Source organism: Lepisma saccharinum, unplaced genomic scaffold (assembly GCF_977018435.1).
Source record: "Lepisma saccharinum unplaced genomic scaffold, izLepSacc3.1 HAP1_SCAFFOLD_341, whole genome shotgun sequence".
NCBI classification, from domain to species: domain Eukaryota; kingdom Metazoa; phylum Arthropoda; class Insecta; order Zygentoma; family Lepismatidae; genus Lepisma; species Lepisma saccharinum.
The window spans coordinates 1-116,763 of NW_028143065.1; the positions used below are offsets into that span (position 1 = coordinate 1).

The window sequence follows — 116,763 nt, forward strand, 5'->3', positions numbered from 1 at the left end:
ATTATGATAATCGTTCCAAATGTTTTAATAATTTTTAGCAGGTTTTATAAGCATATTAGGAAGTGCTGTAGAACAGGCATGTCAAACTCATTATTTCGTAAGTAGGGCCTCATGACGATAACGTTAAAACTATCATCTTGAAGACCAACCTCTTGAAGTCTAAAATTAAAAGATCCCCCCCACCTCCTGGGGACTTGCAAAATTAACAAAAAATATTCAATGAACATGTGTGTAACAGCTAACACAAAAAAGCTTCCCCTCTTCCTCTTGTCCAGAGAGATGGCTGTTACATTATTACCTCCTCAGTGACATAGTGATGAGAAGTCACCTTGTAATCATGGGTTTCGGGTTGTATAACCAGTGGGGGCACATTATCGTTCGGATCCCACTTTAAACAGTAGGTTTAGTCCCGATTAGCCTGTATGTGCGTAAAGGAGAGTTGAAAGCAACATCAATAGTCAATAAAAAGAAATCATACTCCCAATTAACAACTAACAGTAAACAAGCAAAGATTACAGTTTGTGACAGCTTCAAATTACTAAGCATTTGAGAGATTGTCTGCTTCTGGTAATTGTATGACTTACACCAGTGCTTTTTTTTTCTGGCGAAAAGGAAAAAGGTACACCATACCAGCACCTTTTTACAGGTGAGAATAAAATGATCAGTTATGAACATACCAAATTTTTTTAGTAGTTCAAATGAACGCAATAACAATCACGAACGAAGTTGCAGGTTACCGGTACCTTTTTACGCAGATAAAAAGCACGGCTTAAAATCATTGTGGTATTTGAAGGATTACCAGTTGTGGGGATTCAAGTGATTACCCTTGCATTATCGGCTGGTTCTTGGTTAGTTACTACCAACAATTAACAACTGGAGGGGATGCAAAAACCCTAATCCCCTCTTCAAATACGACTGTTCTTAGAACAATGATTATGAAAAATATATAATGGAAAAATAATATAATTATAATAATCTTTATGTATTTTATTGAAATAAAATTAAACTGAACTATCTTTTCATGGCCAGTGATACCATTTCACACGTTTGTTTTGATTAGAAATTAGTTGCAATTGTGCAAACCTTTGTGGCAAGAAACTGTTTAGTTTTGTTTCCCGGAGATTTTTTTAGAAACCAGTTTCTCGTTGTCCACATTATGTTCTTGTGAGCAGGAGACACTTAATGCAGACAACAGATGTTTGTCACTCATTCTTGATCGTTGGGCTGTTTTGTTAATCTTCATGATGGAGAACAATTGCTCACAAATGTAAGTGCTACCAAACATCGCCAAAATTCCAGCAGCAAAATGACTCGAATCGAGGATACTGCTGTGGGAGATGAGAAAAATTTATGGATATTAGTGATATTTCTCTTTCAATACAGAGTCTGATTGATCTCATTGTAATTCAATGAGTTCCATTTGAAGGTCGGGACTGGCACGTGCAACATCGAAAGAAAAGGGACCAGTAGACCAGGAAAATTTCTCTCGCACTCTTTGAAGTCTTGAAACCTGTTTTCAAATTAATCCAGCAGTATTTTTGCTTTAGACTAATATTGGCTTAAATCAGGTTTACAAATTGACAAGTTGGAAAATGACTGAAATTATTTGTACACAGTTGATTTGCCCAAAGCTTCAATTTCAATTTAAAAGCCTTAACATTCTCATACAATGAAGTAACAATCTGATCCCTCCCCTGAAGTTTCAAATTCAGCCTGAAGATTTGATTTGGCCTGATATGGCCACCAAGTGCATTTTGCCTCCTAATTAGATTATTTGTTTTTAAGAACAAAATTAATAAAGAAATATTGGGAACATCCCAGGAACCAATTTAATTTATTATTTTCAGTTTAAAAATTTAAAAAATAGAGGGGGTGGACCTGTGAATCCCCTCCCCCCAACTCCCCGGTTAGCTAGGGTTAAAATTGTATCTTAACCAGTATGCAATATGTGTCCACTGGGATTGGCCAATATCTGTCTTTTGGCTGCTACATGATGCAAGTTTTTTTTAGCTAGTTGTAAAATATGTCACTACAAACCTGTAAACTCATAACAGTAACGACAAGTGAAATAGGTTAGCTGTAATTCGAAAAAGACAAAATTTCAGTTTTTTTCTTTCAAAAAAGCCAGAATTTTGTAATAAAATTGTATGTGAACCACTATGCAATACGTGTCCACCTGTAAACTCATAGCAGTAACTTCAATTGAGATAGGTTAGCTGTAATTGGTAAAAAGCCAAAATTTCCAGTTTTTTTTTTTAAAAAGTCTGCTTTTTTGCAACTCTATGTATTGCCCCTGATTTTTTCCACTTACTGTAGAAACAGTGTCATTGCTCATATTCTGCAGATGGGCAGTTCTACAAATGATACAAAAATGTCAAATTGTCATATTGTACGTACATGACAGGCTGCATGTTGTTTGTAGGAAACTATCTATGTATTTGCATGAACTTTCTTCCTGTTGTGATATCAGCAAAAAAGTTATCCTTCTATAAACTTCATGAAAATTATCCAGCATAAGGGATGGGGGTTCAACCAAGATAATTACAAATAACTATAAGTAAACTTGAGTCTCACACAGTGGCCACGCAGTCTAAGGCAGAAGCTTTTATCTCTCTTATGGGATGCATGCAGGTTCGAGTCTCCTGAGAGAAGCATAACTAGTTTTCTGGCCAGGTTTTGGCATGAGTAGCTTAACCTACTGCAGAGACTTCGTCACCATGTAAGCCATTCAATGATCTCCTTCCTCTAGTGGGAGTGAGGCCGGCAGGCATTGGCCCTCACAGGCTATTATTATTATAAGGAAACTGATGTCCTGCATAACAGTTGTGTTGTTCTGAATAAAATCCTGTTTGGAGATAAAAAAATTCATTCTTGATCCAACATTGTGAGGACAATCGATAAACTACTTAAACAGTAGTAGAAAGGTAATTTGGCATGATGTGATTTTCAAATGGATGTTACACCATAAAGTACCAATTACGTAAGGGATCATTCCATGAAGGCTGTAGCAGCATTAACCCTCAGTCATCCACATCCTCATTGCAGCACATATGTCCCAGATCAAAACAAATGTTATTTACGTGAATTATTGATGCAAATCGAGGTTGCATTACACTAGCACCTACTGGCAATCAGGCCAAATACACATGAAAGCAAACATGTCCAATTCGGACATTTTTATCAGCTATTAAATGAAAAGTTAAAAAAAAAAAAATAATGAAAGTTGCATAGAATTACGAGCTTAGACTCTTGAAGCAAATGCACCAAAATATTATTCTAAAAGTAATTAAAACTTCGCCAGATAATGAATGCACTAAAACATTAACTCACCATTCACAAAAGTATTTTCCAAAAATGTTTCTTTTTTTTTTTTTAAATTGTAAACTTATTTTTCAAGTAATTGAAATTGTACAACTTATATGGGCGTAGAAAGGAATTATTTGTTCCAAAACTGTCAAAATCTTACTAGCTAGCAGAAAAGGCAATCAAATACCTCCACGAAACTTACAAAATATTTTTAAAATGTTCAAATCTCAATTTCTTTCTTGTACTCTTAGGAAGGTAATACATAAGAAAAGACATACTGATTCAAATATTAGGAACCGAATGTTGTCACTTTTCAATAGGAATGGGACTGATTAATCGGTACTCTATCGGTATTGGCGGCCGATATAGGCATATTGGTTTATAAGTTTATCGGTAAGCCATTTTGTTGTAATTTTTATGGATAATCTCCATGCCCTACTTTCTAAAAAAGTAAATGTCTATATATGCAATTTCTTTTGCACTGCAGTCACCTTGAAACACACATTTATAAATGAGGTCAATGAACCTTTCAGGTTCTTCAAGGACCATTTCTAATTTTATATCGGTATCGGACAAAATTACATATCTGTCCATCCCTACTTTTCAATATCGTTATTTTGACAACTTATTATTCTTACTTCCCCAAAATTCATGGCTGGCGTGGAGTGATTTAAGATATGAAACGTTCCCACGTGCACTACTCAGTGCCACCAAAGGGGGACTGGTCACTTCAGAGGTGTGTAAGCAACTGAAAGAACGACAGAAGAAAAGTTTCCAACGTGTTTTCAGGGAAATAGTGAAGATAAGTTACCTAGTGTTTTCCCGACCGTTATTGCGCTGGTAAGGAAAGTAATTCAAAATTTTAAAAAAGGCTGCACTCAGTGAATTTTCCTACTGATTTAGGGTGGCTACTCACCAGGAATTATGCGTGAATTCTACATGAATTTTTCTCCGTAGACGTGAAAAATTACAACTTTTTTAATCCAAATCCTATTCCTATTTTATGCAAATAAAAATTATTTTCGTAAAATGTTCTTAGTCTTACCAAGTTTATAAACATAGCTAGGGGGCGGAGTCTGTCTGCCCTGGGTGCCGAACTATCTCAATGAAAAAAGTTGGAAAATTGATTGATTCATTTGTGGTTTTACGTCCACTTTATGCACAAAGGCTAATTGGGACTGGACCTACATTTTGACATTTTTTGGGGGGGGTGGCGGGGGGAAGCACCATTTTTTTTAAAGAAAAGTATTTTCTAGGGGATTATATATCATCTGAATCTGTGATTCATTCTGCGTACAACGGTATATCTTTCATATCTCTAGGGCATTTAGTTTCTGAGCTATAGTCATTTCAAAGTACCGCTGGATTTTGAAGCTGTAATCAGTGGCATGCCCGCCATTCCTTTTGGGGGTACAACTCAAGTTACATTGATCATACGACAATGATGCAAATATTTTTCTGTTTCTTACATGCCAGCAATAATTTCTATGTGCATTTTGAACTTTTCATATCCTTTTGGGGGGGGGCGCAAAACCCCATTTTTTAAACAAAAAAGTATTTTCAGGGGATTTCCCCCCTTTCCCCCTCCATATATAGGGTGAAGTGCCCATATTTCGGATAGGTTCCTAATTTCGGATACCAAGAAATTTCCTACTTAGAACAGCAGCACCGAAGTGCAGATAGTGCCAACTATCATGCTACTTCATCCCCCAGTTGCACCCTTGTGCGTGACCTTGAGCAATATTTCTTTAGTGTGTGGCTGATATTTTTGACTTTTCCGGAGTTTTGATGTAATATTTCACCATCCAAACTTAAGGCCTACAACTAGAAGGTTAGTATTTACTCACTTCTGTCTAAATTTTATATAATCTTGAGAGATTCAGCAAACATTATTACGTAGTTTCAGTCACATTATTTCAGAGGGGGAACTCACAGAATCGCCATATTGAATATGCGACTGGGTTTCCTAATTTCGGATGCTACACGGGTACCTAATTTCGACTATCCGAAATTGTGCCCCCTTTCAAAATACCCATGATGTGTTATTTATTTCACAGATGCCTGGGCAAAAAAGGAAAAACTGGTCCCAAGAAGCAATGAAAAATGCCATTGAATAAGATGTGTGCAAGTGCCTCAAATGGGTCCATGAGAGGTGTGCAAAAACAGACAAGAATAAATGGAAGACTTTCAAGTGTGAATACTGTCAGTGATAAAGACAACTCAAATTGATTTCATGATATTTTTCAATTTGTAAGAACATACACGTCCTTTCTAGACAGTCAGTTGATTTCATTTTATGAGTTTAGCAAATATTTTAACTATATTGAAAGCTGAAATTTGTCATTAGTAACCCTATCCGAAATTAGGAAATACCCTATCCGACATTAGGCAACCTTTTTGTCAGACTAAAAATTTGCATACAATTCTTTGTTTCATAAAATATACCAAGTATTTCTTATATATGTTAATATAACTTTCAGAAACATTAATAAATATATGTTCAATGTTTATCAACACATTTACGGCTTATTTTGTTTACATTTAGGTACTGAAAATCTAATTTGAAATTAAGTATCCGAAATATGGCCACTTGACCCTATGCCGAATTTGCATAAATTTCATATAGTCTGAATCTCTGGTTCATTCCGCACACAACGGTATATCACTCATCTCTCTAGGGCAATTAGTCTCTGATCTACACTCATTTTGTTGAAATGCTGCATTTTGCTCAAAATCGGCTCGGGACCATGAGGCTTACTTGTGAAAATAGCCTTGGGACTGAAAAGGTTAACACATACTTCGGAAGTTTTAGCGATTAGTTACTCATGTTTACTTGAGAATGGTTTTTCACTTCTGTTTGGTTCTAGGATTCTTCTCTTGCAACCAGCCATTTTTTATTGTTATTGGTTACGGAGCTGCCATTTAGGTTACATGTGTGGTGCAAATTGTTTTGTAGTTACGTTAGGCAAGTCAGATTAGGGCTCTTAGTATTCAAATAACGTCTAAATGCTTTCGTTGTTAGGTTGTCCAGGTTTAGGGCTCTTAGCATTGCAGTAATTTCCCTTAATGCTTTCAACATCTCATGTTGGTGCTCAAGCTTAACACCCCCTCAAGCAACGTGGCAGCAGTATTGTCGATGGGAAGCTGGGATATTTGCATAACGTACCTTTTACATATAATCTTTTCACTGATAAATATCATTTTTAGGAACTGCAAATAGTTCTAATTACTTTAGAAAGTTTCAAATTTACTTACACAAACATTTCCGCCATTCTGTGATACTTTCCCTTTCGTCTATGAACAAAAGATGCCTTGTTGATGGGAAGCACAGATGCTTGCATAAGGTACTTATTTATTTATTTATTTATAAATTGCACTTTTTGGAACTCCAAACTGTGTTAATCACTTTTACCAAGGTTCAGGTTTACTGTAACGAACAATTCTATAATACTTCGTCTTTCTCCTGTGAAACTTTTAAAAAAAAATATCATTAAACATTCAGAACCATTACCTAAAACATACCTGGAGTTGTTAATTGAGAATCAGTGTTATCATCACTTTCAATCTTGCAAGGAAAGGTCCTCATCAGCTATAGAATAGTTTAAAACTATGAATATGAGGAGTAAAAGAATCGGGAAGATACTAATGTTGTCCATTCTAATGCATCTGAAAGTGTGAAATTATTTCCTCCTACAAATTTTTGGAACATTCTCTCTACTTTTCTCATGGAAGATAGGGGATATGTTGACTATTTCCTGGATTATTGTTAAAGGTAGTCTGTATATTATGGCAACTTATGTTTTCAGGTCACCCATGCCAAGGCAAGATCATTCCCCAAATATGAAACAAGATAGAAATGATAGAGATTCTTCAGATGACAAATCGAGTAGGGATCGTGAGAAGGATAGGGACCGTCAAAGAAGAGGTGACAGAACACGTCTTAATCTTAAGAGAGAAGGTGACCGTGGTGGCAGGAGGGCACCAGCAGAAAGGCGGATTTATGTTTCTAACATTCCATATGAATACCGTTGGCAAGAACTTAAGGATCTCTTCAGAAATGAAGGTATGTAATTCAAAAGTAATGAATTCTTTTTTTTTTTAATATGCTAGATCTGGTCTCAAATCATTTTCCCATTGTTTTGTTCTGTACTTCACTATGATGAATATTCGGTTTATTAAAATGTACTGTGTATGAATCATGCCTTGCTACATTTGAAAATAGACAAAAGATTGATGAGATATGTATGCTATCTGGCTTGTTAGTTCCAGATCTTACTGACATGGTGTCATACACCAGTGCTAACAATTTGTGTTGTAAATATTCAAATGCACTTGTATATTTTCCTTGAAGTTTTTTTTGTGCAATAAAAGACAGGCTATACAAAAATATTTGATCATTTTATTGTGTTCTGTTATATAAATTTTGTAGAAAGTGTTGCTTAAGATTCACGTCCTAGCCATTAGAAATTCACACAAAAAAATTGAGAACATGGTTTTCCAAAAGATGTGTATTTGTATTAATGTATTTTAATATAGTTTTTCATGTTCAGTTAATTAGTCATTTTTTTCCCCCATTTAGTTGGAGAGGTGGCCTATGTGGAATTATTCAATGATGAAAATGATAAGCCCAGAGGATGTGGCATTGTTGAATTTGAGAGTGCAGATTCTGTTAAGAGGGCAATTGAAAAGATGCACAGGTTTGAACTCAAGGGGAGAAAACTTGTAGTAAAAGAGGTGAGTATTTTATACGAGTAGAAGTAAACTAGTAAGGGCCTTCTAGTGTTCCTATGATTTACCTACTTCAGTGCACAAAAAAAATATACCTTTTTAAAAAGGTAATTTCTTCTTTTTTACCTAATCCAAATGAGATTTTATTCAATGTTGATATTGTTTGTGGAACAGTTAGTATACAGCACAATGGCCAGGGAATATAAAGCAAGTTTCCATATCTTATAGTAATGATACAGATTTTTTACTGCAGCCAAAGCTGCTTAAGGCTCAACAGGACCTTTGGCCAATGTTATCGAAACCATTTTTGAAATTCCCAATTTGATATTCCACTTTTTTGAAAGGAAAAAATGTCTGATTTTATTTCCGTCTAGAGCATTCACGTGAATCTGTGTGGTTTGCTTTCGCTGTTGTCTAGAAATACTTTTTTTGTTCCAATCGTGAAAGGATGCGAGGTGTACGCAAAATCACATGCAATAATTAAGTGTATTTTTTAGGATTTCAAATGTAAATCATCTCATTTCACGCATTAAATGGGCTGAAATGCAGATGTAGAAATCATTTCTTGTCAATTTAAACAAACATGAAAGGACATTGGAACCGGACACGTATCCAGCTTTGGGTCGGAAAATGACAATTGAAACAAACAAAACAGTCGGCTACTCACAAAGCCCGCCGCATGGCTTACAGCTTTACCTCTCTGGCTTCACACTCATTGTGTAATTTCAATTCTCAGTAGTAATCGAATATTATCTTCCGCAAATTAACAATATTTTTGCTTTCTTTTTATTCCGTTACATCTGTACTACTGAACAATCACAATATTTCTATGTTTAGGAAGTAATATATGCTTTTGGTAAATGCCTAATTTCATAATTATTTAAATTATACATATTAGCAATGGTATTTAAAATGAAATAAAAAATGAAACATTGCTTAATGTGAGTTAACCAAAGAATCAGGATATTTTCGGATCACGGCTGATATTCAAAGAAAACTACAAAATTATAAGAAAAAATGTAGTTATTAATCATGTTGTCTTGTGATCTAGTTGTGTGTTTGATTCCTCGTGGAGTCATATCAATGGTTCGGGTTCCATTTTATAGTCTTTGATAGTCTAGTCTCGATTAGCTTATCTGAGAATAAAGTGAACTTTAAACAAACTCGTTCAATTAAATCGAAAACACGGAACAAATGTTTTTTTTTCGCACGGTCCTTCATCTAATTAATGAAAAGTAACTAAAATTTGTACAGGAACCTTTAAAATTATTTTTAAAACTTAAGAATATATTCTTATGTTATGTCTACACCGTAAAGTTGAGAGTGACATTTTAGGAAAATCATGTTAGTCTTTGATGGTATTATGAAGTTTTCCCAAAGTCTGTAGCTCATACATGCACTGTCCTCCTAATAGCAGCCTGGGTAAAACTATTGTATTTTTCAAGACAAATCGCCCCATGGCATTCTTCTTACTTGTTGCAGAAAGTTCCCTCTTTGTTTTATTTCTTAATTTTAATAATAGTCGACCTCTGACATAGCTATCCCCATTGCTTCAGATGCCATTCGAGTGGCAGTCTTCATTGTGTCGATGCCGCCAATAATTTCTTTGCCCGGAAATAGGCATACACGTTCAACACTGTTCGGCCGAGGACAAACATTTATTTGCCTTCCGCTATTTCTTGGAGCATTCTGGAGAGAAACATGCCATTACTTACGTGAAATTTAGAATCTTCTAAATTTCACGTAAGTAATTTTAAACCGCATTTACCGCAACCACCATGAAAACATGCCATTGTTCTCCTTGCTCACTACAATCACTCCCCACTCTAACACAACAATAAATAATAACGTAATAGAAACAACACTCGCCTAGAAACTGATGTGAAGTGCTTCCGGTATGTACAGACGTGGGCTGGACAGGACCTCAGGGTTTTCATTTCATTCATATCCAAAATACTAGTCAGGACTTCTACAAAGTTTCAGAATCCTTAATATTCCTGGCAGATATCATTCCTCACAATGTAATTCAAGAAAAATAAAATTTGTATTACAAAGTAGATGAATTCACCAAGATCTCGGCATTCTGAAATGAAAATTTTGTCAGATTTTTTTAAGAGGAAATAACCAGCAGCCTGCTCCCAGTCATTCTGCCATTTATAAATGGTATTCTATTTACAGGACTTCGATGTTGATCGTGATAAGCATGGAAGACCCGTTAAAGGTGGAGGCAGTGTAAGGAGAGACGAGCCTCGCAACTGGGAGCCACCAGCACCACTTCCAGGTCCAATTTCCGGCCCAGGACCCTCACTCTCAAATAAGTTTGGCAATACATTTGGACTGAGCCCGCAATTTTTGGAGAGTCTGGGAATTAATGGCCCTCTTGTTAATCGAGTGTTTGTAGCAAATGTGAGTACCCAGTCTTTTTTTCTTTTCCAGATGTATTTTTTTCAATTTAGTATATACTTTGATCATTGTTAGATTTGAGTAAATGATTGTGTTCAAAGTTCGGATCTCTTGCTGTGTTAGCCTGTATATTATAATTTTCCTATGTTATATTGATCTATACCTCACAGCATACAGTCGGATAAGGGCACCACTTTCAGCAGTCAGATATCGAGCCACACTGGCTCACTTTCATTTGACTTGCTCTTGTAATCAATTTTAGGCTAATGAATAATTTCCTTGCGTCAGGACAGCAGGAATGTTTACATTGCTTACTGATGAAAACCCAATACTTCTTTCCTTGTGCATGATTTTATAATTAGTGAGTTTTCTAATAAAGAATGTGCACATGAAGTCAAATGATGTTTTTCATTTTGTCTGTAAATTATTATGAAGACACTTTTCCACCATCCACTTGACTGATGACTTCTGTGCAATTGTTTAGCCAAAACTGGTGGCGTGGTGCTAAGCACAGGGGAACACTTTACCTTTTTTTTTTTTTACTTTTGATATGAGGTCATGGTTAAATTTTGTCAGTATTGGTAATTGTAGCAATCTGATATTTAAATTAAACAAATTGTATGTTAGTCTACAATTCTGGAGTGTATTATTCTTGTTGATGCAGAAGTATGTTCTGTTCCTTCATTTTGTGAAATTTATTTATTTATTATTTTTTTTGCACCAAAACCTTTTTGTAAAGGTCATGAATTTTATTGCTATGCATATTTAGTATATATGTTGTATTGATAGCTGCTAAACTTCCTCAGTAGTATATCTCAATTACATAAGCTACCCATAAACCAACGGCTAGCTTGAATTTTCTTAAGGTGTTAATAACTTTTTGTTCTGCTGGATTTGTCCAAAATTTCTAACCTGCATGGCGCAACAGTCCTTGCAGGATGATGGTCTATCTTGCACCTGGGTGATGTAGTGTCAGCACGTGGAGCCCAATCTTCTGTTTTCTGGCTGGCTTTCTACTCAGTCTATTCCCCCCTCCCCTATCTTTTCTATTTCATGGTCCTCACAAGTCCTCAATTTTCCATATGCAACTTCTGACCATTTGTGTTTAGTTTGTTCTGTGTTGCCAGATTCATGCCCATTCGGGTTTCATTTCCACAGTGTTGCCAGAAGCATGCATGTACGCCCTTGCAATTTTATCTGCAGATTCCACTAGACACGTTCTTCTCGCACAAATTTGTTTCACTGCTGCATGTTCACTGTGATGTATTAAAAAAAATCATTCTCACTCTTTTTTGACTAGCTCTGGTATAATGTGCACATGAAGTCAAATGTTAAATTTCATGTCTAATTTGTCTAGCTTGTCAGTGATTGTGAAGACACTTTTTTCAATCATCCACCTTACTGATGATTTCTGTGCAGTTGTATTACTTGTATTATAGGAAGCCTGCCAAAGTAGGTACCTTGCCATATAAGCTGCAGATCTATCAACCTTTGTTGTATCTTTTCCGGAGAATGCTTCCCCACCATGTGGAATACAGTTTGGTCCAAAAAAATATCCCCACCCAATGGTTGTATTGAAAGCATGAGAGAATGAAAACTAACCTAATTTAACCAATAATTTTGAAGTTTCCTAAAAGAGAACTACCTATACTTTGTCTTGGGGATCCGTGGAGTAAGACCATGTGGTAGTGAAGGGGAGAAAGTGAGTGGGCAGAGCAAAGCAGTGCACGCTGATGCAAATGGATGGTAGTTGCAGCTGCATTTTCTGCTCCATGCCCTCACTTCCACTCTCGTGCATTAATTGGTCGAGTCAGTACTTGTCCAGAGGCATGTACACATGCAAGAAAATTACTCTGGGGTGTTGAAATAAAATTGTTTAGCAGAAATAAAAAGAAGCACAACCATCTACAACATTTCCATCTAACATATACGTAATAAAATTAAATTTAATTCTTATGTACGTATGATGTAATTCACATCGATTACACTGGGGAACAAAAAAAAGATTTTATTTTGCGGCATAAAGTTTAATAACAGTTTCAGCACACAAAACAGCTGTTATTGCCAATTGTATGATTGGTTCAGTTGAATTGACTCCAGTTATAAAAATAAACACACCATGGAAAATGTAGGAGCTAAAATTACTCTACGCTTTTCTCGGTAATATCAAAATTTGATAATGGGCTGAAATTCCCATAATAAACTTATTTATTTATTTGTAAATTGTTGCTAGGCAACTTATGAAGCATTGCTAGGCAATATATCGAACACTCAACAAACCTTAAGGAAGAATACCAAAACATAAAAATGGTTTTAGAGAAAAATTGAATATGCTTAACATAAGTGGCTCATGTGTGTGGATTTGAAGATGGTGATTTTTTTACCACGACAGCAAAGTGGGTACACAAAGCATCCCTGTTTCCTATGTTTGTGGGATAGTCGTGCTAGAGAAAAGCATTGGACGATAAAAGTTTGGCCCCCAAGGGAAAATATTAGTGGGAAAAGCTAATATCATTCATGAACCGCTGATAGATAGGGACAAAATCATCCTTCCGCCACTGCATATTAAACTTGGGTTGATAAAACAGTTTGTCAAGGCCTTAGATACAAGTGGTGATTGTTTCAAATATATATGCCACACTTTTCCAGGACTAAGTATTGAAAAATTGAAGGCAGGAATCTTTGACGAACCACCACAAATTCGTACACTTATAAATTATGCCAACTTTACAACTTACATGTCTTACATCGAATCTGAGGCCTGACTGAGCTTTGTGTCCGTCGTCAAAAACTTTTTGGGGAATCACAGAGCAGAAAAGTACCCCGATATAGTTGGAAATATGTTGAAAAATTTTGAAAAGTTGGGAGCTAATAAGAGTGTGAAGATACATTATCTACATAGCCACATTGACAGATTCCCTGAGAACGTTGGTGATTTTAGTAAAGAACGGGGAGAAAGGTTCCATCAGGATATAAGGAAGGATAATGGAAGAAAGGTACCAGGGACAGTGGGATCGCCACGTGATGGCCGACTACTGTTGGAGCTTACAGAGGGATTGTCCTAAAAAGCAATACAGCAGGAAATCGTATGGAAAACGTTTCACATAGTTTGTTCATTGTGTACATATTTTCTTAATTATTTTGATCATAGGCCTATATAAACTTATTTTTATAATAATGATTGTAATCACAAAAAGAAATATTAAATTGTTGTTGGAAGTTCATTTATATGTAGGCCTATGTCTTATGTTTCCGCCATTTTGGTTTAGTTGCATTTATTTCATAAATTAGAGCCAATTCAGGAAATATATTATTATACCATTATTCAGCAGCATGAAATTGCCCTAAATTAGCTCTCAAACACTGTGCCGCAATTTCACTGTTCCCCAGTGTTATCTGTGTGAAAGGATGTCAATAATAGGCATTCTTACCTACAGTCACCAGTTAATTGATACTTGTTTCTAAAATAAATAATATTGGCGTTCCTATGACATTGAAACAGATTTAAGGTGAAAAATATGAAGAAATAAACAAATATTGCAAGTGGTGATATTTTTTGGACCAAACTGTGTATCCTAATTTAAATCAATTTATACTCTCAATATCTGTGTCATGGCAAAGTGTGACTGTCTCAACTGTGAACAGTCATAATAATAACCACTGCTTGCTCAGCAGCTTCAACTATTGCAAGCAGTTCAGAAATAATGACTTTCACAAAAGCTTACATTAGAGGTAATATTCAACCTGAAAATAGAGTAATAGACTGTGAGGGAGAATGACAAGTATAGCACTGTGTATATCTGTATACACTTTATGTACAAAGGAGCAAATGTTCTTAAATTACTCTAACATAACAATACATCCCTTAGGGAATTCCTCTTAACCTTTAGCAGATGGTAGTGTTTCTGGATGGGAACTTCCATTCAAAGTCAGCTTACACAAGAAGAAAAAGAATCCAGAAAATTGCTTTTTGTATCAGCCGTATGAACCAAATTTGCATGACAAAATGCCACTCTTGGAGGACATTTAATCCCATCCCCCAATTTTGAAAAAGTATCCATCCCACTGGACCCATAAGTGTTACACATGGGGAACAAGTTTTCTTCATTCTCATTATTACATGAAAAAGTAAAGATTGTTGGCAAAAATTGGTGGTTGAAGAGTGATACCTATTCAAAAGGTACACAACATAATTATTATATGGTTTCATTCAAGTATGCCATACCTTCATGTGTATATAAATGAACAAAGAAAGAGGGAACTGTTATCTGTAGTTTTCAACAATCTCTGGGCAGCACCAGTTGCTTTCATGGCAGGTTATAGTAAAATACTGGGGTGCAGTGCTGGCTGGCAATAATCACTATTCCATAAAGTTGAAGCAACAATTGAACACTAGACCCACAACGAACAATGATTAACATTCTCACTGAATGAAAGTTGCATGATGCCCAATCACCTCTGTTTTCGGGCTTTTTAGTCTAGTCTCTCTCTACATCTTTTCAAGCAGACCCCTAATGAGTTTTTTAATAGAGAATGTGCACATGAAGTCAAATGATGACTATCATTTTTTATTTGTCTGTAAATGATTGTGAAGACACTTTTCCACCATTCACCTTACTGATGATTTCTGTGCATATAGAAAGCCTGGCAAAATGTTAACTGTTGGTCTTGCAATCAGTTTGGGGATCCACTGGGTCTTTCACTACAATGTTTCATTAAAAATTTGGAACTTTTACAGTAAAAAGAAATAGCCAGTGCGCTTAAAACACTTTAACATTACAATATGTATTCCTTAGGGAATTCCTGTGAATACCCGAATCTGCCTATTTTATTATTTTTTGTAAAATAAAATGTTTGGATTTGGAGTAAAACAGTTCTTTATAACTGGAAATTAATAATTTTAATGAAAAATTTCTTGTACAATGTTCCTTCACAGATGTATGGAGCGTGACATAAGAGGGAAGGAGGGGGAGAGGAAGAGAGAGAGAGAGAGAGATGGTGGATATATGTCACACTAGGCAGAAGAGTCAATTTTGACCTGTTACATTGGTACATGTTAAACTAAGCAAAAGAAATCTATATTTGAAGCACAAAATATGGTCTTACAAGTATCAATACTCAAACACTAAAGGAAAGGTTCAGTTGGTGTGGAATGACTGAAAACATTCAATACATAAGCCTACTTCACACTTTGCACACATAATGTGTTGGGGGTGGGGGGCTTTTACAGTTCTTTGTAGCACTATGGCAAAGTTTCCTGTCTGGGATCATTGCTGGTAAGTGATTCCTTCCATCATATATTTTGTCAATCGTGACTTGTGGTTATCAGTGAGCTTCCTGGATGCCCAGGGCCCTCGGGAAGTGACGGACTAGTAGTAAGATAATGTTCCACGATGTATCTTCTAAATTGCAACTGTGGCATCAGTTTTCCTTGAAAGGATCCAGGCATTTTGAACAGAAGTGTCAAGAAGTCATGTGAATATGGCCCACCACCATTTTTACCCTCTTCTATGAATCCTATATTTCAAGACATTTTCGTCCATTCTTTTGGTACCACCCATGAACCGATTGTACTTCCCTATCAGAAATGTTCTAGTAAGGGCAATCTTCTTTTTCTCCTCCTTGGAATATCTAGATGCTGATGACAACGGGTTCCACTGCATGACATGTGGAAATTCACCACTGAATTGTCTAGCCACTTACAGACAACAACTCCACTCTTTGCTACTTTTAAAATAGTAATACCCTCTTTTCTTCTCCTTAGCCATTGCTTTAGAAGGCTTCAGGTCACAGTCTTTGAGAATTCTGTTGCCTTAAGGGTTCCAGTTGCTCCATAACCACTTTCTTTTAGATGAACTACAAGCGTGATGGAGGTGAACAAATTGTCGAAGGGTAGAGGCTTTACTTCATCTGGAATTCATCTTATCATTTGGACCAATGATTTACCGAAAGCTGTTTCATGTTCGACGTTCTTTTGTGGGTGTTTGCCTTGATAGACTTAAAGTTTGAGGTAACCTGCACTAGATTTCAAACACCATACCTTGTAGTCGAATCTAATGGGTTTACCGCATGGCTTCCAAAGTATTTGATCATGCATTCATCAAAATAAAGATGTCCATCCGGTTTGAAATGCGCACTAAATTTCTTTTTCAGCATGTTAATCAACAGACAAAGTTTACATATTTTGTCATGTAAATCTAAATCTGTGTTATCGCATGCATGTAAAAACCTCATAATGGTTTCAAACCGGTCCCTTCTCATAGCATTATACACCATCTCATTCCTCATGTCGCTATCTGCATCCCAATAGTGTCTCCTGCTTGGTAAAATGTTATATCGAGAGAGAGAAGCAATATCCCTAAAAAGAACTTCATTTCGTCCAATGTAACTGGGATCTCCACAGTTTTTGAAAATTGCATATTTAGAACTTTCTTTTGTTAAAAAGTCTACAAGAGCATCATCCCAGAAAAGTTAAAAAAGACCAAGTGGTGACATATTCCTGTATGCAGTATAATCACTGTCCGGGAAAATCGTAGAAAGTTCATCAATATATTTTTGAACCCAATCGTTATATACCTTCTTGGGGTTATATACTCCTTTGTTGACACATACCTGGTGGTTGTGAGGAGCTACTACCAGCTTCATTATCTTCACCGCATATTATGAAGAACAGCTTCTGCTTCAGCTTGCAACTGTCTTGGAGCCAGGTTATCTAATATGCACATGAAGTCAAATGATGATTATAATAGTCTGTAAATGATTGTGAAGACACTTTTTCCACCATTCACCTTACTGATGATTTCTGTGCGTATGAAAAGCCTGGCAAAATGTTAATTGTTGATCTTTTAATCAGTTTGAGGATCCACTGGGTCCTTCACTACAATGTTCCAGTGCACTTAAAACGAACATTACAGTATGCATTCCTTAGGGAAATCCTGTCAATACTTAAGGGCCCTATTCTGTGATTTTACTATCAACAAGTCTTCAATCCAATATTAGTAATTTTCAGTTGACAACTTTTAATGCACATGAAGAATCTGCTGAAATATTGAAAACTGTAATTTTTGTATTGATATCTCCAAGACTTCCGAAGTATATCACAATTATGTATGCCACTTCGTAATGTGGATTTTTCTTAAATTTCAAAACTGAGTGGTGCATGACCAGCTTATAATGGCCACTACATCTTTTCAAGTATTTTTGTAGATAGATTTGCGTTTTTTATATGATAGAGGTTTGATTAACTTAAGTTGGTTGTATTGTTATATTTCTGTTTTTCAGTTGGATTATAAAGTAGAGGAGAAGAAACTTCGAGACGTGTTCAAACTGGCTGGCAAAGTAACGAGTGCTGAGCTCAATAGAGATAAAGATGGCAAGAGTCGTGGCCATGGTGTTGTAGAATTTGAACACCCTGTTGAAGCTGTTCAAGCTATTTGTATCCTTTCTTTCATCATCTGTAGTTAGTGTGTACCAAAACTGAGGTAGTATTTATTCATTTACATCAATTAATGTGTACCAAATAAAACTAAGGTAGTATTTATCTATACCTTTCATGAACGCCTTTAGAGTTAAATTTGGAATTTGATATTTATTTTTAGACAAGGTTCAGCCTATAGTAGCATTACCACTAAGACTAACCTTATAATTATGCAGTCCCAGTGGAGGCACATTACACTCTTTTTGGGATCCCACTTTAAACTGTAGGCCCCTCCTACTTGAGCATAAAGTAGACCTAAAAGCCATTCAGTTGAGTTTCTACGTGAAAAAATATCAGAATAATTGTTACAAGAGGCCGTATGTGGTTTCACCGCTGTAGCCTTTTATTCAAAGGGGGATAGATTACTGTAATGATCATGGTGTGATCAGCACCATGCCCCTGGCTGCCTATTATTATAGATTACTGTACTCACGTAAATTATGAACTTAGATAACTTAATGTGGAAGAAAAAGTAAGTGAGACTAGGAATCTGGAAATACTCAGACTAGTTGAACAGATCGGTCTATTGATAGTTTTAGATAATTTTCCAGATCCAATATTTCTGCAAGTAGTTTAATGTTGAGGACACCCATTTGATTATTGTAACTGTTGTTTTGAAAGTTTCGTATTAAAATTTATAGCAGTCAGCATCTTTTTGTAGGCTTAGATCAGATGCACTATGTAGATATTTCAACAAAAATGCTGGCTTGACCAGAATTTTATTTTATCAAGTCGGCCCTGTTTGTAGGTGATTTTTCGCAGTCTTTTATTCCGGGTGTGGAATTGTCTTTATGAACAGTCCGATTAATGAGGATAAATTTTATATGAAAATAGTACTGAATCAGTATTGATAAATTTTCATATTGATCCATTCCTACATCAGTCTGGATAACATTGATAAAACATCCTTTCTGTACTTAGCAAAGACTGAGCTTTTCCCTAGATTTAAACGCTTTATTCAAGGCAGCGTCTGTGGCAGAGTGAATGTGATGTGCTATGATCAAAGTTTTCTAGGATTGACTCCTTGTTGATGCATCCATTTTGTGTGCATCTATTTCATAATTCATTCTCATAATTGCAATTAATGTAGAGGAATAGGAAAATAACATGAAAGTACCAAAATACAAAGGCAGTTGGACCCCGATTTTATGTTCCCGGATTTTGTTTTCCTGTAAAAATTTTCACCTTTATCCTCCTGAAAAACCTAAAATAGAGGTTGCACTGATAGTGGACTGCGTGTGTTTAGTTTCTTTTCATTGCTTGCTTGTAAACATCTTCATGTTCAGCAAAGTTACCTGTTCCTTAATGTTACTTAGCAATGCTTCACAACCAGTTGCTTTATGACAGAAAGATGACTGTAAGAATGGATAGAGCTGGTGAGAAAGGCGATGGGCTGCCATCAAAGTTACCAGAGGGGTTGAAAGGAATAGGAATGGGTCTTGGAGCCGGTGGTAACCCTCTGTATGATGTTTCGCGTAAGTATTTGTCTTTGATATATTTTTGGCATATTGATTTAATTGAGTTTCCTAATGTCTTCAAATTTTATTTTTTTATAACTTTCATTATTTGGAGGTAATATGGATAGAGAAGACTTCAGCACTCTGACAGTTCTACTTCTAGAATTTTTTTGTACATTGCAGCACATTGTAAAAGCCTCTCCATAACAGTAGCAGATGAGTCTCTTAGTTGTTACTGTTCACACATGAAACCAGTCGCAGATGATGTAAACCTATTAGATCCATAATGTTACGTGATGGTTTCTTAAGCTCAACAGGGCTGATGTGTCTGGTATATTTTCTGTACTAAATGCCAACTGTGTGAAATGTCACATATGTAAGCAAGCAAGTGCAATTTTTGCAACACCAATTATTTAAATTTTAGCATTGCTATGATCTATTCAGAACACATATTCTAGCAATGTTGTATTAAATGGCAAGGTTTTCATGAAAACCATGTACGTAATCAGGTGACTTCAGTGAGCTTTTTTTATTTATTTATTGGACAGGGCCCCTCCCACATGCAGGCCTCTATGGCCAGGAACTTTTTAAGCACCTGCTTTTCAAACTACCTGCTAAGTACAAAAAAATCGTTAACTCTAGAGCTAATTGTCCTAGAGAGATTAAATCAGTTTCTTAAAGACACTGCTTTAGCAGAGGTAAATTATGTCCTTTGTGCCTCCCAATAATTGGTGTTAAGGGAAAATGAGAATTTAAGTTTTTCATAAAAATGTCTTGTGAACCCCGCAATAGACAAAGTGAATAAATAAATGTCGTATATAGCAGTGGTACATTCCTACAACCATGCAAAGTTTAATTGAAAACATGCTGATACTTCTTGGGGAAAAAAATAACAATGTATAAGAGTAGCATTGGTAGTACTACTTTATGTAATCAATTTCCGGAATTTCAATAGTAACAATGTTTTGTAATTTGAGTATGTAATACCTTTAGCCATATACTAACGAACAAAAAACTAATATGTGTAGTTTTCAAGAAATTGCACACTAATTGCTGCCACATGGTGAGGGCAAATTTTGAAAAATTGGGCCTTTCCCCCTGCATGCTCCCTTAATTGTCGCATGTTCCTTTTTACTCATTATTACATGTAAAATTTAACTTCTATTAAAAAAAAAAGCATTGGTTTGTGAGTTTTAGCTAAATTTGTAAATCTATCCCATAATATGAGGGGTAACAAAGGTTTTTTAATCTGCCCTTGTTAATAATAGTAACAATGTATATATTGTTTTGTAATATTAGGGTGGATCAAATGAAAACTGAACAGTGGATGTATTTGGTAATATTTGTGTGTGTGGCGACAACCCTGTGCAGAGGTAGAGCGGGAGGTAAGGAAGGAAATTCCTACTGGCCAGAGGCAGTCAGGCAGCAGTATCGTCCGAGCAGACAGGAAGTCTGTCAGTGCTTCACTTGCGGCAGCAGAATGTTTGCTAGCAAAGAAGAGCAACGTGGTGGTGTTAGCTAGTTTAGTGGCAGGAGGAGTTAGTTTCCGAAGTGCAACGGCGAATGAAGGCAGTCTATGGAGAACATGCTCTGTCATTGACCCATCTGCAGGACTGGCACAAGTGTTTCGGCGAGGGACAGGAATCTGTGAAGGATGATGGAGCGACCTGGTCAAGCTCACCTCTTCATCATGAGACACTGGTGGAACAAGTCGACCGGATAATCTGTGCAATCAGACAAGTCAGCATCAGGGACATCACCATGGCTGTGTAAGTAGGTTTTGGTTCCATACGTACCGTCATTACAGACTGCAGTACAGGAAAGTAAGTGCACAGTGGATGCCGCACCATCTCACTGATGATCAGAAGAGCCTCTGTATCGATTGTCTATGCAGAATCATGTGATATCATGCCAAGGACAATTTCCTGGAACTGGTTGTGGCAGGTGATGAATCTTGGTGCCACCACTTCCAACCTGAAAGCAAATGACAAAGTCAACAGTATCCGTGCTCTCCACCGCCAAAGAAGTCCAAGATGGTGCAGAGTAGTGGCATTCTCCTTGAGTTCCTAAACCATGGTAAAACTATGAATGCTGCTTGTTACTACAGTACCAATGTTGGCGTGCAGCAATGAAGGTCAAACGGCCTGGCTTTTTGTCCTCTGGATGGTTTTGCTGCATGACATCGCATGGCCACATACATCAGCTGTTACAAGGAACTAGGGATGGGACCGATTAATCGGTACTCTATCGGTATCGGACGATATAGGCATATCGGTTTATTGGTAAAATTACCGATTATTTTACCGATCCGATATATCGATAAATATCTTATAATTTAGTGCAAAATTCTGCCATTTTGTTGTAATTTTTATGGATAATCTCATTATGCCCTTCTTTCTAAAAAAAGTAAATGTCTAAATATTCAACTTCTTTTGCACTGAGGTCACCTCGAATCACACATTTATTAAGGAGATCAATTAACATTTCAGGTTCTTCAAAAACTATTTCTAATTTTATATCGGATCGGTAGAATATCGGTATCGGTAAATTTTATATCTGTACTTTATCGGTATCGGCCAAAATTTCATATCAGCCATCCCTACAAAGAACATATTGGCGATGTTTGGGCGGACAGTGTTGGAACACCCACTGTATAGCCCTGATTTATCTCCATGCGACTTCCATATCTTTTGTCCATTGAAAAAGGGTCGGGCCTTCCACTCTGACAATGAAGTCATGGACAATGTTCGCAACTGGTTCCAATCTCAGCCAAAGGAGTTCTACAAGCAGGTTATTCACCGCTTGGTGAAACGTGTTTGTGTAACTTTGGAGATTTATGTTTCAAATAAACCTTGTTGATTTCATCCTATTATGTTTGAAATAAACAGTGTTGATAGCATTCTGTGGCCCCTGTTCTGTTTTCATTTGATCCATCCTAATACATTCATATGCATACTAAGAACAGGAGAGAACTGAAAGGGCAGTTTTCAAGGTATGAAATGTTAATTACTGCCACGTGGAGGTGGTTTTGATCGAGACCAGCTATCTGCTAATATTTAAGGAAGAATATTGATAGGAAAATATTAGTTGAATTTAATCCATATTGGTCGATAGAGCTCATGTCTTGCGGATCAAAATGTATAATTCCCATAATTTTTTGCAACAATTTGGAGAGAAATGGATTATCTCAAGTGAAATAATAAATATTTTAAAGCAAAAGTATACAGTTTGATATGGTATAGCTCAAATGGAAAATTATCTTGAAAATTTATAAATATCTCTACTACTTTTAAATTGTTTGAATTCCGAAGTGTGTGTATCAGTGAATATCTGTAAGAGTATCAGCATTGGTATCTGAAAAACTAAATATGCTGACCAAGGCAGTAATTTATTTTATTAAAAACATAAACTAAAACGTTTTAGTTTGTTTTTAATAAAATAAATTACTGCTTTGGTCAGCATATTTAGTTTTTCATAATCATGGAAGCAAGGCTTAATGGTGTTATAATTGTTATCTGTATCTGCTCAGCAAAAACCAAAACTATTAGTAATTTATTTATTTTGCAATTCATACTATGTAGACAGTATTTTATGAAATTCTTTGCTTTAAGGAGCAGCTCCTCCACCAAGTGTTCCTGGACCAGGAGTGGGTAAGCGCCTTTCTAAGTTACTTAGCAATTTAAGTGTTTGATATATTGTGTGGGTAAAGATTGAAAATGGACTGTCCTTTTTGTTTTCTGCTTCACTTACGAACATTGCTAAGAGCCTCCCTGATGATCTAAGCATAATGCTAGATGAATTGTTTATACCGGGATGATTTTTACCCACTGGAGAATGTTCATGCAGTGACGTATTCGCCCATGTTACCTGGTTGCCACCGGTACACAAACTTATTTTCCATGTCACTAATGTAGAAATTGCCTCAGACTTTTAAGTTGTTAGACTTCTGTTTTTGTTTTACTTGCATGCCTGCATGGTGTTTTATTTTTATTATATTAATTAATATATAATAAATATATGCAATAAATAAGATTCGTTGTGGTAAATCAGGTCAAATTTTCAGAGTGTCTCACTGTGTTGATGTCAGAAATTTTCAGATATGCAACCCTTGAAAATTTGGTCATGACATGTTTGGCTGTACATCATGGCAACAGTTATTTTGATCGTATTATTCCAGACGACATAGACATTTTGACTTTTAAAGAGACTGTATATGCCTACAGGGTGGCTGCTCGCTGGGAATTCCTTGAATTCTGGGAATTATGCGGGAATTCTACGTGAATTTTTCTCCGTAAACGTGAAAAATGGCAACTTTTATTAATTCCAATCCCATTCAATTTATACATATTTATTAATGCCCCGAGGCAAGTTTTTCACAGTTGAGAATTTTATTGAGGAAGGAAAAGAAAAGAGAGGTGTCTGGAAAATAAAACAGAATTCTCTAAATCAGTTTGCTTTGTTAGTGTCCTTTGCAGAACAATCCATCACAGGCAGAAGATTATTGCAAGATAAGATATTTCGAAGTTGGTTAGGTAAATTTGAGTTTGAAATTCATAAACAATTAACAATATTTCGTAGATTACTATATACCATAACATTTGTGACTCAGGTTTGTAGATGTATTTAGAGTCTGAGTATGTGAAACTGCAAATGTAAACTCCGCACAAATTAAATATACACATTTAAATTGGAATCTCACAGACTCTTTATATTAACATATTTGTATGGTCCTGGAGTAGCCACCCTGACGTACCTATGTCGACATATTTTATGTAAATTAGTTGTAACTAGAAGATAAATTTTTAATTTAAAAATAGAATTAAAACCGAAATGAAATGGCTATAAGGAGTGAAGAGGCAATTTCCTTAAAACCGATTTTAGTTGAAATCTGACACCTTTATTCAATAAACAAATCCCCAGTGGGTCTCTCCCCTTTTACCCTTCTTTGGAGGGGGACCATTGATACTCTTCAGACATGCATATTTTGTTTTTGATGGAAACAAGAAATGTGGAAAAGCACACTTTAATTTTCATATTTTTGAAAGGTGAGGGGCATTTTCCTACTCTTGGATTTGTCTTGAAATGATGCAAAATGAACTTCAAAATGCGAAGTAAACTTTCAAACTCAAAATATAGATTTTACTTATCAATGGAGTGCTTTCTCCTGTCTGAATTATCCTGTGAGTTATGCAATCATGGAAAACTGATTAATTCCACTTTAAATATAACACCGTAAAGTCCAAGAGAAATAATTCTACAATGCAAGCAATATGTACTACACACAAAAAATTGGAGGGAAATATTAATTTTGTGATAACTAGTTTTTAAATCAAAATTTAGGGTTATGTTCACTACTTTAATACCGAAGTACCATTTTATATAAGACTCTTGGTCCCAGAGTATGCCCAGTTGGACACACTGAAACTTTCAAATTGTGGACAGTTTTGATTTGAAAGGAAAACCTTTTTCTGACTTGTGAATAAAAGAAGTAGCAATGTGTTCATATCGGCTGTCATTTAAAAATTAAAATACAATAATCGTGGTTAGTTTGAATTTTATCTAATATTTTCTTCCAGGTTTAGGATATGGTGGCGGATCAGGAGTTGGAGGTGGACTTGGAGGGAGTGTGGGCAGCTTAGGAGGAACCGGCATGGGGATGATGGGGTCATCCTTGACTGGAAGTGACATTGGCATTGGAAGTGGTTTAGGAGGCAGTTTTGGATCTGCTCTAGGAGGTGGCAGCGGGGGTGGACTCGGAAGCGGCCTGGGTGGTGGTGTTGGAGGCAGCCTCACCGGAAGTGGTCTAGCGAGTGGTGGTTTGGGTGGAGGTGGAAATTTTGGAGGAAGTCTGACATCTGGAGGTACTAGCTCATTCTTGGGAGGACTAGGAAGCGGAGGGGGATATGGCGGCGGCAGTGGTTCAGGTTATGGGGGGAGAGATTTTGATGGAGTAGGAGGACTGTCCGGTGGATATGGTTCGTCTGAACGTGACTTCAGAAGCAGCTCCTACAACAATGGGCCGGAGAGAACCTTGGGGAACCTTGGAGGAGTCGGCAGTTCGAGAGCATCTGACACAGTCATTGTTAAGAATGTAAGTACAAGTCTCTTTGATTTACTACCTACAGTAGATTGTCCTCCTCATAGATATATTTGTATATCTTTTCCTTGACATTTATCTGCACTGCTATGTTGTTGTAATTAAAAACACTGTCCCATACCATGGTCTTGTGGACTTAAGCATCGGGCTCAGGCTATGGATGAGTGCTGGTATGAGTTTCCTTGGGAAAAACGTAAAAAATTTTCTCTGGAAATTTTGGTTCGGTTCTTGGATGGGACCAGTAGCCACCTACGATCATGTGGAAATAGTGTAGGTGATGGAAATCTACAATGATGACTGAAAGTTTTGTCATGCTGGCCACACACCACCCTATAATTGGTTGGATGATCTTACACCTTGGTTGAGGAATGTGGGAGTGTGTCCGGCAGTTGGTAGGTTGGCCTTGGCCCTCAAGGACTGTTGCTCAATTGGTTATTAATTAAAAATATTATGACCTTCGGTTCTTTTTGTAGATGTGCATTGTTCATGAAAATTATCAGATATTTAAATTTTAGGCAGTTGGGTTGTTTCCTGGCACGTATCTAGAAATATGTTTCGGGGAGTTGGGGTTGGGGGGATGTCAGAACCAACTGTTGCACGAAAAATAATAAATTAAAATAATTATATTAAATAATATTAATACTGATTACAATACATTAATATTATATTATTATTACACAAATAGGTAAAAAGACTGTATAAGAATCTAGATAGAACTGTGCATATTCATTACGTAGCTTACCTGTAGTTAAGATCGGAATAATTTAAAAACAAGTGCCCTGACAATGAAATTAATGTCAAATAGATGAATAATTGAGTATTCATCAAATAACAAAAATCATGTTACATGTAGTTGGAGAAAAGTAAGTTTCTGATTAATATTTTATGCATATTATTTTTAGTAGTGTACATCATCTTTGTAATGTCATTGAAAGCTGTATGATCCAAATATAATCCTTGCCTTCTAAAAAGTTCTGAGGAAATTAATAATCATCGATTATGCAACAAATGCTAATATTTTCATTACTTAAATGTAGTACTTGGTAAGACCCCTGGACCCCCCCCCCCCTCAAATACGTCATTTAATAAGTTTAAGGAAATTATACAACAAATGCTAAATGAGTATATTTTCATATATGGAGGAGCTCCATAAATATGTCCTTGGTTGCTTCATAGCTGAACAATGTATCTATTGTTCCTTGAAAGGTACAATAAAGTAATAGGTGGAGAACCACAAATTATAACTTGCATTTTCATTATGTGCAGGAACAGAACAAAGAAGCTTGCTTGATATTTAGAATTGCAGATAATCGTTAACCTTTGCAAGAATGGGGAAATATCGGACAGTTCTAATGTTTTTGAGCCACAGTTAAATTTCCATAGTGTGGCATATTTCATTGTCATAAAATGTTGATTAGATAACCTTGGGCATTCATCCTGGCCTGGCTGTTTTGCAATTTTATAAGATACGTTAAATGTTTTTACGCTATTTAGTTCATATTTTTTTTCACTAGCTTCCATTGAATGCAACTTGGCAGATGCTGCGAGACAAGTTCAGAGAGGCTGGTGATATTAAATTTGCAGAAATCCGGAATAAGGACACAGGCCTAGTAAGGTTTGCTGGTGAGCGAGATGCAGAGCGTGCTGTCGGTATCCTTTAGAATTTGTATATCTATCTATATTTATATGCATTGTAGTGTTGAGATTGTGCTAAAAGTTTCCAGTATAAAGTAATTTCCATGTAGTTATTTCCCATGCATCAGAATTGAGTTTCTCATTAGAAACCCTTAAACTCGCAATAGAAACTGCAAGTGAATTAAGTTAGCAGCAATTGGCATAAAAGAAAAGCCAGCTCTTTCTTTCTATTTTTTCAACTCTTTTTCTTTTTTCTTTATCAATGTGTGCATATATAAATGCTTAGGCTAAAGCAGTACTCTTATTGCATGTGCAAGAATATTTTAAGCACGACTAGCAAATTAGAATGTTCAATCCGAAGTATTTCTGAGCAGTGGCGTACGCAAGGGGGGTTACCAGGTTTAACCCCCCCCCCCTTGAGCTTTTGAAATCTTATGGAAAATGTAGAAAAAATGAAAAATGGCTAATGTATCAGTCAAAGATCTGCGACAGTAATAATAATAATAATAATTTGAATTATTATTCCAATGCAGCATGGAGAAAAACAACATTCCAAACACAATCTAAGCGGCCACAAAATTAATTTTGCAATTCCTTTGCAAAAAAGTCACACAGTCTCTCACGAGAATTGTGAAAATTCCTTGCTTCATTGCAGTGTGCCGACGTTATTGCAAACGTTCTTCCCGGTACTGATTTTGCATCCCCTTGTGAACTCGCTAGTGATGCTGAGTCTACATCCACATCATTAAATAATGTTGAAGTGCTTTGTGAATCACCTAGAAGTGATAAACGTGTTGGAATGTCTATAAACTTATTTTTGAACGAAAACATACTCAGTGGAATTTGGCAACATGTATTCTCGCACCTCATCATCATCCTGGGTGAGTTCCATAGGTAAAGGTATTGTAAATTTCCCCGTGCATATAGCACCGTGCCATGAAGGCACATGTAGTGGTGTGCTGGGGCCCACACATTCTCGATCTCGGACATTTTGCAGGGATGTGATCAGCACCATGGTCCGGCAGCTTTTATCCCCCAGGGTTGCTCTCAGGTACCCAGTGATGTGAGGCTGCGTGCGGAGACAAGGCTGGATAAATTCCAACCAATTCCTGGAATCGAACCCGGATCTCCCACGAGGTTGTCAGACTAGACCACCGCAGACCCTTGAATGAGTTTCATATTTTGATTTTTTCAATAAATTTAATATATTTGCTTGTTTTTATGGATTTTCTTCACACTTAGAATGTCTCACCTATCATATACAAATAACAGTTGACTAGACAATTATTTCGTAACGAAAAAAAGGTAATTTTGTTCTATTGCTTTCATAAATATATTTATGAAGAACTCTACTACCTAATAATAGTAGTGATACATATATAAGTAGCAACAGCAGCTGCATTAGTAGTATTATTAGTAGTAAACTAATTAATTGTAAGTATTATTAATTAAAGTATAATAAAAGAATGGTAATGTGATGAAATCCTGCGTATGCTACTGTTTCTGATCAGTTTTGAATTTCTATGATCAGATATCATTGCCATTATTGATAGGTAGGAATAAATAGTGAGTTTGGTATCTACTCAGTTCTAAATGTAATTCTATTCAACCAACAGATAGACTAATGAAGACTAATCACTGTTAGATGTGCATTAAGAAACACGTGAAAGGGCATCTTGCCGGCAGGTTGCGACGTATTCAGGTGCTTTTACATTTCTAGTTTCGTTGCATGTTACGGGCCTTGTCAATACAAGGAATAAGTTAATTTGCCACTGACCTGGAAAAGTATCTATGAATTTTGATAATGCTTTAAAAAATGTCTAAATTATTTCTTGCCCTTGCACCAGGAATTGAATGAAAAAATCTGCTTTTTTCCTTGAGCCATTATTTTGAACAATACAGTCAACTCTCGATTCTACGACCCCGGGTATAACGACCCTCTCGAAGTAACGACCCTTTTCCCGGGAACCGTGAAAAATTTAGAAAAAAATAGAAAAATTTGGAAAAAAAAAGTTGAAAAATTGAAGGAAATCGGTCGAAATATGCGTTGTTTTTTCCTCCACTCATTCCCTTTACGAGTGCTCTACCGCTCACAATTAGGTCTGAACTAAAAATAGACACCACCACATCATGCTTGAGTGATATCCAATAGCACTTGACCTCTGCCCTCCCCTCCCTCAAGTGCACCAATGTTACCCCGCACCCGACTGCCGCTACCCAACGCGCCAGGCTTGTTTTGCCACGCTTTCTCTTGGATACGCGAGAAGAGAAGATCGAATGTGCTTGGATGTCATTTTAAATCGACTTGACTTGTTTCCTTGTCCTAAGAGCTGCTGAAAACTCGCGGGTGAGGGGAGGGGGGGAATGACTGCTGGACTTGCAGTCTTTGCCAATGTGTATGGCAGGTCAAGCTCTTTCATCGATAAAGACCTCACCTTGAGAGATAAGATCGCAGGAATGTTCGAAAATACAGATGGGTGGCGCCTGGAAGTCTGGCCCATCTGTCCAGCTCTGACCTAGAGTTCAGCAGGTTCCCGTGAGTGAGCAACATTCGGCCTTGTAGCCGACAACTTCCGGTAACCGCTTTCATTCAAAACGTGTTCTTTGTTCCCTGCAACACTTCATAAAAAAGCGGAACTGTTAGAGATAATCAAAACCACATAGGTGAACTAAAGATGGTCAACCCGCTTAATGTGTTGTCATCCAGGTTTCCAAAAAAGTTTACTTCGATCTTACGTGCATCATAACTCCCGTTTCCCACTTCATACGTTTTCCTAATTGTGTCGATGTCGTAATATCTGCCAAAAAAAGTGTTCCGTTGGCTGATTGACTTCTCCCTCTTTTCCTGTCAGCAAACGTAGGGGGGGGGGGGGGGTGCAGATTGTTTCAGCCACGATTTTCTTGCTGATGCGGGCTGATTACAGGCGAGGGTGGAAAAGGAACCACCCCTCTTCCTTTCCTTTGACGTCTAAAATGGGGCAACCAGTTCTGGATATATTCTTCAAAACGAACAAAAACCATAGAACAATTAAAAAAAGTGATCCTCTACCCTTTCCCCAGCTCATTCTCCGCCACTGGTGTGCACGGCAATGTTGCAGATTTCAGTTGTGGTTTTTTAAATTTATTTATTTATTATTATTTTAATGCTGTTGTCTGCATAGGAAATATTGCCCGTATTATTGTCTGTTGCATGGTAAAACGTAAAGCAAGGGTCATTTCTTTCTTCTTTACACTGCTGTTAAAAGTTCCGTCTTCGACAGTTACATTATCTTTAAAATGCTGGGACTTTTCTCTTCCGCCACCTGTTGCTCGAACTTCCAGCCGGTCTCCTTGTTTTTACGATGCAGCTGGCGCCAGTGTTTTGTCTATGTTTTGTCTAGCGTCCGCAAAGCTCTTGCTTGCCGATAACAGCGCGAAGGAAAAAGTTATTGTTTTGAATCTCGCAAAGCTGTTTTGATTTGACGATAACGAAATTCGATCTCCAGAAAGGAAAACAAGAGTTTAAATAACTTCATGTTCTGCGCCTTCTGATCAGCAAATCTGTAAATTTAATTTGCATCCGCTTTTCTTCAGAACCATTCATGTGGAGGAAAAAAAAAGTGTTCAATGTAGGAATGGTTGCTGAGACTGATTAAAAAGACATTATTCAAGAGAAAAACGTTTGGAGGGGTGGGTGTTTGACATCGAGAATACTCTTAAATCAAACATTAAATCGTCGATTAACGTGAGAGTAAATAACGATCTACCATTTTGATATGTGAAAATGCGCAGTTTCATAAAGCTTGTTTTCAGTTCATTTTATGCTGATGCGCTAATCGGGACTAAATATACAGTTTAAAGTGAAATTCAATTCCAAACCCGAATGATTATCGACTGCCACGCTGTTTAATGACGTGTCCTAGAATATGCGTTGTGTGAAAACAGATTGCGCGTTTCCTTTTTCACGCTGGATTACAATGCAAGTCGAGGAAGGAGTTTGGGGAAGGGGGAGGGTGAATGAAGTTGGTTGAAATAAAGAAAAGTGACTTTTTTTTACGATGTATTTTACACAGCTGAACCAGAACGAAAATTACAGCCCTGCCTTTATTTTTTTTTGTCTGGTAACTAGAGAGGTTGTGTTGTTTCTCCCGAGAGATCTAATCTTACCAGTTAATCTTGTAACAGACAATGCTCCAGTAGACCAGTATAAAAAATCCAACGTTCATTCTGCCCGATTATCTCCCGACTTTTGCTGGCACCAGTCTGACTGGTGTCAAGATTCTTCGAGTTTCGCTTGCAATAAGCGAGAGATTGTTTTCCTTTCCATTGGTCTCAGTGCAAATGGGTTTCTCATGAACTAGAATTGTAAGAATTTCCTGGAAAAGCAACGACTGTGCACAATTGAAACAAAGTAACATTATTTTAAATTCTCTTTTGTGAAAACTTTTTCATGTTCTATTTTCCGTCTCACAACACGCATCCTGTGCATAACAGGTTGTATAACTACCAGGATAAATGGTGTTACCATCTCCTAGGCATCTTTGTGTCCGTTTGAGCTCCCTTTAAGCTGAAAATTGGTGCAAATTCCAATAACGACCCCTTCGAAATAACGACCCTTTTCCCGGGAACTGTGAAAGGTCGTTGAATCGAGAGTTGACTGTATTAAATAAACTTGATTCTCTGTTATAGATTGTAAAGTTTAACATTTAAAACATTTCGGAAATGTCTAGTTTAAGTTTTTCAGTGACAAACTGTGTTAGTGTTCCACCAAATTTCAAGTTACAACAGAGTAATTTTTTGTAATATTGTATTTGTATTGACCTTAACTAACATACAGCAATGATGGACCGCTCTCGCTTGGAGGGACGCATAATAGATGTTCGTATCTTCTAAAGGTAATGTGAAGATATTGACTAACATACAGCATTGATGTTTTTTTAATTGTTTCTCCACACTTGTGTATTTTGAAAAGGATGCTGATTCCTAGGAGATTTTTATTTTGAGGAATTGTCATGTGTTGGAAGGTTCAGTTTTGTTCGATGAACTTTGATCTCTATTACTGGAGGGAATTCCATTCCTTTTGCGTGTGTAAAGGACACAGAATGAATTTGAAATGGACATGGAGCATTTCAATGCTGCGAAGTCTTTTCATTGAAGAAATGAGGAATTTAGAATTAGGCATTCATAGATTTTTTAATGTCGTGACTAGACTTGCTTTCTTTTCCACGAGGTTATTATTTTCTTAAGTACGTGTGTGTGTGTTGTAAGGAAATATTATTCTTGATCTGTGTGTTCATCTCAGTAGGTTATTCTCTATTGGTCATTGTATCATTGTCATTCACTGTTTACTCAGTAGAAAATAAAGAAATTAAAATTTATTGTAGGAGTTTTCTTCTCAAAGTTTTGGTAGGATTGTGTTGAACCCTTGTTTGATAAGGTGGTCAACTAATGCTGGAATATTGGTATCATGTTTTGCACTATTTTGCAAGCATATATTGTTGCAGAGGATTCATTTTATATGGATATGTATTTCGAAATATTGTCTAATAAGGAATGAATGCAGTAAAGTTTATCCATTGGAAATTGTAGTTACCATGTGGTCTGTCATTTTTTACTAGTTTCAACAATATGAGGTTATGCTCTTGTGGTTAGCAGCAAATACCTTGTAAGCAAAGCTCCACATGGTACCATCTTTCCTGTCATTACATTCAATGGTATAGTCGCAGTTGTGACAAGACGACGTTCCTGCCAGCATAACTGCAGCTTGAGTCTCCATATTGGACTGTTTATTCTGGCATTTGTGCAAGACTGTGCACACCATCATTGCCACAGAATTGGGGATATTTTCCCCCAAGCCACCACCACCTTCCTCTCTCGTGTTGTCTTGAGAGGGAGGGTGATTTGTTACCTTGCTTACTCCGGTTCTATAAAACAGGGGTCTATTCTATTTACTCCCATAGGGATCTCGTAGGACAATGCACCGTTGTAGGTCACCTATTTGTCACAATTTGAAGGATTGAAAGCAATGTATGTGGATTTTTCTCGTGTGCTCACTGGCAATAATAAAGACCATTTACCATTCTTATGAATTCAATTATATTTCTGGGTTTTATGTGGGTGCATACCACACGGTAGACATCTGCGTGGGTGGGCATGACTCCCTGCAAGAAGGAATGTCCACTTATCCAACCTGCCACATGTCGGGACCCAGCTCTCAATGCACTGCGCATGGTGGAAGGACATGGGCTGACGTCATCCCTGCTTGGTTCTTTTCTGGGCAGGATCCATGTGCTTCCAAGTGTGGTCGCGAACTAATGAGTCACTCCCATGCTGTAGCAGGTATTCGCAGTTCATCCGGAACTTGATGTGGGCAGCCATGGTTATTCTTTGCACAATTCTAAGGCAATCATTTGATGATAGCTGAGGAAACTGTTCATAATTCCCAATGAAACCTTCATAAGTAGATTCAGCATTAAAAACCAGGATACACAAAGGACAGAGAAGAATCACAATTTTCATGGTTGGCAAAATTGCATAGTGCTTGCGGTAGTGAGGGTCTTATGTTCGATCCCCACTTGGGGCAACTTTATTTTCAAAACATTTTTAATATCTCATTGCATTTCTATAGTTAATTAGAACACATTGGTAAATTGAATAAAATAAAATGTAACTGATTTACCACTCTCATGAATTTGATTATATTTCTTTAAAACTGTCGTCTTAGCAATGGCTTAAAAAAATTCTGGTTGTAAGACCAAGAAATTGAGAACATTTATTATATGGATGTTTAATTACGAATTACCGACATGCGTAGCAGAGTAGCTAGCACAGTGTGCTACGATGCTAGAGATTCCAGGTTTTAATCCCGTCCTGGCCATAGGCAGGGTTGCTACGCAACTGGGAAACCAGGTAAAGTCAGGGAATTTTGCATATTTTCTGGAATTTACGTGCATTTTGGAGTTGGGGGAGAACCAGTTACAAAATGAATGAACGGTTCATTTCAATTTCCACTTCCGAATTCGGTTCTTGTGATTCCAGTCCCCCAAAAAGATTCAGTTCAGAAACTTGTTCTTCTCCTCATTATGACTTCTAGTCTGTTATGTACAAAATTATGGTTCCTTTGCATTTATTTATTCACTCTCGGATCAAGGTTTTTGGATTCGTTATGACCGTCCGTTCATTTTGCGACTGGTTCTTGTGAACCTGTTCAAGACTGGAATTTGAAGAGGCATGAGATTTTTCCTAAGAGAACAAGCTACTCAAGACGAAACCTACGCACCAGCCATCCTCAGAATTTCTTGCGGAGAAAATGTTGCTTTAGCTTTGTGTTTGGTGAGGAAATTTTCTTTCTCCAAGACAACACCCGTTCGGAACCAGTTTTCTTTTGATACGTGAAGCGGAGCAGGTTGGTGGTCGGACAGTTCATTGGTTTTGGATCCGCAATAACTGTATACTCCTCGAACCAAAGACAATGTAATACTTTCTGCCTTGAAGAGCAGAATTTCACGTAACTGGCTGTGGTTGACATCACACTAAATGGGTGCGAACGCAGAGTAAAAACAAAGGGACTCACTACTTCGTTCCTCCCTGTGAACCCGTTCTGTGAATTTGTCCTTTGTTTGCGACCCGTTCAGAAGCAACCTGATCAACTAGTTCATTTGCTCGTCGTAGTTTTTACATTGCAGAGATGTTACACCCGAGAAATTAGTGATTTTATGCAGTATCAGCGACGTCATTATTCGAATATGCACGTGTTTTGTGCATGTAGAACAAATTTATTTTTTAAAAACTGGTGCGAAATAGAGGAATGAAGTGTATGCTGGTCACACATCGTTGTTAGGGTAGGAATGTTGGTTTGATGCCGATAGTAATTTTACATATTTTTTGCGTGTAGAATGAAATTATGCTGAAAAGTGGTGAAAATGGGCCCAAGTTATTTTAGTTTTATTACGATTTCATCATGCTACAAATGCAACTTTTACATGGTTCGATTTAATGTCTGTTAACACAAACTGCAGAGTTTTAGCGATTACTTAAGATTTTGTCAATATATGATTTTGTGGTTAGGTTAGGAAGGTCACGTTGGGTTGTCTTAGAATTAAAATAGACCCTGAATGCACTCTACTAAGGTTCAGATTTATTTCTACATTCATTCCCACTAGTTTACGATACTTACTGTCGTTTGTCAACCGGAGAATACCTTGTCCGTGCGTAGCGTGTATAATTGTATTGCCAAAATTCTGTGATAATTAGTCTTCCTGCTAGGAAAATTTGAAAAAATCATAACATTCGGAACTGTTACCTTTTAATAGACAGATTTCGATGTTTTCCGTAATATAAAATTGGTTCCAGCATGTGGAAAACTCAAATAATGGAGATATTTGATTCCAAAGTATGGCCCCCATATATATTTTTTTTAGGTGTATGGTTGGTCACCGGCCCCATTAAAGTTCTAAATTTCCGGAATATGTACTATGTATTTTCAATAAATTAAAAAATATAATCATTAAACTTATTGCATATTTTCTAAAGGTACATGAACTAATTTTCTGTTTCTCATTGTATAGATATAATTGAGGTTGTATACAGGTTACACTGTAAAGCTTTGACATATGCCACATTTTTATTGATTTTTTACACCACTTTAATTGTAATGACTTAGTGAAAATGGGGAAGTACAATAGTTTATTTTTTCATTGCATAGCATTGTATTAATCACTTGGTAAATTTTCAGCTAATAACTGTGTATATTCATATTCATAATAATTAACATGCCTGCATATTTTATTAAGAAACATAAGTTTCAAAAGCAAAAATCATGACTACAAGGAATCAGAACGTGATCCTCGCGACTAGCTCATCCTATCCTTTGATTTGGTAACCTTCTGTTGAGTTCCCTCCTGACATCCTGGTGCCAATGTGGGGGTGCCCCGTCCTGCTGGAAAATAAAATTTTCCATGTCCTCTTCCAACTGCGGGAAGAGCCATGTCTGCAGCATGTGAAGGTAGGAAAGTCCGTTTACAGTGTCCTCCTCGAAGAACATAGGGCCATACACCTTGTTACAGGTAACCGCACAAAACACGTTCACTTGGGGGGAATGACGGACGTGTTCTTCGTAACCATGGGGATTTTCCAAAGCCCAAATCCTCACATTTTGTTTGTTTACTTTCTCCGAAAGGTGGAAGGTAGCTTCATCACTGAAGACAACAGACTCAATGAAACCATCTCTTTCCAAAAGGTTTTGTATAGCAACGCAGAACTCAAGTCTCTTATCTTTGTCAGTAGGTTTAAGTGCATGCAACATTTGCAATCGGTAAGGGTGAAATTTCAAACGTTTTCGCAGAATCCTCCACGCTGTTGGCTGCTTCAAGTTCAATTCTCTGCTTGCACGAACCGTTGATTTTTTGGGGCTTCTGACAAAAGTCGCACGCACCCGATCAACTGTTTCATCACTAACTCCTGGCCGGCCTGTTGTTTTCCTCTTGCAGATACACCCACTTTCTTTAAATTGTCTATACCACTTCCGAATTCAGTGACCGCTTGGTGGATCTAACCCGAACTTCATCCTAAAACTTCGTTGGACACAAATAACTGACTGTTGGACATGAAATTCCAAGACACAAAATGCTCTCCTGTCTTCGATCCAACCATGGCGACAGAATGCGTAACTAAACGTCAGCTTTGCCAGACACTAAAACTTTTTGAGTTTTACTTTCATTTAAAATAATTTGCATGTCATTGTGACTAAATAAACGTGAGATATTAAACTTTGAAATCGCGAAGATCATTTAGAATAGCCCTGTATTTTGTTTTGTAGGTTTGAAGGTTGTCAGTAATTCGATCAATATGAAGTAGCCTGGATGTTGGGCTGTCTTGTTTAAAATCACAAGATAAAAGAGAGACTGAATTGGTCTTGAATAAAACACAAAGTTAGTTGAAATTTCACTTGGTTTAGGATCATGCTATAACCATAGTAGACACTTGTCCTGTTGAATTTGAATCCTACCATAACAACTTTAATCTTAAATGAGAAAGGAAGTCGAGCGATACTACGATCCAACTTGTAGGAAATTCATTTTCTGATATGGAACCCCAAACTATTTATTACAGGTTAAGAGTGCTTCCTATGCCCTTCATGTAATTGTAACACCACTGATGTATCCAATTATATCTGACCTAGATTTGTGGTTAACTATTAAAACATGGTTACCAGTACTACACTATATTCCCTGTTTGAAATTAATAAACTTATCAAATGGGAAGTCACTCTACACTTGTTCACATTTAACGTTTTTGAGATTTCTCCTAAGCAGCCTTTTCATGCAGTGACTGATAATTTGCCTGTAACAGATTCGCAATGTGTATCATAAGTGTTCCTGTATTCCCTGCTTCTGACGCCCGTGCTCGCAGTGCAGTAGACAGCGACTGTCATCGGCTGCCTGCCTGCTGTTGAACCATGCTGATTACTGATGGACACCTGAATGCTTCCCCTTCAGATGGGCAAGTCGGGTTGAGTCACGACAACAACTGTGCAGGGTGGGATAGATGATATTGGATTATCATGCTGGTAGAATTCCATGTGCAGTAATTGTCCGAGAACACTGAATCTATTTTAAAACTAATAACTTGACTTGCATCTGTGGTCATATGCAAGGCATTTTAAATGCAATATCCTACCAATGAACATTTTCATTAGCGTAGATAACAGGTAACTATTGATGACAGGACTTTCACCCTATTTATACATCTCATAAAACTGGTGTGTTTAGTCTCGTAAGTGCCTCTTGTATTTGGAAATAGTGTTTGCAAGCTATCGCTTTTGTTCATTGTACAGTCAAGTTCAAAGATATATGGCTGCAAATTGTCCATCACTACTATTTTCATTCACTTTTGTTTCATATTTACACAATTGCATGGGGTGATTTTCTGCTTGTGATGTTAGGGGGAGGGAATCCTCTGCTGAGTTTTGTTTGAATTCTTGGACCTTACGTTCTCAAATGATCACTGACTATGCTGATAGACAATTTATGAACCTGTTTCTTCCGACTTGACCGTACCATTGTCTTGCTCTTTTGCCTTTGTCTGCTAGCTGTTCTACTGTAATTAAAATGCCACAGGTTGCCCAGACAAGGGACATATGTGAACATGCTTAATTACTTTGTGACCTGTGGAAGCTTACTGCCCATGGCACTATAGGGTGATATTGCAGGTTATAAATGAATCCATTTCATTCTGCTAATGTGACTTGCACCTTCTTCAAATTATCTGACTTCAAATATTATTTTATTTATGCAGCCATTAGTCGCAAAACCATTTAATGTAGTTACATTTATTGGTTCCAATATTTTATAATTGTAGTTTGCAAGTGTGAGTGTATGCAATTTGAATAATTTTGCCAGTAGTGCATCTTTAAAGGAAAGTTGTTAGAATTTATAGGCTGTGACTGTCCTTTGTTAAACTTTGCCTTATGTCAGTCGCTGCCCTACTTCCATCATGTAATGTACAGTGCAACTTGTTCATTCAAGTTAATTGCTTCTTGAATATGGTAGTCTATACCACAAAGCCCCCTAATAAGGAGTGAATGAAGTAAATTTTATCAATTGTTGGAAATTGTTGCAGATATTATTGTTTCTGAAGTGTTTCAAATACCATGGTATGCTATTATGGGCAGTGACAAACATGTTGTAACGAAGCTCTTCTACTATCCATGCCACAACGCTCCTTTGCTTGTTTATGAACTCTGAAGATTTGAAATGAAATAGTTCAAGTCCATGTGAACCCCATACACTTTTACCAGGCGGTTATGAATTTCCGTACCAGATGTCCAACGTACCCTTTCAAAGCAAACAACAGCTTGCACTTCACGATTGCAACACACCTCTGTTCTGCATGCCACACACTTCTCAACTTTTCCTGTCTTCAGCACAGCAGTATGCTGGCAACCTCTGCAAAGAAAAGGTAGTGCATCAGACAACAAAGGAAGGAAGATGCCTGTACAACCACAACATATTACCAGCCCAAAATTCCCGTGCTTTCTGGAAGTACACATAAGGGAAACTTTTTTCCGACTATCCCTCGTAATTTGTACATGAAAAGTGCTGTTGAATCATTGTGGAATGTGACTTGTTAGTGATGATATATGTGTTGTCAATCTCATCTGTGTGTTGAGAATTGAATCTGCTTCATTGAAATAATTTTTGCAATTTGTCATCTCTCCTTTCTTCTGAAGGCTTGCACCACTATCTGATGAGAACACTACAGACAGTTTTTGTTTTGTCAGCACTTAACTGTGATTTGAATGTATTGGGAATGGGCGACCATGTTCAACTCAAAACTTAAGTTCATATATGTTAGATATAATGTTACAGCTTTGATGTAATTTCATTGGGCATATGTGTCTGTAACTTAAATGACAAAGTGAATGAATAAAAATAAATGTAAAAGGTCTCACTGATAGCACAATAGTTGAAGGTTGTCGATTGTAATCAAGGGTGTCCAGGTTTTTGACTTCCAGAAGGATAGGAAATATCCTCTGAAGTCTTAATACCATAAATATTAAGTTTAGAATTCCATTCTATGCTCATTTAATATGTTTCAACTGGTTGGATTATCTGTGGGTTCCTGATGGTGTAGTCTATGCTATTACCATGTAATCAAGGAGCCCAGGGTTTGATACACATCAAGTCACATGGTGGTGGTTCAGATATCACTTTAAACTGTCCAGCCTCTGTTTAGACTTCAGCTTTGGAGATTACCTGTGTGAATAAACTTGAATTTTGATATTGGATGTGGGTTCTAGCCCAGAACTACATAGTTGGTATAGCAAGATGAAGTAGATTTTTTATTTCTAGTGGCTTCTTTGGGAGACCTATTAATTTCAGGTCTTGAGGCTTTGTCATCAACTTGCTAATAAAGCAGGCAACAGACCTTGAAAATGAATAAGCTTTTTCAAAGAACACATGCAACTAGGAAATCTCCTTCCTCTGTCTTTGTTCTAGATTCATACTGATAGTCAAGCTAAAATTAATGCAACTCGAAAGCTAAAAATAGAAACTTTGCATTAATTTGTAATCTCTGAATTCTAAATGTGCCAACACAATACCTCTGGCTCTTTGTGTCCATGAGTTTCTTGTCAATTAATTGTGTAGTGTTTTTAGACTGACTGAAGATAGAAGTTTTCTTAACTACTTCTGAAAGGTTTCCTTGGTTCTGCGGATTTCTTGGGTTTCAAAGCACTGTTTGTATGCCTTGGCACCATGCAAAACACGTAATTCATTGAAATTGTCAATACATGTTTATGTCTATATTGATGGTATTTATGAAATTGTTTCATTGTTTATTAGTGATATTTTTGGATGTAGATTTGCATATTGTCGTGCAGAAATCCATTTTTTTGATGGCAGTCAAGCTTGTGATAGTGTAGTGGGCATGCTGGAAAGCTGGAAGAACATTTCCGTCAAACAGGTTGCAACTGGATGTGGATGTGCAGGTTTGTGTTTGTAGTCCTTTGACAAGTAATTGGGCATAAGAATGTAGATCGTAAGATCAGATTTATATGTTAATTTGGGCTGCTTTTCTGCCTTGTGCTTGAGTATCATTCTTACTTCATTTCAGCATTGTTTATCAGTGTAAACGAAGAGGCGAGATTTGTTGTCCAGAGTGAAGTGATTTGTAGAGCTCTTCTTTTTTTTTTGGCCTTTCCAGTTGTGTAAGATAGTGCTTTCAGTTTGGCTCAGGGTCTAGAAAGCACATGATTGCAGACTGCAAGGCATGGTGCAGAACCATAACATCCTGCTTATTTTACGTGCATGTCTTTAGCAGCCAGACAAGGTGATGGCCAGTTGCCATTTCCGGCATCTTTTGATTGATTTGATTGATGGAATTTTGATTAATTTGTTCTATTTGTAAGTTGTTTTCTTGCCATTGTTAAACACTAGGCGCAAGCTGTCGGTGCAGTTACAGTGTTGTTATTCTTGATCATTCTGTGAAAGGAAACCCCATTGCATTCACATGGAAAAGTTGATTGTTTAGGCACCGGGAGATTGCACGAAGTGACACACTGTCTGAAGCTCATGTTGCAGGCGTAATTGTTGCTTGCTTATCAGTACAGTTCTATTTGTTTTAGCGTGCAATGTAATTTCTATGTATAATTTCAGTGTGTGTGTGGGTGCATTTGTCCAGTGTGATATGTCTATCATAGATCACACACACACCTAGTTTTTCTGTGAAATTTCGGTGTGTGTTAGTGCGAGTTTAATAGGATTGTGAGACCATTGAAATGCCAGCCGAAAAGTTCATGTTAGAACAAGAAATTTTATTTGGCACTTATGTGAAAAACTGATCATGTTGAGACGTTTGTAGGCAATTTGTTATTTGTGGGGAACCTTAAAAAATAGTCTGTAGAAACAATCCCCACACAAGATGAACTGAAAGACAATACAAGAACAGAACTTATAAGAATTACGGAAGAGGAACTTTTGTGTGTTAATAAAAATTTCATCAAAAGATGCCTGGAATGTGTGAATGCAGTTGGTCACCACTTTGAACAACTCTTCCAACCCATGTTAGTACTTGTTATGCAATATAAATATAATTGTCTGCATGCTAAGGAGATGTGTGTAAAAATAATAGGAATGTTGCCGGCATCTGCATCATGCCTCGTCGTTCTTCAGTCACGCATTATCTTTGCCCTGAGCCAAACTGAACGCACTGCATATGGTGACTGAAATGAAGACCACGTCAGTTTGCATTCGCTACCTGAACCAGTAGTGTGTACTTTTAATTACATTATCAGAGTTAAGATTTTCCTCTAACCTTGTTGTCTAATTAAAATTGTCCATATATTGGCAGTTGAAGGTGGTAGTTTCTGGTCCTAAATGATGAATAGGTGTATGATTTGAAAAAGAAGACAAGGTTATTGGTATATGACCCCAGTAGCACACTTTAGTATTTAGATTTGTCGACTCTTGTGTGCTGTTGTCTACATTTCATTTGTTGAATATTGCTATAGCTGATCCAAAGAGATGAAGGTAAATAACGGACAGCTGATTTTCCATGCTTCCATTTGTTTATTGTTAGGAAATATATTTATTTGTATTTTAATTGTAAGCAGAAACATGACAGAACTGTTTATAATTGACATACTTAGCACATACACAGTGGTTGGAACTTAAATGGCGATACAAAATCTGTAAATACAAGTGCAAGAATTCTGCTATTCGAATTTCATTTATTATTCTTTGAAGTTGTTTTCTTTCTCTGCTCCCGGTGTTAGTGTGGTATTTTGAACAAATTCCATGAAAATTTACCTTCATCTGTTACGTTCAGTTAGGATGGAAGAGTGTGAGTGGATATTGCTACATTTCTCGTGTTTGAAATTTTTGTACAAACATTATGAATATATATCAGTATGCAATTTTTTAAAATGCTGGACCACAAACGTCCATGGAATGTGAACATTCTGCTCCTGATTGTATGCATTTTAATGTCCTACTATTGAATACTTCTGTCAGTTTCTTGTGAAATTAAAAATAATAATAATCCTGTTGACTTCTTGATTACCATGTCTTTGTGCTGAGCTGCACACTTGAATTAATTTGCGTAAGTAGTTTGTATTGCAGAAAACTGTTTATTTTGTACTAACTTATTTTTCTTGTTTTGAGCCTCTCGTTGAATTATCTGAGCTGACATTTCCTCTGGAAGTTATGATGTTGAGATTCCTGTGCTGGCTTACAAAGTGATTCCAGTTTTTCATTGAGAATTTTGAGTCTCATCTGTCATCAGTGTGGAAATTTCGTAATAATGTCATGGATATGATTTTTGTTTTTTTGTTTTTTGAATCAGCACTTGATTCCAATTCGTAATTCAGAAGCATCAATACATGGCTATTGTCCACTTATATTGAATCGGTCTGAGTATTGTGAAGAGATCCTGTGATTGCACGTTTATTCTAATGGAAGAGGTTATAAGGTAAGTTGGTGTCTTGATATTCTTGTTCGTTGTCTTTTTCAAGGACAGTAAACAATGTGTGTTCCAATATGTTTGACTTTTTGAGGGAACAAATGTTATTGTGAGTCTGTTCGATTATGGTTCCTTAAAATTTACATTCTATAAAAAATATATTTAGAAATTGGTTGGAATCTTTGTATTTGAAAGTGATTTTTTATCACTAGAGAACTATATTCCTTATACTTATGTGTACTTTTATATCACAAATTTCTCATCACATTGTAATTGCAGTTTTTGTTATTGGTCTAAATTGTCAGTTTGCCTAGAATGAATGATGAATCGAGTGATGTTTATCACTCCTGTTTTTCTTCTAAATTTAGTTTTTCATTATTAATTTCCCTGGTCAATTCAAAAAGTCATCTAGTTGTACAGCAATGTCTTCATATTATATATAATAAATAATAAAATATTCCTAATTTATGTAACCATATTGATCTAACTGCAATTTTATTTTTCATTGGATATTTGTTAATGCTCTTCGCTATATTAATCTGCACAATGCAATAATTAATTTTTTTCCATTAGTTCGGTGGCATTATTGAATGGCAAATCCTTGAAATTATTTCAATTTTAGTACAAGGCACATTCAGAAAACAAGTTCTGGTACACTGTAAAGAACCTTTATTATAGTCATCCGTATTATTATTATCCTTACTACATAAACTACATTTATCAATATAGTCACCAAAATTGCGAAGGCAATTGAAACTAGGGTACTGTCCTTTGTACAACATTGTCATAGAAACCTGCCCCAGTTTTCACAAATAGGATTCATTCGCAGTTTCATTGAGCATGTGCTGTTACTTCAAACTGTTTGTGATAGATGCATCCAAGAAATGTAAGGATATATCAGAAATTGTCAAATTTTGGTCTATGCAAACTTTTTAATCCAAGTAGAGATGTTTGCCCACTTCGAGCCTTATTGTGCATGCTCTCCTCATTCATTAATCAGGCAGTGGAGTGAAGGAAAACCCATACTCGTGAGAGTCAGGTGATATACAGCATGTCCCAAAATGTTGATCAGGGTTTCATAGTCATTTAATTTCCCTTGTATGTGGGGTACAAGAACAAACCTTATACGGAAATAAATAACAAGTTTACATAGTGTACCTTATAAATCTTCAATGTGAACATCTTTCGTGACACGGCACCTATCCATCCTGTTGTCCAATTCTTCCCAAACACTGGTCAGTGATGGATTGAACAGCTGCAACATTCCTGTTTCTCAAGTGGGGCAAGTTGAGAATATGATTAATGATGGATGGATTCACTTCCAAATCGCTGTCGAAAAGCTCGCTGAAAGAATCAGCGAAACCCCACCTTGCAAATTCAATGACGCAAAAAGATTTCTGCACAGGAGTAGCCATTTTGCAATACGGTTATGCTGCTGTGGCTGATGGAAAACAAATGATAAGTGCTCAGGGTAGCAAACTTCCACAACCGTTCTTGTACATGTATACGTTAACCTTAGTCTGTTGCAATATACCAACCACTTGAAACCCAGATAATAATTTTGGGACACTGTATTTCCATGGAAGTTTTGAAAATCCTGTATCCCAGTTGAAATGGTGGTTATCTAGAAATAGTATACAGTGTAAGGCTTCTGACTAAAAATTTTGACAAATGTGTGTTGCAGCAGCCTACCATATCTTACTTTCTTCATACATCTCGGACTATACAAGAGGAGTACATTTGTTGCATCTAGCAAGCTAAATTGAAATGTCTGCCCACTCACATATTGTGGGATGGATTGTAGAAATGTCATTCAATCGGTCACTTTTGTTCCAACTGTGATTTGGCATATTATGCACTTATTTGTTTCCATTTTAATACACAGGTTTTACAATGTGGGCCTGGATAACTTAATATTGAATATTGTCCTCGATATCTTTTGATGTTAGGTTATTAATAGTACTTTTGTTCTTATGTGATTCATAGTTAAGTTGGAAGAATTTATTTAATCCGAAGTTTCTTTTAAACTTGTACCTAAGGAATGTATCACTTGAGAAGAATATATTGTCTGCAACTGCTAAAATATATTGTTTGCATTGTCAAATATAACAGTTGTGATAAACTACTTTATGGGAACTACATATATGAATAGTTCATTCCTTTTTGGCTTCATGTTCGGTGTCTTGGGAAGATGTTCATCTTGATGACTAATGTGTTTTATATTACAGTCATGTTTTTATCATGAAGTCTGTGGCAGTAAGTCAAAATTTTCCTTTATTTCTTAGTGTTAATTTGGAGTATCAGTATTAAATGTGGGTTTTTGTTAATTTTTCCATTGCTTTCGTAAGCCATAATCTTAATATCTTGCTATTTTTATAGCCTGTTTTGCAATAATCTTCACATTTTTATGTACATGGATATTGTTGGAAACAGTGACACATGAAATTTTCGTACGATTTATAAGAATATTGCACGATATAGAACTAACTTGTGCTTAAAAAGAATATTCTTCAATTATGAAGTGTCCAAAATTTTTAATGTGTAAGAAAAAGTGTTGGAATGGACCATGTTCTTAAATTGCAATTGCTAGAGTTTGAGTAGTCTGAAGTTTTCCATAGCTTCAGTATTGCTTAATCTTAAGGCATAATTTGTAGGGTTGTGGCTTCAAATACAGTCTTGTTTGCTCGTGTAAGTGTCCATGAGGTTAAATTTGAAAATCTTTTAAATTAAGGTCATCCTATTTCTTGCATGAAAAATTTGTAATGTTGCATATGTTCCAAGCCAATCTAGTACATGGACTAAGCTTTTGGTGCTCAGTTGTGAAACCACATGGAAAGGAAGCTGAAATTGGTGAATTTTTATTTAATTGGAGAAATTTGAACCTGGTGCACTAGTTACTGGTAGTAGAACTTTGGTACTTAACCATTATGGCCAGTTTGTCGTTTATAGATTAATTTTATACAAAAGCATCTCTGTAAATGGCAAGCTTCCTAAAATATAACTTGGGCAGATGAAAAGAAAATGAAGTGAAAGATAGAAATGTTTCCTTTCCAAACACACAAGTACAGTACGTGTGTGTTCATTCACAGAAATAAACACATCTCCAATAAGTATCTAGATCATAAGAAAATTGTCTGTTTTTGCATATGGTTGACATGTCAGTTTTTTTGCTTCAAAATATTGTGAAGGCTCGAAAACATTTGATATTGATATTTAAAACACATCTCAAGACAAGGATGCAAGAAAATATAATCTAACATGTACAGTGCGTCCATTTCGATCTTCAGCCGAGAGATCGGGAGAAGCGTGGCGGGGGGCGCTGACGGAGATGCAGACATTTGTAGCCTCTAATGCCCGCTTATTTTTATGGACATATGCAGACATTTATATAAATATTGCAAAACGAGCACTAACCTGTGTTATAAGAGTTGTTCAAACTGATATCCACCAAGTGCCAAGTGTGTAGACTTTCGGGGAGAATATGTTGAATAGCCTGAAACTTTCGTGCCTGTAGCTAAAGTCTTTCTGGGTCGGGCCGAGAACTTATCAGCCCCCCCTCTTAACGTGAACCTTGCAGCTGGCATTGCAATCCTCTCACTGACACCACACACATACACACTGCAATAACACAAACAAGTAACAGCAAGTAACCAAGATTAATACTCTTGCGCACAGTACGAAATTTGCACGCTCTTGGTTTACATCTGCTCGCCACTATTCATCTAGTCGCAAAGGAACAAAAGACTCGAGCTTGGAGATTTCGGATTGCAAGGAAGCTCACGAAAACCATTGACTTTTAACGGTTTCGTCTGCAGTGTAATCTTGACACAGTGTTGCACATTCGAAACCTCCAAACGATCCCCATCGACACAAAACTCTTTCAAGGATATAAACTTAAGCAGGAAGTTACTGGTCAAAACTATGATTAAAATGTTTATTATCTGTGGCTCTTAACATAGTTTCTAAAGCACATTTTTTTGTGTATATAAGCGCAGAACTTGGATGAATTACAGATGATGAATTATAACACAGGTTAGTGCTAGTTTTGCAATATTTATATAAATGTCGGCATCTCAGTCAGCGCCGCCCACCACGCTTCTCCTGATCTCTCGGTTGAAGATCGAAATGGATGCACAGTATAACCTAAGTTTAGCACCTTGCTTTATTTACAGAATTGGCAAAGTTGTAATAAGTAGCATTTTGCATGTTATAGAACAATGGCATTTTTTTTAACCCTGTGTATAAATCAGTCTTTAAAGGAATTATCCTTATGGGTCAATCCATATGAAGCGGTACAACATGGTTGCTTGACCATTTTTAAAAAAGTATATTTTTTGTGTGGTCTGAGCCTCATATGTTGACAGTTCAGAACCCACTGTTATTTTATTTTTACTATTGAAGATGTTGGGCATTTTTTTATCATGGCGCAAGTCATTTTCTCCATTTGTAAGTATCAGCGGCAACTTTTTATCTCATCTCTGGTATAGACTACAATTATATACATCAGAGATGAGATAAAAAGAAAATGACTCCCACCATGATAAAAAAAATGCCCGCCATCTTCAAATCGGTGATAGTAAAAATAAAATAACAGTGGGTTCTGAACTGTCAACATATGAGGCTCACACCACACAAAAATTATACTTTTAAAAATGGTCAAGCAACCATGTTGTACCCTTTCATATGGATTGACCCTTATCAGTTTTCCCATTTTTTAGACCCAGAAGTGAACCGTAGAAAGGTGGCGGAATGTCTTCATTGTAAGTTGTAAAACGTTTTCTAATTTGTGTCTTTGTTTTCAGGTGTGAATTGCCACAATATGTGAAGTTGATGTCCTTAGTTCAGATCCACAGAAAAAGGAAATTGTGAAGGCATGAAGGTAAGCTTCACTATGAATACTTATTTTACTTCACTTTTCTACCATTTTTGGCTAGTTCAGGATAATCGGTGATAGAATAGAATTGGACTCAAAAGAACATCCATGCCCAGGCTGGGATTTGAACCCAGACCCCCGGCTGTTATGGAATTGTTAAAACAATCCATACAATTCCAACAGTTTGTATTCCTTCGGCAGACAAGCCAGATAATGATGAAAATCAACATTTCTTGCCCCATAATTCCATAACTGACAATTTACTCCTGACTGATGCTCTTGTACGTGTCATACAGGATTCTTATGGCATTATTTCAACGGTTTGTTTTCATCAGAAAGATCTTCTATTTGTGTTACGCCTCGCATATTAAATCCCAAACATTCTTTTTAGTTGTTATCTGTAATTTCATATCAAAAGTGAAATCTCTACATGCATCACCAGGTAACCAAAATGATACTCTACTCCAGGCAAGTAATTACCATAGAGTATGAACTGCCATTCGTAAGTAGGGCTGTGCGATATCGATTGAATATCAATATCGACAATCGGACAATACTGATATCGACAATCGCGATAATACCAACATATCTATCTTTCAATTGGAAGTTTCATCCCTGCCCTCTTCTGGAGCTGTCCCTGCTCATAGTGTCGAATCTATGCATCAAACAGAAAAATGTTATTAAAATATTTTGTGCTGCGTATATGATGTATATCGAGGCGAAGTATTATCTCGTATCGATACCGTCCCTATACTTGGGCACACAAGGGTAACCAACAAGTTCTATAAAGTAGGAACATTGTTCTTTTTATTGGTGATGTTGCACGTATTTGCTTTCCATGTTAATCAGAGGCAAACTCGCATCATTCACCTCCCAAGTTCTGTCCCCACGTGGTGAGCACATTACTTATCTTCACATCCTTATACTTGACTTAACTTGTACAGGGTCAACGAAGTAAGTAATAAGTTGTTTTATACAGCGTATATTGATACTCTTGTATGTTGAATTGTATCTTCTGCAAATATGCTGTATAAAGAAAACAAACTGCAGGAGTACTAATTCAGGTGAGTGTATGCAAGAAATGCAACACCACCATACATCAATATTTTTACGATATTGACGCTTCGATATTTATAGACTCGATATCAATATATCGAAATATCACACAGCCCTGTTTGTAAGTGCATTGTTAAATATAATAAAACCCTCAAAGTAGAAAAATTTTCAAGTAGCATTCCGTTCAGACAAAAAAAAAAAGAAAAACACTGGCTTAGAGCAATTCACAAGAGTTCATTTTCATCTTTTTTCATAAATTGAAGTAAACAAATTTTCTAAATATTATGCCTGTATATTTAAAATTGGTTCTAATGAATTAGTAGAATATCAATATCTCATTCGTGATTACATAGTACAGAATTTCATGTAAGATTGGTGCAAATTAAATGGGAACTTTGAATATTGCATAAATTTCCAGGATAATTAGACCTCGCGAAAGACCAAAATACCAGAAGAGTATCATCAACTCTGCCCTAATTGAACACATCTTTAAGTATTTGTTTTTAAAAAAGACATACAGAATGTCATGGTCTCTGTTATAGGTCTCGCGTGACAACTTGAGCTCTGGGAAAGGTGGAAATCTGAGGGAGCCATATGGGTTTTGTCGAGATAGAGGCAGGCTGGGGGAGCAAAATTCCAATGTTGCCATCTACAGATGTAAACAATTAACTGGTCACTCAGTATAGATGTAGATTTGTATAATTCTGAATAAGGGGGTTCTGCATTGCAAAGCCAGGCAAGAAATGTGGAAAAAAAACTCGTTTCTCAAGATACCCGCCGATATTCGTGGCAGAGTGGTTAGCACAGCATGCTACGACGCGAGGAGCCCCGGTTTTGAATTCCGGCCTGTAGATGGCAGTGTTCTTGTGTGTCCCATCATCAATATCATCATATCGTCACTCATAGTCATCTTCGTGATTAGTCAAAAGTGGCTTGAAAGCGAAGTAAAACAAACCAAATGAATGAATCCAATTTGGATAAAGGAGTTATTAATTCATTGATTGATTTTATTTATTTAACTTTGCTTACCTACCACTTTTGGCTAATCGCGAATATCAGGATCACTGATGATAAGACAAAACTAATGAAGGAACAATGACAAAGAACACACATGTCCAGGCCGGGATTCGAACCCGGGACCTATGACGTCTAAGCACACTGTGCTAACCATTCTGCCACAAACCGTAAAAAGTGGTTATTACAAGGCTTGTAAAAGATTCTTACGTTGTGTACAATAATGTACCTACACCTATCATAGAAGTTGTGAGAGGGAATCAATTTTCGATTTGGTCACATTATGGAAATCTTTACGTGATCTTTGTTTTTCTTATTAAAGAGCTGAATCCAATAAGAGATTTTGATGGAAAAACCAGATATTATTGTAATGCATGCAGATTTCTTGAGAGATATTCATGACTGTCGAAACACTGGAAGAGCCATGTACTATTGTGCTATAAACGAACATCATACGATGTGACAAAGACGAGGTAAGGCCTTTACCACCAAGTGGAAAAAGGAGGGAGAGGCTTCTAATGGCAACCATTAATGCAGCACAGTTTCCAAGTAAAATGTTTGGGGCCCTTAGTGAATATATATATATATATATACGCATTGATGATGTCAGAGGGGTGGACAGACGTTTTAACCCAATAACTTCCATTACGAAAAGGAAGGAGAAGGAAATGGGGAAGAAGAGCGTACAAAGCAAATATGGCCGTAATAGGTTAGAAGGTCGACATACTTTTTTTTTTTTTTTCAATTAAAATAGGTAGTGTATATACAGCTTTGCTAGGAAATGCACTTGGTTCTCACAGGCATTCTGCTTTTGAAGGCTGGAGAACTCATTATGAGGGTTGTCACTGCCTCCGCGGTCAACTCTAATACTTTCTCCCCAGAGTTCAAGTGTGGCACGAGACCTATAGAAAGTATTTTCTCTTCGACAGTGTGCTAACTAAGTGATGATTTGTTACACTGAGATCTCTGATTAACCCTGACGTAAAATATTCTTCTGCAATTTACTGTAATTATATACACGTACTTTGCAGCCTCTCAGTTGGCAGAAGTAAATGGAAGATCTACCAAGAGAAGCAGAAGCCAAGTGATGAAAGTAGACCAGGAGTATTACAAGCATTCATATCTGAATGTGAGTTGATTTTGTATTAGTAAATAGATAATGAATTTCCTGTGAGAAGTCTTAATATAATTTTTGTTTGTAATCATTGATGAGAACTTAGTGACTATTAGAATTTTTTTAAAGTTGAAGAAATTAATTTTGAAATGCGCTACACAGTAACAAATGCAAATACTCAAAAACTTTGTATTAGAATGGATCTATAAGGCATGTCCAGAAAGTACTACTGTTTGGTAATAAAAAAATAGAACAAAAGGTATTTTGTGCTAAGTGATGTTTTCTTACACCAAGATCTCTGATTATCCCTGACGGAAAATTTTCTAACTGATACTTCAATTTGAATAACTTGTTTTTCTTGAGCAATAGAAGTTCTGCAATTTACTGTAATTATATATACATACTTTGCAGCCTCTCAGTTGGCAGAAGTAAATGGAAGATCTACAAAGACAAGCTGTAGCCAAGTGATGAAAGTAGACCCGGAGAATTACAAGCATTCCTATTTGAATGTGAGTTGATTTGTATTAGTAAATAGATAATGAATTTCCTGTGAGAAGTTAGTGACTATTATAATTATTTTATAGTTGAACAAATTAATTTTGAAATGTGCTACACAGTAACAAATGCAAATACTTGAAAACTTAATAATAATAATGGATCTATGAGGCATGTCCAGAAAGTACTACTGTTTGGTAATAAAAAAAAATAGAACAAAAGGTATTTTGTGCTAAGTGATGTTTTCTTACACCAAGATCTCTGATTATCCCTGACGGAAAATTTTCTAACTGATACTTCAATTTGAATAACTTGTTTTTCTTGAGCAATAGAAGTTCTGCAATTTACTGTAATTATATATACATACTTTGCAGCCTCTCAGTTGGCAGAAGTAAATGGAAGATCTACAAAGACAAGCTGTAGCCAAGTGATGAAAATAGACCCGGAGAATTACAAGCATTCCTATTTGAATGTGAGTTGATTTGTATTAGTAAATAGATAATGAATTTCCTGTGAGAAGTTAGTGACTATTATAATTATTTTATAGTTGAACAAATTAATTTTGAAATGTGCTACACAGTAACAAATGCAAATACTTGAAAACTTAATAATAATAATGGATCTATGAGGCATGTCCAGAAAGTACTACTGTTTGGTAAAAAAAAAAGTTGAACAACACCTTTTTTTTCTGTAATAGTATAGCTTCTTTTTTCCTAAATATTTTCTTGATACAATAACATAATATATACACAAACTTGGTAACAGTAACAACAACAAACACTGGGTTTTTTAATGCGGAAATAACCAAAGGTTCGCTGACTATAGTGTACTGCGCACCTTTATTTTGTTATTATTAGTAGATTATGCTATTGATTTTTCGTATTTTCTTTCCTCGTTGGCAAGCCCATCATTTTTTTTTCTCTTCGTTTTCTTAGTCGACCGTTTCTTGTTTTTTTTCTTTGTCGACCCAGGAGACAGAGAGGCCGTACGGCTACCCCAACTCCTACATTCCAGCGACACCTCAGAATCCAGTGTAACCAAACCCTCATATAATTAACTAAACTTTACATTGTCATAATTTGGTTCAAATAATTAATAATCGGATCCTCTATCCATTGCATAGGCGTGATGAGTTATTATACATGGAATAATAGAGTGCAATAGCTTCAACATAGATTTTGTACAGGAACAGTTAGGGGTAAAAAAAGGACACAAGTTGGCAGTTGTGTGTGTTGTGAAAAGAGGGGTCTCCAAGAAGTGACTTTCTTCTTCTTTTTGTGCAAAATGTTAAATGGAACCATGAAAGACGGGTGACCATTGGTCCAAGGGACGCCAGAGGAGCCAAAGGGCGATAAAACTGACGAATTGATTGGCTATCTTTTCCCCTTCTTTAAGAAAATTGTGTTGGAAGAGAAAAACGTGCGTTTTCCAAGAGAGTGTGTTTTGAGATCTGACGAGAGGAGGATTGTGAAATTGTGTTAAGTGAGGGAAGGAGAAGAACTTTCGTTGTCCTTTATGTCTTGTGGTGAAGTGGATAAACACAAGTACAGTGGATGGGAGGACTCATCTTCCATTGAGTTGTGCTACGCCGAGGGGAGATAGCTGATCCAGACAAGTAAGTGAAGCCCGACTGCAGTAGTGCCAAGTGGCACTTCTTACTATCGCCCCGCGTCTACTAGACCCTCACGGACTGAGAAAAGTGAAGTTAAGCGTGTGGACCTAAAATTTATCTAGTTGAATCTGGAACGGGCACAAACTGAACTAAACTCAAAATCTCAAATAGCTATTTCATTTTTTTTTTCCTTGGCCAATGGGGTTTTAGTTTATGTACACAAAAATGGGTGGGAGAGTTGTACCTTTTGTTTTTATTTTTTTTATTCTTTGTTTTCATTTCATTATATAGAATAGATTATAATATAAATTCACAGCTATTTATTTGCATTGTTGACTAACAATAGTAATAGTGAATGGCAGCTACCCTTTCCCAGTGCCTGGTCGGAGTGGCAGCGGAGAAGAATGAACCCTGGGAGTCTCATGCTCTGAATATTCTTAACCCTTCGCTACCGCTCTGCCCAGCACAATAGGTTTGGCACCCAACGATTGTATGTTGGCAATGCTTACGTGAGAATTTGGGTGACACTGCCATCTAGATATCTAAATTCAAATCAAATTTCACCTGTGTAAAAAGGTAGAACTACAGTAAGGCACATGCAAAGGGGGGGGGGGGGGAAGACCACCTTGAGAAATTAAGAGAGAAGATCGCAGGAATGTTCTGAAATACAGATGCGTGGTGCCTGGAAGTCTGGACAGTCTGTCCAGCTCTGACCTAGATTTCAGCAGGTTCCTGTCAGTGAGCAACTCTCGACCTTGTAGTCGACAACTTCCAGTAACCGCTTTTACGTTATTTGTTCCCTGTAACACTTCATAAAAAGGCGAAACTGTTAGAGATAATCAAAGCTACATAGGCCAACTAAAGATCGTCAACCACCTTAATGATTTGCACTGGTGTGCACGGCAATGTCAGAGAGGCAATGGGATAATTGCAGAATTCAGGTCCTATCTTTTCTTTTGATGCTATATATATAGCAATATTGACCATATTATTGTCTGTTGCATAGTAAAACGTAAAGGAAGGGTAATTTCTTTCTACTTCACACTGCTGATAAAAGTTCAGTCTTTGACATTGGCGTTATCTTAAAATGCTGAGGATTTTCTCTTCGACCACCTGTTGCTCGAACTTCTGTGGTCGAAGTCGAACTTCCAGCCGGTCTGCTTACAGCTGGCGCAAGTGTTTTGTCTAGCATCTGCAAAGCTGTCGCTTTCCGATAGCAGCAATGACTCATCCAGCAGGAAGCAAAAAGTCATTGTTTTGAATCTTGCAAAGCTGTTTTGAAGATAAATAAAATTCGATCTCCAGAAAGAAAAACAACAGTTAAAACAACTTCATGTTCTGCACCTTCTGATAAACAAAACTGTAAATTTTATTTTGCATGTGACAAGAATAAACTTCCTCAACACTTGGAGCGAGTTGGAAGGAAATGCACACAATATAATCGCCGCTTTCTCCAGAACCATTCATGTGGGAGAAAAAAAAAGTGCTCAATGTAGGAATGGATGCTGAGACAGATTTAAAGAAACATTCAAGGGGAAAACGTTTGGAGGAGTGAATGTTGGACATGGAGAATACTCCTAAATCCAACATTAAATCATCAGTTAACGTAAAAATGCGCAGGTTTCATAAAGCTTGTTTTGAGTTCATTTTATGCTGATGGGCTAATCGGTACTAGATATACAGTTTAAAGTGAAATCCAATCCCAAACCCGAGTGATTATTGACTGCGACACTGTTTAATGAAGTGTTTAGTAGAATACACATTGGGTGAAAACAGATCGCAAGTTGAGTGTTTCCTTTTTCACGCTGGCTTACAATGCTAGTCGGGGAAGGAGTTTGGACTGCTCCCTTGAAAGGGGAGGGGGTGACCATGGAGTTGGTTGAAGCAAAGAAAACAACTTTTTTAAACGATGTATTTTACAGGGCCGAACCAGAATGAAATTTACAGCCCTGCCTTTTTTTTTTTTTGTCTGGTGCCTAGAAAGGTTGTGTTGTTTCTCCCGAGAGATCTTATTGTACCAGTTAATCTTGTAACAGACAATGCTCCAGTAGACCTCGTATAAAATCCAACATTCATTCTGCCCGATTATCTCCAGACTTTTGCTGTCACCAGTGTGACTGGTGTCGAGATTCTTTGAGTTTCACTTGCAATAAGCGAGAGATTGTTTTCCTTTCCATTGGTCTCTGTGCAAACGGGTTTCTCATGAACTAGAATTGTAAGAATTTCCTGGAAGAACAACAACTGCGCACAATTGAAAGAATGAACATTATTTTAAATCCTTTTTTTGTGAAAACGTTTTCATGTTCCATTTTCCTTTTCACAACACTCATCGTGCACAACGGGTTGTATAACTACCAGGATAAATTGTGTTAGTTTCCTAGGCATCTTTGTGTCCGTTTGAGCTCTGTTTAAGCTGAAAATTGGTGCAAATTCCAATAAAGACCCCTTTGAAATAACAACCCTTTTCCCAGAAACTGTGAAAGGTCGTTGTATGGAGAGTTGACTGTATATTTGTTTTTAGTATTTCAACTCTCCATGTAATATTTTTTTAAAAAAAAAAAAAACACAAACTCCACTTACTGTACCAAAACACCTCACTGAAGTCAGGTTTTCAGCTCGCATATCACTACTTCGTGTGAACTTAAAGATACTTTTAGTGGATGTTATTTTCAGAGTCCACAAACAGTGTACACAGAGAACTTTCTATACCTGCCACATCAAGTGTCTCATCGGAAAGTATGCTGAATCTACCATAATATTTTCAAAAAGAAGAAAAGAGATACGCCCTTGACCATCACTTAACCTTTATTGTCTATAGCCTCGCATGCCTTTATTCTTGTTGATGCCGGTGCCTTATGAAACACATGCTTTTCGAACTTGCCATGAAGTGCTAAAGGAATCATAACTTGAGAACTAATTGTCAGAGAGAGATGAATTAGGTTTTGTTTTCTTTCTTAAAAGATAGGGCTTTTAGTGGAGGTAAAATTTATACATTGTGCCTCCCAATAATTAGTGTTAAAGGAAGAAGAAGGTTTATTTAAAAAAAAAAAAAAAGTGCCCCCTCCCCCCCTTTCTATAGACCAAAATGAAAGAAAAAATGTATGTAGCGGTGGACATTCTTACAGCTGTACAAAGTTGCGTTGATATCAAACCGATACTTCAGTAAGAAATTTGATCATTGTATAATGCGGCAGCTACTTAATATAACACCTCTCTTCCTTAGTGTCTAGTTAGCTTTGGGACAATGCCCGGAATTTCGCTTCCAGCATCTGCGTATGGATGCTCACTGGACCAAATTTGGAAGGAAGCACACGTAAGAGGAGGATATGTAATGCATGAACCTCAACTTTTGAGGGAAAAGAAAACTGAAATTACGGGTACGGAAAATATCAAACTTTGGGCCTTTGCCCTTGCTTCTCTCCTGGACCCTTAATTATCGGATGTTACTTATAATGTTGCTTTTTACTCAGTCTTACATTTAGAATTTAAATTATTCAAAAAGATGCAGTTGTTGAGAAGTTACAGCCTTTTATATTCAATTTGTCCCATAGAAACACAGGGCTTTTTCATAGGGTGCTTGTTAATAGTAACAATGGATGTATTGTTTTGTAATTCAAGTGTAGAATACCTTTAGACATAAACTAGTGAACATAAAAAGACAGAACTGATATATAGTGTATAGTTTTCAAGAAATGGCATGTTAACTTCTGCCTTGGTTGGGGCAAATTTCAACAATTGGGCCTTTGCCCTGGCATCCCTCCTGAATCCTTAATTATCGGTTGTTGTTTAAAATGTTGCTTTTTACTCAATCTTCCTTGTAGAATTTAATTTTTTCAAAAAATGTAATAGTTCAGACGTTATAGCCACTTTTATAAATCTATCCCATAATAATACAGTGGTAATTGTGGGGAAAATAAGGGCTTTTTCAAACTGCTAGTTACCTTCATATGTATACTAAAGATAAGAAAAAGAACTGAAATATGCTTAGTTTTCAAGAAATGCCGCTTTCATTACTGTGTGCTGGGGGGTTAAAATATTGACCATCCGTCCTCAATGGGTATACATGTGGTGGTTGACATTTCGACCCTCCGGCCACTAAAGGTTAAATTGCACTGAAAAATGTTTAGAAATTAGGAAAGTTTTAACTAATTGTGGTGTTTATTCAGTTTTCCTTGCAATAAGTATAAATTCACATAACAATTACATTTGTTCACTATCACGACTTGCACATGGCAGCTTGTTACTTAAGGAATCAAGTAATAGTGTATGTGCTATGAAATAAGATGTTAGTCACTAATTTCACCCCACCCCCTCAACCTGCAAAATGTAAATATAAATGCCTGTTTATGAGGATTTGGTTTTAAAGCACCATTTTTGCTTTGACAATGTGCAAACTAAGTGATGTTTTGTTACACCAAGATCTCTGATATTCCTGACGCAAAATTTTCTTACTGATAGTTCACATTGAATAACTTGTTTTTCTTTAACAATAGAACTTGTTCAGCAATTTACTGTAATTAGAAATTCATACTTTGCAGCCTCTCAATTGGCAGAAGTAGATGGGACATTGCCAAGGCAAGCAGAAGTGAAGTAGTAATGGAAGAAAGTGGGCCAGGAGTATTACCTACATTCCTCTTCATTTGAAAGTGAGTTGATTTTGTATTAGTAGAGAGATCATGAATTTCCAGTTTGTTTTGCAAAAGTGAATGTAACGTTCCTTTGAAGTCTTTGATCAGAACTCTGATTAACACATTCACTGCCGGTCCTTTTTGTATTGCATATGCCATACGCTGTTATCTGGATGTATTACGCACGTCAAAATCCATTATCTTGATTTTGTTTATATCACAAGTATTTCTTATATTTTGTCAATGTACAATTATTTTTTGTAATTTTGGAGATTTTGGAGGGTGTCACTGGCCTTTCACATTTTTTTTGTGAGAGGCCAGTGCTACACTTCTAACTGCAAAACTTCTGAAAAAATGGTATCGCTAATGATAAATAAGAAACTTTATTATTTCTACATCAAATACCATACAGTCAAAACTGAAAAATAATGTATCTTCTATGAAATAAACTTGCTTTTGTAATCTACAAATTCAGACGAAACTTTCTTTTTTTGCACACATAAGAGTGCAAAGAGAGAGAAGAGAACTTCCAGAGTAATGAACGTGAAAAACCACTTTAAAAATGGGAACCATATACACATACTCCCAACACTGCACAGGCAATAACACAACTTTTTCAGTTGTTGTGGAATTGTGCAAGACAGTTTTCAGAACACATGTTAGGTTGATCTGTAGAGTCCACGCAGTAATATTGTGTTGTCTTCCGAATGTTGTTTTGGTTGCAAACCCTGCATCTTTTTCTACGTGTTCTGTAAATCTTAGATGGAAGCTGATCCATAAGTCTGGCATTGCTACAGCAGGTAAAGCTTTTTTTGATACCACCATCACTAGAAACATTTCCAGTATCACCGACCCATCATTATCTTGACCATCTGAGTCATTTATCATATCCAATACATCATATGTTCTATGCCAAGAGTCTTCCAAATCAACCTGGCATGCAGGCAGGGGGAGGGTTCTGGGGGCTAAAGCCACCCCTCCCCCGAAATCTTACAAATATCAAATAAGTTGTAATATACTGTGAAATACCATGTTCAATGCTTCTATACCTCCCAATATTTCGGCTGTAGATGGCAGCTACTGATAAGGGATGAGACTCTCCCAAAAAAAATCCTGTCTACAGGCCTCGAATCGACACAATTTTCACTAGATGTAGAATGATGACTGCAATTTTATGGAACTCTGTCTCTTTCAGTACATTGTCTTTTTGGTCTAGACGGCCCTGCAATATTATAGTTGCATACAAAACACACAAAACCTGTAACCACGAAACCAGTGGTGTAAACAATTGCAGTAGTATATCCATTAGAGGCCGAAACAAATACAACCTCTTCCGCAAATAACACTGAAAACTGGCGAACGCTAAATAACAATGCCAGTGTCGCACACCGTGTGACGTCTGCTTCTCTCGGTAAAAGTTGATGGCACACGGTGTGTGTCACCGGCACTGAACGTGTTAAGTGATATGAAATTTGCTTGAAATACAGGTGTATAATAATGGATACGAGGGTCGCTATTTATATTTTGAGCCTAACAATCAAAAACAGGAGTTTGGCATTGAAAACTGCTTTATTGTTTTTCGAAGTATTCTCCTTTATGGTCAATACACTTTTGCATTCGTTCATTTGTCAAAACAGTTTTTCCAATCTTCTTGAGACACCTCCATAATATGGTTTTTGAACGCATCAACGGCGTCTTCCGCCGACGAAAATTGTTGTCCACGCAATTTATTCTTGACATTCGGGAACAAGAAGAAGTCATTGGGTGCCAAATCGGGACTGTACGGCGGATGACCCATCAATTCGATTTTTTGACTGTTCATAAAGTCGGTTGTTAGACGAGATGTGTGACAGCTGGCATTGTCATGATGAAGAATGATCCGACGGTGTTTGTTTGTTTTCCGTATTTGACCGAAGACCTCTGGCAAACAAATAGTTGTGTACCATTCAGAGTTGACCGTTCTACGTTCCTCTAAAGGCACAGTTGCCACATGATTAGTTTTCCCGAAAAAACAGGCGACCATTTGTTTCGATGTGCTTCGAGCGCGAACAACTTTTGTTGGATTGGGTTCATCTTGAAACACCCATACGTTCTGGCTCATATGCATATATCCATGATTCGTCACCTGTTACAATCTTATATACGTCTTTTGAAGCACCACGATTGTATTTATTGAGCATTTGTTTGCACCAATTGACGAGAGCGTCTTTTTGAGTTTTTGTCAAATTGTGTGGGATCCAACGAGAACATACCTTTCTCACAGCTAAATGATCATGTAATATTTTATATATGCTGATGGAACTAATGCCTATGGTTGCCTCAATCTCACAGTATGTCACATGACGATCTTGCAGTATTAAGTTTTGCACAGCATCAATGTTTTTTGAACAAGAACTGATTTTGGACGACCTTCGCGAATCTCGTCGATGAGCGAATGGCGGCCACGATTAAATTCGTTATACCAGCGTTTCACAGTGGCAAAGGATGGGGCTTCATCGCCAAATGTGGAAGTAAGTTGATCGATGCACTCTTGTCTTGATAATCCACGTCGAAAATCGTAAAAAAATCATCGCACGAAAATGTTCACGAGTTAATTCCATTTTATTGTTGTCGCGCAATCTCCAAGGCAACATAAACAACACAAATGAAGCTATTGACAAAACATTTGAAGTACGTTATGGTCAATAATGCCAGACGATTCCGTGCAAACGTCAAATCACGCCTAACTTCAATCAGTGTTGCCAAGGCTCAAAATATAAATAGTGGCCCTCGTAAGTAGGCCTATATATGTAAAAAGCAACATAAACGCAATTCTGGACCTCTTTATATTCTCTGGCCATACTGTCTTAATCCAAATAATACACCAGAACTGTGTGAACTAAGTGATGTTTCTACACCAAGATCTCTGATTATTCCTGACGCAAAACTTTTGTTTCTGATAGTTCAATGTGACAATTTATTTTTTCTTGTATGGCAGTAATTTATCTGTATTTTAACATACTTTAACATAATACTTTTCAGCCCCACAGTTGGCAGAAGAAAGCAGTATGAACGGAAGCTGATGTAAAGAAGCTAGGACAACAGTATTACTTTTAATGTAAGTGATTTTTTTTATTGCTCTTAGTAATAGTTATTTTGGACTGATAGTAATGCTTGATATTTTATATGCATTTTCTCAGTCATTCATGAGTTTGTCTTGAATGTCAGCAATTTAATTTGTTAGTTATCCACGGTGTCTTACCAGTTTCGAAAAGTAAGGGAAATTTATTCAGGAAAAGAAATGAAGGTTTTTGTAGTACTAGTGAACAATGCATACTTTGATATACTAAGTAATGTTGATAGTTACAGTAGAAACTGTTCTTTAAATACTCTAGGAAATGGACTCATGTTTTGAACTCTCTATCATTGAGAAATCTATTGGTATACATTGCCTTCTCCACTTCTGAACTCCAGCAGTGAAATACCCATACAATAGGTTCCTGATTTGCAGTTGTGGGAGAGACTCCGCACACTGGTATCTAACTTTACTTGGTAGTGCAGTCGTGGCAATGCAAAAGCTTAGTCACTGATATAATAGAGCCCAGATCAAGATTACTCTATAAAAACATTTTTTTGTGTATCTGTTACAAGGGATGCATAGTTCACACAAATGATAAATATTTACAGTCCCATATAAAAACAACTACAGCGCTGCGACGCCAAGGGTCCCGGGTTCGAATCCCGGTCGGGCTTGGTTGTTTGTGAATGTCCATTCATCAATTTCATCACTCATCTCCATCTTCGCAAGTTAGCCATGAGGCACAAAACGCGAAGTAAAATAAACTAAATCAATCAATCAAAAACAACTACAACTACTTCTATAACTTTGGTAGTAGCCCACAAGCTGGCCTCACAACTAGCTTCTACACTATTCTTCTGGGGTATATCTCTGACACTCAAAACTTTTCACACTCGCATAACCTGTGCCTCTTGGGTATATACGCAGACTGACAAGTTGCTGTTGGAGGCTCCAAGATGATACCAACATGTGTGGATTGCTGATAATCTGTGGTATTAGTGGTGGGTAGTTATTTACATGTCAGGATGACAGATTTGGTGAGACTAGATGGATTCCCATATCCACTATTTGGAAGACAAAGGAAGCGTTACAGTGGCCCACATGGTAACACACTTTTGGCGGGAATTTGCCTTCTCATTATTTGTCACTTTACATGCACACTGTGCTGTTCGATTGTTTGGATCACTTGATGTGGAGAGTTTTTTCCACTTACGCCGGGATCTGCAATCACCACTGAGACCACAAGGCCCAAGGTACTTGAACAATGATGCCTTCATGCACCAACTACTATCCCTAGAAGTGTACTGCCTGCTAGCCAACCCTAGCCTAGGATTTGTTTGTGTTCATTACCCGGATGTAACAAGTGAGCATCAAGGTAATATTAATTTGAAAAACAGTGAAAATTAAATTTTCTTAGTAAAGTTGGGCTCTGGGATATGATTTTTTAATTCTGCGAGTTGCATAGTACAAGGGGAAATGTTATTTCCAATGTTCTCCTTGAAATAATTAATTTTGTGAATTTTTAGTGAAAGCCACATGCTAGCTTTGGGTGCCATACTGGCATCTGAGAAATTTTGCATTCTTTGCAAAGGGCTGTTCTTTGATTTGTAAATTGGGGAGTTTGTGATTATGGTATGCATTTTTTTGTGATTATGGTATGCATTTGGGGAAGGTATGGCCAAACTTTGGTTGGTCATACTATCCTACAGTCACTTCACATTATTACCTTTACATGTGAAGTTAATATTGTAGAACTTGGTCAAGTGGGTGTTTAGCTAAATATAGTGAGCTGCTCCAGACATGCTAGAGTTCACTAATTACCCTAAGGAAATGGCCTGGTCAAGTCAGGAAATTTTGTTTTTCTGAAAGTGTAGATGAACCTGTTATCTGTTGCAAATAGCGTTGGGCGATATATATCGTGGCCACAATATTTTATGAATTGCATGTTTGTTGTAATTTTACTTATGGTATGTGTTCAATGGGAAAAGTACGAAGATGGTATGCCTACTTTTGTGTTGCTCCAGTCCTTATTCCATTTCTTCTTCCTTACACACTGTGACGGAAGATATTGGAGCATACATAAAACAAGCTAATGTAACTGGACTCATTTCGGTAACAGCATTTTCACCTTTTAGAATATCACAAATTGTTTTAAATTGTATCAAGTCCTCATTTGCTCTCGCTACCCATTTGCACTTTTCCACAACAGCTGATCCCTTTTCTCCTGGCACTTCATCATCTGTTGCATAGATTCCTCAAATATTTTCATGGATGCTATAAGTCTCTCACCTCTTTTTTTCTAGCTTTGTAATTGTCTCTGGCAATGCACCATAATGTGCAAAAATAAACGACAGTTCATTCTTCAGTTCTGAATAGCATATGAGTTTTTGCACTTCACGAATTGAAGCCGCTTCATTTTCTGGAAGAGCATCGATCACCTCACTGATTTTTTGAAGGTTGTTAGCATAATATATAGCTGCTGATATCCAGGTTCCCCATCTCGTCAAGACTGGTTTCGGAGGTAAACTAAGCTCAGGTGCAACTTCCAGAAATTTTCAGGTTCGAGAGGGAGATTTCAGAAATATCTTCTTTGTGTTCAAAATCAACCTGTCCACTTCTGGGTGCAACACACTAACTTCTTCGGCGATTCTGTGCAATGGGTGGGCTATACATGTGATATGAAGCATGTTCAGGAAGAGAATTTTCAATGCTATGGCAGTCTTCTTCATATAGGGAGCTGCATCACTGATAAAAAGTAACACGTCATCATGATGTACACCATCTGGTCAGAGCAGAAGTAGGGAATTTGAGACTAACTGAGCTATTGACGAACCATTGGCTCTCTCTAGTTGTTCTGAAAGCGAGAAGAAATGACTAGGATTCTCCACATGTTGGTTCCATAGTTCCTATGACGACGTTGGCTATATAGAGTCAGTAGTTTCATCTATTGAAATCCAGATCTTCTTTCCACCAACTTCAGCATGAATTCTGTGCAGAGCTTCTTCATAGCAGACGCTTAAATATGTTATCTGTAGCGTAGATTCTGACGGCACAGTTTCTTTAGTGTATTTCTCCAGGAATTTCCTCGGTGACTTGTTTTCCACTTTCCAGAAAGGTATTCCTGCTTGCATGAAAGCTTTGCACAGTTCAAGAGAAAACTGAGATTGCCTGTTGGATGAAGTGCCCACTGTTGAAATTAGGGATATCTTCTTCTGTCCGATCATTTTAGCAGCTGCAGATTTGTGTTTTGCTGTTGACACATGCTGAGAAGTAAAGTATTTTTTGTCATGGTTGATTTTTTTTTTCACATATCTTGCATAGAAGAATAGTATCGTCTGTCGAAAATTTGCTTTCACCAAATTCACGCACGTAACCATGTAACTTACCACTTAATGGCACACTAAATTCGGCATGATGACAACTACACAATTCTTTCCCTCCAAAGTGCAGAACTAAACTAAAGATAGAGAACGTGATTTTGGAATCCATGCAAAGGCCCTTGGGCATTAGTGTGGTTTCGTGTCAATAACCTCCTGATAAGGATGCTGGACGTGATGACATAATTGTGCAGGTGTTCTGCAACAGATTTTCAGTAGTCAATCATGCACAAGGAAATGTTAACCGAAAGGCAATATCCTAACTCAGCATGAAATACTTTTTCCTCACACTTTTCTCCTTCAGCAATGTTGAAACATGCGTGAGTTCAATATTACTTAAATAAGGCGAAAATTATTCACATGAATGAACGGAAGAAAAATAAATGCCAACGTTTTTTGGGAGAAAAATAATTTATATACACATTTTTTTAAAAAAAATTGTCATATTTCATTGAAAAAGGCAAAAAAAGAGCATTATAATTAATAATAGGCAGTGGGGTCCCAAATAGGCAAAATGAAAAGGCTGCTAAAACATTCGAAACAACATAAAAAACGTATATCCGGAAAAATTTTATCAATATATGCAGTAGATAAAAAGAGGCATTTTGCCAAACTTCCAGGCTCTACTGATTACATAAGCGTGGCTATTTGCACAGAAGAGCTAATCGGAACTGAGCCTATAGTTTAAAGTGGAATCAGGACCACAATGTGCCTCCACCTAGTTGCATTGCTAAAAATTTGAATTAATTGAAGCTTCTGGCCTACTGCATAATACATTAACAGTATATAAATTGACAATTCACAAAAAGCAATATCAACATGTAAATATGCGTATAGTACGATATCATTCTGTACTGCAGTATGTAAATTACTATAGTGGCCTTCATGTTTAAATGTTATCATTAAAATACGCATTTCATACTTTTTTATTTTAAAAATACCTTCTCTATTAGTGGCGCAACCACAGGGGTGCAGGAGATATTGTCCCCAACCTTTGGTAGAGACCAATTCTAGAGAGGGAAAGGGGGTGTCAAACATCGAAGTAGAACAAAAAGCAAGACTATAGCAGAATCTAAGAGTAGCAGGTCAAAATGACATTAAAGATGAAATTAGTTTAGCCCTATTTCTTTCATTTTCCTTCCAGACGGCCAAGGGCACCTGCGGGGGGACAAAGAGGGGCAATTGCCTTTCGTCGATTTCAAATTTTGTACTTAGAAAAAAGCAGATTTCATAAAATTTTCTTGCTCGCTTCGCTTGCAGTATCTGCTTTTCTTATAGTCTGAAGTTCTGAGCCGTAGCCATGGGGCGGTGACAATCAGATCTGGGAGCCGAACAATCTACATGAAAAAAAAATGTAAAAGAGAATCCCATTGCTCCCCTGTGAAATTATTTTAGCCCTATTTATTGAATATTGTTTTCAGTTTGCAAAAATGTGGATCTAAAAATTTTCTTGCTCGCAATGTATACATGTCCTGTACAAAACGAATTAAATTCGTCATGCATTTTCTGTCTTAAAAAATACAGTTGTCAATTATTAGCTAATGTGAAATTGAATGTGTTGAAAATATATTTCAAATTGTTTGTTCCGACACTATTGAATTAGCACAGACTTGTACCCCGTTTTTGCGTGAATCATGATGATGATAACGTCTTTGATTTACTACTACTACTACTATTATTATTATTATTAGCACGTTTATCCTGGTGCTGCCCCCCAGACAAAAATGTGTGGTTGCGCCTCTGTTCTCTATGGTAATATGCCTTTCTTTCAGCTTTTACTGTAATAATAGGCCATTACAATCAACGATTTTTTGTAAAATTACCATCATATTTATCATGTCGGCGAAATATATAGTGTCCAAAATTAATTAAAAATCATGTGTCGCTTCACAACTAATTGAAACTTGAACCATTGATTAAAAAAAACAAAAAAAACTGCCTTGTGTATCATTTCACTTAAATACTACAGTGATACAATGCTACCCTGTTTGTTATACCAGTAAAATGCACCGTGGCTAAAAAGAATTACGATCTCGTGAAAAGGTAATTACAGTATTGTCAGGCAGGGAAATATGTCTCCACGATATTTATTGAGGGGATAATATAAATCGTGTTGGCGATATATGTAGTACGGTATTTCATAACTACGATTTGAGTGCCAGACCAGACCGTGGTTCATGCAAGGGAATCATCATAATGTGGAATGTTTTTATTTATTTTGGTTCTCGTACATAGTCGGCCAGAACGACGAATCTTTGATTTTCCGTGTAGGTCGCTACAACGCAACTCAACTTTTTAGCGTTTGCAGATAAGCTTCAGTTTACTTCGCATGTCTATCGTTCATAGTCCAGACTTACAGCGGGCACCCTACATGCTGGCAAGGGAAGTGGGGAAGCGACCAATCCAATGGGATAAGAAACGCAGCAGCCTGTAGAACGAGGTGCACCTGGCATTCTTCCTCTCGACATCGTAGCTCTTGGTGCTACAGTTTTGTCTGGTTGGTCTAGTGTGTATTCCCTGGGCCCCACTTCCCTTGCCAGCATGAGGGCCGGTTAGTTCATTAAACTCTTCAGCCTAACTATTGTCTATTTTTGTGGAAGTAGAAAAAGGTTCTTAAAAGTCCTTGCCTTGACTCACCTCACCCAACATGTCGTTAGGTGCTGGGGTTTGCCCCAAGTTGATAGCTTCCTGGAGATGCGTGCTTGAGAAAAGGTTCTTAAAGCCGCCCACTGTCGTCGAGACTATATGTATCGTGGAGACGATATATATCGCCGATATCACGATACGGAAAAAAATATCGTATCTTATGGTGTCTTGTCGATATATTGCGATACCTAATTTCTGATATTGTCCATCCCTAGTTGCAAGTTAGCAGTGAATTAAAATTACTTTTGATGTTGGAATTTTATTTAAGTTTTGAAAAGTTACTAAAAGTTGTAGCTTGAAGTTGGGAACCTGGTTTTCTGTTCGCTTGGTGTTAAGGCTCAGCTGGACCTTTGGCCATCACCAGGCTAACTTTTTTCGAATTTTCCTTTCCTTTCTAAAAACCACTTCGATATTGTAAAATCTTCTTCGAATTCCTACTAGAATTTGCGTGGTTTGCTGTTTAGATATTATCAATAGTTTTATAGACTTACGTAGTATATAGTTAAAAGCACAAAATAATGGGTAATGTTCAATTAAGATTGCTACCCTAAGTCTAACATAACTCCAGATCCCATTAGCATGTGATTTTCAAATTTTGTAGTTTTTGAGTAATGGTGTATATATAGTGCATATTAAAAAAAAAAAAAAAATCATGCCTGTTTTTGAGAAAATGGCTACCTAAATTTTCATGACACCACCTTGCAAATTTTTTCCCCAGACAGCCGTGTAATATACGATTTGAAAGATCTCTTCAAGACCTTTCAAATGACTTCAGAATTATTTCTGTAGGTGCTGAACTGCAGAAAAATTGCAAAATAAGATTAACAAGGTGAAAAAGTTGGTCTAAATCTCACATTTTGCACCTCTGTAAATTCAGAAATACATAAGATATGATATGCATCTGCAATTTCAAATCAATGCAAAAATATGATTGAAAAGTGCCTCTTCATTGGTTGATTTTACATGGAATGACCCAAAAGTAAATTCATCCACATGTCTGCACATGTTCTTTTCTTGGGTTTCTTTTTCTTTCTCTCTGGGCATACAGGAAACATTATTTGTGTCAATTATGAAATTGTTACAATACTGTAGTTTAAAAATGCAGAATTGAGTCTCATACATTTTTCCTCCTTCAGGTGTGCAGGAAGTGGATACAAGTATTTTTCAAGATTGGCCATCATTTATGAGTGGAAATAACTTTCGGCATACACAGGTATTAAAATTGGTAACTAAATAGCGAGTATTCGTACTTGCTTCTTAACTTCTTTACTCTGTTTGTCTGTCTGGTCAACTCGTGTGCTTTCACTTTTTCAGTCGTTATTGTTGGTATTTTATATGTAGATAGAAGTGATGGAATGTATTCCTGTTGTGTAATTAAGTTGCATTTTAATGTAATTTTTTACTGTTAGCATTTATTTATAATAAATTTGATCTTTCTTTATGTGTGTGTTTTGGTTGCATTTCAAACATTTTCCCCTGTCAGCTAATATTGAAAAATATTTTAATAATATACTAACATATTCTATGTTCTGTGCATTATATATAATATGTGCTGGTGCTGTTCCACTCCTGAAGTGATATATAGGTACTAGACATATTTGTTCTGTGCCAAGTATGTCTTTGACGCCTGAAAATTTTAATAATTAAAAATCAATCAAAATATTTAATAATATTAGTGTGTAAGTAGTGCATTCCAATTACAAGCTTCAATTCGATTAGTTTTTCTTTCAAAATATTCAAGAATTACTTCAGAATATCAAAATATCTGTTACGTGATTACAAAATTCGGAATTTCACACATTGGTCCAAAACAAATGGAAACTGAATTTTGCATAATTTCCAGGATCATTAGACTCCACAAAGTGTTGTGTGGCATTTTTGCCGACCCTGCAGAAGACCATAATGCCAGAAAAATATCGTTTCAGCCCTAATTGTACACATCTTTAAGTACAGTAGAGCGTCGATTATCCGAACGACCGCTTAACCGAACTGTGTACTCGCTCACTTTCAGATATCTGTAATGAAAAAAGTACGTGACTTAGCTGCTCGTAAGCGTGTAGGCTTGCTTAGACAGACCAAAATAAAGAATTTTTTTAAACGTTAATTTTGTGTACTGTGTGTATTGTTCATGCAAAATGTGTATGTAATATGTACATATTTTTGTTTAATAAACTGTACCACATACTATATATTCCTACTAAAGTTGCCTTTGTACGTTACTTTGTAATACATACTTAAAGAGATGCCTGTTTTTATGAATAAATTTACTGTACAGTACTTCTTTTTGGCAAATAAACATGTACAGTTCGATTATCCGAACAAACCAGTTTTCCGAACACCCATGTCCCCCAATTACTTCGGATAATCGACGCTCTACTGTATTTGTTTTCACAAAAGATATTATACGGAATGTCAGTCTTTTGTTAGAAAGTATTTTCTCTTTGACAGTGTGCAAACTAAGTGCTTTTCTTACACCAAAATCTCCTGATTGTCCCTGTTGCAAGATGTTCTTAATGATAGTTCAATTTGAGTAACTTGCTTTTCTTGAACAATAGAAGTTGTTCTGCAATTTACTTTCATTATATACACATACTTTGCAGCCTCTCAGATGGCAGAAGTAAATGGAAGATCTATCAAGACAAGTAAAAGCCAAGTGAGAAAGGAAGTAGTATTTTGTGATTACAAAACAGGCATTCTCATGAAATTCTTGGAATTGATGCATATATTTGGAATGGAATACTCATACTGATATTAATCAATACTTGTACACCTTTTAATTACAATTTTCAAACATCGGTATCTGTGGGAATCAGTAATAGTGCATTTATATAATAAATACGAGGGTCACTATTTATATTTTGAGCCTTGGCAACACTGATTGAAGTTAGGCGCGATTTGACGTTTGCACGGAATCGTCTGGCATTATTGACCATAACGTACTTCAAATGTTTTGTCAATAGCTTGATTTGTGTTGTTTATGTTGCCTTGGAGATTGCGCGACAACAATAAAGTGGAATTAACTCGTGAACATTTTCGTGCTATGATTTTGTACGATTTTCGACGTGGATTGTCAAGACAAGAGTGCATCGATCAACTTACTTCCACATTTGGCGATGAAGCCCCATCCTTTGCCACTGTGAAACGCTGGTATAACGAATTTAATCGTGGCCGCCATTCGCTCACCGACGAGATTCGCGAAGGTCATCCAAAATCAGTTGTTGTTCAAGAAAACATTGATGCTGTGCAAAACCTAATACTGCAAGATCGTCATGTGACATACTGTGAGATTGAGGCAACCATAGGCATTAGTTCCACCAGCATATATAAAATATTACATGATCATTTAGCTGTGAGAAAGGTATGTTCTCGTTGGATCCCACACAATTTGACAAAAACTCAAAAAGACGCTCTCGTCAATTGGTGCAAACAAATGCTCAATAAATACAATCGTGGTGCTTCAAAAGACGTATATAAGATTGTAACAGGTGACGAATCATGGATATATGCATATGAGCCGGAACGTAAACAGCAGTCGACTGTATGGGTGTTTCAAGATGAACCCAATCCAACAAAAGTTGTTCGCGCTCGAAGCACATCGAAACAAATGGTCGCCTGTTTTTTCGGGAAAACTGGTCATGTGGCAACTGTGACTTTAGAGGAACGTAGAACGGTCAACTCTGAATGGTACACAACAATTTGTTTGCCAGAGGTCTTCGGTCAAATACGGAAAACAAACAAACAAAGGCCGTCGGATCATTCTTCATAAAGACAATGCCAGCTGTCACACATCTCGTCTAACAACCGACTTTATGAACAGTCAAAAAATCGAATTGATGGGTCATCCGCCGTACAGTCCTGATTTGGCACCCAATCACTTCTTCTTGTTCCCGAATGTCAATAAATTGCGTGGACAACGATTTTCGTCGGCGGAAGACGCCGTTGATGCGTTCAAAAACCATATTATGGAGGTGTCTCAAGAAGATTGGAAAAACTGCTTTGACAAATGGTTCGAACGAATGCAAAAGTGTATTGACCATAAAGGAGAATACTTCGAAAAACAATAAAGCAGTTTTCAATGCCAAATTCCTGTTTTTTCATTGTTAGGCTCAAAATATAAATAGTGACCCTCGTATGTATTGGTATCAGCTCAGCCCAAGTGCCAGCCAATAGTCCTGGCATCTTTCGCAGCAAATCCAACCTTAGTTACAAAAACAATGCTATTGATGAAGGTGGTTAAAAATCGTTTTTGGATAACTTTGTGGTGACCACTTTTGCTATATAGGCAGTCACAGGTTTTAATGAGTGTGGAAAGGACAATCTGAGAGTTATAGCTGAAGGTTTACGTCTAAAGGGGAATGGAACATAACCCAATGAAAAGCCACTTTATACATAGTCCCAGACATAGATCTTAAGGGCATGTGCACCATGGAATTTAGTTTCAGAAAGTGAATAAAGGAATGATAAGTACCTATTTATCACTTTCTTTTGGTCTATAAAGTAGAAGGGGTTATCAAAAACTTGAAAGAAAATCTTAGTATATATTCCTTTTTTAATAAAGTTCAGTAACAAAATTTGTACCTGGATACATTATATACAAGCATGCACCAAACTGTAATTTGTGATTTTCTTGCTGCTGTAACAGAAATGTGCAGCAGATGTTACATATATGTTGCTGACATTCAAATTGTGGTTTGTTATATGAATATTAGAATTAACAATATATTCACTACAAAATATAGACAAAAACTGATAGGTTCTTCTGTTTGATGTAGTTCATAATTCTTTCTCCAGCTTCTTTGTCAATTTTGTCACAATATTGAACTATGAGGTACTTTGGAGCAGGAATAGTAGACAGAAATGCAATGACATGATCTGCAGTCAAAACTTCACATTTGACAAAGTAAAGCCCTGTAAGATGTGGTAGGGATCGTTTTTGAACAACTTCTCCAACTTCCCTGGCCGTGAAATAGATTGAATCAATGACCACATGCTGTAGACAAGGGGAAGATACCAGGTACTCCATTTGTTGAGTGGAGATGTTTGGTGTAAACTCAAATATATAGAGTTTCTTCAGATTCTGAAACGGGTGGTTGTGCTCCTTTAGGCTCTTGCTACCAACGTCTTCGGAATCTTCTCTTGTGCAAAAACAGAACTGCAGAACGAGTGTTTCAAGATTGGGGCATAGAGATGAGATAGCTTCGATTCTTACAGAACCCACAAGGCATAAGTGCAGTACTCGAAGTGACTGTCCATGCTTTTCCAAAACAGGTACAATAAATCTTGTAAAATTAGGAACACAAAGCGACTGATGTCTTGAATGGAAGTACTGGATGTCGAAAGTATCCGGGAAAAGATTAAGCTCTTCAAGACGTTGCATTCCGAGTAGAGGCATCAGTGCACCAACTGGAGAGTAACGAGCCTGTACCGCCGTGAACCAGCATGCCAAAGGACACACAGCAATCGCAAGTTCAAGTGCTTCGATTGCAAAATTATCCCCAACTTCTGACACACATGAAGAGAAATCAATGTCAAGGTTCCGTAGTTTATAACAAGGAGCCTTTTTTGGTTTGAATTTCCACTGAATGCTGTGGAGATTGTATAAGGCTTTCACCAGTTGAGGGTGGCGCAGTACTTCAACATTTGAGCAATTCAGCAACACCGTTTGCAGTTCTTCAGACGTAAATTGAGCATCACACATATATAATTCACAAAGCTTGTTTGCGACTGGATGTTTTTCAGGATTCAATCCAGTTGGTTCACTTAGTATTGAAGAAAAATGACTGAAATGAGAAAATTGTAAGAAAATGGCATTTGTGCAGTTTTAAATATAATTCCCTAATGGTTACAATATTTCAAATTAGTCTCCACATGAATATTAATTCACTAAAATATCTTGCACCATGTGCTAGACAAAACAAGTTCTTACCAAAAGGAACAAGCAATAGATGAATGTAAAAAAATTGCTTTTCACATGTAATGTTTTGTTTCCTTGGCACTCTTGACAGGTAAGATGGAACTTGTAGCACTGTTCCATCAGTATATTTTGTTACAAAAATCCACCGATAAAGTTTTCACTGGTTCTAACGGAAGTACATGTATTAATTCATTAAAACATGCAAAATGTTTTATCTACAAACTGCCTGACAAGCAATGTAATGGCATTGTTGGTAGTACTGATTTGGGTAAGTTAATGATCTAAATTGTTATACCATCATGGAAGTAAATCAAACCTAAATGACTTATTTTTAACATCTGGTACAATACTTTTGCAAGGTGAACTTAGATGGACATTTTATCCCCTCAGTGTAATTTAGCCTGCTCAGTGGGAATTCTACGTGAATTTTCTTTACAAATGAGGAGAATAACAGCAACTATAGTCTTTTCGACCAAAAGTCTGCATGCACCTCCCCCTCCCCTCGATACACAGGAGTTGCAGGTCTGCGAATATTTGTCAACTTTGCTTAAAAAAATAATTCAGTTTATTTCAAATGTTCTTTTTACATTTTATCACACAACGGAAATGCAATTTACACTAAGAAAGCATAATTGAATTTGGAACTACATAGGGGGAGGGAGCATATTTTGCCAGTTTTCATGATTGGGACGTTATTTTCTACACATTAAATGATATTACTTTAAAAAACATAATATTGCATTAGTTAACTTAAAAATTTTATAGCATAGATTGTATTACAATATAAATAGCAAACAGTGTACTATTTAAGGTATATGTAATAAAACTGCATACCATATTTCTTTTTAAAAACACAGTTTTGTATAACTTACAGTTCAAGGATTTCAATTCTTTCACAACTTTTCACCTTACAATTAAGATTAATTTTAATGAAAAATAAGTTGTTTTTTTTATATTTTTTTTTTTTCGCTGATTGGAATGTGTTTAGACTGAAGTCAAAGCAATGTATTATTATACAGGGTGAGTCAAAAGTCAGGTTGGAAAGGGATTTATAGTATATCTTCAATGCGTCCACCTTGAACATCAATGCATTTGTGCATGCAACTTTTCCAATTCTGCAGAACGTCTGGCATAATCATGTCTGCACAATGCGTTCTGTTCAGATGCCAGATGTTCTGAATTGTAACTGAGTAAACTAGTGCCTTTAAATGACTCCAAAGGAAACAATCCATGCATGTCAGGTCTGGAGACCATGGTACCCACTCAGGAAAATCACCTCCACCATCTTCCTTCACTCAGTCAGAAACTTCCTATGTAACCTGACTTTGGAATACCTTGCATATTGTATCATAATAAATATATTTTTTCTCTGGAGTCAAATGTGCTAATTCAAGTGTTACGTGAGATGATTCTGTTTAAAGTAGTCTACTAAAAAAAAAGAAACTACAAGAATTTCTGATGGCACAAATACCGAAGGAAATGTTTCCATCTATATCTTGAATAAAATTATGCCTGCAACTTTTTACCCACTCTTGAAAATTCACCAATGTGATATCCATGAAGTGTACTATTCATACTAACCATTGCAGGCCATCTCTGTAGTAAAAGGCAGGGCTAGCGTGCAGCCACAGTTCAAAGTACAGAGGACGGCGTAAGGCAAACACAAGGTCACAGTCTATTACTTCAACAGTCTTGCTCAAGGCAGAAAGGGCTACAGGAGTAAGCCCAGCTCCTTCAGTCACTGCCAAGTATTTTAAACTCTGTAAAACAATTCATGCTTGATTTAATTGAAAATTTTCAGTTAGCAGTACATTTAAGTTTTGTTTAATTATAGTAAAATTTGCTAATTATGCATTACTACAAACAGGGTGTCTACAATTTCATATAAACAAAAATTTCGAGAACAATGTCGGTAGATTTTTGCTAATCACCACACTTCGAGAGTCACATTTAACCAAGTTACAAGTAATAACAAGAAAGGAAACGCATTAGTTGCCACATATTGACTAATGATAAACATAGAAATTATTTTTGCAAAAAAAATGCATCAATTGTATCATAAATAATACATAATTATAGTAAAATTTTGTAAAATATGTATTAATTCTATATATGTATATACTATATAGCCACTTACTGTACTACTTGAAAATAGCATCAATTGTAGCATAAATAATACATAATCATAGTAAAATTTTGTAAAATATGTATTAATTCTATATATGTATATACTATATAGTCACTTACTGTACTACTTGAAAATAGTGCAGAACTTGACCCAATTTCCTAGAACAGTGGTTCTCAAACTTTTTCCATTGTAACCTTTAATCGTAACTAAACGTACAATGTTTACCATAGGTTTTCTCACGTATACATTAACTTCACACAATCTAACACTGCACATGCAATTTTGGCGCCAGTAGGTAGGAGGTACCGGCTGTAATATTGCATCGTGTTTATAAACTCCGCCAAAAATATATACCCAGTCATACTCGTGGTGTTTTTACACGTTAACAAATGTTTGTGGGTTTTTGAGTTAAAGAATGAAATGGGTAGAGATTTTGAATGAGTATTTTATTTCAAAACATATGAAACTAAAATAAGTGTCAGTGACAAAATCAGCCTTATTTTCCTGTTTAGTGTTAAATTTCTGAAGTCTGCCCTACACACCTGCAGCAGAGATGATGTGCGAGTATCCTCAACATTTCTCTCAGAGTTGATTACATACCCCCTTCAAGTTGTTCATGTACCCCTAGGGGTACACGTACCACAGTTTGAGAAGCACTGTCCTAGAGTATTTAATATGCAATTTCTACTGTAACTCCCACCAACTCAGTATACCAAACTAGTATACTTTGTCCACAAAAATCTAAAATTCCTTGCTTCTCCTTTATTCTATGTTCAAAAACTTGCTTTTAGTGCACTACTCAAAACTGTTGATATTTCCAGAAAAGGATAAATTCCAAGACACTTTTAGGCACTGGCGTGCATACAAGGTAAGCTAGCGAAGCACTGCTTCGGCATGAAATTCGAATTTTGCATAATTCCCAGGATACTTAAGTGTCGAGAGGCATTTTTGCGGAACCCGTGAAAGACTAATATGCCGCAATATATTCAGTGCTTCGGCTATCTAAATGGTCACCGCACGCTACTGCTTTTAGGTTTTCCAGATTGGTAGACACCCTGTTAAAAAAAAAAGTTTGCTTTTCTGAGGTTACAAATTTTGTTTGGCAAGTTAACCAAGAATACTTGTGTTAGGAGCTCTTCTCACATTTGTGGATTTAGATTTAAATATTGGCAAGTGTACTCCATGTTGAAAATGATTAAAGTAGCACTTGAAAACATTGTTCTCTGGTTATATGTGGGCCTATGATTGATTACCTGGGAGATTTCAGTCGGAAGTTAAGAAATCTACAGTATACAGGTATGTTGTGACATACAGGAATTCATCATAAAATGTATCTACACCTAAAGAAAGATTCTGAATATCATGACGGCACTAAAATAAATATAATAATTTTTTTTTTCCTAAGAGCTCAAAAACTGTGCAGCAATGACTGAAAGAAATAGAGATTGCTTCAAAAAATTGATATAACAATGAAAGGATTTTCCAACAAAATAACATAAATATTAAAACAATAGGGCTTTTTGACAACTAACATGGGAAAATGTTTCAGCAAACATACCAGAAACATAATGTACAGAATAAACTACCTATATAACAAGTAATGTTGTTTTCACTTCTGTTTTCCTGTGACAATTTGTCAGTGATATCGCAATAAGAGGCTGTTGCCTTTAAAAACACTGATGATGATGGTGTTGCCTAGTATCTCTGCATGGAACTGTTTGTTACTTCTTAATTTGGCACATTACCTATGTGTGCAAAATGATAAGGTAACAAGGAATATGTTTAATGCACATGTACGACAATGGAGACTAGGTGGAGAGAACATGACGAGGACATCCGTGAGATGAGTCCGAGAATCAGCATCCAAACACTCAATCGAGAATAGAACATCCCATCAAATTAGATAAGGTAGCAATATTCTCAACATAAGGGAAGCTTCCACATTGCAAAGAAAAGATGCAATAAATTAAAGACCTGTGGTGGCTCCTAAATTGTGACTGGGAAGAAAGAAAAACCTATAAATGCCACTCCAAATGACATGTTATGTAATATTGACATGATAATGCCACAAGATAGCCATCCCACTTCAGATCTCAAACTTCGAACTGAAATCGATACAGTTGATCATAAGTTCATGCCCAACAGGACATTACACGATGGTCTTAAGTATTTCAAAACTTTTAAACATGGATAACCCCCTCCCAACACTTAAGGTCTAAATCTGTAGCTATGTGCAATGTAGTTGAGTAACATCTGGTGAGCTGTGAAAAAGAAGAAAGGAGATCTTTAAAACATTGGCGACGGTTAAAGAACAGCTAACTGTAAGTACCCTTAAACATTTAAGTGTTTTCTGCCAGTTCCAGGATTATTGCTAAAGTGATGTACATTGAGTTTATCACAATTCTCGTAGTGAATAATGAAGGGGCCAGGTAAATAGGAAATTAATAAGTATATATCATTCCTAATTAAAGATGGCAACAGTGATTATGAAAACTTAACGAGATCTAAAATTTAAATGGATACAAAATGCTTTTAAGTATTTGTGTATTATATAAAGAAAAGTTTTTATTTTGCCAAGCATGTGGAGCGATACTCATGATCTTGTCATAAGATCTGCATTTCAGTTCGGGTCAGGACATGGATATTTCTGTGTGAGCATCATTTCATCAGATCATCTAAATATAAAGTTGTAATCACATTTGAAACTTGAAAGCGCTTCAAAGACAATATAACAAATTAGTTTTCAATATATCCATAATCCAGTTTTAAAAATTTTGTATCTTTTCTCTCACTTGTGGAACATTTTTTTGTATAAATTTATAAACATTTGAAGCAATTGATTGTGAAGGATTAGATAGTTTTTTTGAAAAAAAAATGGTGTACTTACATGGCATCTGGCCTTAACAAAGTTCACCAAATCTTCTCTCCACTGAATGAGAACCCATCTGATATGAGGTGTAAAAAAAATCCTCCAGGAGTCTTTCCATGGCAAATAATGATCTTTCCAACATAGAAAAATTGCTTCTTCTAGTAGGTCTTCTGCTATGCTTGCAGCTAAAAGGATATGTATATATTTTACATGACATTCTTGCATCAATATGTGTATTATTACATGATATATAGTTTTTGCCATAAATATGAATCTACCACACACATCTTATTCTTGAGAACAACTGTTTTTTTTAAAATTATTTCTTACACCTGCAGTCAGAATCTTTCATTTTAGTATGCACGATATAGCTTTATCTTCTCTCCTGAGAAATACGAGGGGCATACTGAAAGTAATGAACTACATTTTTTAAAAAATCTGAATGCATCAATACAAAGTCTGCATTTCTTTGCACACAATACAAAACGAAGTAAATCATTGCAAAATGCAGCCTTTACTGAACATGTAGAGGAGGTGGGATGTCATGAGCTTCGATCACATGACCGCAGGCACTTGTTTCAAAATGGCTGACAGTGATGTTTCGTTTTGACAACTTGCTGTGATTGAATTACTTGTTTAAGAGGGAATTCCGGCTGTTGAAATTCAGAATAGACTTCAACTTGCATATTGTTATGTATGCATGGGTGGTAGCAGTGTTAGAAGACAGGTAAAACATTTTAAAGATTTAAACATGAGATCAAAGATCAGCCCATGAACTGCCTCCACGAAACGCAACATTAAAAGAGTGACAACATCATTAAAGAAGACAGATGGATCATTGTGGATACAATTGCAGCAATACTTGAGATAGGACACAGTGCAAGGTTAGGCTATCGAAAAATTTGTTGCCGCTGGGTCCCATGTTTATTGACGGCAGACCACAAAGTACAGTGAAAAAACAGCTCAAAAACTTCTTCAGAGATTTTGCAAAAATGGGGTGGTATCTTCTGCCTCACCCTCCCTTCAGTCCTGACATTGCACCCTCCGACTATCATCTGCTCGGTTTCGTGAAGGAACAGTTACAAGGCCAACACTACCAGATGATGGGAGTACATTCAGAAAGCAGTGTGTCAGTATCAGCGAGCAGCTGGAAGGGAGTTATACCGTAAGGGTATTTTCAAGTTTCCAGAAAGGTGGGGAAAATGCATGCAAAAAATGGAGACTTTGTTTAAAAGTAAAGTCTGTAGATTATGATGTAGTATGTTTTTCTTTACTAAAACCAAAACTCAGTTCATGAAAAATTGTTGTTCATTACTTTCAGCATGCCCCTTGTACCTATATTGTAAAAAAAAATATTAAGAAACAAGTGATATATAGTGGTTTACATACGTAAGTGGTCAAGAGGTCCTGTACTCTGTGGATTATCCCAGTTGAAATCCTTGCCTAACTGCTCTAGCCGAGGTACAAGAATTCTGAGACAGAGTTGGTACAATGACGATGGGGATCTCAGCAGCAAAAACATTTACGTACCTGAAATGAAGTATTAAATACTGTAAATTGATCATCCATGTGCAATGATATATTCTAACCTAAAAGGGCAAAGAGTATCTCTACTGGCATCCAACAACTATGCTGTCACATGGATTTTGTTCATTATGTACTTTCTACATTGCCTTTTCTATTTGTTTTTGACCATTCACAGTGCAATGTTAAGCTCTTCCATGCTAAAAACCTCCTAGTAGGACTACAAATATTAACAACAAGCAACACGGGTACATTCACTGACAGTAAAAGTGGGACATCTAGATCCTGAAACACTTGCTTCACTGCAATACATTATGCATGTTGCCTAATTCTACGGCAATGACAGAACCTGCTATTGGAGTTCACTAATCCCTGTAATGATAGACTACACACATTACAGTGAAGCAAGTAATTCAGTAAATAAGTATCCCATTTTTATTGCTGGTGACTGTACAATGTACATATAAACCTTCCACATTGCATACATATTCTATTTGCACCATACAGAGTCCCAATAAGGGGAGAAAGCCATAACACGAAGAGGCCATTAACCCTTTTTACAGGGTGCAGCAATCTTTGGCAAACACAGGGACCATTTTGCTGACACAGCCTCCTCCTGTCATATGCTCTTTTGGTGAGAAGCTGAAGATATACCTTTTATCCTATAATTGTGGTGATAAAATATTCGGGGTGAATTTAACATAATTTTGGGGTGACCAATTCTCTCACATTAAGGCCTTTTTATTATTATTATACTCCCAGTTCCTGTATTGGCATTATATTTTCTGTATATTTCGTTAACTATGAAGATTCAATTCATCCAATATAATAGGTGTTTGGTGAACTGTATAAAGCAATTAATTGTGAAGAGTTTTTGAAATTTGAACAAAATTTTAAAAAATGCTTGGTTCTGCAGCATTAGTGAACAAATGCATATAGGCCAGGACTAAGAAACATGCAAATTTGTAATTTTTTTTCTGTATTGTAACCAACATGTTGAATTCTTGTGATTATTCATTCCATGAACATGCGCAAAATTTGTCTGAGCTAAATCTCCCATAAATTCATGGTCAAAAGTTGGTCACCCTATAGTGGAACCACAAGCAAAAAAAAAACCTGTGCACCATACTCCCATGTGGAGGGGAGGGAGAGAGAGGATGATGCTTCCGTATGGCCCGAGCTGAATGGAGGAAGGGATAGGTGCATGGAGACTTTTCGCCGAAGCTTCTTTTCCTTGTGGTCACTCCATAGGAACGGTCCAGCAGACATTGTGCAGCTTTGCACATATGTCCAGTCAGTAGTGGTTGCTGCACACCCAAATGAATGTGTAATACAATTATTTCTTTATTATATTTATTCATTGAATGCCATTTCTTCAAAACATCAAATGTTCCCGGGCCACACCACCTTTCATTTACCTGTTTCTGAGTTTCTCTCTTGTCGAATGTATGAGACGCATGAGCAACTTTTCGAAGTGCACACCTCCGTGGCACTGTTTTCAGTGGCGAGTAGAGAAAGCTTGGATCAGTGGGATTTCGGGCTCGCTTCGCACAAAAAATTGAGATATAGTACCTACAGGCATGCGCTGACTTTCTTCTTCATCATATAGTGTTTCAATCCCTTTCCATTCCTTGTTGTGTGACCAGTGGCGTAGCGCACTTCTCTGGGGGCACCCCTGCAGGTAAAATATTAGGGGCCTCTTTAGTGAAGAAAATATATATATATATATATATCGAGATGATGCCAGAGTGGGATGGATGGACGCACAATAGTTAGCTTTCCCCCTCCTCCCTGCGAGTTGTAAAATAAATTAACCTTTGCCGCAAATACTCTGCCTTCCAATTTTTTGTCATCGACTTAGCCTATAAAGGGTAATTCAAAAAGGACTTTACAACTTGGAAAGCATATATAAATTTATGCAGATAACTTACAGAGTCGGTTGAGGTGCCATTGCAAAGCAAAACACATCAGGTTTTGACTCATGTAGTCCATTAGTACCGAACTCACCCACCAGTAGTGCTGTTAGCATTGTTCTTGAAAATGGCTACTTTTACTGGTGCGGAACGTGGTCGCTGTGTGTTTTGGTTTCACGAGATGCAATCAGCAATGTAAGTTTTGTACGGAGTATCGTAAGGTGCCTCCTAGTAGGCCTACAATTTACTCTTGGTGGCAAACCTTCGTTGAGACTGGTTGCATGACCACCTCACTTCCCAGATTTGATCCTGCTACATTTTTCTTGTGGGGTTTCATTATAACCGCGTTTGTTCGAACCTGTCCCATTTTCCGTGCTAGCGATTGCGCAACAGTTTCGGTGCCAATGAGAAACGAGGAAAAAGTCGTCTGCTGGGCAGCGAGGAGCGAATGGAAGGCAGAAGAGAGGCGCTTACGTAGACGTTGTTGCCACGTTGCAGTCTAACTCACGTGTTTTGTTTGTGTCTTGTTGAAGAAGCTTGTTTTGTAAGCATTGTGCTGATTAGTGTGCGTTTTAAAATATCCAGAATGGAATTTATTCTGGTGATATTTGCTTGTGTCATTTTTGTGTTTGGTGTCATCTTAGCTGGAACATTCAGGAAGGGGAATATTTGTGCATTCCCGCCTATTTTAATCACAGCCTGTATTCGGCTTCCCCCAACACGGAGTTCACGTGGTCTGCAGCGGCAGTGCCGCGTGGGTAGCGGGACAGGTTGTAACAAACGCGGTATAAATATCGGGTTTTTGTACCACCTTTACCTGCTGATCTTGCTGTGCTGAGTTGAGACTTCAAATTAACGCCGCCGCTGTAGAACTGGCGCCTGGAAAGTCTGGAATCAAATCGACTTCAGGTGGGATGTATGCCGCATTACAAATGGTAGCCACATCGGCCCATCATGAATGTTGTATGACAAACTTGATGTGTTTTGCTTTGCAATGACACCTCAACCGACTCTGTAAGTTATCTGAATAAATTTCTATTTGCTTTCAAAGTTGTAAAGTCCTTTCTGAATCACCCTGTATATCAGTGTAGTAGTTTCTCGAAACTAAATCAGGGTGCTCTGAATCTCTGATAAATATCTGGAAGATCAGAAATATTTTCTCTTACTTCAACGCCGCGGAACAGCCAGGATTCCTTTTTGGAGGAGGGGAAGCTTCACACAGCTAAATGTTTTGTTCACGGTCCTTTGTATATTTTGTTCGAAAATACACACATATTTAAAAATACTGCCTGGGGAAATTGTTTAAAGGATAGTAAACACTCCTTTTTTGGACTTTGCGGTGGATGCTCTTTCAGCCCCAAGCACCAGGCCAAGATTCAAGGTAAGAGTTGCTCACATTACACTTCTAATGCCAATATTGAGTTATATACTCAAGCAAACTTATCATTTCAGTTATGGGGTTGAACCGGGCTTCTAGATTGTCAATGGTGACCAAACATTATCAGGTCATTATATGAAGAAATAGCAGCAGACTCCAGTCTTGAGAGATAGATAATAAAGTGGCGATGGGACTTTATTCACTGAAAATTTGTCATTCAATGAAATGAATTGGATGGACTGGATCCCCCCCCCCAAAAAAAAGTTCATTGCTGCACGGGCACAGTGTTTAATTTTGATGTTAGTATGGGCCCCAATATTATTATTCATAATTTTAACGATGCCATTTCTTTTCGATATACCACTGATATTTCTTAAGGCCTTTTTCATGAAACAAGCACCATTTTGTTAATAGATCATCAGTACTCGAAGAGCTTGTGTGAGTGTGTGTTGGAGAAAAAATCATAAAGCATTCCTCCAGCTAGAATAATTTGCATGAGCATCCTTCTCCACCTACTGCATTGCCTTCAAGTTGATCCATATAAGGATCCTCGAACAAGCAAATTCGCAGCTAGGAATATTCACTTTGAGCACTGTATACCTACGCTGTATACTCAGCATGACGGAATAAGGGCTTTTGGACCTAAGGGCAAAGAGAGAATTGCCCCTGGGCTCCATCTCCTGAGTTTTTGGGCCCCCTTTGAAGTAAAACATGTTACTTGCCTGGGCCCCCCCACACTTTACCTCCGCACTCGAGGTTCGATTCACTCCGTACTTGGCTCTGATTTGTCTAGGGGTATCTCATTGTACGACAATGCACGTGGGTTGCAACAAGTCAACATAATTATATAATTAACTACAAATTCCAAGAGACAACGGATAACCTTTGCGAAACCTTTTTGATCAGGGGGATAAATTACCTTGTCCAGCAACTGTGAAATTAAAAACCGAAATGTTGGATATTTTCTAAAGTTTAATTAACGTAAAATTTGAATATATACAAGTCGTATCCGAACGTTCATTTCTCTAGTTATAGGACCAAAACTCTAATTTTAATGTTGGAAATCTCTATTGTTTGTACCTGGATGCTTTACATTTCATGAATTACATCGGGAGTACGCTTGTCACAAGGTAGACTCGCGTTACTCCAAGAAACGTCTTAACAGGCGCGAGGTCGCCCGACGTGTACATTTCTCAACACCCACCGTAATTACTTCCAAATACCATCCAGTACAAAGTACCTTTTACCTGTAAATTGGACACCAAGGCACTAGCTTGTCCGGCAATCCAATCTCTTACAGCATCCGTTACGGGAGATCTGTCCTCCGATCCGAGCTGACCGAAGCAAAACAGCCTCTCCCTTCCAAGTCACAGTTCCAACCGCCGACTTCCCCTACTCTCATCTGGGAGTTTATATATGTTTGGTTGCTGTATGTTGCAAACGGCCCTTCTTTCAAAATTTTGAATCTTTAACAGCTAAACTGCCCGCCTTTTCATTGAACGTTCCAAACACGAAGCAAGAACAGAGAACTACATGTTTTATACATGGAATATATACGAACCTAAAAATGCATAATAAATTGAGATACACTTATCACATATACATATTTTTATACACATAATTACCTAATTAATTAACATGTTAATAAATATTTCAATAAGGAAAAAAAAAACACTGTTGCCCTGACACGGGGCAGGGTAACAAACATAACAGGTGTGGATAATGTGGGAAATTTATCTCACATCTTATTTCAATTTCATATTGAGGCTTGGGGCCCCCTTGAAAATATTTTGTTGGAAGTTACATTTTAAATATTACGATCATGAATTATCAAGTTTGTTGTTTATGTATTGGGTAACAATAAGACCTAGCCTGGTTGAGCAACTGATTCATAACTGTACTACATTTCGACAAACTGCGTAGCTATAAAGGTATGATATGAGAGAAGTTTCCTATCGATTGCCATCTGTGAGCAAGTAAGTTAATGCTGCACTTCGGAGGAGACCCATATGTCAAGTTGTCCGCCCCCCCCCCCCCCCCCGGCTGAGACAATACGCCACTGCTTATTATCGCAGACATCGTCACATGATATGTTACTAGGAACCAGATTTCTGTTTTGTAAATCCATCGCCCTCGCGGCCGCTACGCCACTGTGAGTGACAGAGTCGAGAGAACCCACACGTCATTGCAAATTGAGGGATTTTTTTAGAAAGGTATCGGTAATATCTATCTCACCTCACGCTGTTCCGAGCATAGAAATCAGCAAGCATTTGGTTCCTTGTCTTGAGCAAGGAAAGGAAGGAGAGAGGAGTTGTAAACAAAATGTTGCATTGCAGCGATGATGATGAAGAAAAAAATACTTGTGACGAGATGACACCAAGCCTTTTTTTCGCTACCATCCCTACGTGATTTTGACGGGAAAATATTAATAAACATTCTCATTTGCTCGTCAAAAATAAATTCAACTTGTGCTGGATTTCTCATCTTATACAAATAGGATTTTAGAGCTTGTAGTCTCACCTATGCTTATGTGAAACATGCTTTTAAATAAGTAAGCATTAGTATTCAAGTAGTTTTGTTTTTTAAGTTTTTCGTTCTTTGCTAATCTCGATTCTCTCAGATTAAATATTAATTCTTAGTGTTTTTAATGAGTTTCTACATTGTTGAAAAAATAATTTTGAACTATTATTTATAGCCATCTGATTATTTCATGAACCACATTTGGTATAGAAACATCCCAAAAATGTCACGGTTACAATTTCGGGCAGGGGGCTCCTCTTTGCGAGTAGCCTCCATGGCAGAGTGGTTAGTTTGAATAGGGTACTACGATGCCAGTGGTCCCGGGTTCGAATTCCGACCCGGGCATGGGTGTTGTTTGTGAGTGCCCCTTCATCAATTTCATCCTCATCGTTGCGATTTGACAAAATGTTGGAAAAAAGCGACGCTAAATGAAATAAAAATACTACTGGAGCTTTTTGTGTCCTTATAACATAAGTTGTTCTCTAATAAAAATCAGGGAGGCTCGAGCGGTGGGTGGGTAACTGCCACTCAAACTAATTTATGTATTTTTGTCCTTGGGAATGCTGTTGATATTAAACCAATTTGCGAATTTATTGTCCCATACCTCTAGCTGCGTTCAAGGGGGAGCGGGATAGACAATTTATTATTACATAATTAACATTTTAACCTAGTTTTGAATGACAAATGGTAATCGGAGGTCATATTAAGGATGCCTTGCATTTACCACTTTGGGTTTTCCCGAGTTCTTTACTGCCTTCATTTGTTGTTTTTTTTCTAAAAAATTCGGAGGGGTCTGTAACCTCATCAGCTTTCCCCTGCGTACGGCGGTGTTCCATACTAAATTTCTCTCTCTCTCTCTCTCTCTCTCTATCTATCTATATATCTATATATATATCTATATCTATATCTATATATATATATATATATATATATATATATATATATATATATATATATATATATATATATATATATATATATATATATGACATAAAACAGACAGAAAACAATGACATAATTCTATTAAAATCAATAGTGTCTCTTAGCGCTATCGTGGAATTTTCGCTCTAGTATTAATCACTAACGGTGGCTCAGTAACTTTTGCTTTGGTGTAACGTGCGGTGGCTGCGGCAACACAGCAACACCGGCAACACTGTCGCCATAATCCCCATACTTGTGAGATTGCCAATAGGAGGAGTGCCCGTCAATATCGGCGAATTCGTTATAGCCTGAATATTGGTTTCCAAGGCCACAATGTCACAAGGAAGAGAAATATAGTTTACAAAGAAGCAAACAAATACGCTAAAAAAAGGTATTTCTCACATTTCTTCCTGTTGTTAAGCACGAAATTATTCCGACCTCTGTAAATGTTTCTACACTGAAATATCGGCGTGTCTATTTTATAATTTCGTCACAACTATCATTAATTACCATTGTCAATTAACCAAAGGGGGGGGGGGGGGGGTTTGAAATACGGTACGAAAAATAACTTTTAGACTTGTGTAATCTAATGGAACTTAATAGTCACGAATCACGTATCAAACAATCAAGGGCGGCGCCAGGGGGGCGCGAGAGGGTGCTTGCGCACCTCTTCAGCATCCCCTACGTTCAACTGAAAACACTAACCCTTAGAGTGTCATATTATGTCATGTCGTCATATTGAGCGCTGAATGTTAGGTACTGAAGTAAGACCGTTATTATTGTATGTAACAGGCAAGCACTGAAAGAGATGCCGGTATACAGCAGTGTTTGGAAAGTTACTTTTAAAGAGGTAATTATTTACAGTTACTTGCTTAAAAAAAGTAACAGTTACAGTTACTCATTTTAAGAAGTAACTCAGTTACAGTTACCTGTACTTCAAAAGTAACTGTAAGTTTACTTTTACAGTTACTTTCTGCTGAAAATTTTCTTGCAACCAAATTACACAAACCGATCATTAATTGTAATAAAATATTTTATGAAAACTAACATATATTTTACTTATGTTACTGGTACATATAAGTCTTCGTATATATATATTTATTACAAAATAAAGTGCTCTCCTGTGCTTTGCGCAACGCCATGAAGGCGTATGGGGGTGTGGAGTTAAGAGCCCCAAACTTTCTTGATCATGGACGAAGGTGGGGGTGATGTGATCAGCACCACGTCCCTGGCATTCTTTACCCTCCAGAGTTTCCTCCAGATACCCACTTTATACGACGCTGGGTGGGCGCTGTAGCCGCTTCAACAAGGAAAAAATCTCGGTTCTCCCCCACCGAGGATCGTACCCGGGGTCTCTCGAATGGTTGTCAGGCATCCAAACGACTTTTCTTTTTTTAAGGAATACCCCTATGCGGTAGTATACCCCGTTATTCACATTTTCTCAATTTCCACGTAGGCTATGTCAATTTTCTGTTTTCTATATTATCATTGGAACAAACACAAACATCCATGTCCGAAATGTACTAGATTCCGGGACCCCTGACATATAGTGCGTTGTGCTAACCACTCCGCCACAAAGTTTGACCTGAGCTACTGTGACTTAAACATTTGTATTTATTATCATTGTTGTTCTTAAGGAATGTCCATTGGAATGGGGGGAGGATTCTAGAAACTGTATATATATATATATATATATATATATATATATATATATATATATATATATATATATATATATATATATATTATATATATAAAGAGAGAGAGAGAGAAATCACTCACGTAGAATATATTCTAAGAAGGGAGGTCTGTTTCGCATAAAAGGCGTGTCAGGGAGAAATAAATTCGTTGTACAATTTCAAGTGTTTATGGACCAGAAAATGATAAAAAAATATAATGTAGTAGCCTATAATTGTGCGTTATCGATGAAGGTGAAAATGGCATTTTAAACTTACCCCTTCTCTCTGAGACGATTACATAAGCAAGCGAGAATGATCGTTAGGGTCTTCCTGATTCTTTCGTTTGCCACTTGAGTGTCGTAATTCACTGTTGTATCAACATAGGCGTAGCTAGAACTTTATATTTGGGTGTGCACAAAGAAAAAAAATGAGGTCTTGTACCTTTTTAATAGCATATTTTGCAACACAATCACTTGGCTCTTTAACTGCACTGATGTTTGTAAAGGAATATCAATTCACTAAATGACAGTGTTGAAAATTTCTGAATATATATAGTAGAAAAAATCAAATTGCATAGAAATTACTCACACACAAAATGTTCATAAATGCAAACAAATACATCAAAATACACGTCATCTATAACAAGACACGTCTGTCAAAATGTACAATATTCTTAAACTCATCAATAACTTCATTTACATCAATAGACGAAGCTTTTTCCTGTTCCACAAATAGCAAGAGGAGGGCTTCCAATCTATCCTGCTTCTGAGTTGCTCTTAATTTAGTTTTAACTTGGGTAAGCTTGGAGAAAGCTCTCTTACACACGTGCAGCTTGTGACAGGTATAGAAGAAAAGCGCTGTAGTACAGAGTAGAATGCAGTAAATATCTTATTTCTCAAATGACATCAAAAAATCGAAAAACTACAGATACTCGTTTCATCAGCGATAATGCACACGTTTGTACCAAGTAATGACATTTTCAACTTCTTACAAACTGCCGCTTATTTTCTCTCTTATTGAAATATCTGTCTTTAATTCTCTTTGATAAAGCAGTTCATTAGGGTGTGCCTAGGCACACCCGGCACACCCCGTAGCTACGCCTATGTGTATCAATAATAATGGTGAGATCTGTCGTAGCTGTTATTTCAAGAAAATGGGAAAATAGCACTTACCAAAATATATTACTTTTTCAAAATGTCCAGAAATGCTGAATAATCAATCATAAATAAGCGAATACTAACCTTAAATAGTTTTACTTCCATTTTTAAATTACCATGAACTGAGATAAATGAAATCACGTGGAAACAATTACAGTGTTTTCCATTCATATGCGCACTTGCTAGCTCTCGTCTTCTTCAGTTTCGTTCATACTACCAGTATCGTTGAATTCTTTCGTAAAAATACTGAAATATTGCAGTTTCAGTTTTATCCAATATTATAGCAAAGGAAAAAAAACTATAGGATGCTACTTGCAAAGGGGGAAGTTATAAGGTCACAGAGGAACAAACTACAGAAACAAGAGACACTTCACAGCACACAACTGACAATGGCAAACTGTCAGCAATAGGAAGGAATTCTCCTCCTAGAGGCTTATCTTCCCGCTTCTGGAAAATCCACCCCTCTTCCGAGGTGAGTTTATCGCTTTGGAATTCAGGTCTACCAAACGAAAGATAAAACATACAATAAACCTTGAAATTCCTGGCACCTGGCTGAAGTCTACCGACTGACCACCATCAAAAGACAAATTTAGTACAACCACTATCTCTTTTCCTCTTCATATATTGTTTGCAATTAATGTATCAAAGCATGGGCTTTTATATCGCAGCAGAAACTAAATCCCGGCTCACTTTGAGTCCTAAATCGCCAATAATTTATGACACTTACATAGCAATTTAAGTGTCGCAAAGTAACTGTAAAAGTAACCGTAGAAGTAACTGTTAAATCGTTACTTCTATCGTAAAAAGTAACTCAGTTACAGTTACTCACTTTTAAAAGTTACAGGTACAATTTCTCAAGAAAGTAACTGTTACTTGTAACTAGTTACTTCCGAACACTGGTATACAGTACATACTTTTCTGTACTGGCGGGAGCCTAAAGATCAGCTTTTTTCTTCTTTCGTCAGCATTGTTGTTATGAATTTTTTATTCTTTTGTTTTTTACAAGTGGTCTGTTTCTGGTTTTCGATAATTGCCTACAGCTCGGCGGTTCTCAATCTTTTTCAGTCCTGGACCCACCTTGAAGGATTACCCTTCATGGGACTGCGCCGCCAGAATTACTTGTAGGGGTGTTACATTGTAGAAAAGTAAATATGCAATTTAAAAGACTAATTTACTCTAGTCTAACATCTAACTAAACACACATTCTAATAATTGAAAGCATTTTTTATTATTTTCACTCACCGAACTAATGTGACGGTTGGATCCCTTTTCACACAAATATGAGGTGGAGAACGGCATGTGCAACTTTATTGCCTCATCGGAAAGTACAGGATACTCACTTCTTAAAGATATCCACAAAACTTTGTTAAGTCTGAATCCAAAAATTTAGTTTTGATTCTCTTAGTTTTACTCTTAGGTTTTTAAGACACAGTACATAAATTTTCGAACCCGATTTCAATAAGAGGGGTCGGGTGGGCCGCGGCCCCCAACTTTCAATGAAAAAAATCATAAAAATGGGGAGTTTTTTTCACATATTCGGTAGTGTAATGCACCCAGGAACATAAAATGACTTTCATTCGGTTGAGAAAGGACCATTCTTTGAAAATAAGGCTAAAGTTTGCCTCCCCTTCCCAAAATAGTGGAGGAAGAGGAGGCAAACTCCCCATTTTTATGATTTTTCATTATAAGTTGGGGCCGCGGCCCACCCAACCCCTCTTATTGGCTTTGACGCTTTGATTTCAGCACGGTTGCATGCCCTGATGTTTTAGCTGCAAAAATAATTTACCCGAAGTAGATTGATCAAATAGTCTACGAGTTATAACTAGGGAACGGAACTTTAGGTAAATAAATGTTTTTTTCTGCGATAAGATAGAGACCCTCGTTTTTGCCAAAATTCTGATCATAGTCTTATATGTCAGCACAGCAAATTTTATTTTACATAAAAACACATATTTGCCAGTTTTCCGTATGTAAATACATATTTTGCGAATTTTCATTTTAAATACATAAAGTCGCTCATTGACTTCAGCTACCTCGAAATCCTCGAAGGAAAAATGTTTATTTTCCGCACCTCTTTCATATAGAGAGTGTTCGGTTTGTATTGTCTTTGAACACGCTCGCTGGCAGACATCTGGCGCCTCGCCTACGATCCTATTGGGGGAAAATATTACCCCCGCCACTGGATCTAACGCACAAGTGCTAATGTCTAAATGTACAGAATTTTTTGAAAAAAATCAAGGTTTTCAAACATTGTGCCAAATTGCACGTGTTTTGGAAGCTGAAGTAGAGGAAGAGGAAGCTTTGGAAAACTTCAGCGTTAGTGGCATTTTGTGCTTCAAATTTGCAAGAATTGTTTCTTGTGAAGTGGAGCGATCTTTCTCACAATATAAGATGCATTTTAGAGATAATTGTCACAGATTTACAGCGGAGAATTTGGAAAAAACTATGGTGATTCACTGCAACTCTTCTAAAAAATAGCTCGCTAAGAGGTAAGCATTTAGAAAGTGATTTCAGTTGTTTAAAATGCATGTAATATTTTGTTTTTGTCACATATTTTTCTGTTTTTATCACATATTTTCAACATTTATGACACATAAAAAAATATATTTCTGAGTATTTTAGCACATAAAGTTCCGTTCCGTAGTAATAACATTTTTTTTTTCAAATAAGTGCACGAATTTAAAATTCGCGCCAGCTTCCATACGTAACTTTGGAGTCGGGGGGAGGGGGTGCATCAACATTACGTGCCAAAGCTTCGTTTAACCCACTGTGTTTCCGACCTAAAAGAAAAGTATCAAGATAATAAAAAAACAAGAATTTTGTAATCAGCTGCATGGTCGATATATCGACCAAAATACGAGTAGCACCTTACATTCGATAGTCGATATATCGACCAAAATACGAGTAGAGGTTAATAAAAAAAGAGCTGTAGAAACGAAAAGATGAAGACATAAAGGCGCCTTCCATCCTTAAATTTTGAAATGCTATATAATTGTCAAAATTCCAAGAAATGTATGGCAAGAAAGTGAAGGGGAGAAAAGGATAGAAGGGAATCGGAAGTGTGAAAAGAGAGGGGGGGGAGAGAAAAGTTGGTTTTGAAACACAGCAAATTACTTATACTTGTCCACCCTAATTTATTATTACGAGTATATAAAACTCATCTTTACCCTATCAACATTTTCTGGCGCCACCCCTATTAAAAATTATGTTTTATGATTTCATTATTCCGTATGAATGTCGATTTTAACGTGTTATAGGTACTACATTTCTTCGAAGTTTGCCAGTTTTTCATCTGTCGGTGTTTTATTAAAAAAAGAAAAATAACATTATAAAATTCAGGGAGAAAGTGTAAGGGAAGAATAGTTGGTAATTATCCATTCTTCGGTAAATTAGGAAGATGTCGGTGAAAATGTGGCGCATGGTTTTCTAACTCAAAGGCTTTAGTGGTAATGTCGTCGCATTGTTATCAAGAGGTCCCGGGTTCGATACCCGGTGGAGGCACACAGTGGTTCGGATCCAACTTTAAACTGTACGTCTGGTCCCGATTAACCTATCTGTGCATAAAGTGAACTTTAAACCTCTAACTCAAAGACAGGGAGGTATTTTTTCTTGACGTGAAGTAGAGTGGAGGGGTGTAGGTGGAGTGTTGCACATACACACTCCCACCTTTGAATACGTCCATGACAAGTCAAGGTCGACTATGTATGAATGAAATCTCAATTCATTCATTCAAAGAGAAACATTACTCCTTTTAGCATTATAGCTCTTATAAGAGGGCTTGAACTCCGAAAATATTTCTTATACTTTTTTAACATTAAAAAAATATATCTATTGGCAAAATTATTCAGACATAGTGTAAAGATTTTGCATTCACTACGAAAGTATAATATTACTATCGCAACTTAAATGCGCATAAGCACAGTGATGTGGCACAGGCTGTGAGAAACGAATGCATAAACACAGCAATTACTTATCAGTAGCAACGAGAACACGACCGCTATTTACACCTCCCTCCCCTCTTGTGCCGGAAAGAAGGGAGGGAAGTGAAAACAAACAATAAAATCAACCCACATATATTTCGTAGACCACAGCTTTGGCTTTTCGGAAATTAGTGTGCACTGTTTATACACGCATTCATGCACAGATAGGTACAAATGTCAACGACTTGTTTTTCTGTTGCACAAACGTCATCGCTGTGCTAATTACATGAGCGAAGTTGACAGTGCGATGCATTGTGCTTAAGATTGTGCGATGGTGACAACAGCAGGATTCTATTGTCTTGATGGTACTGGACAATTCTGACACAAATTACAAGTTACGTACTTACCGTTTTGACAGTACGTTCAAGATGTCACAAAGGCACACGCACAGCTGCACTTACTATATTTGTAACAGTGATTGTTGGCTCGTCTACCAGAAGCAAGATATTACGCTTTAGGCAGGAGAAGACTCGGCGACAAAACAAACGTCCATGTGGAGTTGGCGCATGGATCGTGCGCCAGAATACGTCACATGATTCACCACAGGGTTTACCGTGAGATCGATAAAGCATGAGGTGAACTCACTGCGTCAAAATTGCAGTTTCCCCTCGAAACTTTCCTGTCAAAATAAATACATAATCAGTTCTTGAGATCTTGATCATATAAAACAAATTTCAAATTGTTAACAAATATCACACGAATTTTCCAGTTTTTCATGTGCAAGAACGGAAGGAATTTTTAATGTCCAATCTCAAAATCCTAGAGTTAGTTCCCTTAGATCGACGTACAAAGTAGATTCATGTTACAGAAAATAATCCTTCCTTAAGTTTTTTATTGTCTCGCTATCGATTCGCAAAGTAGTTTTCCACAAGAACTGCATATGCAGTTAAGTCTACAGCGATGAATTGTAAAATAAAGGGTCGCGGGTTCGAATACCATCAGTGTCGTAGCTAGAGGTGAACTAGAGGACGCCGAACGAGCAAAAAGAGATTTGCAAGGCGAACAAACTATTTTGGTAGTTGATGCCAGAAATAACGCACACATGTTTAATTGTATTATTTAAATTTATTTTTCTGATCACGGGGAAATTGAAAAGGTGAATCTACAGAGAATGACAGCGTAACGTGAATGCGCATCGCTCGCTACCACTGTGCCGTCATCTGGTGAGAAACTGGAGATTCCATTGGCTACATCTTAATCTCTTGGTACCATAAAATACGTTTTTTCTTTCCTAAGAGCTTCCTGTCCGTTGAAAATGTGCTCTGTCTGGATGTAATAACTACAACAAAAATACTAAAGGAGGAGAGGCCCGCCGTATTAATTCCGGTGACTTTATTTGGGTAAAAGCCAGGACCACCGTTAGGAGTGTGCGACACCTGCCACCGGAGCAAGGAAAAATTACGTACTTCTCCTTCATCCTTTCCTTTCATTTGTAACTCCTTTGCCTCTTTCTTTCCTTGTACGAGGCGCATGTAAAAAAAAAGGGCCGATATTTCTTTACATGGGGTTGGCAACACTGATGAAGTTGAGCATGCGCAGTAGCATGCCCTAGTATTCTGTGCTTGCAACAGAGATAGAATCGTCAGAGTGGGGTTGCGTACGTGCGAGTAGCAGTAATGTGAAATGGCTGCCGTAATACAAAATCCCGCCAAATGTGAATTGAGATCTGTCATACGATTTCTGAACACCAAAGGACAGAATGCAGCTGACATCCATCGGGAATTGTGTGCCATTTATGGACCGACAGTGATGAGTGAAGGGAAGGTCAGGCAATGGTGCAGAGAGTTTCGGGAAGGGCGTTCAAATGTCCATGTAGCGGAAGGTCTAGTGTTCAGACGGACGATCTGGTGGAACGCGTTAACGAGAAAGTGCGTTCCAATCGCCGGTTCACAATATCTGAACTCGCCAAAGAGTTTCCAGAAGTGTCTGCGAAAACAGTGCATCGAATTGTGACTGACAACCTGGGGTATCACAAACTGTGTGCGAGGTGGGTACCAAAAACAGACGCTCACAAAGAGCAAAGAAGGACAGCTGCACGTGATTTTTTGGCCCCCTGGGGAGAGGATGGGGATGACCTCTTTTCGCACATAGTGACGGGGGTTGAAACGTGGATGTCGTACGCCACTGGGGAGTCGAAGCAGCAGTCAATGCAATGGCGGCACTCTGGTTCTCCTAAAGCGAAGAAATTCAAACAAACACCATCAGTTCACAAAATCATGGCAACCGTGTTTTGGTACCAAAAGGGTGTGATTTTTGTGGAATTCTTGGAACCAGGACGAACAATTACAGCAGAGATGTATTGCGAAACACTGAATAATGTGCGACGTGCCATCCAAAATCGGCGGAAAGGAATGCTACGCTCTAAAATTTTTCTGATCCATGACAACGCCCGGCCGCCCACACACAGCTGCTCTTACTGTTGGGACAATTAAAAGATTTCGATGGGAACTATTCAATCATCGCCCTTACAGCCCCGACCTTGCCCCCAGCGATTTCTTTCTTTTTCTTCCCATGAAAAAGTGGCTTACATCGAAGCGTTTCAACGACAGTGACGTGCTCAAGACATCAGTTCGGACTGGCTGCACTCTCAGGCGGCAGATTTTTACGCAGGGGGTATACGGAAGCTTGTGCCAGTCTATCAGAAATGTCTGGAGGTTAATGGTTACTACGTCGAAAAATAGCCAAGGTATGTACTTGTTTATCAATCACAATAAATTTCTTCTATCATTTTCTTGTTTCTTAAAAAATAACGGCCCTTTTTTTGACATTTTTTTTTATATTCCTTCTAGCTTTCGACCTTTTCTCACTTACCTATTCATTCGTGTTTACTTCCTCTAGCTTGAACATTTCTTTTCCGTTTCTTATTTGTTCTTTCTCTATATCGGTCTTCTGCTATTTCTCTATCTCTTACTGACTATTTTTCTTCTCTTTTCTTTTTCTCTCGCTTTTGTAATTTCTTTCTTTCTCCCTTCTCTCTTTCTCTACCTTTTTCTCTGGCTTATCTATCATTTCACACTTACTCTCGCTTCTCTCTGTTTCTCTCTCTCTCTCTCTCTCTCTCCCTCCACCTGCCGTTCTCTCTTCTATCTTTATAGCATCTCTATATCTTTCTCTCGTCCTTTCGCGTCCTTATTTTTTCTTTATCTTCCTCTGCGCACGTGCATGTGCTTTGTCTCTCACTGAAATTTCGTTCCTTCTACTCTCTTTCTCTCTCTCTGTGTTGGTGTGTGTAGCTTCTATTTTTTCCTTTCATTCTTTCATATCTCCTTTTCAATCTTACTTAAAACATTTCTTTCTTATGTTGACATGTAAACAATTGTAAATACATGTGCAGACTATTTCTCCGCTGGTGGTCTGATCGATTGATTTGGTGTTTTAAGTCCACTTTATGCACAGCAAGGCTAATTGGGACTGGACCTACAGTTTAAAGTGGGATCCGAACCACTATGTGCCTCCACCACTAGCGGTCTGAGAAACATCTAGTTTTAGTTTGTACCAATGCGATAAAAAATGGCGTATGTGCTTCTAGGTTACAAAGTATCTGAAAGTAATACATTTTAGTTTATTTTATGCAACGAGGCTACTTTTAGTGCCTTATTCGCAGTGATCAGAACGCTACATTTTAAAAGTAGCTTCGCTACAGCTACAGCTACTCTTCCAAAATGTAGCTTCGCTACAGCTACAGCTACAATTACCAAAAAGTAGCTCGCTACGCTACTCCTGTTCGCTACTCGCTACTTCGCTACTTTTTGCGCTACTTCTGCATAAAAAAATGAAAACAACCATATGGGTATTAAAAAAATCCCCTATTACTGGTAAATAGATTCTGTTATTTATTATCATGATTCCAGTCATTCAATAATCTTGATAGCAGTGTTACTTCAGTTACTTATTTTTACTATAGTTTTTGAGGATACCATATCTATGCAAGTGGCATATCGATTCAAATTTGATATTATTATTATTATTATTAGAAATTCTTTATTCATGGGCGAAGTTCAGCCTGTGGCTGCTCTACCACTTAACCTGCAAAATCTAGTACACTAAAACAAACAGAATACAATTACTACTATAACATAAGAATTCCATTACATTTTCACTTCTAACTATTTCAGTAATTAACACACTAAAAAGATAAAAACAATTTTTCTCATTCACACACATCAAAATGTTCATCTTAGGTTCAAATCTGCTAATTTTTTGCTTGATTTCCACGTAAGCATGCTGAATCTAGTCATGTGTACTGAGGCTCTGTCCATGCTCATGTAGAAGAACTTTTGTTACTGCCCTTTTAAAGCTGTTGTATGTCGCACACGAGGTAGCATCTGGTGGCAGCGCATTCCAACAATATGCAGAAGCAGCTTTGAAGGATGACAGGAATATGGATTTTGAGAATCTGTCCAGATTAAGTTTCTTAGAGTGTTGAGTCGTGTCTAAATTGGAGTCTGTCGTATAAGTATGTCGGTGTTTTTGTTTGCAGAATTTTGAATATTGTGCAGGCCAGATGTAGTTTTCTGCGTCGTGTCATATTCAGCCAATTATGTCATTTAAGTAAGGCAGTATGTGATCCCTTCGTTTCAAGCTAAATGCAAAACGTATACAAGAATTCTGTACTTTTTGTGCAATTTTAGCATTCTTTTTGGTTAAATTAACACCGCAAACAACGTCACAGTAATCGAAAATGGGAAGAACGAGAGCTTGAGTAAGACGCAATTTAACATCAGTCGACCGAAAGTGGCAGAAAGCGACTATAGATAAGAGAATAATTAAATAAACCATTCATCCTCATTGTCATGATAGACAGAAGTGGAAGAATAGATGAGGAGGTAAACAGAAGAGGGCAAATGGGTGGTGGATTATATCAAAGCGTTCGAAGATTAATATGGAACAGGGATGTACCTATGAAATGCAAGAAGGTAATATATAACACATACTATGTGCCAATAATTACGTATGGAGCAGAGACTTGTACAATGACATAGAGAGACAAAGAAAAGATGCAGGCAGTGGAGATTAAATTTTTAAGGAACCTTTTGAGGAGGTAAACAGAAGAGGGCAAAGGGTGGTGGATTATATCAAAGCATTCGAAGATTAATATGGAACAGGGGTGTACCTAAGAAGGTAATATATAACACATACTATGTGCCAATAATTACGTATGGAGCAGAGACTTGGACAATGTCATAGAGAGACAAAGAAAAGATGCAGGCAGTGGAGATTAAATTTTTAAGAAGCCTTTTGAGGAAGACTAGAAGGGATAGAATAAGAAATGAGGAGATCCGACAGACAGTTGGTGTAGTGAAGCTTCAGGACAGAATAGATCAGGCACAGATGAGATGGTTCGGACACATGAAGAGAATGGATGCAGAAAGAATGCACAAGGGAGAAACCAAGATGTCGGTGGAAAGAGCAGATGGTGGAGAGTGTTAGGAGAAGAGGACAAGATTGGAACACCTTGGAAAGAGAGGATTCGTGAAAGACCAGGAAAAAATGGAGAGGTTTGACTTCTATGTCGACCCAGCCAGAGGCAGGAAACAGCGAAGGATGATGATGATGAAGTCATGATTAGCAAACGTTACAGAAAAGTGACGCAAAAGTAGGAGAAATACATAAATTTGAAAACTATGTATATTAACTAAAGAAAAATTGTCGTTTCTGCAGGAAAGTCAATAACTCGTACATACTTTTTGCAGTATGATAAAATTATTGATGAAACTGTCGTGTAAATCTGAGTGTTCTAAACATATTGTGATTTTAAAATTTGTGAACAAATACTATCGCGAAAATAATTGTAATTCCAGAAACTCTATCATTCTTGTAACAATAATTTCTTGCTGGTGAGATCCTATATACTGACGATGATCAATGCTGTTAACGTACTGAGCCATTTATTGCTGGCACTATTCCCTTGTCAGTGCAGTGGAAAATCCATCGCTCATTTTTACACTACAAGTTGTGTCTTACACAACAATTAATGACATTTTGGTGTCTCTTACACCATGAATATCCACAGGATTTGTTCCGGGGGTGACGCAAACGAGGCGCTTTTTTCCAGTGGTGCAGCAAACGAGGCATGTTTCTCCCCAAAATAGCGATGCAGATAAAGAAACGTAGCTGTTAGCAGGAATATAGTATTCATATATGTCAGTTATCTGGATATCTGAATTATTCAGACACAAGTAAATTCGGTTCTCCAACAAAGGGGACGAGAACACGTCCGTGCACACAAACCACCACCAGTATGCAGGTGCAAGGTGCGGTTAACAGTTTCCAAATACATATTTAGATGATTTTCCATCTGTCTTTGGGTCGGTGGATTCTCTTGCATGGCCATTCTGCGAAGTTTCGCCTGCATACTGGTGGTGGCTTGTGTGCACGGACGTGTTCTCGTCCCCTTTGTTGGAGAACCGAACGCTGGGGCCATGCAATCCTTATACTTGCCGATCACATTCTTGAATAAAGTCAAACTAACGTCACAATTCTTGTTCTTAGACTACTTCCTGATCATTGACACACTGAACTTTGCGTCATAAAAGGCTACAACATAACCTTCCCAAAAGCAACTGTTTTGGCAGCATTTTCGGCCAAGCGAGAAAACTCAAACACTTGGAAAGTTATACAACGCACTCCTCCCAAAAAGCGGCTCAGTTTGGGCGGGATTTTTGGCCCAGTGAGAAAACACAACCACTCTTTTACAGCTCACACACTACACTGACAAACATGCCCGACCAGCGTTGCCAACCCCTCAGCTACGAAAAGTGCTGTTCGAAGTGTGAAATTATGCTAGAACGCCACCCAATTGTGCTAGGACAGTATTATTATTATTATTATTATTATTATTATTTTATTATTATTAACAATATATTTTATTACTATTTTCAGATGTTATATTGTATCCCACCCTAAGATCTATTTATTTTAAGTCCCTTTTTTGCCTTAGGGTATCTGGGAGAGACAACGAGGGTGGATGAAGAACTGATGAAATGGTCTATGGACTATGGGATGGAATAAAAACATAATTACATGTCCATACCTTACCAAGGGTCGAACTAGGGTATGTGGCTCAGTAAATTTGTAAAAATTCTTCACATATTTTTTCTAGAAGATGGGGAGAGGGAAGATGACAAAGCGTCATTACCTTTCAATTACTGCCGGTGTGGGGGGGGGGGGGCGGTGTATAATCTATGGTATAATTCACAAATATCTTTCATATACTACTGCATTTTTTGAGTTATATGGAAGAACGTATTAACCCATTTCCACCTCCAACAAATGCTCATACAATGCATTTCTATGTAAACTAACATTATTAAAAAAAAAAAAAAAGAAAGAAAGAAAGAAAGAAAGGAAAGGAGAAAAGGCATTCGCCAAACGAACAAATAAAAACCGCCTCTTTTCCACTCCTTTCTATATTTCTGAGCATACGACTCCCATTACTGGTTTAAATCTGCACGGTCTCTTTTTTCTTTTCGGGAGTTTCACAGTTACTTCTTTTGCTATTAGTACGCATTTTTCAAAATTGTTCCAAATATATTTTACAAAAAAAAATAAAAAGCAGGAAAAAACACTCACATATACACTCAAACACACGCTCTAAAACGCACTGAAAGACGCACGCACGAAGAATTAAAAATCATACACACAAACAAAATTTTTTCGCCGCGGGAGACGGATTCCGAAATGGTAAGATGCCGACCGAACCGAACCGAACACAAGCTGAAGACAAAGATGGTCAAAATTTGCCGACAAAGGAGGGCGGAACATGAGCTTTACTTGTCAATCCAACTTTCTACTAAACATTCTTGGCAAAAATACAGGCACCGCAAATGGCACCCCTTGTGTCGGTGCTGAGAAAGGGCAAAATTTGAGGATTTTATGGCAGGAAGGTGCGGAAGAGATGCAAGGCGTTGGTGAGGGACGGGATCCCTGGGCGGGTTTACTCTCTTTTGTTGGAAATATGTCCACTTCCTGAAATAGAGATGTGCAGTTACTTTTATTTTTACTTCTTCAGAGCACTTTCCTTTGAGGTCAATATCTACCGACGGTTGCAGATTATGCCACAGACTAAGATTATGCTAGATTTGGTTGTTATGCCGAACACAGGGTGCTAGGTGCCAAAGATGGTTAAATTATGCTAGGTTTAGCACCATTATGCTAGGGTTGGCATCGCTGTGCCCGACCAAGGTTGGGTGAGTTCATTCCGAGTGCAGGGGGGAGGAATCGCGTTTGGCCAAATATACGCTGAACAGCCTCTGTAATAATAATAACGATGACGGTAAACCTGACTGTCACAGCAAGAACAAACATTAAGATATATTATTTACGGAAAATAAAGTAATAACAAAGTGTGCTCACGTACCTTTAAGCGTAACTACTGTCCTCGTCTGGTAATGACGTTACATCCTCCAAAATATTCTGTTTCTCTTGATGGACCTGGTTCCATCGTATTTTTTTCGTTCTGGCATTATTGTGTTTCCCCATTCTTTTCGACTTCTTTTTTGCCGGTGTTCTGAGAGGACCTTCGGTTTCTTCCTTTCGTATTCTGTATATAAGACGTTCAGAACACTCCGTAAAATCAGCCGTTGTCTTAACCGCCTTGCTGATATTCATTGACTTTAAAAAGTGATATAGCACGCGCATAACTATTATGCGTTTTTTACCTCGAAGTTTACCAATAATGCGTCTTTTTCCAGCTTCTCTATCCATTATTAAACGAAATATGTAACTTACATGCAATCCACAATTATCACACAGCACTTCCTACGAACCGGGGCACCTGCCTGCAACTGAATTGTAACCTCGGTGGCGCGCAATGAATTTGATACGCAAGACAGCCCGCGTAAACAAATTAAGATTGTGCAATAAATAAAGGTGCTGTGGAGTAACAATGTATTCTAAAAATATCTTCAAACAATGGTCAACACTTTTCTCGCTTGGTCTGCACATGTATCGCGACAAACAAAAAAGTTTCTCGCTAACCAACTTTTTCGTGTTACGGTCTGATGATTTATACAAAATATCTAATGTTATATATAAAACTCTCCTCGTAAGCAAATTAATTCACTCAGGCGAAGAATATCATATCTACAAACACCATAGATCCCATAGAAAAAAAAACTGGCGAAGTTGTTCAAGCGGTTTGATATTTATGGCTTTTGAAGTATTTACTACAAAAAAATTAAGCATTTTGAAAATTTCATAATTATGGAAATTTCAGATCACATTAATTTATGACAGGTTATATAATGCCGTCATTAAATAGAGCATTAAAAACTCTACAGGACAATGATTTCACTGTTTGAAATTTATGACTTTTACATTTTGTAAATTTTGTAACATCTGGCAACGCAGCGGTGGTAGAGAAGGACAGAGCTATTGGCAAAACTCATGTATTAGAGAGAGGGGGAAGTACTACATTTACTTCCATACTGACTTCTAAGGTTGAGACGCTCTATAGTCATAAATGCCCAATATGTATGCCCAGACAGGCTATGGCAGACATAGTTGATTCTTCAAAATTAAAGCACTATATCACAAAACGATTTATTAAATTGGCGAGTATACATCATAATACGATAACTGGTATTAGATTAACAAATAATATAATGTTTCAAATGTTGAAATACGTACCTCAAATTCACTAAACTGAATGCATACCTATGACCAGGGGGTGCTCGTTGCTATGTGCAGTACGTATGCATTACGTCATCTGGGAGGATCGGGTTTGGGGGGTGCTCGTTGCTATGTGCAGTACGTATGCGCAGTCGTCTTTGGATGCATTACGTCATCTGGGAAGAATTGGGTTTGGTGCGGGGCACATTTAGCTACTAACACGTCGCAAAAATCGGAACAAGCAGGTTGTTGATTTTGTAGCGTTCGATTTATTTTTATTGTATTTTTGTACTTGTAGACTGCAATCATGTCTAATTGTGCTGTTGCAAGCTATGAAAACTATAACCAGAAAAGTAAAGGAACTTCCAATCGATAATTGCGTAAGTAAACAGTGCATTCATGCTTGTAGACGAAATGTAAAAAATACAAGTGTGCAGTGCCAATTATTGTGAAGAAGACTATGTGCGAGATCTGAAAGCAGAACTTCTGTATTTTCCACCAAAGAACGTGCTGAAACCAACTGCAGTGCCATCGCTAAAATTACACCCAATTACTTTTGTACCAAATAATCGAGGAAATGGTGTAGTTCTCCTAAATACTTATCTTCACAATATGATTCGCTTGTAGGACGTGTTGATGAGGTTTGCAGAGATGTACGCTACGAAAGACATGCAATAAGGAGACGTGCCCTAAGCAGGCTAAATATTATGCTGCCAAAAATGAGAAAAATATATAGACGAAGGTATATACAGAAACTGCAAGCAATGTTTCGTTGTTGGAAAACATATTCGATCGTTTACAAAGGAGAAACACACGTCTGCATAATGAAGCAAATAAAATAAAGATTACAAACAACCTCTTTCAACCTGCTTTAACTAAATAAAGAAGTTCAAAATGTACAACGTAACCTAACCGACAGTACTACAAGAAAATTCATCAATATCTTTGAAAATGTGTTCAACTAGTGCGAATTACGTAGTGAGCCTAACTGATTTGTTATGTACATTTTATATAAGTCGGATTTATACTTACTAACAAATTTATTTATTTAACACAAACCGATGTTGATTGTGATTTGTATGTTCACATTATTGTGAAAAACAGTAGTGGTATTGATGATATTATAAACTCAATTTTAAGTGTAGAAAAGGCGAGGCTATTTGATTGAACAATCAGATTTGCTTACACTTAAAACAATGCCAAGAGGGGGCCTATGCCCCAATTCTTCAGGTGTGATATGCTCTTAATTTTAAGAAATTCTGGATTTCAAGTGTAGAAAAGGTGAAGCCTCTCAGACAGATTTGCTTACACTTAAAACAATGCCAAGAGGGGGCCTATACCCCAATTCTTCCAGTGTGATATGCTCTGATTTTTTAAGAATTTTGAATTCTAGTGTAGAAAGGGGGAGAAGCCTCTCAGACAGATTTGCTTATACTTAAAATTATGTCAAGTACCCATATCATCTTATTGTTTATAGTGTGTTTTTTCTGTCAAAATCCCTCCCTCAGACAGATTCGGCCATGTGTGTAAAAGCTATATCTGTGTGATTGTTGTTTATAAACTTGTCAAAAATATGGCTTTTTTGTATGAAAACATGCAATCCTGAATACAATTCTGGTTTTGTCTTGTTCTGTTAATATAAACACAAGTGAGACTTACAGAATATTTATTGCACAGTTCAAAATCCAATTTTGAATTGTACTTAGTTGATATAGAGATGAGGTTTTAAACCTGGTGAAGTGTGTTGTACATCAGGATAATAGAGCAAAACTATCACCAAAACCTAGTTACTGCTGTTGTTTGGGTATAAAAGCACTAGCTCAGCCACTAACTGCTGAACCCAGCTGATATTTTGTATAGAATTTTGATTTGAACCCCAGGAAATTTTATATAATAAACAACAACAACAAAAATGCCAAAACAAAAATATTGCAATCAGTGTAATAAAAATATATCTAGTTCTCATTGGGCTAGGCACCGGCATATTTGCAACCGTAGGAAAAGCAGAAAGGCCACAAAAATGTGCCCAAGATGCCATAAAATATTAAGCAAGGCATATTACAAATGGCATAGGTGTAATTCTTATGTACAGTCATCAACATTGCCCTCACAACCATCTACATCTGGTCTGAAAAGAAAGCACGAAGCACCTGTTAATGCTGGACCTGCAAAGCAGCCACGCTATGAACCACCTATCCATAGCAGTTTTAATAGCCAATTAAGAGATTATCGGCTTGTATCAGAGCCAAGATGTGGCATTAACAATTTTTTGAACAGTGTAAATCCTGATCTGCAGGCAATTCTAAATGCGCAAAATGGCTCTTATAAGCTCTCCCTCAAATTGTTTGCACAATATAAGAAGCCAAACGGCACAAAATTTACACAGCCCCACATAACAGAAACTGTACCTGTATATTCAAATGCAAATTCAGACACAATAATAAGCAGTTTGATGGATCAATTGAATATTAAACACTCTGAATTTGCAGCAAAAGAGTCTGGATGGAGCCTATGCGGCTCTCCACACAAGTTATATGTTAATATTTCTGAATTCAGCCCATTGCAAGGATCTACATATCTGCCATTACCTGATAATATTAAAAACAAAAGAGCCGTGGTTAATATTGAAAATACCGACCAGAAATGCTTTTTGTGGTGTATATTAGCTGCTTTGTTTCCAGTTTTAAGAAATCCTGAGAGAATAACTTATTATAAACAACATGAACATCTTTTTGACGATGCAATGAAGGGCTTAGAATATCCAATATCTGTTCAGAATATTGATAAATTTGAAAAAAAGGCCAGGCATATCAATGGCAAACAATTATCTATTAATGTATTTATTTGTTCCACTGGCAATTGCCCGATAGAACCTCTCAGAATCAGTACAATTGATGATGAATCTGCTATTCCGATTGATTTGCTCTTAATTGAAGGGGATGGCAAATATCATTACACTCTGATACATAATCTTGAAGCTTTAGTGAGAGCACAACTAGACAAATCTAATAGAATATTTAAGTTGTGCAGAAGATGTTTAACTGTATTTGATGGTCAAAAAATGGTAAATAGGGTTCGGGAAGAAAATGCAGAAATTGCCAAAAACAAGTTAATTGAGCATCTGAAATACTGTGGCAACTATAAACCTGTTCATATGGTGATGCCCAATCCAAGTGAAAATGCCAAATTTAAAAAATTTGAAGCCTTGTTGGAACACCCAGTATATATAGTCTGTGATTTTGAATCAATTCTCAAATCTCTTGCATCCTGCAATCCAGATCCTGAAGAATCTTCAATTACACCATACCAGCTACATGAACCTTCCAGCTTTTATTATGTGGTTGTACAGGATGGTGTTGTTACGAAAAAAGATTCATACATGGGAGCAGATGCCATCAAAATATTTGCACATAGAATAGAAAATGAGTGCCATGACATAGCATCTAACATCTTATTAAAATCAAAACCCATGTTGCCTGTAACAGAGAAACAGATTGAAGATTTCAACAAAGCAGAAAAATGCCCGGTATGTGATTCTGAATTTTCAGATACAAATATCAAAGTGAAACACCATTCTCATACAGATGGTCGATATAAACAGGCCCTGTGTAATAGCTGTAATATTAAGATCAAGAGACCAAGATTTGTCCCCATATTTTGCCATGGAGCATCCAATTATGATTTCCATCATCTGATCAGATATGAGGGGTTTGACAAACAGAATTTAAATATTTTAGCTGAAAATGATGAGAAATATATTGCTATTAGCAAAATAATTAAAGTTAATGGTGTTTCTATTCAGATAAGATTTCTTGATTCTTACAGAATTTTATCTGCTAGCCTGGCTACACTGGCCACTCAATTATCTGATGATCAATTCAAAATCACACGTGCCTTGTTTCCAAATCAGGACCTGAAATTAATTAGGCGGAAGGGTGTATATCCATATGATTATGTTACAGATTTTTCTAAATTTGATGAGTGTTCCCTGCCACCACAAGAAGAGTTTTACAGCAAAATCAGAGGATCTGGAATCAGTGATGATGATTATCACCATGCCCAATTGATGTGGAACAATTTAAAATGCCAGACATTTGGTGATTATCACATGGCATATTTGAAACTTGATGTGACCCTCTTAGCTGATATAATGCAGGCATTCAGAAAATCTTCTATGCAAAATTATAAACTGGACCCAGTGTATTTTTACAGTGCCCCGGGCCTAGCATGGGATGCAATGTTTTTAAACACCAAAAAGCAATTGGATCTGATCCCAGATCAAAATAAGTATCTGTTTATGGAGCAAGATATAAGAGGGGGGATGGTGCAATGTTCTCAGAGATATGCCAGAGCAAATAACAAATATATGCCTGATTATGATCCAGCACGGCCATCAAATTATATACAGTATGTAGATGCAAACAGCCTCTATGGTCATGCCATGATGCAAAAACTGCCATATGCAGGGCTTGAATGGGTTGAAGATTTTAATATTGAAGATCTTAAGGATTTTGATGATAGTGACTATGGCCTCTTCTTAGAGGTTGATCTGACAATTCCTGATGATTTGCACAACAAATTTTCTGATCTGCCCCCAATTCCTGAGGTTAAGTACTCACCTGGCTCTAAACAGAAGAAGCTCATGATGACACTGGAGCCAAAACAAGGCTATGTCATATATTACAAAAACCTCCAGTTCCTGATGAAACATGGTGTTCAAGTGACCAAACTTGGCAAAGTTTTGAGGTTCAGGCACTCAGAATGGTTGAAACCATACATTAATACAAATACAGAGCTTCGAACATCTGCAAAGAGCCAATTTGATAAGGCCTTGTTTAAATTGATGGTCAATTCTGTATATGGCAAAACAATTGAAAATGTCAGAAAACATACCGATGTTAAAATAATTACGGACCCCAGCCTGAGCAAAAAATTGGTTGCAAAGCCTAATTTCAATTATAGAAGAATTTATGATGAAAATATGGCACTTTTCAACATGAAAAAAACAAAGATTAAGTTTGATAAACCTATTTATGTAGGGGCTGCAATATTGGATTTGGCCAAATTACATATGTTAATATTGTATTATCATGTGTTGAAACCTTTTTATGGTGATAATGTAAAATTGATGTACATGGACACGGTTAGTTTTATTCTTGATATTAAAACAGAAGATGTTTATAAAGATATGACCCAGCCTGAATTGTTTAAATATTTTGATACCAGTGAACATACAAAGATTCAACACCACCACAACAAAGAGGTGCCTGGCAAGTTAAAAGATGAGACACTTGGTGATGTTATTGTGGAATTTGCTGGGTTAAGTGCCAAGATGTATAGTTTTAAAACATGTAGTGCTGTTGTCAAAAAAGCCAAGGGCATTGGCAAAGTAACTGTTGAAAAAGAGCTCCAATTTGAAGATTATAAAAATTGCCTCAAATCCCAGAATTTAATCAAAACATCAGAATCCAGAATTCAGAGTGTGGATCACTTATTGACTTCAAATGTTGTAAGAAAAGTGGCTCTGGACCCACATGATGATAAGAGATGTATTTTATCATGTGGCATACATACTTTACCATGGGGTCATTGTGATTTGAAAAATGGCAATCAATGCCCAATTACAGAGCATGATTTGAAATAAATAAACATGCCTATGAACTTATTTGGGTTCAAAAAACAGGCTATTATGGACCTGCCAACACCAGCACCCTCTTCTGATATAATATCTAAACTGAGTGGTTTGTTAATTATTCATCTGAACAGCATACTTACAGATGTTGATGATAAAACAGGTAAAACATTGTACATATTTAACAATAATTTAAATTATTACCAATTACCTGTAGGTGGTCAATTACAATTTATTACAACTCCTGAGGGTGATGTCAAAATTTCAGTAGGGAGAAATATTTATAGAATTAAGCACTCAAACATGATTTCTGGCACTGTATATACTGTTTCTGCTGGTGACTGCTTATATATTGAGGTCCCGGGATCATATGACAAACTTATACCCTTTTTTATAGAATTAAGAATCAGATATTCAATAATAAATAACCACTAAACAAAATGCCTAATGATATTTTTGGCCATACAAGACATGAAGATCACAGTGATGAGATTCTGATGCTTGATGTCAGAGTCAAGAAATTAAGAAGTGATTTACAAGCTTTACAAACTACACTCAATGCCAGTCTTCAATTAGAAATTACAAATTTACAATCACAATGCATGGACCCTCTTCTTAAAATTGATTCTGAACTCAAATTGCTGCTTCAGAAATATACTGACCTGGCCACATTGGATAATTTTCAAAGTTTGGAAGAGGCTGTAGCAGCTCTTCAAGCCAAATTTAAGACCCAGACCACCAACTCTGAGCAATTGAAACAACAATTAGAAGAGCAGATAAATAATGTCCAGACACAGCTCCAAACAATTGTCAAAAGCATAAAATCACAAGAAGATTTTGATCTAGTGATTTCCACTCTAAAAAAACAGATTCAGTCACTCCAAATACCTAATCTGGACCCTCTGAACAATGCCATAGCCGAGGTTAAAGAAAAAATTGAGACACTTGAAAATTTTATGAACAATTTGCCATCTTCTGATGCTTTGAATGCAATAACTCGGAGTGTTGCAAATATTAAGCTGCAACTTGAAACATATGAAGATTTTGGAAAAATTCAAATTTCCATAACCCATCTTGAAGGTACAATAGCAGCAGTGCAAAGTGATTTGGCAAATGTACTAGAATCCAGATTGCCCGGGATTGTAGATACCCTTGTTAGTGTCCAGCAACAAATCACAAAGCTTGAAAACCTCAATACTGAATCTGAACTATCCCATTTTCATCATTTGATTGATGATATTCAAACAAAACTTGAAATTTTACAACAATCCACACCCTCTCAGGCAGATATAGCCCTGCTCCAAAATGCTATGCAAAATGTGGCTCATGCTTCTGAATTAAATGATGTGAAATTGGCACTTGAATCTTTGCAAAATACAGTAGCAAATCTTCCTACATCACAGGAACTTAAAAATATTAAGAGGGCAGTGAATAGGATATTGAAATCAGAAGATATCAAGAATATCCAGGCAGAGATCAAACATCTCACACAGACAGTGGCCACTCTACCAACAAATCAACATATTAATGAACTGCATGCCCTGTTTGAGGATATCAGAAGGCAAATCCATGATCTTACAGCTCAAAATTCAAAATTGGCAATTGTTGAAAATTTGCAACAAATTGTTGCTAATATCAAGCAACAGCTAGGGACCATGGAATCCAATCAAGCAAATGCTCTGTCTGTTTTTGCCACCCAGCTTCAAGATATTGTGCAACAATACAAGAGACTTGCTGTGGACATAAAAATCAAGCCAGGCCATGATGATGTTGTTAGAACCATCAATGAGCATCTTGAATCTGTAACAAGCAGATTGCTCACAGCAGAAAAAGAAATAACAGGCATAATCGAGAATCCAAAACATACAGTAATTCTTGAATTGTACAGCATCCCCAACAAAGAATATGATTCACCATTTACACCAGGTGGCAAAATATATATGCTGTCCCCTGCACAATTTTATTACCAATTTTTTGTTGGGGGCACATTGAGACCAATCAAGATCAAATATTGGCTTCAACCACAGGCACACCACTACCCCACCTTATCAATAACAAATGCTGATAACAAAGTGAAAATCACCAGTGTAGAATTAGAGGATTTTACAGATCCCAATACATTAGAAACAGCATATGCTGAAGATGATGGCTCTTTGGAATTTAAAATACAAATAGGGGACAAATTATATTTAGAAAATCCTGCAGTATCAGCTGCTGAACACCCCATAGTTGCAATATTCTTGTTTACATATTATGTCTAGACAAATTATTGTTGATGAATTACACAGACAAGCCCGACATAATTTTAAGAGACTCCCAGTAGTCACAAAAAGCATAGATGATTTATGGCAGAGCGACTTGATTGAAATGGCAAGTGGGCAGTTGAAAAACTTAGACAAAATCAACAAGGGCTACAAGTATCTACTCACTGTAATAGACACATTTTCAAAATTTGCCTGGGCTGTGCCCCTCAAATCCAAGACTGGAAAATGTGTTACAGAAGCCCTCAGGACAATCATCAATCAGAGTGGAAGATCCCCACGCTATTTGCAAACAGATAATGGCAAAGAATTTTATAATTCAGTGTTTCAACAATTTATTAAAAGCCAGGCAATAAAACATTATTCGAGTTACAGTGATCTCAAAGCCTCAATTGTAGAGAGATTCAACAGAACCTTAAAAAATCTTATGTATAAACAATTTACACTTCAAGGTAATTATAAATGGATTAATATTCTTCCAGAACTTCTACATAAATATAACAACTCGGTCCATTCCACAATCAACATGAAACCCTCTGAAGTAACTTCATCTGATGAGCAAAAATTGATCAGCACTGTTTATTATCCTAAATATCAGCCAACAACAAGAAAGGCCAAATACAAGATTGGTGATCAAGTAAGAATCAGCAAATATAAGCACTTATTCAAGAGAGGCTTTACAAGAAACTGGAGCACTGAATTATTTACAGTGGCTCAAGTTAAACCCGGGACCCTTAACACATATATAATAAAAGATCACCGAGGAGAAATTCTCAAAGGCAGGTTCTATGAACAAGAGCTCAGCAAAACTAAACAGCCTGACACATATCTCATAGAAAAAATCATCCGCAGAAAAGGCAACAAGTTACTTGTTAAATGGCTAGGACTTCCGGAAAACAGCTGGATCGATGCAAACAAAATAATAATATGAACACCTGGGATGTTATAAAAAGGCTGCCAGAACCTGAACAACAGAATAAGAGAAATGGCAAATTGCTACCTGATAATATTAGGTGTCTTATTGTTGGGCCATCTGCTTGTGGTAAAACTACACTAATGGTTGATAAATTTTTATTGGCACCCAACTGGTTAGACTGGAAAAACAGGCACTTGTATGTCTTTTCTAAGAGCTTGGAACAATTAAAATATCAGCAGCTGATGAAGCTATATGATGGATTGGATATTGCCACTTTTGAGCCAGATGTTAAGCCACTTGATGAATGTCTCGATAATTCTGTTGTTGTGTTTGATGACATTATATTGGATAATCAAAACAAGGTTAGAAATTTCTTTACACAGGGCCGGCACAAAAACATTGATTGCTTCTACCTGGCACAGACTTTTTCAAAAATACCCAAGCAGCTGATCCGAGACAACAGCAATTTTATATGTGTGTTTCATCAGGATCATACCAACCTCAAACACATACATGATGAATATGTAGGTGGGGACTTGAGCTACAATGATTTTTCTAAGTTTTGCAGCAGGTGCTGGAACCAGGACAGTTATGGGTTTGTCACAATTGATATGACAAGAACACCCAATAGTGGCAAATACAGAAATAAAATCAACAATTTTCTAGACATTGAAACATAAATAAATAACCATGAAAAGGCCAATCATTGATGATCTTAAGTTAAGAGATTATCTTATAAAAAGATTTAAGGGATGGAAATCAGAGAACCGTGGAATTTATGAAAAACACAAACAAACAGAACAGCCTGTAATTGATGCTATTAATAATTTAGGTAAAAATATCAAAACTGTTACAGAGCAAAATCAAAATTTGCTCACAGAGCTTGTACCTGTAGCTGCAAGGAACATATTAGATTATCCATTCACCCCACTTTCCAGTAATTATACACCTAGTCCTATTGCTCCTAGAAGAATTGAGGCTAGTCAGGATCCTATTGAATTGGGTCTTCTTGCTCAAAAATATTTAACCACACCTAAAGACAATAAAGATGAGGTTTTTGGCTTATATGCTGACACAGAGCTTGATGGTAGCATCATACATAGAATTGGCAATTTCAGAGTAACATTTATGGGAGATGATATAATTGTATATTCAGAATCTCGTCTCGGAGAAAAAGGTGCTTTTGTTAAGTACTCCGGAACACCTGGATTGTGGGAATTGATGACTAGGAAAAGGCCTGGCAGCTATACAGATCAAGATTATGAGGATTACAAAGAAATATTAATAAAATCAGATGCTCTATACCAGAACAATGATCCCACACAAAAAAGAGTCAAGTCTAGCAGTGGGGCAAAATACAACAATTTAATCAAGCCCATATGGTCACAAATCAAGACTGGCAGTGGAATCAAACAATACAACACCCTGCCTAAAGAATTTGTGTGGGTTGATGATGTCAGGAAACTTGTAGATAGGCTATTGGTGATAGCTGGGGAGGAAAATGCTGGCAACCACAATTTTTACAATGAAAAGGTTGGAATTATGGACATGATAAGCACTAAATTGTCTAATTTTATAGTGAATGACACTAAGGGGATTGGATATCTTATAAAAATTATTAATACTCTACCACCTAAATTTTGGGATATTTCTGAGGGTCGGGGCCTTGTTAATGATATTATAAACAAGCTGCCATTTGAACTACACATTCCAGGTTATCAGTATTGTGGTCCAGGCACAAAACTAGATCATAGATTAAACAGAGGGGATCCTGGTGTTAATCCCCTAGATGCTGCTTGTAGAGACCATGACATAGCATACAACACACATTCTGATCTTGACAAGAGACATGTTGCAGACAAGAAATTAGAAGAGGCTGCATTTGGCAGATTTGTAAGCAAAGATGCTTCTTTGAGTGAAAAAATAGCAGCATTGGGAACCACCATAGCTATGAGCACCAAACAAAAATTGGGGTGGGGGTTGTGAATATGTATATAATAAACCTACAATGAAGGCCAAGGGTGTTATGTATCAAATACCTTATGCAGGTCTCAAATCTCTTAAAACTATTGACAGTCTCTTGACCAAAAAGCAGCGCAAGAAAAAAAGCTCTTGTATTGCCAAGGGTCATGTATGAAATTGTTGCTTAGCACCCCCCAATTAAAAAAATTACAGCAATCAAGAAAAAAATCACATGTGGGGGGATTTATATTTACCATCCCTGCCATCTTAGCTGCTCTCGGGGCTGTGGGGAGCTTGGCCGGGGGATCAGCCGCCATAGCAAAAACAGTAATAGATGCCAAGAAGAATAGGGCAGAATTAGATGAGCAGAGGCGCCATAACCTGGCCATGGAGAAACAAGGCAAAGGTGTTAAGAGAGCCATGAATAAGTTTAAAAAAAACAAGAGCCGCTTACAAACCAAGATATTGAAGCTTTAATCAAGCCACTGGGCATCAAAAATTTTAGAGGTGTGTACATGTCTGATTCTTTACCAGAACAACCACTCAACAAAGAGTGTGGCATTGTTAATTTGGATGAGTACAAAAATCAGGGCACTCACTGGATTTGTTATCTTAAATATTTAAAAAATGAGGCATTTGTATTTGATTCATTTGGAGGTGTTCCACCTGAAAATTTAATAAAATATCTAAATTCAGCTAATCTTTATTACAATAATGCCCGTGTTCAAAACTTCAAAGATGTTAATTGCGGACATTTGTGTTTATCTGTTCTTAGATATATGTCTCAAATAAATAAACCATCAATTGAAGATTTTCAAAAAGCCTTGTGGTATCTGAAACATCATGGGGGTATTTCATCTCACCAGCCAAAATTCAATATTGAAACTCAAATTGCATGATGACATAGTGTATCCCAAAACAATAGCTCTCAGGGCATTTTATGGCATGTACCTAATCCCCAATATTACACACCACAACAATACAATTGCAGTAGGGGATGAAAAAATTGTCATCACTCCAGGACAATATAATCTATCCACTCTAAATGCTCAATTACCCAGAGGTGTAGTTTTAACTCAAAATTCTGTCACTCACAGAGTAGAGATTGTATCTGCTACAGAAACAGTGGATCTGGCTACTATAGGAGAGCTGTTGGGCTTTGAGAACAACACAAAACTTGAACCAGGCATCAAACACACTGCTATGAATATACCCAAATTCTTAGCCATAGAGACTCTGAATATTCACTGTAATATAGCAGAGGGTATGATCACCAAATCAAATGGCATAGGCACTCACAAACAAACCGGCATCATTGCAACATTCAAACCTAATTCTGAATTCATGGAGCCTATTATCTACAATCCATCCCCAACATTATATTTTCCTGTGAGTCATAATAGAATAGATTATATTGAATTGATGGTCACTAATGAAAAAGAAGAATTAGTTGATTTTGCTGGAGCTACAACAACTGCCATCATAGAAATTAACATTTAAATAAAAATACATACAAGAAGAAAATGGAAAATATTGAGAGTTATGAGCTACAATCATTCCCCCCAAACAGGAGGACATTTGCAAATTTAAATCAACCCAACACAGAGGTTGAGGTTGATCTTGATGTAGGGGATGGATTTATACACCCCCACAGAGCAGATCTATACATCAAATTTGATGTTGTAAAGCTCGATGGAACAGATTATCCGGCAAATACAAATATAAGACTTGTAGACAATTTTGTGCCACATCTATTCTCTGAAATTGAGATCAGAAAGCATGGCGTTGTTATAAACAGAGTGGATTATCCCGGCATTATCTCCACAGCTTTGGCCACATTAAAATTATCCAAAACCGAGGCTTCATACTACAAAATCGGTGGATTTGAGGCTGGTGATAAGATATTATCTAAGAACCACACAGTGCTGTTCCCTATGCGCCTGTTGCCAGGATTCTTCTCAGATTATAAAGAAATTATGTGGAAGGGTGGTTTAAGAATTACATTTAGAAGAGCTGCAAATGATAATAATGCTTTGATGAGGTACAGTGCAATAAACCCTACAGGGGAAGCTCTGCCTAATACCCTGCCAGATGCAGGCAAATGCATTATTCAGACTATGGAGTTAAGAATCCCAGTTGTTGAATACGAGGCCAGTTATGCTCTTAAATACAAAGCTGATATAATAAAAAATCCACAGATTCCTCTACAATTTTATACATATCAATGTGTACAGAAGCCCGCAACTGGTTCTTATTATGAATTTGATGCTACACATTCATTCTCCAGTATTCAATTTGACATGCCTGATTTTGTGGTGGTACTGTTTCAGACTGGAAGACACAACAATCAGGAAAAAAATTCAAGTAAATTTGATAGCTGCAACATCAAGAACATATATCTTAAAAATGGCAGAAATGAGGTATTTCCTAGAGAAAATTACAATTTAGACATGTCCAAGAATGATTTCCTTAAATTATATGAGGCTTTTTCTTCCTTCAAAAGAGTCACTACTGGCAATACGGATATGTATTACACACCAGATGAATTCAAGGCACAGAGACCCATGTTTGTAATTAACACTTCAAAAAGGAAACAAGTTGTGGTGAATGACAGAACAAATATTAAAATTATCTGTGAATTCCATGAGGCATTACCTGATGACACCATATGTAGTGTTATTCTTATAGGTGAAAAATCATATGTTTATGATGTAAGAAATGAGAGAGTCACGGAGCAATTCTAGAAGATACTTGTTCTATTATCCTGTTGTACAACACACAAACCTCAACTGTATATCAGCTAGCAGTGAATATCTTATGTGTGGGCAGTTGTATGTATTTCAATCTTATACATTTTATCAGGACTCGAACCCAAAGCCCCTGATTACAAGGCTACAATATTAACACGTCTCCAAATAGAATATGCCCACATTTTACTGGCTTCTGAGACCTTAATAGAGACAAAATTGGATTTTGTTTCTGTCATAATATTTTCTAAGTCTTTGCCTAGGCTCATATTATCAGAATAGAATTGCTTTTCAGCATGAAGAGCAGTTCATTGCCTCTATGTCAGAAAATGTGTATCTTTATCTTAATCTTTGTTGCACTTTTACATGTCGCACAGAAAGATTAATGGCCCCTTCAGTGAATCGTACAGAAAAATCATTAATACTCCCCTCTAGGTGTATAGATTATATCTCTTGCGTGCCGGCATGACATGCAAGCAATTAATTATGCTTACCCGCTCTTCTTCTATTGTATTGAGCAAGTGGTTATAAAACATGAGAAAATAAGAAAATTGGGAAATTCAGTTTTTGTACAATATATTGTTGTAAAACACTTTTTACCAGGTTTTCAGGGGAGGTTTCATATTTTATGAGGACTCAAACCCAAAAACCTCCTGATTGCAAGGCAATAAAAACCATGGAGCTATGCACCACACTCTACTGGGTCTCCTGGGATTTTGACAGAAAAACACACTA

The 116,763-nt window shown here is 37.0% G+C and overlaps 2 protein-coding genes and 1 non-coding gene across 6 annotated transcripts; 2 read left to right on the forward strand and 1 right to left on the reverse strand.

Annotated features, from left to right (window-relative positions):
- Positions 1–7,115: 7,115 nt before the first annotated feature.
- rump (heterogeneous nuclear ribonucleoprotein rumpelstiltskin) lies at positions 7,116–68,356 on the forward strand. 4 transcript variants are annotated; one of them, XR_014441130.1, is made up of 16 exons: positions 7,116–7,369; positions 7,886–8,040; positions 10,213–10,440; positions 17,719–17,872; positions 19,231–19,389; positions 22,983–23,021; positions 24,948–25,462; positions 26,983–27,118; positions 31,920–31,977; positions 47,845–47,921; positions 51,017–51,114; positions 51,511–51,608; positions 51,969–52,066; positions 57,745–57,852; positions 60,856–60,931; positions 68,052–68,356. XR_014441130.1 is itself a non-coding variant. In XM_083116068.1 (9 exons), the coding sequence occupies exons 1-9, from the start codon at positions 7,120–7,122 to the stop codon at positions 31,973–31,975; spliced, it is 1,692 nt and encodes a 563-aa protein (XP_082972194.1). In that variant the 5' UTR covers positions 7,116–7,119; the 3' UTR covers positions 31,976–32,460. The 4 variants fall into 4 exon arrangements, 2 of the variants coding, with proteins under 2 accessions (XP_082972194.1, XP_082972195.1); XR_014441131.1 differs by lacking the exon at positions 51,969–52,066; XM_083116068.1 differs by lacking the exons at positions 47,845–47,921; positions 51,017–51,114; positions 51,511–51,608; ... (2 more) ...; positions 60,856–60,931; positions 68,052–68,356 and having other exon boundaries at positions 31,920–32,460.
- LOC145982701 (small nucleolar RNA SNORD83) lies at positions 10,831–10,904 on the forward strand. The gene has a single exon (XR_014441132.1). It is a non-coding gene; the product is annotated as a small nucleolar RNA SNORD83 (small nucleolar RNA).
- A 3,120-nt stretch (positions 68,357–71,476) lies between the features above and the next one.
- On the reverse strand, positions 71,477–93,391 carry LOC145982698 (uncharacterized). The gene is made up of 5 exons (XM_083116062.1): positions 93,246–93,391; positions 79,216–79,356; positions 77,845–78,011; positions 74,411–74,589; positions 71,477–72,695 (listed from the first exon to the last, which is right to left on the reverse strand). Exons 2-5 carry the CDS (start codon positions 79,346–79,348, stop codon positions 71,642–71,644), a joined length of 1,533 nt encoding a protein of 510 aa, XP_082972188.1. The 5' UTR covers positions 79,349–79,356; positions 93,246–93,391; the 3' UTR covers positions 71,477–71,641.
- Between the last annotated feature and the right edge of the window lie 23,372 nt (positions 93,392–116,763).

Coding starts and splice junctions, on each gene's coding strand:
- rump (XM_083116068.1), top strand. CDS start 7,120: ATGCCAAGGCAAGATCATTCCCCAAATATGAAACAAGATAGAAATGAT. Junction 23,022..24,947: donor TGTTCCTGGACCAGGAGTGG/GTAAGCGCCTTT, acceptor ATTTTCTTCCAG/GTTTAGGATATGGTGGCGGA. Junction 25,463..26,982: donor ACACAGTCATTGTTAAGAAT/GTAAGTACAAGT, acceptor TTTTTTCACTAG/CTTCCATTGAATGCAACTTG.
- LOC145982698 (XM_083116062.1), bottom strand. CDS start 79,348: ATGTTTTTGCTGCTGAGATCCCCATCGTCATTGTACCAACTCTGTCTC. Junction 78,012..79,215: donor AGGACCTCTTGACCACTTAC/GTATGTAAACCA, acceptor ATATCCTTTTAG/CTGCAAGCATAGCAGAAGAC. Junction 74,590..77,844: donor TTGTTAAGGCCAGATGCCAT/GTAAGTACACCA, acceptor ATTGTTTTACAG/AGTTTAAAATACTTGGCAGT.